Source organism: Scleropages formosus, chromosome 1 (genome assembly GCF_900964775.1).
Source record: "Scleropages formosus chromosome 1, fSclFor1.1, whole genome shotgun sequence".
Classification (NCBI taxonomy): Eukaryota; Metazoa; Chordata; class Actinopteri; order Osteoglossiformes; family Osteoglossidae; genus Scleropages; species Scleropages formosus.
In genome coordinates this window covers 21472281-21594176 of record NC_041806.1, presented here as the reverse complement: position 1 = coordinate 21594176, position 121896 = coordinate 21472281, and the positions used below count along the sequence as shown (strand labels likewise).

At 46.8% G+C, this 121896-nt stretch overlaps 5 protein-coding genes across 6 annotated transcripts; 2 read left to right on the top strand and 3 right to left on the bottom strand.

The window, feature by feature from the left end:
- Window positions 1-351: 351 nt before the first annotated feature.
- On the bottom strand, window positions 352-33063 carry LOC108933113 (tetraspanin-7-like). Of its 2 annotated transcripts, XM_018749939.2 has the most exons (8): window positions 32934-33063; window positions 7839-8027; window positions 6762-6836; window positions 6475-6570; window positions 6099-6254; window positions 5812-5895; window positions 4302-4386; window positions 1823-1929 (listed from the first exon to the last, which is right to left on the bottom strand). In XM_018749939.2, exons 1-7 carry the CDS (start codon window positions 33012-33014, stop codon window positions 4318-4320), a joined length of 750 nt encoding a protein of 249 aa, XP_018605455.1. In that variant the 5' UTR covers window positions 33015-33063; the 3' UTR covers window positions 1823-1929; window positions 4302-4317. The 2 variants fall into 2 exon arrangements, with proteins under 2 accessions (XP_018605454.1, XP_018605455.1); XM_018749938.2 differs by lacking the exon at window positions 4302-4386 and having other exon boundaries at window positions 352-1929.
- Window positions 33064-33314: 251 nt separating this feature from the next.
- otc (ornithine transcarbamylase) lies at window positions 33315-41597 on the bottom strand. Its single transcript, XM_018749936.1, has 10 exons — window positions 41403-41597; window positions 40965-41103; window positions 40720-40801; window positions 39379-39466; window positions 38266-38419; window positions 38015-38137; window positions 36982-37035; window positions 35968-36117; window positions 35643-35780; window positions 33315-33510 (listed from the first exon to the last, which is right to left on the bottom strand). Exons 1-10 carry the CDS (start codon window positions 41519-41521, stop codon window positions 33451-33453), a joined length of 1107 nt encoding a protein of 368 aa, XP_018605452.1. The 5' UTR covers window positions 41522-41597; the 3' UTR covers window positions 33315-33450.
- A 530-nt stretch (window positions 41598-42127) lies between these two features.
- LOC108933097 (X-linked retinitis pigmentosa GTPase regulator-like) lies at window positions 42128-64073 on the top strand. Its single transcript, XM_029251438.1, has 16 exons — window positions 42128-42231; window positions 42593-42718; window positions 43076-43168; window positions 49373-49435; window positions 49978-50136; window positions 50359-50508; window positions 50653-50811; window positions 51759-51914; window positions 52181-52305; window positions 52623-52814; window positions 53339-53525; window positions 54124-54236; window positions 56667-56783; window positions 60249-60403; window positions 61082-61728; window positions 61801-64073. Exons 1-16 carry the CDS (start codon window positions 42201-42203, stop codon window positions 64071-64073), a joined length of 4746 nt encoding a protein of 1581 aa, XP_029107271.1. The 5' UTR covers window positions 42128-42200.
- Window positions 64074-69766: 5693 nt separating this feature from the next.
- On the top strand, window positions 69767-94181 carry srpx (sushi-repeat containing protein X-linked). Its single transcript, XM_018750185.2, has 10 exons — window positions 69767-70162; window positions 78918-78974; window positions 81592-81783; window positions 82444-82620; window positions 85783-85909; window positions 86024-86145; window positions 87734-87913; window positions 88771-88904; window positions 90627-90748; window positions 92482-94181. The coding sequence occupies exons 1-10, from the start codon at window positions 70039-70041 to the stop codon at window positions 92663-92665; spliced, it is 1419 nt and encodes a 472-aa protein (XP_018605701.2). The 5' UTR covers window positions 69767-70038; the 3' UTR covers window positions 92666-94181.
- Window positions 94182-94857: 676 nt separating this feature from the next.
- sytl5 (synaptotagmin-like 5) lies at window positions 94858-116471 on the bottom strand. The gene is made up of 18 exons (XM_018750186.2): window positions 116395-116471; window positions 108386-108767; window positions 108055-108267; window positions 107668-107783; window positions 105955-106072; window positions 105463-105609; window positions 104993-105116; window positions 104728-104857; window positions 104070-104173; window positions 103135-103230; window positions 102112-102177; window positions 101545-101723; window positions 100664-100766; window positions 98303-98464; window positions 97325-97433; window positions 96971-97106; window positions 96597-96805; window positions 94858-96454 (listed from the first exon to the last, which is right to left on the bottom strand). The coding sequence occupies exons 2-18, from the start codon at window positions 108502-108504 to the stop codon at window positions 96312-96314; spliced, it is 2274 nt and encodes a 757-aa protein (XP_018605702.1). The 5' UTR covers window positions 108505-108767; window positions 116395-116471; the 3' UTR covers window positions 94858-96311.
- Between the last annotated feature and the right edge of the window lie 5425 nt (window positions 116472-121896).

Here is a 121896-nt window from a genome sequence, read left to right as displayed (position 1 = left end):
GAGGGATTTTTCTACGGAGTCGAGAGCCCAAAGGCGACCGCTAACCGTTGCACTCAGCTAGGCAGTAGGCACGGTCACAGCTCCCCGCAGTCCTAACCCGACCAAAACATGTCTACGCCAGGATGGTGACGTCAGCTCTTGAGCTGCGTGGGATCCCGTCGTGCAGCGGGGAGGCTTATGTGTCCTGACAGCGGCAAAGGGGTGGGTGTGAAAAACAGGGCTGCTCCTCAGAGGCCAGGCCACAGGAAAGCAATGCGGCGCAGCTCGCGAGAGATTGACAAGTCGAGAGACGACGTTTCTCCCGTGGACGGGGCGCTGGGCATGCAGATAGCGTGTCCCTGAGGCTTCCTGGTTCAGGATGAAAGGTACTAGCGCCGATCACGTCGCAGATAATAAAAATGGGCGCTAACGTCTTATCTTTATTTGCGTATCAAAAAGGATTTTCGTTGCAGTGCTAACGCCTCCCGTGTGTTCCGGCAGCCTGGGGGATGTAGGGAATTGTGGGAAAATTGACAAGACAGCCACTCGCTCTCATTTGCATCATGGTCTTCTTGTTACCTAAGGCATGTGTGAGGGCCAGGTAAAGGCGAGAACATTTCTCTAGCATCCGTCCTGAGTAGCGCAACCTTCTGGACGGCAGCGCAACCTTCTTGCATTTAGTTGGTAACGATACTGAAAACACATTGACGTTCGGAAGGCTCTGGCCAGGGGACACCAGCGGGATGTGGTGCCGAGCAGCCTGCGCAACGGTACAGTACAGGCAGCGTATAGCTAGTGTACACAGTGGAGGGACTGGCATTTTCAGTGTGTGTTGGACACGGCGTAAAATATTTACAGATAGTGTACAGCGGGGAGGAAGTGACATTTACCGCATCGCGCGACGGTAGAAACGCACGTGTCAAATCTGTAGAGGTCTCCTTGAAAATGGGGACCGCGACCACGCGCCACTGAAACGTAAGAGGCGGTGACGTTTTTCGGGTTCCGTGCGGCGAAAAGCGCTTCCGCTCTGTCTCTCTTTCTGAACTGCGATCGGGGCAAAGGACCGGGGATGTCCAGGTGCGTGCGCGTGCGTGGATGTGAGCTGGAGCGGCGCGGAGTCGAAAGAGGCAACAAAAGCAGCCTTGGAAACCAAAGACACCCTTATGAGAAACCCCCGGGGGGCGCTGGGGCAGAGCGGGGCAGATGGGGGCAGATCTGGGCCCAACTAAGCACAAACACATCAGCGCATCTATAAGAGAAACGTAAAGAGAAGCGCGGAAAGCAGCCGACGCGGCACCATTTGGGCCAATATCGGTGTTCGCAGGGGAAGCCGACACGTATGAACTCGGCGTAAGCGTCACAAAACGGATGCAGTGCGTCCCCACCGGAAAACGAAGGCTGCATTTTACACGCGGGACGAAGAGTCCCTTCAAAACACCAAAATCTTCAAAACAGACTCAGTTATTTCATTGTCAAACATATCTATTCGTAAACTGCTTTTCGTCCTAATTTAAGGTTCTAAAAAGTTATTGGACGGCGGACTGTTAAGCGTCGAAGTCCCCTGATTTAACTTTTAAGACTTTTCTGAAATTATTTGTAACGCACGGGGGTTAGTGCTTTGCAAACGAACACGAGGGCTGTTTCTCTCACTGTCCCGCATGCGCGTCCAACAAAGGGACGCGCGTCGGCCCACCCGGACGCAATCGCCGCGCTGGTTTCTCCGAGCAGATGCGGCCGTGAAAGGAAGCCCCGTTTCCATGGCGCGGCTGCGCGTCGAGGAGCGACGCGCTGCTGTAGGCGGGAGAGACGGGACGAGACGAATCGGGGAAAGGAAGCGGGAGAGGAAGAAGCGAGAGCAGGGAGGAGAGAGGATACAGTGCGCCAGTGTTCTGGGAGCGTCCTCCCTCCCCCCCGGTCATCTGAGGTGACGGGTGGCCTCTCTTCATCTGCCTGGAAGGCAACGACAAACAGGATGAGACAGGGTCCCGCGAGGGCTCTGCCGCAGAGTCCGTGGTGACGTAGGAGGTCGGTGCATGCTGGGAAACCCCCCCCGCTGGATGGTCCCACGTCGGCGGAGCGCGGACGGTCCGCTCGGCGCCCTGCGTCCCAGACGCATGGGCTCCGGCCGAACTCCTCGGGGCCTGTAGCTCGGGAGGGCATTGGATCACGACAGGGAGAAGGCCTCGGGCTCGCTGTTACTGCCGCGACACGTGCAAAGCGAGACGATTACGTGAGGAAGGGGTTCGATCGGAGGGGCCCGAGTCAGGGGACCAGGGGTTCGGTGGTTCAGCGCAGGGGTCGGCAGCTTGATGGCCGCCGTGGCAACCCCCCCCCCGCCCACTGCTGACCCGAGCTCCCGCGCAGCGCTCATGCGTGACAGGGCTGACACGGCACGCTCGCGGCACCCGTACGAGTTCCCCCCCCCCCCGCCGACGCCCGGCCTCCACGATATCCGTGCCGCGGCTGGAACTATCACTCTCGTGGCGGCGCCGTTATCATTTTTCTCCAGCGCAAATTCCTTTCGGGCGTCCTCCATATGAGACAGCTAACTGCGTGTGAAATGACTCGGATCTAGCGAGAGACAAAGAGTCGCTCCGCCCTGCGATGTCAGAGGATCATAAAACACCTCGCAGACCACGCGGGCTCGAGCGAGGCCCACCCAAATACGGTCAGCCGCCCCCCTCACCGCGCACACGCACGCGCACACATCTCTCCCATCTGCGGTCCCGCACCCCCTACGCACCCCCCCTTCGGAGGCGAGAGCTGCGCAGCCGGCGTGGTGAAAAGCAGCCCCTGCCACTTTAAAGCATTATCATGCCAGGCAGCCGGCGCAGACAGAACGTAATAAATCGGAGAGTTAATTGAGAAGCAAACAGCATTATTTATAATCCTGAGCAGCGCAGTCAGGCCTGGGCAATTAGAGGGGCTGGGGGAAGGTGTGAGCGTGTGATAAATGTGCAGCTGCGTGTGTGTGTGCGCGTGTGTGTGCGTGCGCGTGTGTGCGTGCGCGTCGTACAGGCCCAGAAGGGTCCCCAAATCGTCACCCCCCCACCTCACAGTGCCCAGACGGATCTAGCTTTCATTTGGTCCTGAAAAACACACACACACACACACACACACACACACACAAGCGAGCGCGTATACCCCCCCCCGCACACAAACACACGCCCCCGTACAAAATCGCTCCGCTCATCACGCGCACCGTACGCACACCCCCACCGCCTCTCCGACAGCCGGCAGCTTCAATAATTAATCACCAGTCTGATGGTGTTTTCCTCTCCCCTCATCACAGGCCTCATTTCCATATCAGAGACGCGTGCGGCAGGTCCATTGTCTCCGCTGCCGCTTTGCTGCGCCTCGCTCCCCCGTGCTCCCCGTGTTCGTCGCGCTCCTCGCCCTGCCCCGCCTGTCCTGCGAGGGGGGGGGGGGGTCCTCCCGCACGGCAGGAGAGACCCCCCATCTCTACAGTGTGGCGCACGGGAGCGGGGGGTGGGGATGGGCTTCGCTCTTCCACCCGCGTGCGTCACGCTTTGAGATACGCGATGAGTGACAAAACAAAAGGGAGCGGGGGAGGCAGACAGCAGCGGTCGGGGTACGAAAGACCCCCCGGGGGCAGGACCCGGGACCCGGTCGGGCAGCGCGGCGACGAGGCCCCAGAAGTTACAGGAGGTGAGGAGCTGGGTGACGCGAGTCGGGTTCCCGACGAAGCAGTTACTATAGAGATGGGAATATTATAAGTGTGAGAGAATTTTAAAAGGACTATTTGGAAAAAAACGTGCCTTTGTTTCGAGGAACAGATGGCGTTAAGGACAAGGAGAAGGAGCCGCTGTAGCGGTTAGAGCCGCCGCCTTGCGCTCAGAGGAACAGGGGTTTGAATCCTGCTCCAGCAGAAAAGTCCCAGCTCTAGAAAGGGGGTGAATCATTGCAAGTTGCTCTACGGTGTCAAATGTCAGTTTGCAGCGGTAATTAACAGAATTTTCCGGAACGTTTCTCAGACGCGCGTTTCATCGGCTCTCGTTCTCTCCTGAAACTACAGACGACAGGTCGGTTTCAGGTGGAAGAGGGAGGTTTTTGCCCCGCGTGTTTTTATCGGTGTAAATGGGGGGGGTGTTACGGTTAAAACGGCATCGATGGATGCATGTAAAAGTATTTGGTTTAAAAGTGCCATTTTAAGTTTCGCGCTAAAAAAGGACCACGTTTAAAGGGCTGGGTGTACGGAAGGGCGCGGCTGAGCGTGGAGGACGTGTATCGGTAGGGAAGCGAGCCGACTGGGAATCGGTGACAGTCCACGTCCGTGCGACGGAGGCGGGAGTGGGGCTCACCTGCACCCTCCCGCCGCTACACCATTTCGTACTGGTTGGCAGTGATGACCCGGGACAGGCAGCAGGCCAGCAGCATGCCGATGAGCTGCGGGAGGAGAGAGAGGAAGAGCGCGAGACAGAGGGAGACGTCAAGGAGGATTGGGCGGAGGACGGTCGACGGCCCCGCGGCTCGGCGGCCCCCCGTCTGCGGCCCGCCCGCGGCGTGCCGTTTGCGCTTCTCGTCGCAGACGACGCGTTGCATCGAGCCAGGAGCGGCACGTGGGGCGAGTCGAAAGTCATCAAATAACGTGCTGCGTCAGGCTCCTAATTAGGAGAGTTTCGATCCACCCGGAGGAACTGGTAATCGAATCCACTCGCTCTAATTAAGATGACTGGGCTCCTGCCCCTCGTTGGCCGGGGGAGCCGTGTATTAAACCTACAGCGGTGAGGCGGCAGCTGGAGAGATGAATTCCTCTGACATCTTTTTTAATTAAATCAGAAGGGGGGGCGGGGGGCAAATCCTGAGGCCCGGCTCACACCCCCTCCCCCAGGCCACCCTCCCCCAACCCAGCCGGTGGAACCGGCCCTGTCACGCGCTATAAAGACGGATTAGATGCATTAGGAAGGGGAGGGGTGCGTGCCTCTAATGGGTGTCATTGATCTCGCCTGCCTTTTATTCCCGATAACATTTGCAGTTCAATTAATGGCTCAAGGATCCAGAAGAGCGGCGACAGCAGGCCGAGCAACGGGTCGAGCCGCTCCTACCGGCCCGCTGAGCCCATTAGAGCTGACTTGGGAGGGGGGAGGACAAAGCGGGTGGGTGAGATTGCGCACGGCTGTGAGACATCAGCGTTTGGCTCCGTCCGTCCGCTTGGCTCGGATCGGCAAAGTTTGGCCCGATCTGGCGCGGCTTGGCTCGGCTTAGCTCGGCTTAGCTCAGAAGCTCTTGACACGCAGTCCGACGGGAAGGGAGATCTAATGGAAGAAAGCGTCTCGGGTGCGGACCCCACCCCGCAGGAGACCGTGACGGACACCGACCGCGAGGGACGAGCGTCGGCAGTCCACCGAGTTAAACGGGTGAGGACCGCCAGAACTGTCTCAAACCCCCCGAAGGCGACAACCTGCAGTGATCTTTCCTCCCCGCCCTTAGATTATTTTACGCACCGCTCAGCTCGACGGGAAGAGGCACTGAGAAATGTTTCGAATCCATCGAAATAATAAATAAATTAAATCCTCTCCACTGAGCTTCCGGTGCACGTTGCATCTTCGACGTTCGTATTTAGAGAAGACTACATACCGTAGCCGACTGAGCCCTTGCCCTTATCGAGAGGGAGAACGGGTTGTTAGTCATACAGCTTTAGTCTTGCTATCAGTAATCAAAGACCCAACTCCCGACAGGCCATCTTGCTCGTTTCCCCCACTTATAAACGACCAGATATCGCACCCATCAGTCAGATGAGGCGGACCGAGACGAGGCTACCGGAGAGACCGAGTCTCCATGAGAAGGAGCGCCGTGAAAACCGTGGCGTACCTGTGAGCAGGCGATTCCAAATGTGACCCCGGCGATGATGCCCATGTTGGTCTCGATGAAGGAGGTCACCAGCTCGTAGCAGCCCTGCGGGAAAAGAGCCGGTTAGTGCGGATGGTTAACGGCGGCGCCGTTAAGCCACTCATCTGGGAGTCGGAGATTGAGCTGAGCGTGAAGAAACGTCACCCAGAAACACGGTGGACATGAAGGAGACGGTGTGCTGTGGGCTCCGGGTCCAGCGCGCTGAGGGACCGAAGAACACGGAGCTCCCTACGGGCCTGGTCACTGACCTGCTGGTACACCTTGCTGGGGGCGACGGTGCTGTTGCGGAGGTCCTGAAGGCTGCAGTCGCTCAGGTTGGAGCAGCAGCTGGGGGGGATGCCGTTGACGGGATAGTAGACACTGGTGAACCAGCTGGTGTAGTTCATCACCCCACAGCAACGCAGCTGGTCATGCGAGAAGCGAGAGAGAAAACATTAGCTGCTTCATTAGGCGCCTCGTCTCCGATAGCCATAAAGAGAAAAAAACTCGACCGTTAGCGAGGCAAAGGGGAGGGGATGTGGACATTCGGGCTGAGGGAAAGGGCCACGCGTCACATGGAAGACTAATGCGAGGACAAGAACGTGTGAATGTGCCGAGTGTCCCACTCAAGCCTGCAGGACTCACGCTGCGCTGAACGTTGTCCACAGCTACGCTCCTGTCGTCCTTGGCGTCGTAGTTCTGCACCGCGTCACTGTACGTCCTCAGGAAGGTGCCCTTTATCTGGCGGGGGAATCACGTGTACACTTTAGCAGTCCCCCCCCCTTCCATGATGCCGTCAATGTCACTGCCCTGCTTCTTACTGTCTTCGCTGAGCAAAACCATTGCGGTGGCCATTGCGAGGGTGAGAGACACGGGGGTCTGGAGTGATGCATTGTGGGTACACTTTTTCGGCGCGAGCCAAGGACACCCACCTCGTGGCGAAAGACAAAGCCGGAGATGCCTGCCACCAGCTCCGCAAGGAAGACCAGGGACAGGAACATGGCGTACTGAGGAGAGCGGGCGGGAGACAAACACCAAAGCCATTCATTTGCATAACACAGCATGGAGGACTGTGGGTAAGACACAGAGAGGGTGCCCCACTGTGCCTTTACCATTATTATTATTATTATTATTATTATTATTACTGTTTGTGGAAGGAATCACCGAAGCCTCACAGCACCTACACTGAGTACTTTGATGGGGTTTGACTTTGCCTGTCCTCCCCATGTCTGCATGGCCTTTTTCCAAGTGTTCTGGGGTCCTTCCGCAGTCCAAAGACATGTATTTCAGGTGGCGTAATGACAATAAACTGCCTGTAGTGTGTGTGTGTGTGTGTCTGAGAGTGCGGGACTGGAAAGTCATGCATCGGTGCGAAAGATAATGCGTGTTTTGTGTGTATGCGGCAGAGCATGTGCGAAGAAGCATATGACTGTGCGTGAGGGAGATTGTGCATGCGCGCACGTGCGTGTGTGTGTGTGTGGGTGTGTGGGTGTGTGTGACAAGGCGTCTTCCTTTAAAGGCCAACCATGTCTCCGCTGTCAGGGCCAAGCAATGTGGAGGCCTGATATTAAAATGCCAGAGGAGGCCAATTAAAGAGGAAAAGCGAGAGCGAGCGAGAGAGCGAGGTGGGGTGGGGGGGGGGGTTGTGCCTGACACACACAGATGGGGGGGGAGATGAGAGGGAGAGGGAAGTGAATGTGGGTGACCGTGTTGATCATCCCTGACAGCGCAAGATTAGTCAAACAATATTTCATTTCTTTAGCTGGCGCCAGAAGCCCCCCCCCCCCCCCGTGGCCTCAACAACAACAGAGGCAGGGGGTTGGCTGGGGGGGGGGGGGTCACCACGCTGACGTGCGTGGACCAGACGCGGCGGCTGCCGCCCTTCATCCGCGACTCGCAACCGGGTGGTTCAGGGGTCGGATCCCCTCCGCCGCCTTAGCTCATTCGCGGCACGACACCGTTGCAGTTCCCGGGCTCGCGCCACCGGAGCGCCGCCGAGGTCCTCTCACCAGCTTGAGCATCCATGGGCTTCCGCGGCAGGTGGCGAAGCAGCCGAAGAGGCCAAAGACGATGATGGTGGCGCCGGTGCCGATGAGCACGTAGGGGGCGTTGGTGGAGGTGTCTGCGATGAGCGAGATGTAGGGTCCAAGCATGAACTTCCCCCATACTCCCACGGCGAGGAGAATGGCCCCGGTGATCTGAAAGGAGGCAGGGAGAGTGTGGGGAGGGCAGCTGTTATGTCACATCACTGTGTCCCATCACTGTGACCCCCCCCTCTTTTGGGAACGCTGCACCAGCCGAGTTCCGCCTCTCGCACCCTGATCCGCCCGCCGGTCAACCCTCCTGTCCTTTAGCCCCACAGATGTCAAGGGACTAAATCGCAGAAGTCCCTTCGCTTCTCTGTTGTACCTGTAAGCAATACTTACCTGATCCCACTTGGTAGATGTTTACCATGGTAAAAACTCAGGCGCGCTGGATGAAGGCTGCGAAACGATACTGGCTTAGTGGCCGCGACGCACGGTCCTTTAGTGCCCCCTGGTGGTCAAGGAAAGACTATCGTGCCTTTTCGCATGGAGCACAAGCAGCAGGTTGGATTTCACTGAACTTTCCACGCTTTAAATGCTATTCACTTTATTACGCTGATAATAAATAAAAATATTATTTTCTGAGTATCAATACTATGTTTAAATGGATAAGCAGCTTCAACTGGGTTCATCTGGCCAGAAGGAAGCATCTTGAAAGATAGAAAATAATTGAAACAAAGGGCTTCATTTATTACTTCTAGAGATTTATTTGTAGTTATTATATAGATACATACACAGCTTGTCCCAATCTGGGTCGCAGCAAGCCGGAGCCTAACCCAGCAACACAGTGCGCAAGGCTGGAGGGGGAGGGGACACACCCAGGACATCCGGTCCATCACAAGGCACCCCAAGCGGGACTCAAACCCCAGACCCACCAGAGTGCAGGCACAGGCCAAACCTGCTGCACCACCATGCCCCCCACTATATAGATTTTTATTTTTTTTTTCTGAACCGCTTGTTCCATACAGGGTCACGGGGAACCGGAGCCTAACCCGGCAACTCAGGGCGTAAGGCGACACACCCAGGACGGGATGCCAGTCCGTCGCAAGGCACCCCAAGCAGGACTCGAACCCCACACCCACAGGAGAGCAGGACCCGGTCCAACCCACTGCGCCACCGCACCCCCCACTATATAGATATGTGTGAGTAAATGTAGAAATACATGATGTAACAGCAGCTTTGTTGTCCAGTGAAATCCAGTGCTAATTCCAGTGAGAAGAGGTCATGCAACACCAATACCGACCGGTCCTCTTTTCCTGGAGAGTTTCCCATGTCTGGCTGGAGACACTGAGGCCACTGGAACCGTGGACTGTCCACCTGCGGAGCGCTGAGCCCCCCCCCCCACGACAGCACGTGCCCCGGGAGAAGGGGAAGCATCGCCGCTCGCAGAGGCGCGGTTCCACCTGCTTCTGTTACATTGTAACCGGTGTATTTATTCATTATCGCTGACGCTTTTCTCCGAAATCACTTACAGCGTTAAGGTTGCAATTATTTACCCATTTATACAGCTGGGGAATTTTCCCAGAGCAATTTAGGGTAAGTATCTTGCTCAAGGGTATTTCAGCAGGAATTCAAACCTGCAACCTTTGGGTCCAAAGGCAGCAGCTCAAACCACTACTCTACCAGCTCTTACACTACAGTACCCCCATTCGCTTATGCGCTTCTGTCAAACTTTTTGTATAACCTTGATGACTTCGACATTTATTTATTTTTTTTGCATGCATTAAAAATCTGTATGTATTAAAAAAAAAAGAAAAACACAGAGTGTAAGAGCAGATGAACGTGATGAGGATACTTCGACACAGTGTATATCCCTCAGGGACCATCGCCACAGTGATGAGGATTAGAACAGCGCAGAGCGTATCTCTAACACATACGCAGCGTGTGTCTTTCGCTGGCAGGGGGTGCGGCTCCCCCAGGGGGGTCGGGGTCCAATGTGGAGTTTCCCCGGAACGAATGAGCAGCGTGTTTCCGTCATCCCTCACATTAAAGCACCAGTCACAGGTTTGTTAGATGCTTTGGCAGCGTCGTGATTAGAGCTGCTGCCTTTTGGTCCCAGAGGTTGTGGGTTTGAATCCCCCCTTCAGCTGTATTACCATTGAGCAGGGTGCTTACCCTAAAATTACCCACTTGTATTAATGGGTGGTAAATAATTGTAAGTAAGTTAACATTGTAAGTCACTTTGGATGAAAGTGTCAGATAAATAAATATATATAAAAATATAAATATAATTTTAATAAAGGAACTACGAATGGTAAAATTACTCTGTTAGAAGCCCCACAGGGTGGTATTCTAGGGGCAGAGATTCTGTGCTCAGGTGCCCCAGTGACACTTAGGCATCAGTCCAGAGGTCACTCATCTACACAGAGTGATACAGGTGGAGGGGGTGTGGTCAATTGGTATGTAAATTAGAGTGACCTGCGCCCTTCCTGCACAGCAGTCTAATTAAAAACAATTAAAACACAAATTTCTACTCAAAACCGCGGGAAGAACCCGAGGTGCGGGGTCTCACGGTCCCGAGGGGCCCCTGCAGCCGTCCCCTCGGTAAAAAACACAGCTGTAAGAACGCAGTCCATGCGAATCGCTACTCTGAGCTCCTGGGGCGGAAAAGGCCCGATTGCGGTTAAGGTTCCGGCTGTCCCGCGGTGCCGTGTGCCGTCTCTGCGGAGACTCACTCAGCTCGTGCCCTTCCCATTAGCCCGCTGACAGGTACCATTAATAACGGTGCTGACCCCGGGGGGCGCCGCCCTTCAGGGGAACGTGCTCGGGGGGCTGAATGAGCCGAGCCAGTGGGAGACAGTAACGCGGGGGCAGGGCTCCAACGCAGCTCTTTGGGCTCCTCACATGCTACCTTCCCCACGATACTAGCGGGTGGCACAGGGCTGAGAGTTGTTACCTTGCAATCAAAAGGGGGAGGTTTGAATCCAGTAGTACCCAGGAGCACAGAGCTTACCCTGACTTGCTCCAGTAAAAATGACCCCCATGCATATTTGGGTAAATCACAGTAAGTGGCTTCGGAGAAAAGCGTCAGATAGATGAATCACTGTAAATGTAAGTGTCATACCTGTCAGTATCTACGAAAAAAAATCGTTCTGTGTTAATCGCTCGTCCAGGTCAGGGGCGCGGTGGTCTGGAGCCTATCCCACAGACACAGGGTACTGGAGAAGTGAGGATGACATGTCGGTCCATTGCAAGTGTCACATATTTAAAGTGTAACAATAAAGGCACCATTAGGGGTGTCATACAGAACACTGTTTATTGCCCTACGCAGCACAGAAAGCCACAATACAACAGCAGGACCCCAAAGCCCAGGACACCAGGATGTTGTTGTTTCATCCCTAAAGCTTGGTGGGGCTAGGTCTTGTTTACCGGGGGGGGGGGGGGGGATAGGAACCTGGAATCTTACTGGGTGATTTCTGGACCTGCTGTCTCCGTGTTTCATTCGAAATGCAATCAGGCAGGTTACTGTTCCGTTCTGGATGGGGGGCGGGGGGGGGGGGGGCATGTGGGCTCACAGATGGAACCATGGGGCCTGGGGGGGTCTTTGAAGCACCCCTGCTGAGTGATGTGACGCACGCACCCCCCCCAATGCCTAATGCATTATTCACGGGGTTGTAACCGGTCGCTCGCCTCTCCGCTGCCATGTTCTGGAGCCGGAAAAGGGGGGGGGGGGGGGGCTCATCTGCAACCCTGTGCCCAAATGGGGGAGTGGGGGGTGACATCGACAAGGGTGGCCAGGGGGTCTGTGGCAAGTCCCCTGAGGTGATGCACACAGGCAACGACAGGCTGCGGGGACCCCGGCACCATTTGGGAGCAGATCTGAGCAAAGGATGTTGGGTCCCATCCAGTCTCTTCAAGGTGGTTGTGGGCATCACTGGTGGATCTTTCACACAGACCTATATAGCTGTCCAGGCGTGGTCACCATGCACAACTCGGGTCCGGAGTAAACAGACCAGGGGGGGCAGTGTGCCACAGTGGTGGGGCTGGACAGGGTCCACAGACGCCTGAAGGAGTTCATTACAGAGACACCGGTGCCATTGGGGTTGACACCCTCCAGGCGAGAGTGAAACCCTGCCCCGAAATAAGTGGCGCTAACACCTAGTGTGGGTGCTGTTGCCCCCGGTCAGAACGCGGCTAGGAACTCCAGCCACCCCGTCACACCCTGACATGTCTGTAATTGATCCACCGACTTCCCGCAGCTGGACTTATCGACTAATTAACAGCTGATGGAGTGAATAGCTGCCTTAATGGCGAAGCCCGAGAAGATCGCGGGGGGGGGTGGCGGGGTGGGGCGGGGCGAGGGGGAAGGGGGTGCGACGGTGGCTTGATCGACACCAATTTGCCAGCTTGGGCTCATCGGGGGCGAGGCGAGGCAGAGGCACTAATTACGTGGCGCCATGAAGAATGGCTTCTAATTGTGCCTGACAGGGGCGGGAGGATTAAAGGGCTCCTTTGTTTACCCGCCGGACCCCACAGTCAATCCGTCACGGCTGCCGTGGGCCGCAACCCGACAACCTATTAATAAGGATCATTTCATGGTGTGAGACACTGCTGCCCGTGCTGCCTGGTCTTCTCCCGGGGTAACAGCACAGGGGCAGTTGGGTAATCAATCGACACGATGGGCCTGTTCACAGGTGACGCTGGAGGGCTGAATAGCGGCGGTATCACGGGCTTCAAACTCGTACCGGGGGACAGGTAATGGGAGCGGCAGACCACGGTTCTGTAATCGTGTAACGTGACCCAGCTGCACTGAAGCAGATGCGGTTTACCGTGGTAAAGGAGCGTCGCTGCCTTGCATACCGGCAGGTTGTACCCGCTCGAATAGGTTGGAGTCACACCCTGCGCGATCCCGCTTTGGGACGCTTGTTTTAATTGGAAGCGCGTTCGCGGCAGATGCTCGATGACTCGGGAGGGAGACGGTGGCGCCACGGGAGCTCCCAGAGCGCCGCATGTGCACTGCCGGGCACATTACGCAACGCATGGTAATTAACGCCCAGAGGATCGGCGGCGCGCGGTGCGTTCCAAACACGTGTGTGTCTGTAACCGTGTTCCTGAGCTGCACAGAGGGGGGGCTTGGTGCTGATGAAAGGGACGGTTTTGCCCAAACAGGCAGAGGGCGTCCTTGATGAGCCTTCTGCAGATCACAATAGATCCTTCTGGGGGGGAGGGGGAGGTTGGCGGTACTTGTCGTGCCGCGGTCACATGGCAGCGGACGCCTCTTTGAGAAGAACACAAACAAAAAGGCGGCTTTGATACAAAGGAAGACGGCTCTCTTGTTCTGGTGCTCTTAGCATTTCACATAGAGGAAGCGGATCAAAGGCGGCACTGAGTCGCTGCTCTGCGGGTCTCCGGCGTGAGTCCAAACCCAGCGGTTCCTGTTCCTTTTTCTTCTTTCTGCGGAGCGGTTTTAGGGAGCTTTCACTCAGTCTGATGGCCTCGGTGAGGTACGGCGTTCAGGTTAGCGGCGGCGATTTTGCACAAGTGACCTCATTTCCTGTTTGGAAAAGACAGGGCTGCTCACGGTCTGCTTCCTGGTTCCGGTCCATTGCGATACAAATAGAATCAGGGCAAGAAGTGCTAACGTGCTAATAGCCATAACTACTCATTCAGACCGGTGCTAGTATGGTGGTTTCCTCCCACAGCCCAAAGACATAACTCTAAATTTCCCTTTATGTGTGTGTTTGTGTGTGTATTAGAACAAGCGGTTTCATAATAAATGAATGAATGAATGAATAGCCTGAGTGTTATTTATACACACCATACAAGCACTCTTAGGAATTTAGCAGATTGTTACCCAATGTAGTAAGTTACCCTGGACGAAGGAATCAGCTAAATAAGGAACGATGCTGATGGTCATCACAGGGTAGGAGTAAAGCTTGGGATGGTATCCAAATGAGTAAAAAACAATCCTTTATGAGTTCAAATACCTGTGAAAGATTCCGGGAGCTTCGGGTCATGAGTTCACTTCTGCAGTCGCACTGACTCAACACTGACTCAGGTTCCACTCCTGTCAGCCAAGCACAGAAAGCTGAGGCTGCGGTGGACACAGGCTCACCAAAACTGAACAGTTGAAGACTGGAAATACGAAACCGGGTCTGATGAATCTCAATTTCTGGTGAGGCACACAGATGGTAGGGTCAGAATTTGGCATCAACAACATAAATCCATGGACCCAACCAACCGTGGCTGCTGCTGGTGGTGGTGGTGTAATGGTGTGGGGGTATTTTCTTGCCATGCTTTAGGCCCATTAATACCAATCAATTGCTTAAATGCCGCAGTCTATCTGAGTATTGCTGACCATGTGCATCCCTTTATGGCCACAATTTATCCATCTTATAATGGCTACTTTCAGCATGATAATGCACCATGTCACAAAGCAAAAGTCATCTCAGACTGGTTTCATGAACATGACAATGAGTTCAGTATGTTGATGTGACCCCGTGCTCTTTAAAAAACCAGCTGAAGAAGGAAGAGTCCATAGGCATATAAAATCCAAATCTGGTTCTTGTAAATGCCAAGAAACATTTAACGAATTGAAGTCGGGGTAGATTTGTAACCTCAAGTTCTCATACTTTGGGGAACGATTGTGTGTAAGACAACATTAGCCCCTAGACAGTTGGACATGTAAGGAGCACCCCAAAATTCCAGTCCCATCCTCCTGCTGCAAATGAATTCCCATCAAGCATCCTCATGAGACGAGCCTTCGGCACCAACGCTCACTTGTTGCTCCAATGGGGACACACGGCGGGAGGACCATCAGTGGAACTCTGCTGTTTTATGGCAGTATAACACAGATCTCTGCAACACTGGGTGCCTGTGTGTGTGTGTGTGTGTGTGTGTGTGCGCGGACTTTCCACCCACCATGGGGCTGATGCTGGAAGCAGGGCACCATTGGGGCAAAATTCATCTTCTAAATAAAGACAAATTATTTTTCATGATTTTTAATAAGTGCTGCACTGCTGCCCAAGTGAATCTCAACTGTGGAGGCGTGACAAAAAAATGCAGGCGGACACCTGTGAGCACTACGCGCTTCCTGTTCGTCCCAACAAACCACCAAATTCTCCTCATATCACCACCTTGAACATTCGCTTCTTTACAGCTAGAGCTTCCAGAAAAAGAGTGAAGGCAGACAGCAGACACCACAGCCGACCTGAGCTCAATGCGTTTCCATAGCAACAGCATCCACCGAGGTGAAGCCGTACCGCGCCTGGCATTGAGCTACGGCGTCTCCGCCGATTTTCGGGGTTTACCGCCCCGCCTCGCGGTGTCTGGACCGTAACAGTTCGGTGGTACGGCTCAGCTGCGCAACCCCCCCCGATGACTCTTACTGCGGGGAGCACGGGAGGTGACGTTCATGTCTAGGATGCTAACTGCACTGTCTCCGTCGCTCCCTTGTTCCCTGGATCTCGCACTCTCTCTCTCTCACAGGTGCACTGATGTTTCCCGTGTGTCCAGATGTCAGGCTGTTTACGTCTAGCTGGTGGCCTCATGGGTAGAAGACGAGTTTGAAATAGGACTCCCCGGCAACCGCGGGTCAGCGGCGTCTCAAATGACACGTGTCAAGCGATGCCCCCCGACTCTCACAGCTCTCACCTCTTGGTGAATCACCTCCCCTGGTAAACAAGCAATCTCTGCACTCGCGTTTCACTTTGCTTACACCTCTCGCTAAACTCTGCGGGCTCCTGTCCATCAGACGTCCATCGGACGCCCATGACCGCACAGGCCCCTGGCGGGAAGCTGAGAGCGCTGCTGGACGGACGCATCACCGCGTTGTGTAACCGGAGCCGGCAGAGACGTCGATGTGCCGAGCGTCGCTACGGGAACAAGAAGATGAGGCACTTAGCATTCCGAGCGCGGCGCACACACACCCGCCCGCACACACTTGCTGCCCTACCCAGTTTATCAGAAACCCCAGAGCGCTTCAGTCTCCTGATGGAAAGGGAAACTGGCCCATCCACCCAGAGATAACTACCAGTGTCCTCTTTTGCTGACCCCCCCACCCACCCACCCACCCCCTCCTTCACACTCCCTTTGTCCTCCCGTCGAAGGCCGATTAATTCCACTGACGTACGAACAATGTTGTCCTTCACACTGTCCACCGTGCACAACGGCAGGAATAAAAATGGTGTGAAATGGGGGATTTTTCAAGTAATGACACAGCGGAGGCAGCGCCGATAACTGTGAATGTTATTATCTATAAGCACCGTGAAACGTCGCTGCCAGATTTTATTGAATTCTGTGCCGTTTGGCCACTTCTCAGATAAGATGATGAATAATGATGACGATTAGCGGCCTGATTTTACACTGTTCCGCAGGCGATGTGCACCATTATGTCTATATTGCATGAAGCCCAATATGAAAATCATGCATATCGCTCATATTGCATCACACATACAGCTCGCATATAAAGATGATTCGGTGAACGGTGACTAAGCGCACAGTACGATGGCGACACCATAAACAAAGCTGAAAACGGCAGAAGTTCGGTCACGGCATACGGCGAGGCGTACGTGCAGTTATACATACTTCCTAGACTGCAGCAAAAATCCCTTTACTTTCAGGTCTCTATTCTTCTATTCTATTAAACATACATTTAATAATACATTAATAAAAGACCTCTATATAAAAATGTATTTCCTGAGGGATTTCCTTTAAAAGCGAGATGTGCGTCACTTCGGAGAAATGCTAAACGAATGAATGCGAACGTAAATGCTAGACTACTGCACATGGCACAAAATAAGGACGTGTGTTGACATTAAAAGGCAAGACCTGGGTTTCTGTTTTAATGCCAAGTATGTTTGCACACACATGTGGTCAGGCACGGTGGGTGTGTCTTCATACATATTTAACACACAAAACAACATCAAAGCGGCAGGGTAACCATAAAATAAAAGAGTTTGAAAAAAACACAATTAATAATGATAATAATAATAATAATAATAACAACACATCTCACACACACATTGTCTGAAACCGCTTGTCCCATGCGGGGTCGCGGAGAGCCGGAGCCTAACCCAGCAACACAGGGCGAAAGGCCAGAGAGGGAGGGGACACACCCAGGACGGGATGCTAAACCGTCGCAAGACACCCCAAGCGGGACTCAAACACTAGACCCATCGGAGAGCAGGACCCGGTCAAACCCACTGTGCCAACACACCCCGTAATAATAATGATAATAATAATAAAGAGCGTACAAAGAGTACAGTACAAATACTCAGAGTGATGTGTATGAGCGCATGTAAGTAATATGATCACAGCTGGAAATAATAAAAGATTAAACAAATAGGTGCAGTTGGCGTCACGCTAATAAATACATTATTTTAGGCTATATAACATGCTCTCAGTCCACATCTCACTTGCATTAAATTAGCTGACAGGTGGACACCGAGGGCGGAATGGCGACGTCCATTCAGGTGTGGGTACGGATGATGATGTGCACCAGAGAGGCCGATGAGGGACCGCGGTTGAGGGAAACTGCTCTTTTAGCGCCTCGGTGTTTCAGTCCCATTTGTCCTCGACCTCCTCCAGGAGGGAGGGTCTGGAACACGTCACGACCTGGCTGGGAAAGGACTGCGATGATTTTAGCTGCACGCTTGCTGGACGTGGTTCACGGAATGGATCGGAAACCCTAAAGACGTGTGAGGGGTGTCCCACGGTGCTTTAGGCCCCCATATTCCCACCTCTCACACTGAAAAAGAAGGACCCTCCCAGCCTCCAAACTGCCAGTGGAGCTGGAGAGGAAAGATCACCGTCTCTTGCCTCCACATAATGTTGAAGGCGATGGAGAGAGAAGTCTCGTTACGCACATTCGCTTACATATGCAAGTACTTAGTGGAAAGCAGTGTTATGGAGAAGCGGCAATATTGCGGCCGCTTTCGTTCCTTGCAGTTATTATGGCTCCGATCAAAGCAAATGGGCCCATTGCACCAGCGGCTATGACTTAATGGCTTTTGCCGAAGCCAGTGACCCAGCTGCAGCGTGGAAGAGCCCCCGCTTCCTTCCGCCAGTCCTCGGATTGACAGAGTGCGGCGAAGGCGTGCGGCCAGCGCTCAGCCCACGGGGGTCATGACCCCCTCTACGAACCCTGAGCAGAGGGTGCGCTTAAGACTGATGTACCGAACAGAGCGGGGCTGGAAAATAATCACCCCCCCGCCACTGCTCCATTAATCTATTCTTAGGCAACTCTCTCCTCATCGAAGACTTTCGGTGGAATGGATCCCCGGCACAGGAAAGATCAAGCTGAGCTTGAAGTTCCGCGGTGACCAGTGTGACGCAGCCTGGCCTCGCTCCCAAGACTCCCCCTCCTCACCCTTTGACAGCTGAAAGGCCGCCTGTCCGTGCACCCTGGCATCTCCGCGACGACGGTTAAGGTTTACGAAAGCACTATAATAAGCCATATAATGAGGTGGTGCTGCTGGAGGATTTGGTTCTTCACATGAGTCACTCGTTACGTGAAGCACCGAGATGCCTAATGCTGCGGGAGAAAAAAATAGCTGCGATATTGCTCATCCCCGCCGGCAAACAAGTGGCCCAGCTGGGGGATTGAAACACTCCTGTAGCTGCATATGGCACTTCTGCTTTGCTCCAGACAGCGTACCGCATGTTCTAGGCTGCGCTGCACAGTACAGGTTTGTCAGTACTGAACACGCACACGCCTCGTCTCATTTGCATTCAACAAATTATTACTTTTTATTTAGCAGACACCTTTATCCAAAGTGAATTATTTACACACGCAGTGTTCTTACTGCATTCATTCAGGGGAGGAATCTTGATCAAGGAGGTGGGATTTGAACCAGAAACCTTCAGATACACCCACACACACACACTGAAACCACTTGTCCCAAGTGGGGTCACGGCAAACCAGACCCTAACCCAGCAGCACAGGGCGTAAGTCCGGAGGGGACACACCCAGGACGGGATGCCAGTCCATCACAAGGCACCCCAAGCGGGACTCGAACCCCAGACCCACCAGAGAGCAAGACCTGGCCAAGCCCGCTGCGCCACTGCACCCCCTTCAACCTTCACATAAGATGGTGATAACCCTAACTTTTACACTACCTGCTCTCCACCTGGTCCAGACTGCCGTTGCACGAGTTGTGTTTGACCTGTCAAAGCATTTCTGGGTATCTCCCCTCCGTTGGCTTGTCTTGGCTGCTCATGCTAAGTTCAAGACTGGTTAAGGCCTACAGGACGGTCAACGGATCCGTACCCAGTGCCTGCAGGGTCCCCACCATCCCTACAATCCAGCAAGGATGCCTGTGCTCCTCCATCTCTGGCCCACTCACAAGGGGTCAAAATTGCAAGTCCACGTGTTCTTGGTTCTGGCCCTGATGTGATGGAATGGGCTCCCTCCATCCCTCAGAGCTGCCGAATCCCTTTCGGCATTCAAGAAGGGTCTAACTCATCTCTTTCAGACCCACTCTTCTGCCGATCTCCTAACTGCTCCATAAGCTTGTGTCACACCGATGCGTAACCTTCATTTTGGTATTTCTACCTATGCTGTACCACACTGTTCTTCGAAAATTTGGTGCATAACGTGGGCGAATATGATAGATGAGCAGAGGTGAAAAAGCCAAAGAGAGGGTAATATATGAGTGTCACAGTGAGGTGGAACAAAAAAAGGAGACAGGTCTCCTTAGTCAAGAGTTCATAAGTAGGGGACCCACCGTACTGAGAATGAACATCATGCGTAAAGCCAAGGTTCTTTAACACCACGGTAAGTTTAGTGCAGCAGGACCGACCTTCGTGACACTCAACGCAGCGTCAACCAGTCCGAGATGCTGCGGTGACAAAGCGTCCTCAGTCGCGCTGGAGTCACAGGAGACGATGGAGCATAAAAATGCAAATGTGTGAATAAATGATATTTCCTCGAAACAAGATGAGCCCCCCCCTCGTCTCCCCTGCTGCTCACGGCGAGCGCGGGGGCTGCAAGCGGTGGGAGACGGGCCCATTTTCCATCACGCGTCTCAGCGGGACGTCGTCCCTGCCTCCCAGCCTTTAAGAAAAATAAGCGCAATAACGTGTGGCGAGGCGCCACGGGGCTTTAAATCACGCGGCGTAATGCGAATGCGACGCTAACCGCCGGCCGCGCTCCGATACCGCTTCTCGGGGAGAAATCCGTCATGGTGACAAGGCCGCGTAAACGCGCCGACAGCTAATTACAGAGCCGCTTTCGCTACGAGCTCCCCATAAAAGCGCTCGCTGAACTGCCGAGAAGGAGAGACTGATCCCCCCCCCCCCACCCCACCCCCTCGGTCAGGTTCTCAGAAATCCAAAAGAACCAGCCAGCTCTAAATTCCACGATGAGGAACTAATTGCTCGTGTCCCCAAACGGACCACCTTGCCGAAGACCTCTGGCCCCTTTTCAGTCCTGCTAAGTGCTAGAGTTTCACATTTCGCATGTTCTCCACGACCCCCGTGCCTTTACTGGTCTACCGATCTACCTTTTTATTTTATTTTGCTTTGGAGAAAATCATCTGCCAAATGCATGGGTTCATTTTTTTCTTTTTTTTTTTTTTAAAGCCAGATCTAGCATCAAGCAGGCCGCAGTGGTGGGGGTACGCTGTCAACTCCGTGTTAAAACAATCCGGAGCTTTAGTGAGTAAAGGTCAGGAAAGGCGGGTGAAGGACCCTCACATTTTAGTGCTCAGGTGATGGATCTGTTTCCCTGCTGAGAGAATTGAGATGCCCTGCGACCCCCGGCGGAGCTCGAGATGCAGATGCTGCCACAGCGGTGGTCTACACAACTTCGGCCCCAGCAAACCATCCCACGGCTCTCGAACCGGAGGCCAGGCCTTCGCTCCGGCCTGCTGGGAACCTCCCCTAACACAGTGGATCCGAGGACAATCCAACAGCTGACTCTTCCCACCTAGACCTCTCAACGAGGCTTTGCAGCACACGTTGGCTTCGGGTTTCTCCAGCACTCCATGCCATCGAAAGCCCCAAAATGACAAATGGTGCTGTATATACCGCTCAACGTACTAAACAACATTCCATGCCATCAGCGCAGTAAGCCTTTAATCCCCAGAAATGGAAAACACCGGGGACTGTTATGGTTATAATTAAGATTTGTAATGCGCATAATATATTAAAAATTACATTTTTACCATTTATACTTTCATGAGGTGAGAGCATGCAGTGAGCTCTAAATCTTGTCTGAGACCTTTTTTTTCCCCCCCCAAGCACCAGATTTTTTTTCCCCAGAGTTAAAATTTAGATTCTTATGGCAATAACCCATTGCCTCCGATGAAAAAAGGTTCAATTTGCCAAAATGCCAGACCTTTAAAAGTAAAGGACGGATGAACACTGGCACTACATACAAATCGGGCTGATTTCATATCCGTGTTATCCGGTGACAAATGAATCGCACTTGGGGTGCAATGACTCGAGGCAAGAAGCTCCAGTAGCGGCGACTGATGGGTAAACGGCGGCGCGAGCAGATCTCACGCTCGGTGGACGCGGTCGTCGGATTCCCCGTTTTAATCACGCTTTGATTACGCACAACATGACAATGATGAAGGGGTCCGTTTCCCGAAACGGCCACGGAATCACAACGACCGTATTAAGTGTCGTTACCATCTTTTAAACATTCTGGAAAGTGCAAACAACATTAATGATGCATATTACAATCGCTGTAATTCGGCAACGGCTTCGGCCATGACGATGGGTAAGAGCCCCAGATCACCGCAGCGGCCGTAAACTGCTGCACCCTCCTCGGCGCTGGCTGAGACACCGTTGACGACAAATGTGGACTAGGTCTCAGATCCTCCCAGCAGAGACCACCAGTATTAATATATTATAATTTCCCTACCAATGTGGCTTTCTGGAGGCTCTGATAATGTGCACTTTACCCTAATGAGAATGTAATGAACCCGCTGTTACAGCGCTCCGCCTGCCTGTCCTTTCTACGTGGCTTTTACCGAACAGTTGACGGCTGCTCGTATTCCACCCGTCTGCAGAGGCAGAAATTTTGTAGGGAAGCAATTCAGGCTGAACATCTCGAGCGAGAGTGCAGCATCCAGACCTCAGCTGGGGGCTTCAAGTTGGGCTTCAACTTGAGCTGACAACCATTGAAGTTTTTGATGGTCAAATGCGTCCTGCAGGGTTGCATCCCAGTACTCTGCGAGTCCATCAGGCTGGATTTAGCGTGCTGAATGAGGAGAAGGCCACTGTGCAAACCCTCCGGCACACTGCCGCTGCAACGGGAAACACTTCCCTGCTGTGTATCACGAGGTCATATTCCACTCGGTGTATCGTAGGGTCAGTGCTGCGGCCAAGCAGTTCTTCTCGAAGCATGGAGACGGCACCACGTTGACCCAGCGGCTTTGCCCCGCTCACACATTCAGCCTGTAATAATTGCAGAGCATGATGGTCAGGGGGGAAATCTGGACCTTGAGAAAATGAGTGTGGCACTTGACACTGTGACAATGTGATATTTCACCATAAATGAGTGTCAATTTTAGGGCTCGGGAACGTATGAAATTTCCTGCCACTGAAAAGAACGGTAATTGCACCTTTGACTTACGGGAATTCGCCTTACGAAGGGTTTTCCTGGAACTAATTTCCTTCTCCAGGCAAAGGATGGCTGTAGTTGGTTTTGTCATAGTGTCCGTGTGCTTTGCAAAGTGAAATGTGCTGTAGGCACCGCAGGAAACAGCTGCTGTGGGAATGAAATGAGTGGTTGACTGGGCGAAAACGCCACTGTACTGACTGAGCCCATCGTATGAAAAAAGTGCATATATCCTCATTCTGAGTGCGTTATCTAGGTGCAACGAGGACGTTTCTTGGCCGCTCTGCATTGACATGAGGTCAATCCCTCAATGTTCTCCAAAAGTGTGAGGGTACCTTCATCAGGATCCCAACACAACGCCGGCCCACGCATTAAAGTGCATTAAACTCACACAAATCGAGATTATACACATATCCTCTTGCTCTACGAACGGTCTCATCGCCTCTTCGTCTTTGCTATGCTACGATATCTGGGGAAGGCAGGAGGGAAAGATTGACGCTGACTGCTCCGATTTAACACATCTGTGGGACGGTCTGCCGAGTCCTCCTCGTCTGCAACGAAAACACGGAATTTACTGGTTCGCTCACAACATTTTGACCACGTTCCAAGTGAACTAATTAACCGTGCTGAATTAAATGAATGAGGCTCAGGCATTAAACTGTAAAAAAAAGCACAACAAAATACCCTCATTTAAGCCGCTGCCAACACATTGATTAATTAGTACAATCTCGTTTTTTTTTTTCCCTGTGACTAATAACCACGCGAGCACAGAATCGGTTAGTCCTATCCTGAGGACGCCTGGTTAATGAGCGGCTCTCCCTTCCGTGTCACTAGAGCCGTATCTACCAAGGTGCTTTATTCTTAGCGACATCTACGAGGGTGTTTAAAATCAGCCTTTAATTTTTAAGCGATACATCTTTAATGTTACTTTTAATAATCACCCGATAAAAGATCCCGTTTTTATTACGGAAAAATAAAAAATGTATATATCCACCCATTCATCACTTTTCGGTTCCGCTTTTCCAGTTTTCAGTTAGTGGTTTATTTACAGGTAGTTTGCAGCAATAAATACAAATATTCCTTGTCATTTATTATTACAAATTGCTTCCTCATTGCCATGGCAGAAAAACTGAGCAAAAAGGGTAATCATTATTTTTAATGACAGAGAACGACAGCTAATCTCTCCAAAAACTCGACGTAATACATAAAGGAGATCACAGCAGCTCTTCATTCGATCTTCTACCGGTTCCGAAATGAGCCGCTGACCATGTGCGCCAGCTCAGCCGGCCCTTGTGCACCGAATCGCTCAACTGCTCAATGTGATCATTTTCGCACACGTCACATTAGTGATTACACTGGGAAGAAGTGTAAAATGGATGTAACGCGGGAATAAAACCCTCTCTCATTAAAATTTCTTGAAGGCCACATTCATTTCTCATGCAAGGACCAAGGCATGAGAATTAAAACTAAGTGGCTAGAATTACACCTTTAAAATATCTTCGAGACCCAACATTACAGGGACAAAGAGGAGGAGAGAAGCCACCACTTTGGGTCACTTGGACTGGTGGATTCACTGCGGACCCGTTTCCCGTGGGACGGTGGACACCACTGGGGACACCAGAGCCTCACTCCTGGCTGTCACACTGCCTTGTGCTTCCTGTCTGAACGCACGGGACACACTCAGTGACAGCATGTCCCCCTACAGTATGGTGATCTCCTACGGTGCTCCGATCGCAGTACTTCCAACAGCTGACACAGCGGACACACAAGTCAACGCCCCGAGGCTACTGGTTTACATCCTTCGTCGGGAAAACTCTGAGTGTCCTCTCTAAAAATAACACCGATATCGGCGTGGTACACAAGTACAGTCCATAAGGCAGCATATTCTGCGATTACAAAGCACCTCAGTCTCAAGCCTGCGCTTGTCTGCAACGACTTATCAAACGTGCATTTTGATTCGCACAAAGTTATGATTATTTTCTTATTTAAATGAATCATTTAGTGTAACGCATAGTATGACCCATTGGTGTAGCTTTTGGGACATAAAGCACCTTGCAGTAACAAGTTTGCATTTCACTGTTACCTACTACTACTACTACTATTATTGATATTATTATTATTACCTCATAATAATAACAATTTTAATAATACTAAGTCCAAGGGTGCAGTGGTTAGCGCTACTACTGTTGGACCAAATGGTCGCAGGTTCGATTCCCACCTCCAGTTGTGATATGCTTGAGCAAGGTATTTACCCTAAAATTTCTCCAGTTAAAAAAAAAAAATTCCCCAGCTGTATAAATGGGTAAATAATTGTAAGTACCTTAACTTTGGGGGGTGTGGTGGCGCAGTGGGTTGGACCACAGTCCTGCTCTCTGGTGGGTCTGGGGTTCAAGTCCTGCTTGGGGTGCCTTGCGACGGACTGGCGTCCCGTCCTGGGTGTGTCCCCTCCCTCTCTGGCCTTATGCCCTGTGTCACTGGGTAGGCTCTGGTTCCCTGTGACCCTGTATGGGATGAGTAGTTCTGAAAGTGCGTGCGTGCGTGCGTGTGCCTTAACTTTGTAAGTTGCTTTGAAGAAAAGTGTCAGCTAAATGCACACACAATGACTACAACCACTTCTCCTGAGCAGGGTTATGGCAAACTGGAGCCTAACCTGGCAACACGGGGCGCAGGGGTGAAGGGGGGAAGGAACACACCCCAGATGGGATGCCAGTCCATCGCAAGGCACCCCAAGCAGGTCTTGAACCCCAGACCTGCCGGAGAGCAGGACAAACCTGGCTAAACCTGTAGACCCCATGAGCTGAATGAATAATTGTAATTATAATAATAAAACTTGCACTATAACAAAAACCTAAAAGACATGTCCAAAACTAATAAAAGCAAGGAGGAACACAGTGAACATGAAGGTGCCTGAGTTACGTTGTGGGATATTTTAACAGGACAGCAGCGAAGGGGGTGGAGCGAAGGGGCTGCTGAGGTCGGGGAGTGCGAGTGCGATCACACATTTCTAGGCTATTCAGGGCTTGAGGCCCATGGGGGGTCAGGGGGAGGGAAGGTGAAAGGAGAGCTGCCTCATCCACGGGGATGGGATACAGTGGGCGGGGTCGGGCCAGTCCAGCTCGGCGTGTGCGGGCACAGCAGAACGGCCCGGCGCCGGTACTATGCTGCGCTATGCGACCGAAGGTCTCATCCTACTGGGGTTTAGTCAACCTTCTGCTCCATCCTGTGACAGCTGGTCCAGGCAGGAGGCCCACTGGGGGGGGAGGATTCTCATCACACGGCCCAAGAAAACAACAGTTTGTGTTCATCTACAGCACTGGTGAGATTACGCAGGACGCTTCACATGTACTGTAGTACCTTCACATGTGTTGTGTCTTATCAGGAATTAATACCATGATATTTTTAGTGTTATAACTACGGGGTGGAGGGAAATCTGCGCAGAAGAAATCGGTCGGTCTTGTCCTTTGGGTCCAGAATGTTGCAGCACTGACTGAAGTGCAGAGACACACAAAGGTGGCCAGTAACAAATTACATTTGCTCTGTTTACTACAGTACTCTGTTTTACTTTGGTAAATTCCGAGAGAATTTCAGAGTAATTTTCCCCACTGATCCTTTTTATTTTTACTCTTACTTTGTAAAGAAAATCACTGCTGGATTTTTTTATATTTGCTGTTTTAACTTTTCTTAAATCAAGTCACTTTTACTGTGAACCATGAGCGACACCTCATCACCTGACTTCACTGAAATTGTTGCCAGTTAATTTTCCTCTGTACCACACACACACTTTCTGAACTGCTTGTCCCATACAGGGTCGCAGGGAACCGGAGCCTAACCCGGCAACACAGGGCGTAAGGCCAGAGAGGGAGAGGACACACCCAGGACGGGACACCAATCCGCCGCAAGGCACCCCCAGCGGGACTCGAACCCCAGACCCACCGGAGAGCAGCACCCAGTCCAACCCACTGCGCCACTGCACCCCCTCCTCTGTACCAGTTACATAATTTTGTTTTTCTGAATCATGAGCAATGCTCCCTCCCTCACGGTCAGGGCTCCTTTTCTCCGGATTCCACTGGCCAGAGTCAACCATCGGTCAGTTTCCCTCTGGACTGACAGTGTGGGTGAAGCTTGGTTTTTGGGGAAAATCCATGGCTTCAAATTCAGGATATGTCAATGAACTCCGAACAGCTAAACCATTTGTTTGAAATTCATGCTAAACTAATTTACACGTTTACCCATTCGTACAGTGTATTTACAGTGGTCAAAGACAAAGAGGAGTAGCAGGACAGGATTCGCTGGGGGACCCTTGGGTTACAAGTCATTATTCCTAAAACTACATCACTGACTGTCGAATAATAACAAAACCCAGACACAAAGGACCAGACTTTAAAAAAATATATATATAACTATGTTTAGAAGACACTTTTCACCAAAGCGGCATTCCAATGAACTCTACGTAGTGTTATCAGCCCACACCTTATTCACCAAGGTGATTTACACTGCTGGATACACTACTTACACTGGGTCACTCATCCATACATCAATGGAACACTCTCTCTGTGACTTGGAGTCACCAATCCACCTGAACAGTATGACTGTGGGAGGAAACCCACACAGACACAGGGAGAACACCTGTGAGCCACAGTGCCGTGAAAAAGTATTTGCCCCCTTCCTGATTTCTTATTTTTTTGCACATTTGTCACAATTAAATGATTGAGATCATCAAACAAATTTTAATATTACACAAAATAACCCGAGTAAATACAAAATGCAGTTTTTAAATGATGATTTCATTTATTAAGGGAAAAAAGCTGTCCAAACCTACCTGGCCCTATGTGGAAAAAGTAATTGCCCCCTTAAACCTAATAACTGGTTGTGCCACCCTTGGCGGCAACAACTGCAATCGTTTGCGATAACAGGCAATGAGTCTTTCACATTGCTGTGGAGGAATTTTGGCCCACTCTTCTTTGCAGAATTGTTTTAATTCAGCCACACTGGAGGATTTTCGAGCATGAACGGCCTGTTTAAGGTCATGCCACAGCATCTCAATCGGATTTAAGTCCGGACTTTGACTAGGCCACTCCAAAACCTTAATTTTGTTTTTTTGAGCCATTCAGAAGTGGACTTGCTGGTGTGTTTTGGATCATTGTCCTGCTGCATAACCCAAGTGCGCTTGAGCTTGAGGTCACGAACTGATGGCCGGACATTCTCCTTCAGGATTTTCTGGTAGAGCACAGAATTCATGGTTCCATCAATTATGGCAAGTCGTCCAGGTCCTGAAGTTGCAAAGCAGCCCCAGACCATCACACTACCACCACCATGTTTGACTGTTGGTATAATGTTCTTTTTATGAAATGCTGTGTTAGTTTTACGCCAGATGTAACGGGACGCACACCTTCCAAAAAGTTCAACTTTTGTCTCATCAGTCCACAGAATATTTGCCCAAAAGTCTTGGGGATAATCAAGATGTTTTTTGGCAAATGTGAGACGAGCCTTTGTGCTCTTTTTGGTCAGCAGCGGCTTTCGCCTTGGAACTCTCCCATGGATGTCATTTTTGCCCAGTCTCTTTCTTATTGTTGAATCATGAACACTGACCTTAACTGAGGCAAGTGAGGCCTGCAGTTCTTTAGATGTTGTTCTGGATTCTTTTATGAGCTCCTGGATGAGTCGTCGTTACGCTATTAGAGTAATTTTGGTAGGCCGGCCACTCCTGGGAAGGTTCACCACTGTTCCAAGTTTTCTCCATTTGTGGATAATGGCGCTCACCGTGGTTCGCTGGAGTCCCAAAGCCTTAGAAATGGCTTTGTAACCCTTTCCAGACTGATACATGTCAATTACTTTGTTTCTCATCTGTTCTTGAATTTCTTTAGATCGCGGCATGATGTGTTGCTTTTTGAGATGTGCTTCATTTTGTCAGACAGATTCTGTTTAAGTGATTTCTTAATTTAACAGGTCTGGTAGTAATCAGGCCTGGATGTGGCAAGTGAAATTTAACTCAGCTTTCCACAAAATGTGGTTAATCACAATTCATTCATAATTTAACAAGGGGGGGGGGGATTACTTTTTCACATGGGGCCGGGTAGGTTTGGACAGCTTTTTTCCCTTAATAAATGAAATCATCATTTAAAAACTGCATTTTGTATTTACTCAGGTTATCTTTGTGTAATATTAAAATCTGTTTGATGATCTCAATCATTTAACCGTGACAAATATGGAAAAAAATAAAAAAATCAGGGAAGGGGCAAATACTTTTTCACGGCACTGTATAATACAGGCCAAATGATAATTTCACCCAAGAGATGAAAATCTGTCACTAAAATTCTCCATATATGCAGAGAAGTATGAACACAGACCGCAACTGCAACAGGCAGTTAACCTCAGAACTGTGCGAGTGTTCGGGTTCGATTTCTGGGTCTTTCTCTCTGCCTCTGGGGAGGGGCTGCAAGTTCTTTCAGTTCATGGTGAGACGACAGCGCACGTGCCTTTCGTCCTGTCGCTGCCCTCAAGCGCTCCTCTCCTCTCTGTCCCTCTGTGAAGTGGGGGTGGTGGGGGGGGGCGACACCCTGCTGTCTCAATGTGGGAGACAGCTTGGACACCCCCCGAAGGGTTGGCCCCATGTCTCAGCACTTGGCCTGCTACACAGGAAGAGGGAGCTCTAAAACTTCCCATCAGGCACTGGGCTCCAGCCCCTAGGAACCTTGCCAATCACCTCCTCCTCTCTCCCTCTGACTTATAAATATAAAAGCAAAACAAAAGTTGTAATCCTTCTTATCCCACTTCCGCAGCGCAGCTACATTTTACATTGCGACGAAAAGGACGTCATACGTTCCAATCAAAAGGTCCCAGTAAAACCTGTCAAGGTCAGGTAAAAAGGCTGCTGTGCTCGATATTCATAGCGGAGCATTGCTGACGAATTTCACACTAAGTGTAATTTTCAAAGGCAGATTATAATTTCTCTGCCCCGGAAAATAATCCTTCTCTTATTGCTATTAGACCTCAGCAAAGCAGAGGACTGGTTAATTTCCATGCAGGAAAGCGATGCGAGGCTCCGTCCAGCGTGGGCAACTGCTGTCCACCGTTCACAGTCGTGTGTGAAAGCGAGACATCGGCGGGGAGCAAAGCGACCCGGCCGCCCTCACACCGCCTGTCAACATGTGACTTCTGGGCTCAGTGAGTTTTATTATCTGACTGCGAAGACTGCAGGGAGAGGCACCTCACAGTGACTGCTCTTACTTTCAGCACCAGCTTCTAAAATACCTTTTCAATGTTCATGCATGTATGGCTGAGCCATTACTTTTACGCTCCGAAAGTGCAGCAATTGATCTGACAGAGCACCGGAGACCTGCAGGAGACCCCCGAACTGGAAAGATTCTATCCAGGTATCCTACGTATCACCACTGTCCATTGAAGAGTGACGGCAGGATCTACCGAATGAAGAATACGGTAAAAATTAATTTATAGAGGGGAGGGTTTGGGTTTTATTACGCTCAGGATGTGCGCCTCTCACACAATCACAGCTCTCTTTCTCGTCACAAACTCTCCCAGGACACAGGATCGCTCTGATGTGGCACCTAGAAAGGAACATTTCTCCCAGGAATCTCTTCTCATTATTTCCAATGCTCAAGGGAATTTACTACACTTAGAAATACAGGGATTTTCTAGTTGCCCATTAATATTTTCCCATGTATGATTATTAAAAGTATAAATAGCATGAAAAAAAAACATGCATTCTGTAACTTTAATCATTTGTGCCTGGAAATAAGTAGAACTATGGTAAAGTTTAATGGGGAGGAAATGCCAGCTAAGCGTATTTGGTCACTTCCAGAAATCAATTTCCACGAGAGGTTTTCCGGGGGTCCGATCTCAATGATGCTGGAGTGTTTACACAAATTACAAGAGTACCCAAATACTTTTTCGATAAAACTGACTGGAATTCCAGGACCAGGGAAAGGGTTTTACCATTTCGTCCTACTTCTACCCATCATGCCCTTCATTATGGGTCCCGCTAAGGCTCCTTCATGAGCCTGTGCCCAATACAACACTCAAGATTATCCCCCCCGTAGTTTTCCCATGCTGGAAGCCCTGGGCATACAGTATCTGAGAAAACCAGAAATGGGGATCACTGTACTCCAAATATGTCCTTCAATTAAGCACAAAGGTGAGGATATTAAATATCTCGCAAGCTTTCTGCACTCGGGGTTCACGTTGGGTGGGCACTACTTGACCGAGCTTCCTTTAAACTCTGGCCAGCGGCCTTAGGAGGGGAGCTTCTTCTGCTCCCCAAGATACCCAACTGTGACAGAGGAGGATCTATTTTTAATGAGAATATGAAAATGCTGCCAGTGTAAATATGAGATCTGCCTGCAACATGGGCTACTTTTACCACATGTCAAACCGTGTTATGTAAACTTCCCTGGCGGGTTAATTTTAGGCCCTCAAGATGAACCCATTCTTACTTTGTGTTCTTTTGGAAATTTCCAACCTCCTGGTAATTGTAACACATAAGTAAACACACACACACACACACACACACACACACACACACACACACACTGGCTGAAGCCGCTTGTCTCGAGCAGGGTCACGGCGAGCCGGAGCCTAACCCGGCAACACAGGGTGTAAGGCTGGAGTGGGAGGGAACACACCCAGGACAGGACGCCACTCTGTTACAAGACACCCCAAGCAGGACTCGAACCCCAGACCTAACAGAAAGCAGGACCCAGCCAAGCCCGCTGCGCCATCATGCCCCCCCCACATCAGTAAAGTGTAGCTTTATTTGATGCACCATTTTATTATGCTGGTCATAGTGATGCAAACCTCTCAGTACTAAATATACTCAGTAAGTCATCGTGTGAGACCAGTGAGCTGTAAAGAAGAAAAGAAGACTTTGCTGAAATAAACCCACATCTTAACAGCTTTTAATTTCTGTCTCAAGTGGGTACAATAACCTTTGTTTCTTAAGTGTTTTGAGTTCTGAATCCCTTGCCTATATGGAACCACCCTTCACTGTCAGCTGTACACGGGCATTCTTAGAAATGTTAATAATCCACAGTTTTTAATGGTGGGTGGTGCAGTTGGTTGAACCGGGTCCTGCTCTCTTTTGGGTCTGGGTTTCAAGCAGAGCTTGGGGTGCTTTGCGATGGACTGGCGTCCCGTCCTGAGTGTGTCCCCTCCCCCTCCAGCCTTACGCCCTGTGTTGCTGGGTTAGGCTCCGGCTCCCTGCGATCCCGTATGGGACAAGCAGTTCAGACACTGTGTGTGTGTGTGTGTGTGTGTGTGTGTTTGAGCTTTTAATGGTGCAACAAGGAGATTTACGCAAATAAACATTTGGAGAGTGTTTGTCTTACAGTCGGGTGTCATTTCTCACACTGGTTACTGACTGATGATTGTACAGCATCCTGGCAGCATCACTCTCTGCAAGGAGGATGAAGACACTAAATGGGCTCTCCTATCACTCTTGCCCATTTCCATTAGTTTTTTTTTGTTTTTTAAATTAACAAATACTCCAACGCCTGTAATAACTCCTACACATGAGCTCTAACAGAATTCATCACATCTACGCAATGATGTCTCTCTCTCTCTCACACAAACACACACACACACACACACACACACACACAGTGCGCATCGCTTAACAACACCGCCAACACCCCGTGTGTTACACGCGAACGAACCGCACATTTAAAAAAGAGACGATCGGAAGGCCGCGCGCTCGGCGCGGATGCGGCGCTTTCCCCGCGCGGGCTCCTCCGGCGGCGCTCGCGCACCGGCACGCGACACACCTGTTTTTATTTGTTTTCCCTCCCTTTCCAACGGAGAGGGCGGGAACGTGACGCGACACTTGGGCTCGGGGTTTGACAGGAACCCGTTTTCATTGTTTACCGTTATATAGTTTACCTACGGCTACGGGGTGATCCATCGGTTCAGCAAGATAAATATTTTGGTCAAGGGTGCGACGTACAGCAGGACTGGGATTCACTACGGGATGCTAAACACTGCACCGCCTGCTGGCCCCGCTATGTGGAGCTTTCTCCGAAAAGTGACGGGCCGGGGGGGAGAGAGAAAACCGTGGGACCCCCGAGAGCTCAGCTCGACTCATCATATGAAAGCTGAGGCGGTCGAACCACTGACACACACGTACCACGTCAGTCAGTGCACGTCGAGCACCATCCGATCGCCTCCGCCGCCGAATACATAACATTTCAATACACGGACTGAACAAAAACAACAACATGGATGGAGTGGAAACGACGTCCGAGAAACACGGGACGAGTATCACACAAAAGAAAAGGCATGATGCGAAATATGGAGTGGAGAACATCTCCTCCAGCCAGTGCAGCGCTGCAGGAATACGCCCCCCCGCCCGACCGTCACTCGCTGACACACATCGGATCGACGTGCCCCCAGAACGGACAGATTCACTTTTATTTCGGCAGCTGCACGGCAACATTTATTTCTTCGGGGTATCGTCACGGAAAAGTAAGAGGAAACGCCTTTAAATCGCGGGGTTTGCTTACCCAGAACACGAAGGAATAGACGATGAGGAGGGTTTTGAGGCAGGTTATCACTGGTTTGGTCTCCATTCTCCTCGATGCCATACTACAGTGAAGTGAGGCGCAGCTTCTTTACACAGTTGCGCTGCCGCGTTTCTCCGCTGGGCTTCGCTCTGTCGGGCCGCCGCAGCCTCCCTGTGGGCGGAGCCACCCTCGGACCTCCGTCCAATGAGCTCCGGCGGTGAGCTTGGGCCCGCCCCCGTACTGGGCGGGGTCTTGGGACCGAAGGCTCTTATCCGCGCCCTTTCCCAATTTTACCCAACGTTATATGATTATTCAGGATTTATCAAACTGCACGGAAATCCCTCAAAGTTAAAAACCAGACAAAGAACGAGACACAAATAGTTTAGAAACGACAATCTGAATTTATTAACATCTGAGTCCAACATTTAAAAGGCAAAACAGGGCAAAAATAATTTGTCTCTTGGAAATGATAAGTTTCTAACATAATGGAGACTGTATTCTGAAAGCCATGCGGGCTTCAGAATTTTGGCATTGGTGTTTGTGGGGTGTAGTCTGTGAGCAGAGACACCATCAAGCCCTATAAACAGACAGACAAAACGTTAGCCTACATTGTAAACTTTTATAGGACTGTGACAGCTCAGCTGTAAACAGTGTAATTGCTTGCAATAACAGTAAGGAGCTTTTACTTTGAACAAAGACTAGGCCATTTATTTATACAATCTTCAGAGTATATTGAAAAACAGTAGCTAAAAACACTGATTTTATGACTCCTTTTAAGTACAAACACACTAAAACTAAACATTCAACATATTTACATTTACTGTAAGCTCTGAAAAACTATCCAGTGTAAACAAAGCACTACACCAACATCTGCAGATGTCACACAGCCATCAGGGCATTTCAAATGACTATTCCAAGCACTAAATCAGCCCAACAATTAGGTCCTTCACCAAAATGTCTTGCAGTCCTGTGTTGTTACTAGATAATCTCTTTAGAGCATTAAATTTGTGAAACACACTTATCAAATCCATGAATTACATACAGATTTTATGATGGCAAAGGCGCAAATTAGGATTTATGATGAAATTAAAACCCAACATCTGAATATCTGAAAGAAGCTAGTGTTTAGCACATTTCATTGAAATTCCTTTTGAGATGACAAATTAAAGTTGAAGTGTTGAGTCTTGCTTTTTGAAGGAAGACCTGAGCTCATAAGACTGCAGAGTTGGAAACAGTTCACAGCCTGGCTGTGGAATTAGCAGGCTGGTGTCCCATTTAGAACCGCTTAAGTTTGCGACCGATTGTGAACCCGGGAAGGTAAGAGCTGCCCTTCAATAAAGAAAAAAAGTGATTCAATAACATGTGACTTACACCAAGTCCTTGTGTTACAAAAATTCAAATGACACATTTTCGAAAATGGGAATATTTTCAGTTTATTATTTTAACTTTATTTTTAAATCCATTCTTCACTCATCTATATTCAAAATTTGTTGTGGAGCAAATGCAACCCAAATTTCTGCATCCAGCTGTAGACTGTAGAATGCACTCAAATGGGGAGAGAATGTGGGACCACCATGATTCATGCCACTTCCACAGTGTTTACAACTAGTGTGTTGTGTTTGTGAGCACTTGTGATCACTAGAAAGATGACTAATGTTGCAAAAATTTACGAAAAATCAGTAAAAATTAAAGGTGAATCAGACTTAGTGAAAATTAAATTTCTGTTTTCAGTTATTTTAAATTAGATTAATTTTAACGTAGCTTGAAGTTGATAAAAACTTGAAATGTCTTACAGCATATTTAAATTTCTGAAAGCTAAGTCTAAGATTTGTACAGAATCTATCCAGTAAATAAATCAAGGAATGTTGTCTTTTACTGATTTTATAAATAATAAAGCAAGCGGAACATGGCCACATGCTGATGTTGCATATACTTATTGGTCAACAATTGGCATTGAACAGGAAGTTGTGGAGATGATGTATTTTTAGAAATTTTAAAGTAGGCTTATTATTAAAATTGTTTAGAAAAAACAAGAGAAGTCCTGCACTGGACAGGCTTCCTGTCCACAGCATATGCTACCTCGCACCCAGGATAGTCTCTGGGGCGCAGTGACCCTGCATAGGACAGATAGGTGATGAAAATACAACAAGTCTTACAGTGATTTTAGTTCATTATAATTTCACAGAATCTAAAGGTTTTTACAGAACCTAACTCATGAATAGCAGGAAGCTGTATTATTAAGCTTTCATTGATTGCGACACAGTGGTTGGATTTACAAACTGAGCTATTAACAGACTTTGGTCCCAATTGTAAGTTGAGAACAGAGTGTGCTTGGTTACTGTAAGATGAGTGGGCCTTGCAGGGTCATGCTTGATCAGGTGATCACTGCAGATTAGTGCGGCCAGCTTCTGAAACGGTACCCTTCGGTTAGCAGCCAGCTACCTTTCCAAATACCAGTGTACTTCAAACACTGCTGGTCCACATCACAAGAGGAGTGATTATACGAAAAATGGTCCTTCTGTGTTTTGGTCTCTGGGGTTTTTCGTTTTAATGCTGCTGTTCTACAGTTGGCAAAGTTACACTCCTGTTTGATAACAAATCTGTGAAGGGAGTGGGGTGGGCTAAGGAATAGACATATTCCAAGCCCACCGTGACATTACAGTAGTGTTCGGTCACTGTAAATGCTGACAACAGGTCAAATTTATTTACCATAATGGTCCATTTTCGATTCTCTGCCTCTGGGAAAACCAGAGATCGGTGCGAGTAGAACACCTGGTCGTCCACCTCCTCCGGTTTGCGGGGCAGACAGTGCAGGAAGGTCCAGTCTGGTGATGCCACACTTCCTGTCTGGAGAAAATCTCAAATCAGCACCACCATCCTTGGAAGAACTAAGTGAGGTACAGGTAAAAGTAACCCAACTGCTACTCACACACAAACAGAACCACACTACTGTAACATTCAAATCAAAGAAGGATCACTTGAACGTTGTCTGCGAGACTTGATCATTTTGAAGTCGGACCTGGTCTCCTGTTACCTGCAAAGTGATTTGGTAACCATGGAAATCCTTCAGCCTCTGCTTCTTTTCCTCCTCCTGGCCCATACTGACCCAAGTGTCGGTGACGAGGACATTACTGCCGCAAGCTGCCTCAACAGGGTTGCTGGTCAGGAAGAGGCTGGTTCCAAACTGATACGCATGAGAGTTGAGAGCACACTGGTTATGAATAAATTTATTTAATTACATCTCTGAATAGACTGGAAACAGACCCTGCCGCCCTTTTCATTACAAGCAGCCGTTTAATGCTTCTTGTTATTCCTGGAATAACACGGAAGTCTGGCTTTTGTTCCAGTCAACCTAATTAGTCTGGGATTTTACATCTTTTGATAGTCATTTCCTCTTGTGCCTCTGTTAAACAGAAATGTTAGTGTGTACATTTCCACATCACACGTGGAAAAGAAATTAGATGATATACAGATTATATTTTAATAATGTAGACTGATTTGTGCCCAGTTAATTGTTTAAGCCCAAGAGAAGTCATTACTTGAAGTAATAGTTCATATGCCATTGTATATAACGATAAAGGACTATGAATGAAGTTTCAAAAACTCTAACTCTTGCATGTGCTCAGCTCAACTCTAATATTATTAATAGCTGATAACTCAGGAAAAGGTTTAAAACCAAATCAGTACATTCACTGAAGAAATATTAAATTGCTGATCAAACTTTATAAGGAACAAACATCACTGTAAACTCTGGAGACATGAAGAATATTTGTGCACATTTTCTTTGAATGACACAAGAGGCATCAGAAAAAATTCAGAAAGAAACACATAAAACAAGTAAGACTTAAACAAGTAATTTGAGCCCCTGTCCCAAGTGACAGGAATGTCATTTAACATCTGACGCTGTGTGCACACATACCATATCAATAATGTCACGCTGTGCACTAAATATCTAACCTGGCTGTCTGCTACGTTTCAGTCACATTATATTTGTAAAATGTCATAATGACATTTCCCTGTGAAGACTTCATATGTGTATTCAGATCACCTGTTCTGAAAGTTTTTCAGCCTCTCGAAGAACATCGGCATTAGGTTCATATCCCTGTTGAAATGCAAAATAACAGACATAATGCAATATAACATTGAAAGAACAGATAAGATTCATTTAGGCCAGATTTTATGTGCAAGTACTGACTGCTATTTGAAACCATGTGAAACACACTACACTGGGTCTTCAACTTACATACAATCAATAAAAGCTTAATAATATAGATGTTACCTGATTTCGGAGACTGGCGTTAATAAAAATCTCAGGAAAATTTAGAATTAAAAATTTGCAGTAAGACTTATTTATGCTATTTGCACCAAACTGCTCGTCCTATGCAGAGTGATTTGTGCTCGAGAGCCTATCTTGAAAACATTTTGTTGCAACATTCATCATCATCTTGCATTATTATCTATACAATAAATAAAAACATAATAGGAGGCTCTATGAAAGTCTCAGAATAATCAATGAAACTTGTATTAACATTTTTATTAAGTTTGAGCTACATTTAAAAAAAATTAAATGACTTAAAATGAAAATATGTAATCCTCACCAATTTTTTACTCAATGCGCACTCCTGACAGATTTAAATGTGCAATTTTTTTTTATTGATCAGTGACATTCAGGAGCACCAGACACATGCTGTACACCCTGTGGGAGACACTTATTTTAATCCTATCTCACACTCCCACTCAATTTGGGTGCATTTTACTGCCAACTAATGTTTGGACATGGAAATGAATGTAACATTCTCTTTTTAATAAAAAAGAAGAATAATTGACAAGTGATGAAAATGCACTTAGAATAAATTAAAAAAGAAATTAAAACTTTGTAACCTGAGGACCAAGTATACAGTGCTCATTACCAGAAAATTATTTTCAAAAACAAATAGCTTAATAAAGGAAAACAAAAGTTGGACTACTATTTCAGAAGCTATGTTTGAGCACTTTCATGTCTGAGGGAATTCAGAAGGTACAAACAGCATCTACTGTTAAATATGCTGGTCTGCAGAGACTGAAAGGTAGGGAAGCCTGACTTTTGGAGTGGCGATCCTCAGATGGACACCCAGTTTGGCAGCAGTCGTCATGAAGGAGTGGAGCACGTTGTTCCCGTCACCAATCCAGGACACTGTGAGGCCACTCAAAGAGCCATAATGCTCCTGGTGAACAAATGATCTCTTTATCCATTTTTTGAAGTGAAAACCCTTATGAGAGTATCTCAGAATAAAAAACGAACACAGTTAAGCAGCAATGGGTTAAAAAAGAAAAGCCCACATTTGCAAGATACCTGCAAGGTGAGGAAGTCAGCTAATATCTGGATTGGGTGATAAAGATCAGAGAGGCCATTGATGACAGGAATAGATGCTTCCTTCACCAGTTCCTCCAGGGTAGAATGGCTGTACACACGAGCCAGGATGAGGTCGGTCAGTCCAGACAAGACCCTTGAAAACAAAAATCTGTTAGGTCTCTACGGACATGATCCAGGTGCTGCTACTATAAAAATCTCTAACGAAGACTACTGATCTTCAACTTGCAAAAAAAAAAAAAAATCTGCTTTTCATATATAAACATACTTTACAAGTTAATGCAATGACAACTCTTAGTAATAATTACTACGAGAGTTTACACAGACTAGCATGCTGCATAGTGATTAAAAATAGTGTTTGTGACCAATATGTTCAACTCCCAGGTGCAGCACTCAGCACATGTGTGAAAGGTCAGTGTGAACCCAATAAGATTGTTCAAGTTTCACTAAGGGGAAGGTTAGCTATGCAGGTCTCTTTGGACAAAGGACAAAATTAGATTGCCCTCCCATTGATTCAGAGTCATTGGCAGAGCTAATTTTTACTGAAAATTAACTAATAATCAATGCAACTTTTACAACTTAAAAAACATTTGCTATATGATATTGATACATATTAATATATTGTACTCATGCCATTGCTATGTAAATAATACCACTAATATCTAAATGTTTATACGGTTTATTTCTAACAGTTGGAGTTAAGAGTGTTGAGTAGGTTTACTACAATGTGATTGGTTTGATTGGACTTTCAAGTGACTGGGAGTATAAAGCAGGATGCCTATGCAGTAGTTAATTTTCTTATAGAAGAAGTACAGCGTCTGCGAGTTTTGCAGAGTACACATAATAGGCAGGGAATAAAATACCTGTTGTGGATGTGAAATTACTGCATTACTGGAGAAAAAAGTGTCGCTGTAGTTTATAATAAGCCTACTGTCGGGGGAAAAAAAGTATGTATTTCCATAAGCCGACATAATGGTTTTTCCTTCTAGTGGACCCCCTCATACAAAGGAAAGGTTTACTCCGCAACTCTTACCCTGACAGGCTCTTGGCTTTAGTGTTGGTGATCAGGAACCTGGTACCGATCGGCTCACCTACCTGGCTGTGTCCCTGGTGTTCTCGTTGACTCCCAGGTGAATATCCTGTGAAGTCAGAAAGCAGGGGTGGCCTCCCAGCAGGGCAAACCCTAGATGTACATCAGAAAGAGAGTAATAAGGGCCTGTTATCTACACAGAGCATCCTCTCTCCCACCAGCATGAATGCGAAACCCACCCCAGTGTCATTGTGTCACCCCCCATTACTACAAGCCTTTCATCCGAAATGCACAAAGACACAGAGGAAAAAAGCAGCGACTGATCTGCCATATGCACAGGCCTTTCATGTGGCACATGGAGAGCGCGGGCAGAGGAAAGGCAGGGTGAGCGCTGCTGGGAGAATCCAGACAGAGGGGCCCAAACCTGCCCACTCTGCACTTCTATTGTGCCCTGTTCCAATCGGAGGTTTCGGTGATCCCATGGGGGACAGCAGTAGGTCACTGACTTTATGGTTATGGCATGACTTTTTTAAAAACCACTGCAGGCATTTGCTTTTCAACTCTGGATGAAATTAAAAATTAAAACACTAAAGAAATACAACCATACCACGGTTTCACTTAACCGCATTTTTATGGTATCTCCTAAGTCTTTTTTTCTTTCAGGAGTCCCTGTCACCACACAGCAAAATGGTAACATGCTGCACAAATTCACATTTACTCATTCAGCTGATACTTTTCTCCAAAGCAGCTTACAATGTTAAGATACCTCTATTTATCTACCCACTCATAGAGCTGGGCAATTGTCCACTGGAGCAATTTAGGGTAAGTACCTTGCTCAAGGGTACCACAGCTGGAGGTAAGATTTGAACCCGTGATCTTTGGGTCCAAAGGCAGCACCTCTAACCACTGCACTACCAGCTGTCCCCATTCATAAATGAAAAAGGTTGCATACACAGAAATTGTGTGTACTACATGTATATTATATACACTCTATGCATATATATGTAATATGATGATACACACACACATACACACACACATCTTCAGAACCGTTTGTCCCATACGGGGTCGCGGAGCCTACCTGGTAACACAGGGCGTAAGGCCGGAGGGGGAGGGGACACACCCAGGACGGGACGCCAGTTCGCCACAAGGCACCCCAAGCGGGATGCGAACCCCAGACCCACCAGAGAGCAGGACCCGGTCCAACCCACTGCGCCACCGCGCCCCCTATATATAAAATATATGAAATATATAGTGTATATACACATGTGGATTGTCCCAGTTTATATATATATATATATATATATATATATATATTGGCAGAATCCCCAAGTGGTGTCGGTGTACCGACTGTGTGTAAGGACCTCTTTCCCAGCATTAGAGGCTGCACTGTGTTTTAGACAGACCTGTTTCTGTGGACATGCGTGTTCTCGTGCTCCTCTTCTCAAAGATCATGGCAATGGACTTCCCTTGGAGAAGAGGAAGATACTGTAGAAAGAGGATGAGATTTCATTCTCATCCGCCGAAGTTTGGACATTTACCAAACACTTTAACACTTTCATTAAATACACTTACAGCCAAAAAAATGCAACGCATCACTTGAAAAGGTTTTCATTCTGGTATAACGGTTTTACTGAGACACTCCGCGTACCTGTCCGTCATGTTTAATCCTCTTTTTCAGATCGTGCGATGTCCACAGAAGATGCTTGACTTCGTCCGACTGGAAATCTTTCAGCGTCAGCAGACTGCGGCCCGCGAGCTGCACGGCGCGCGAGAGGGCGCGCGCCCCGCTGCAGAACAGAAGCGATACACAGCAGTGTGGCACAGGTAGGTATACCGATTGTGCACTCAAAACACATTTGCTTTACAACTACAAAAAAAAAAAAAAAAAATGAACCAATCAATTAGTAATGACACAAAATCAATACCGCGTTTTTACTACTAGTGGCAGAAACGAAGAACTTTGCCCAAATTTCTCCGCAGAGGAAACAATGATTAGAAACATTTATGATTATTGCATCATCATGATGTTACGAGAAACTTACACTGACAGCTCAGCTGTGCGTGTGGCTCATCATTTTTTTCTCACCTGAAATGACGTACGTGTTGGTTGCGCTGTAAAGTCTTTAGTGTGCAAGAAACCGAATTCTTGACGGAGAACATTGTGTGTGATTGTACTAAACAATTCAACACATGAGGTCCTTTCATAAGATTACGCGAACTTCCCACGTGAGGAAGATAGGCTCATAACACGAAGTAATGCGATTCCAATCTCAGCGTGTCAATAAGCTCCGCCCACTAGACCCACAGCTCATGAATTATTAACAAGCCACACCTTCGATGCAAATAGGTTTTTACGGCGGCTGGGGAAGGTCATACCGCCGAAATAAAAACGTACAACCAGTTACGTACGAGCTATTCATTGATATCTTTTGTAATTTGGAATACTTTAGTCGCACAGGGCAACGTATTTACTAGACGCAGCAGAAAAGTGTAACGCAGCGAGAGGTTTTTACAAAGCTAACAACGAAATGTGACGTATTAAATGCATGCACGTTCAATTAGGTATCCTAAATGCTTAAAGGTGGAGTTTATTTCCTGAAATCCAGATATAATTATATGTAAAAATGGTACGATTAAAGTCATACCTCACTCAGTCCAATACAGATTGCAATAGGAATCCAACGTAAAAGAAAATGGGGGAGGAGTTTATGACCGCGCCCACTTGGTGTTTTTGTGGTGTCACAGCCCTGACCTGCCCCTTGACCTCTGGTTGCTACGAGCATAATTGTGTTTACTTCCGGGTCGTCGCCTTCACGAACACGGCTTCGCCGCAGGTCGTCCGGGCGACTGACAGCTCTTCTCGTCCAAAGGGCAGCCTACAAACATGGCAGGGGAAACGGAGGATGAAATACCCGGTACCTTCATCAGTGAATTAAATCATGGACAATGAAAGCGATGTAGTTCCTCCATTCATGCAAATATTCGCGAGCTCGTGACACAGAGACGGAAATAAAAAGAACGTCAACGTGTGTCCCGAGAATGGACAGAACAACCGCATTGGGACAGAAACGACGGATATGCTAGTTTGAACTTTAGAAGAGCGGAATGTGTTACTTATTGTGTAGTTTTCCCGTGACGTTAGCTGTGTTCGTGGTTCGGGTGCGCGGCTCGTTTTCGGAACGCCGGTGTGTGCGGGGGCTGGGCTCGCTCCGCGCACGCACACACTGAGTGACTGACACTCACTCGTTCACATTTACTTGTCCCCCACCCCTACAGAGTCGGGCGCCGTCTTCACGTTCGGGAAAAGCAAGTTTGCGGACAACGTGCCCAGCAAGTTCTGGCTGAAGAACGACACGCCTGTGCGGGTCTGCTGCGGCGACGAACACACGGCGCTGGTGACAGGTGAGCGCGCGTGCGCGAGCGGCTCAGCGGGAGCTCGCGGTGCCTCAAGCCTCGCGCTCCTGTCCTCATCACGTAGCCACGTTCATTGGGGTCCGTGCGAACGGCACCTGAGGAAACTTTTGACACGCTGGCCGCGATATTCCTTCGGTTTGTGATTTTTCTGAAGTGAATGTTTGGGAGAAGTGAATAATCTTTTCTGCTGTTTCTGAATATCTCCTAGTCCTTTGCACACTTCCAAAACACACTTCAGAGTCCCAGTGTTTGTATTTACCCAGTGTTGAGCTCATGTTCTGCTGTGCGTTTCTTTGTTTCTTCTTCTTTTTTTTTTTTTTCTTTTTTTTTTAAAAATCTCTACAGAAAATGGCAAGCTCTATATGTTTGGCAGTAATAACTGGGGTCAGCTGGGCCTGGGAACAAAGAGCACAGTGAACAAACCGACGTGTGTGAAAGGTCAGTCATCTTGTGAGTTTTCTCAGATTCCAGATCCACAGCACGTGACACGTTTGTGTTGCGATGGTATCCACAGCTGCCGGATGACTTTTTCTGAAAATCACTAACGCAGACAACGAGACTACATTTGTATGGTTTCTTTAGTTTAGTTTTTTTTTTTTTTTGTTTATGTAATCTTTTCTGAAAACCACTGAAATCGAATCTAAACTTGCACAAGTACCTCCTGTTTAAAATGTACTTCACATCATGCAGGCAATATGTTTTTTAGAAAGTTTTTAAACTCATAGAAATTTATTTCAGGAGGAGTTGTAGAACTGGAATGTGTCTAATTAGATGCAAAGTTGACACTTTGCCTTTGTGTTTGTAGTCTCAAATGGGCAGTGAAATCTAAGGTAAGCAGATCCAAAATAAGGTTCTGAATCACTTTGGTGCTTTACTCACTGGTTGTTATTGTAGCCAAGAAAAATACTGAAATATTGAAATGAACACTGACTTTTTATACATGGAATGAAAACCAGGAAAAGTAGTGTTTCAAGAGCAAATCACAGTATACAGGAAGTGTACATCTGAAAGGAGACAGAGGTTCCATACAGTCATGTGAAAAAAGAAAATTCATCCTCTCAATTCAGTGGTTTTACATATGAGGGCATAAATAACCATCGCCTGGTCCTCACCATCTTCTATAACTAAAACAAATATACCCTCAGATAACACATAACTGATTTCATTATTATTTATTCAACAAAAGTAAGACAAATGGTGGAATGTTATGTGGAAAATTAAGTACATTTACTAAAGTACACCCTTATTGTTTCCATAGGAATTAAGTAGGTAATGAAGAGTCAATTGTGAATCAAATGCACCTGGTTAGTTGATCGTCAGGGAGTGTGACCACCTCTATGAAAGCCGAACTCTTGGCAGTTGGGTGGTCTGGAGTGTTGAGGTGTGTTAACACCATGCCAAGGAAGAAAAGACGTCAGAAAAGCAAGTGTTACTGCTCATCAGTCTGGGAAGGGTTATAGGACCATTTTGAAACAACGTGAAATCCAGCATTCTACAGTGAAAACGGTTATTCATAAATGGAGAATATTCAAGACAGGTTCCAGTCTTCCCAGGATTGGGGGTCCATGCAAACTCACCCCAAGGACAAACTGCCATTTATTTCTCAGAGAAATCTAGAAGAACCCAAGAGCTACATCTAGCAAGAGCTTGTGGACAGCTGGTAGTGTAGTGGATAGAGTAACTGCCTTTGGACCTAAAGTTTGCAGGTTTGAGCCTCACCTCTGGCTGTAGTACCCTTGAGCAAGGTACTTATCCTGAATTGCTCCAGTGAAATTACCCAGCTGTATAAATGGGTAAATAATTGTAACCTTAACATTGTAAGTCACTTTGGCAAAAAGCATCAGCTCAATGAATAAATATACATTTAGGGATCTACAGGCCTTAGCTAACATGGTGAAGTTCATGGCACTATGATCAGAAAAAGACTGAACAAGTATGGCTTTGGTGGAGGGTTATCTGGGAAAAGGCCCTTTCTCTTCAAAAAGAACATGGCAGCATGACTTAGCTTTGCCAAGTTACATCTGAACAAACCACAAGATTTCTGGAGCAATGTTCCCTGGACAGATGAAACCAGAATGAAGAGGTTTGATCATGATCTACAACACCATGTCTTAGAAAAATCCAAATGCAGCGTGTCAAGCCCAGCGGTGGAGGAGTGATGATGCAGGCTTGTTTTGCAGCCACAGGATGTGGGCACCTTGCAGTCACTGCATTGGCCATGAACTCCTCTTCATACCAAAGGATTCTAGATATAAAGGTGAGACCATGTACGGGAGCAAAATTTTGGCTCAGTCTGGGTCATGCAACAGCAAAGTGATCCCAGGCACCAGCAAATCCAAAACTTAATGTCTGAAAAAGAGAAGAATCAATGTGTTGGAAAGACCAAGTCAAGTTTAGACCCGAAGCCTATTGAGATGCTGTGGTGGGACCTTGAGAGAGCCGAGCAGAAACAAATTCCCTCAAATGTCGATGAACTAAAGCCACATCGAGTGCAGCAGAATTCTTACAAAACAATGCAAGAGACTGATACGGAACTGATACAGATCATATGGAAAATGATTACTTGAAGTTATTGCTTCTGAAGATGGTTCTACAAGCCTCTGAATCCTGGGGTGTACTTATTTTTTCCACACACACCTTCTGCTTGCTGGCTTTTAACTGTTAAGTCATGATATAGTGGATTCTTTCCTGTTGTGTTTGTAACCTCAGGTTAAATTCACCAAATTCAAATTGAAATTCACCAAACCATTAACCGTGGATGACTGCTGTGGTGTGCTCGCTGCTGAAAACCCGAGACACTGCCTTAAGGTCTGGTGACAAGGCAGCATACCGCACAGCAAGAGCCAGTCTGTCCCGGGCTATCAAAGAGGCGAAGCGCAACTACACAGGAAGAATTCACCGTCATTTTCCAAACTCCATGGGCACAAAGTGCATGTGGCAAGGCATTCAGACTATCACAGACTACAAAGCTACATCACTTGTCTGTGATGTAACGCCTCGCTCCCAGATGTGTTGAATGATTTCTACGCATGGTTCAAAGCACAGAACAACATGCCAGCAGGTAAGGCCACCCCAACTCCCACCGGCCGGGTACTTTGTCTGCAGCAGATGTCAGGAAGACTCTTTCCAGAGTCAACCCGCAGAAAGCTGCGGGTCCTGACAACATACCTGGCTGGGTACTCAGGGAATGTGCTTTTCAGCTTGCAGGTGTCTTCACGGACATCTTCAACATTTCCCTGAGCCAGGCAGTTGTCCCTATGTGCTTCATGACGACCACAATTATCCCTGTGCCAAAGAAATCATTGGTGCCCTGTATGAATGTCTACCGACCGGTTGCACTCACGCCTATCATCATGAAGTGCTTTGAGCAGCTAGTCATGAAACACATAAAGAGCAGTCTTCCAACCACGTTAGACCCATTCCAGTATGCCTATTGTCCCAGTCGTTCAACAGAAGATGCCATATCTGCTACCATCCACCTTGACCCATCTGGACAAAAAGGACAACTATTTAAGGATGCTGTTCATTGATTTCAGTTCAGCATTCAACACAGTCATCCCTCAGAAATTGAATACAAAGCTGAGCCTGCTGGATCTGACTACCTTCCTCCCACTTCTTACGGAGGCTGAAGAGAGCCAAACTCCCCCCTCCTATTCTCACTACTTTCTACAGAAGGACGATAGAGAGCGTATTGACCAGCTGTCTCACGGTGTGGTACGGGAACTGCACAGTCTCCGACCGCAAGACCCTACAGCGAGCGGTAAGAACAGCTGAAAAGATCATTGGAGTTCCTCTTCCAGCCATCGACTTCACATACAAAAACTGCTGCATCCGCAAGGCCACCAGCATTGTGGATGACCCCTCTCACAGACTCTTCGCCCTCTTGCCATCTGGCAGAAGGTACAGGAGCATCCGCGCCACCACCAGCAGACTCCGTAACAGTTTCTTCCCTGAGGCAGTCAGACTACTCAACACCCAACTGCCTCCCAACGCTCACCTAGCTCCCTCGAACAATTAACTCAGCACTGCACTGCATCACAACTGCCTACAGCTCGCAGCCATCCCTGCATCCACGTCCTGTCCTGTGTATTTATTTGTCTTGTGTTATGTTCTGTACTGCACCATGGTCTCTGAAGGAATGACATTTTCTTCCACTGTACACAAACTGTATAGAGGAATGACAATAAAAACAACTTGAACTTGAAATTTTAGGACCTGGTAAGAACCAGATGACTTTTTATGTCATTTCCTGCCATGTAAAATCAAAGAATTGGAAGAGGACCTACTTTCTTTTTCACATGACTGTATGTTCAAGATTAATTGTAAAGAAATTAAGAAATGGGAAATTACATTTATTCATTTAGCTGACTCTTTTCTCCAACGATTTACCCCATTCATACAGCTGGGCAAGCTTTACCGAAACAATTCAAAGTACCTTGCTCAAGGCTGCTACAGCAGTAGATGGGACTAGAACCTGCAACCTTCAGATCCAACTCGAAATACTGCTATCGGAGATAAAAGGTGTTGCTGTATGCACAACACCCTGTGTGCTCTTTAATATAAAATATATATTTTAAAATGGCAAGTACTCTTTTTACATATAATTATATATGAAAATATTTTTTTCTGTGTGGTTAAATTAAATAGAACTTTCTAATGTGAAATATTTAACACAGATTAATTATAGGTAAAGTATACAGTAGGAACACTGAGACATTTTCTGAGCAGCACATTTTACAGTGAGGCAGTCCAACCCTCCCCAAAGAGTGTCCGTTGTCTAGGCAACGGCTGCAGCTCTCACAGCATAGCCCTTCAAGTGTACTTGTGGGAACGGGAAACGGCGCAGTTGGCACCAGAATGGACCCGCCCGAGACCTTGTGTCCCACCGATCAGTGCAGTTGAACAGTGAGAGCAGTATATAATTTCCTTGTCCCTCATTATCACCCTTTGTCCCTGTTTATGGCAGACCTCACTGCATGATGCAGAAATTAAATCTTTTCTCCCCATTCATCTAATAGTATAAAAGGTGGATGTTTTTTCACAGTGCTGCAGTGGATACTGCTGCTTCCTCACGACACCTGGGCTGTTAGAGAGCGTATGTTTGAATCTGGGTCTCAGACCTTGTCTGTGTGGAGTTAGCATGTTCTTCCTGTGTCTGTGTGGGAATATTTTAAATTTTTTGTGGTACTTATTTATATATTTTTTACTATACCTCCTCAACATGTGGTGGACTGTATCCAAAGGTTGGAAAAATGACTGATTACCCAGTACAGTTTGTTGAATGATTTTTCACATATTTTGGGCATCCGGTTGTGTGGATCTTTTTTCCTAATAGGCAGAGTTGGTGTCATGTTCCTGCCCTCTGCCCTTTGTGGTTTGAATGCACTGTACTGCGCTCTTCTTCATTTTGCTCTGACCTTGGTATGTATGCTGGTAAAATTTGATAACGAAAGATGTGCTTGCTAAAGAATGGTTGGAATGAATTAGTGATATGCAGTCAAAAGTTTGAGTACACCTGGGCAAAATGGTGAACGCCAAGCAGCCCACAAGTATCCTATGCGTCTGGGAACTGCAGGAGAAGAACAGAGAAGACACGTGTGCTCACTTACTGCTCAAACCTGTGAAACGAATGCCTTGCAGGGAGGAAAGAAAAGAAAATGAGTTTACGACAAGTTTACTCACTTTTGACTGGTACTGCATGTCAGGAATATCGTGCAGTCCCCTCTGAAGCATGGTTGGCTTTCCTTGTCTTTGATTCACATTTGAACTATGGCAGTTTGGCAGAAAATGCCAGTGCTGGTTTGTCCATGAGGTCCAATTAGCACCCCTTACTTGTGTTTCCCAGGGAGTAAATAATGTGCAAATTCGGACCATTGTCTCAACATGACCATGTCACTGGCTTATCGCTCCCAATTAGCACATTTTGAAATCCACTTGTGGATTTGATGAAGTAGGTGTTTTGAGACATGTAATGACAGATGTGAGTAAAATATAAAAGCTCAAAAGAGCTTAAAGAAAGGTAAAAGCAAAGGACGATTGAGGGCATTGGGTGTCCTTGTAAAACTAGTGTAGTGGTTAAGGCCACTGCCTTTGGATCCAAAAGGTTGCAGGTTTGAAAGTGAAATTACCCAGATGTATAAATGGGTAAATAATTGTAACCTTAACATTGTAAGTCACTTTGGAGAAAAGCATCAGCTAAATGAATAAATGTAATGTAAAAATGAATTCCAAACTGGAATTGTAGTAAAGTGGAGCAGGTTCAAGTCCGAGTGTAAATAGGTGAAACTGTGAGTGATGTGTCCATTTCCTGAGTACTCGGAATGGCGCTCCATTGCCTTTCGAGAGGGCCCTCTTGCAAATATCAGCAAAAACATTTTCCTCCCAACATAACAAGACCTTTCCCTGTCATGGGTCCAATTTCCCATAGCCTGCAGATGTATTTGATGCAGGTACAATCCAGTTTCAACATGACAGCATTTCTGAAATGATAAAAAACATCTGTTTCATCCAATAATCTCCCTTGTTATACATTCGAAAGGTCCATCAGGGTGATACTGGCACTGTTGGCTATTTGTAGCATCACATATATTTACTTAAAATACACACAATAAAGCTATGATGTGGTTATTTTTCCTGTTTCAGCTTTGAAATCAGAGAAAGTAAAGCTTGCAGCTTGTGGACGCAATCACACAATAGTGTGCACATGTAAGTTTGCCAGTTTTCAGTGTTACCTTTTTCTTGCGTGTCAAATGAATTTTAGTACCACATAATGTGGTGAATTTTGTTAAAACCAGATTTTGATCCTCAAGGCTTTGTTGTTTGATTGAAGGCATGGAACACTGTGACTGTGTTCGCACAGTTTCTGTTGTACTCTTGATTAATGGCTAGATTGGAAGTTCACACAACGCCTCTCAGTTTTATCAGCTACTGTTGTGCATGCATCAAGTATACTGTTCATAAGCCAGGAAGTATCCTCTGTGCCGTGTGAGAAGGCTTGTTGCATTCCTGCAGCTCTGTGGGCCAAGATTGAGGTTGGCTAATGCCAGTCCCCAAGAGCCACATTGTCTAGAGAAATGACTTTTTAATGAACCTGCACTCGTAATAATTCCTACGATATTATCTGTACGATATTAGCTCCTTTCCAGACTCATGACTTAAATTAAGCCATTAAGATTCAAGTTAAAGTGAAAAGCACCAGGAGCTTCTTGGAGTTGGCAGGCCTGAAATGACCATGCCTGTGTCCTCAGCACGGGGCAACGTATACACTGCCGGTGGGAACAGCGAGGGCCAGCTGGGCCTTGGCCACTACGAAGAGCGCACAACCTTCTGCCAGCTGGACTTCTTCACCGGCCATGTCTCAATCAAAATGCTTGCGGCCGGATCCAATACCTCTGCGGCTCTCACCGGTAGGGACCTGCATTTACCTTGCTGCTGACCAGAGGTCACAGACTATACGTCACTAGACTTGGAGGCTGTACCTCATTCTGTGTTTTATTTCAGAATGCTATCCCCATATCACTGGCTGTGTTTTAAGAAACCTGTAGATGCTTTCATTATTCCCCTCACAGCATATGACTATTCTCAGTAAAAAAAATAAAGAAGTTAATTTTTGTTGATTTGTTCTGCAGAGGATGGGCGGCTGTTCATGTGGGGTGACAACTCCGAGGGTCAAATTGGCCTGGGCAAGGAGAGCAACGCCTTGGAGCCCAAGGAGGTGACTGTTGGGAGGCCGATATCCTGGGTCTCCTGTGGATACTACCACTCGGCCTTTACTACTGGTATGATGCTGAACACTACTGGGATGCTGCCTTGTTGCCTCAATTTTAGCGGAGGGAATCCTTATCAATCCAAAGCCAAAGATCAATAATCTCTGGTGACCTACGGTGGCTGAGCACCTGCTCCCCTGCCCCTCTCTGCTGCAGTTGATGGGGACCTCTTCACATTTGGGGAATGTGACAGTGGGAAGCTGGGGCTGCCTGCTGAGCTGCTGGAAAAACGCAGAATCCCACAGATGGTGCTGGGCATCCCAGATCCGGTCATCCAGGTGGCTTGTGGAGGGGGACACACTGTGGCAATTACAGGTAGGTGCTAGTGAATAGCTAACCAGACAACCACAAAGCCAGTTTCCCATTTTTCTAATGGGGGAAAAATTACCTCTGTTAAAGATGTTCAGGTAGTTCTTTTTTAAAGTTGAAGGTCCAGTGTGTATCAAATACAGGTATGCATCAGGTGTCAGTCCTGGGCCCTCTTCGCTTTTAAATTCACAGCAGAAAAAATTTTGGAGTGACTCAGTGATTGAAAGTAAATGGTTTCATATATGTCTCATTGGTAAATATTAAGACAGAAATGCATGATTGTCTTTTTCAATATATGTCACAATTTTGGAATTGTCCTCGCAGCTTGTTGAACATTTTTAAGACATGAATTTGGTACAGACATGAACATTCGAAGGGAACGTACCCTGGAATGATCAAGGCACTAGACACTTCCCTCAGGTTTTTAGTATTAGTGATGATTTCTAAGATCTATCAGAGGATCGTTTTAATTGGTGCTTGTTTGTAGTTATTGATGTTGTTTGCGTACCACCATCTGTTAGATGAACAGCCTGTACGTATAAATGAGCCAAAGGCAGAATTCCATGTGTTGTGGTGTTTATTTGACAGGAAAGGTTGCATTTCAAAAACTCTGGGGTGGCAACGCTAGATCGCAGGTGTCGTCTTTTTTCTTTTTTCATTCATAGCACTAAATATCAATGTGAGATATGTTTATGGTCCTTGTCTAAGGGCTAGCCAGGTTTCAAACTGGAGTAAAATAGTGGATGGGAGCCAAATCCCACACACTACACGCTGACTAAGGTTCCCAGTTTCCCTTGCGTCAGCCGGGAAGGAATAGGTTTTTTTTCCCCCACGGTGTGGAGAACACTGGGGTTTCAGCCCCATAAGTATTATAGGTGTAATTTAATAGCAGCATTGATAGATGGGAAAGTAGATACTTTGGCCCTGCACTTAACCTGTGGCTTTTGTTCCAGAGGATGAGCTGTACACTTTTGGACTTGGCCAGTTCGGGCAGCTGGGCCATGGGACTTTCATCTTTGAGTCCTGTCTCCCCAAGGCCGTGGAACACTTCCGCAAGCGAAGGATCAGTTTCGTGGCGTGTGGGGAGAACCACACGGCTGTGATCACGGGCAAGTGTCGTCCTTGTGCAGCCTGTTGCACCTTCCACTTAATTGCAGAAGAAAATTATGAGCAGCAGTGTGAGGGCATTCTCATTAAGAGTTAAACACCGGTTAAACAATAGATGTCTACTCATGCCCAGAATTTGGCACTTGCCCTTTTTGAATTAGATTTAAAATGATTATTGCATGGAGCACTGGACCCTGATTAGAAAGGACCATGTCTCACTTTGAGTCCTGCAGCATGCTGATTAATGTTTTGCTCATTTCCATTTTAGACAATGGCCTTCTCTATACCTTCGGTGATGGCCGACATGGGAAACTGGGGCTGGGGGAGGAGAATTTCACCAACCAGTTCAAGCCAACGCTGTGTGCACGGTTCCTGAAGTACTACGTGCAGTCGGTAAGCCGCCAAATTTTTTGATGGCACGTGCCTTAATTGTCACCTGTAACGTCATCCTATAAAGTGTAGGAGGTGCAGCGATTAAGAAAGTGCAGCTCAGTAGGTGGAAGGCTATGTCTCTGAGAAACATGTGTAACTTATTCTTCCAAAGGTAAATGGTTATCGAAATAAGGACTCTAGGAAAGGTGTATTTTATTCTGGATACACAAAGATAAGCAAACACTGCAGAGCCCATGGTCTGCATATGGATATGTCTTGGGCAGCATATACAGCCAGTGGAAACTTTGCCAATGACAGCTGCAATGTTTGTGTTCAAGGTGACATGTGGTGGGTGTCACATGCTGGTGCTGGCCACACCCCGGTCAAAGCAGGCTGAGGAAGTGTCTTTGGAAGAGGACGATGTCACTGAGAACTTCCTAGAAGAGTCCTACACCCAAGTACTAGCAGACACTTCTGCTCCAAGCACCCTCCGGAGGAGTCTGTCTGCACGGGTCCGACGCAGGGAGAGGGTGGGTACCGCCAAAGAGGGCATCTGGAGGCGTGACTGGCTTCCTCTGTTAAGTTGCTGAGGGTGCGTCTGATTTTACTTGACATCAGTATTGGAAATATTCCAATCTTCACACCAGGAAAAACGGATAAAAATAGGCAGTTAGTAGCTCAGTGGTTAAAGATGTCGCCTCGGAGTCAGTGAACCCAGGTTCGATTCTCACCTCCTGCTGTATAACCTAGAACAAGGTACTCACCCTAAATTGACCCAGCTGCATAAATCAGTAAATCATTAATATAAACCTTGCGCTATTACAACAGCCTTTTGGGTTGTTGTAGTATTAATAATTGATCGTCTTGCTCTCTTTGAATTGTTTGTCCTACATGGTCCATAAGGTGGCAGTGTTTCCCTATTAGAGGAGTTTATGACAAGTTAAACAGGCTTTGCACTGTTCTAATGCCTGGACATGCGACGCCTTCTTGGCCTCAGGCTCTTGCACATTAGCTGACTTACAGAATTCACTGGTTCTGCTGTGATTCCTTGCAGGAGCGCTCACCAGAGCAGTTTGGACTGACGCTTCACACTTTGCCCCCCCTGAAGTCGGGTTTCCTCAACGCTACCCTGCCTGTGCCCAGCCGCACGATGCCAGCCCTGCACCTTCTGAAGGATGCACCCGACGGGCTGGAGCAGAACTCCCTGCACCCACAGACAGGGTCCACCTTCCTTAGGCCAGGTGTCCACAACTGACGTGTTTTTATTTATTTATTTATTTTTTTTAACAGCATGAGCTCATCATCTTTTCACATTGTGATCATCATCATCACATCATCTTTTAATAAAGACAGATGTGTTCAATTTTTGCAGGTTCTCTTTTAGGATGTATTTCTGTGTCCCCTAAGGAAAGTTAAAGTGGAAGAACATTTGAGTAGAGCATAGCTGGTAGCGTTGTGGTTAGAGCTGCTGCCTTTTGTTCCTGAAGTTTCAGGTTCGAATCCTACCTCCGGCTGTAGTGCCGTTGAGCAAGATACTTATCCTAAATTGCTCCAGTAAAATTACCCAGCTATATAATTGGGTAAATAAATAGAAGGTTACTTAGCATTGTCAATGCCCGGAGAAAAATGACTGAGTAGCTCTTTTGCTTTCAGACTGAACTCCTTTTCTGAGCTGCGACTGTGTTTTAGTGACGCTCTTGTAGACAGAGCTGTGAAATGGTATTGAGGGCACTGGGGGACACTGTTCGAAGCGCTTGTTGTTCTTCTGACGCGACTCCCCGTTGTGATACAGGCTGATGTTGTGTTAATGCCTGAAGCTGTGCCCTCCATCCGCCGCAGAAAACACAGCGCAGGAGGAGGAGGCAGCGGGCGAGCAGACCTATGCCCCCGACACTGTGGACGACGCTGAAAGTGTGAAAGGCCTTGGGGACACCACAGACCTGCTGAACCTGGTGAGAGAACTGTCAGTAGTTTCTGTTTTTAAGAGACAAATAAATGTGTCTGAATCGCCTTGAGACCCACAAGCAATGGGTGTGGAAGAAAGCAAGAATAAATAAAGTAAAATATTTTATTGGTTAATCAAGGTTCAGCCAAAGTGCAGCACAGGGTACCACTGCTGACAGGAAATCGCAAAGTGCTTCCCCATGCCATCTGAAGAGGGCCAGTACCTGTGTCAAGAAAGACCCCGTGTGTCCACTGCATGACTGGAGCTCATTTGCCAGTTAGGGTTATGACCCAGACAAACGGTCCAGTGAGGTGTGAAAAAACAAGAGCGTGGCCCATCTCTGCTTAGGTCACTCATATATCCCTTGGAGGAGGAGGAGGAGGATGTCAAGACACTGAAGAGGAGTGGCATTGTAATCCAAAACTAGAACAAGGAGGTACAGAGCAAGGAGTCATTCCGCACCAGAAAGGAAGTCAATGCAGATCTCCAGCGGCACTCTTCTGGGTACAGTTAAGGATGCTATACATTACTTAAGCAGCTTCGCCCCACAGGAATTTTCCAGGGTTTTCCAAATGGGTAGCAGGTGGTGTAGTGGTTAGAGCTACCTGCTTTAGACTGGAAAGACCCAGATACAAATCCCACTGCCTGCTGTAGTACCCTTGCATAGGGTACTTAATCTGAATTTGTGCAATAAAATTTCCCTGTTGTGTAAGTAATACGTTGAATAATTATAAGTAGCTTAAAGATATGGGTCACTTTGGAGGAAAGTTCCAGCTAAATAAAGGAATATAAATGTAAGTAAAAGGTTCAGGGATGGTGGGTTCTTGGTCTAGTAGTTTAAGACTAATGAAATATTTCATGCGATAGGATTAACAGTACGTTTAGGACTCTACAGTTGAACTCAGCGTTTACATGGTTCATATGTAACAGCAGAACAGAGCGGGATCTCTCTGGCTTCCCGGAAGGCATCTGCGGTGATTTTTTTTTCAGAAGCTGCACAATCCTTTTTCCATCTGAGGCCCTGAGTGGTACACTCCAGGGATTTACTCTCCCCTTTTGTATCATGCTCTGCTTTGACTTTCCCCTCCCGCTCATTTGCTCATCACCCTTTCTTTTTTCCATCCTGTTCCACGTGTCCCTGAGCTCTGTAATACTCCTCCTATAGTATAAAAACAAAATATCTATTTCTCTCACATATTTCCTGCAGAGCAGCCAAACCCACAGTTGTAGTTTTCGTTTGACTGAGATTTATAGAAGAGATGCCGAGCCCCCACCTCGCTTAACCCACACCGAATTTTCCGTGCGACGCTGATGGGGCCGTGATTGGCAGTCTTGCTGTACAACAGTACTGTGTTTTTATTTCCAGCTGAGTATGCTCGAGGACCAAGAGGCGGGCACGCTCCGCGGAAACGCACTGCGGTTCTCAGAGTCTCCCTGCATCGTGTGTTAATGAATGCCACGCGGCTTGAACCGAGTGAAAGAGCGCAGTGTTGTGTAACGTGCCGGTCTGCGAGGGGAGGAAGCCCCCAAGGCCGAGCCCCTTTTCCCAACAAATTTTCACATCTTTTTTTTCTTCATTTTTATACACTTATCACCATGTCCCAATTGGGTGTTTGTGCCATTTTTTTTTTTCAGCGCATTACATATACCATGTTTTCCACTTTGCTTTCGGAAAGTTTGCATCACTTTAAACTCTAAGCCTGATTTTCAAATGGCTGCTGGCCGTAGAAAGGTAGCTGAATAAGAGGAGGTTAACCCACAGGGAGACACATGGATGAAACGTCCCCCCCAGCTTCTTGACTGATTTGCCTTCAGCCGTTTCCGTCCATCGAAGGACTGCTGCAGGTTTGATTTAGCAGGCGTGTTGTCACCAAAGTTGTCGGGCTGGTGCTGTGATGCTCTGACATGCTGGTGAGCACTCTCCGGATGTGTGCCATAGGAAGTTAAATGCTGCGAACCTAAGTGCTCATTAAGGATGGTAACCTTGGTGATAAATCACTCTGATGGTTGCAGGATCACATTCTTTCTCGCCTCTCATTGGTTGTTCATTATGTCAAATTATGTCCAATTTGCAAGGTTAGCAAAGGTTTCAGATGAGTGTAAGTTGTTTCCAGTATTCCTTAGTCAGAATGTCCCTGGTTTTTATTTATAAAGACAGGGTGAATCATTAAGTTTTGTGTTTATAGCAAAGGGAGCTATTTTTAAAATTATTAGTAATTTTTTTCATGTGTTGTTTTCATTTTCCATCTTAAAAGGTGAAAACATAAATGTCCGTGAGAGAAATTAAACTGATTAGTAGACTGCCTGTAAGTAGAATGGATGGAAATTGAGATGTTTTGGGGAATTTTGGTGTCTGTCATTGCTTACACTCAAACTCTGTTAGGTCCCAAGCATTTAAGGTATTAATAATTTTTTTGCGACCTGTGTTTTGTAAAAGACTCATGTTATGAAGGTGGATCCCAGTGACAACACCTTGACCCTATCTCCAGTCCAGAAGGACAAGGTAAGCCTCATGTTCTCTCATGTTCAAATGATATCTGTCTCAAAAACTTACTGACTGGGTTTTTTTTTTTGGTGATGTGAAAATACTGGTTAATATGTTAAGTTTTTTGGTGCTCATTTTTCGGTCCAAATTTTAAGTTACACTTTAAACCATGCAAAAAAAGTGCTTCGATGTCCTTCCCTATCTTGACAGAGGTGATGACTTTGTAAAACAATCCGTAGTTGAGTAAGACCTATATTTTTCTCAAAATCCGCTTGCTTGAGCAATTTATTTCCTGCCATGATAAGGGTGTCATTTATCTTTTTGGTTTGCTGAAGGTTGTACGTCTTATTTTGTGCTGAACAGGTTCAAGTGGAAATTTCAGTTGTCACTGAGGAGTAAAGTGAGATTAAAAAATACTTTTGAAAATTTGAGCTTTTACCATAACTACATGACATGATGTCACGTTGCACAGCACTTCCCTCGTTCCCTTCCTTTCTTTTTATATTTTAATGTATGGATTTGCAATGTGAACCATGTTTTGTGTTTTTGTGTTAGGATAACATTTCTGTGAAGTTTTTTTGTCAACTACAAATTGGTGTGTGGCGGAACTCCAAAGACATGAGAAGTAGAAGGTCATTTATAATGTGAATGCCCATTTGTTGCCTTAAAATGCAAAAGCCTCACATTAGTGCTGAATTTTTTTTTTAGCACACAATTAGGCCTTGATATTTGTTTTGCATGTGCAAAGTTGGGTGACAAACAAGCATCTTTGTTTTCTCATCTACAGTGTGCGGTTTACACCTGATCTGTTTGTTCCTCTTTCTTTCCGGCTCTTCTCTGTACGATTCATTGCTATCTCCTTGTTTTTCAGCCCTGAGCTCAGCACACATCCGTCTCTGCATGTCTCATTTCTCTAACGTTTTCCTTCTTTTCATCCTCTGCTTTCTTGCGGCGGGAGAGAAGAAGGTTAAGGTTACAAAAAAACATGGTAAGGCTGTGAGGGTGGAGCATCAGCTTCCAATGAAAGAACAGGCCCCACCTATTGGGAGGGTGGGCAGGAAGTCTCAACAACCCCTTCCCACCGAGTTACTGAAAGGCTCCAGTGCAAAATCCTTACTGCCTGAGGCCCCAAAAGGCCTGAAATGTAGAGCAACTCAGAAGGCTGGCACCAGCAAGAAAAACATTATTATTGCTGAAGGGACACAAAAGCCTGAAAGCCCCAAATCTGATAAATGTGACCTGAAAACTGTCAATTCAGGAAGAGACAATGAGACAGGGCCTGACCCAACCACTACTACAAAAGTAGAAAGACAAACTGTTGATGTGAGAAGTCTACATGTGCAGGGTAACACTCAGCAGCCTGAAGGAGCCAAAATTGAAATGAAAGAAGAAAATACTCAAGTTGAACTGAAAAATAAACCAGGAGCAGAAGTAAATCACACGAAAACAACTACAATGTCTGTAAAGACTGAAAGCAAAGTTCAGAGCAAACCCATAACAGCCAAAACTAGCCCTGTTCTCTCAGGTAGTGGCCCAAAGGTTAAAGGTGAGCATCATAAAGAAGATCCCTCCCATGTAAAAGGTAAAAGCAAACCTGAAGAGGCTGTAAAAGAGATAAAAAGAACATTTATGAAAGAAAAAGCAAAATCCAAAGAGGTGGAAAGTGTGGTCACAAGCTCACAAATGAAAGTTACAGATCAACCTTCAGAAACGGAGGATAATCATACTGAAGCGAAAAGCAGATCTTTTGGTGTAAAAAATACACCAGTAAAAATGAATGAATGTGTCAAAATTGGAAGCAGTGAAAAAGCCACACCTTTAAGAGTTATTAAAAGCCAACATGTAGAAGTTAAAAGTAAACCTATTGAAACTCTCAGTGCAGAAAGTCCACCAATAAAGACTGGAGGCAAAATGGTGTCAGAGGAAAGTGAACCTCTCAATGTAGAAAGTACACCAAGGAAGACTAAAAAGAAGACTGGAACGGAGGAAGGTGAACTTTACAGTGTAAAATGTACACAAATAAAGGCTAAAAGGAAGACTGAAACAGGGGAAAGTGAACCTGTCAATGCAGAAAGTACACCAAGGACGACTGAAATAAAGAGTGGAGCAGAGGAAGGTGAACCTTACAGTATGAAATGTGCTCGAATAAAGGTTAAAAGCAAGACTGGAGTAGAGGATGGTGAACCTCTCAATGTAAAAACTACATCAGCAATGACTGAAAGCAAAACTGTAACAAAGGACAGTGAACCTCTCAATGGGAAATGTACTCCAGTAAAGGCTAAAAACAAACCTGCAACAAAAGAAAGTGCACCTCTTTATATGAAAAGTACACCAATAAAGACTAAAAGCAAATCTGGAGCAGGGGAAAGTGCACCTAAATGTGTGCCAAATGAAGCAAAGAAAAATATGAGTGAGTGGAAAATAGAAACAAGCACGATATTGGTAAAAAGGAAACTTGTGGCAGAGTTGGAAAATGAATTGAAGGAACAAATCACACCTGTAAAAAGCAAAAGCAAACTTCTGGAAAAGGGAAGTAAACCCATACAAGATAGCAGTGCACCTAAATGCAGGCAAAATGAAGCAAAGAAAAATGTGAGTGAACCTGGTATAGATAAGGTCAAAAGTAAACCTGGTGAAGAGCCGGAAGGTGAACTGAAGGAGAGAAAAACCACATCTAGAAAGGACGAAAACATAACTGTAGCTCCTAAAAGTGGAAAAATTATATCAAAGAGCACACCTACAAAGCTTAAATGTCGAGATGTAGAGGAGGAAATTAAATCTGCCAATATTAGTAGCACAGTCATAAAAATAAAAAATGAAGTAGCAGAAACAAAGCATAAAGTAATCAATGCGAATAACAGATTTATAAAGGTAAAAAATACACCTTTGGAAGAGGAAGCCCAATATGGTAAGGCAGAAAATATGCTTAATAGTAAAACTAGTGTAAAAGTAAAAAGTACAACTAATAAGTTAAAAGAACCAGCAGAATCAGAAGCCACTACGGTTAAAGTAAAAAGCATGGCTGTCCAATTTAAAAGTAGACCTTCAGTACATGAAATTAGAGACAATGTAAAAGGTACACCTACAAGAGTTGTAAGCAAATCTGTAGATGACAGTGAGCATGATGAAAACATCTTGATCGAATCTAAAAACAAAGAAGGAGGTAAGTCAATTGGAGAAAAACAAATGCCTCTCCATTTTAAAAAGAAAGTGAAAGTCAAGTCAGTCAAAATGAAAAACACAGAGCTTAAAATGAATCCTATCCAAATGCAATGTGAACCAATAGAAAGTTCTGTGGAAGAAGTTGTGGCATCAACAAACCTTAAAAAAACTAAAATTGTTAATGTTAAAAAAGCCTCTGAATTTTCTTCTGTAACAAAAAATAAATCACCTAACAGTCTTAAGTCAGTACTACAGCCTTCTGAAAGTGATTGTAATATTATACCTCCAACTACAAAAAAACTGAACACTGAAGATAAAAAAACAAGACTTAGAACTAAAGAGTCTCTTACTGTCTTCAATGCTTCTGAAAAGCCAGAATATGCCAGGACAAAAAGCATCAGGGAGCTGAATCTGAAAGAAGTGGAGCAGGTGGGTGCTGTCACTGAGGTGGCACCTTCAATCCCCAAAAGCCTGAACAGACCTGAAGCTGAAAAGTTTACCAGTGAGCGAGGGGTTGCAGACTACGCGTGGGGTGGTTCTACGGATGTAGTTGTTACAGAGCTTGGAAAGAGGACAGCAGTCAGTATAAACATTTTACCTGAGCTGCAAGATTCAGAACATGGAGAAGAAAAAACCATGGAAGGTGTACATGTATACAATGAAGGAAAAGTAAAAAGCAAAAAAGTGTTTCAGCATGAGAAAAATGGAACAAAAGACACTGTAGATAAAAGTGCAAACAGACAAAAGATGTGTGAGGAGAAGGATGGTAGAGATAAAGAGGCAGAGCATAAGGGTGTGTCAGAAAAGGATAGTTCCAAAGATGAAGACCAGACAGAAAACAAAAAAACTGAAATAGATGACAGGGATGAACAAGAAAAAGAAAGGGAAATTGAGCTAATTGGAAAGGATAGTGAACTGAAACAAGAAGAGGAGGGTAAGAGTGGGAGTGAGGGAGAGAAGGGAAGTAGGCAGAAAAGTAAGAATGGAAAGGAAAAAGAGAGAAAAACAAGTAAAGATGAAGAGGAAGAGAGTCATGAGAAATCAGATAGTGAGACCCAGAGCAAGGAAAGTGTGCTGGTTGGAGAATCTGAAGAAGATGTGAATGAATGGGAAGAACTGGGAGAACATAAGAATGAGGAGTCAGCAGCTTGGGAGAGAGAAAATGAAGGAGAGTTTGCTGATGATGAAGAGAATGGGAAAAAAAGAAAAAGTGAGGGAGAAAATGAGGGAGGAGAGGATGAAAGGGAGGATGATGTTGAAGATGTGAGAGAAGGGAAGGCAAAGAGTGAGGATGGTGAGATAGAGGAAATAGGTGAGGAAGATACTCAGGTGATTGATGGTGAGGAAGAAAATGAGGGAGAAAGTCAAGATGACATGGAAGGACTAGGAGAATTATCAGATGAAGGTGAAATAGAAAGTGAGGAAGATGACAGATTTAACATGAATGGGGAAATTGAGGCAGGGGATAGCAAAGAAGGTGAGGAAGATTTAAGTAATGTAGAAAGGGAAGGAGAAAGTGAGGATGACATAGGACAAGAAGAGGAAGGAGGTGATGAAGCAGGGAATGAGGAAGCGGCAGTCAGTGAGGTACAAAGTGAGGATGAAATAGAAGTGGAAGAAGGTGAAGAAAGGGAAGAGGAGGGAGAAGATGAGGATGACGAGGAAGAAGTTGTTGAAGAAAGGGAAGAATTTGAAGAAGATGAGAAAGTTAGTAAGACAGAAAAGGAGGGAGAAAGTGAAGATGAAGTGAGGAGAGAAAAGGAGATTGAAGAAAGTAAGGACGAAGATTATGAAGGGAGTGAGAAAGAGGAAGTAGTTCAGGTACAAACAGAGAATGAAGTGGAGGAAGAAGGTGAAGAAAGAGAAGAGGAAGAAAGAGAAAGTGATGAAAGGGATGAGGAAGAGGAAGGTGAGGTACAAACAGAGAATGAAGTGGAAGAAGAAGAGGAAGAAGGTGAGGAAAGAGAAGAGGACGAAAGAGAAGGTGATGAAAGGGATGAGGAAGAGGAAGGTGAGGTACAAACAGAGAATGAAGTGGAAGAAGAAGAAGAAGAAGGTGAGGAAAGAGAAGAGGAAGAAAGAGAAGGTGATGAAAGGGATGAGGAAGAGGAAGGTGAGGTACAAACAGAGAATGAAGTGGAAGAAGAAGAGGAAGAAGGTGAGGAAAGAGAAGAGGACGAAAGAGAAGGTGATGAAAGGGATGAGGAAGAGGAAGGTGAGGTACAAACAGAGAATGAAGTGGAAGAAGAAGAGGAAGAAGGTGAGGAAAGAGAAGAGGACGAAAGAGAAGGTGATGAAAGGGATGAGGAAGAGGAAGGTGAGGTACAAACAGAGAATGAAGTGGAAGAAGAAGAGGAAGAAGGTGAGGAAAGAGAAGATGATGAAAGGGACGAGGAAGAGGAAGGTGAGGTACAAACAGAGAATGAAGTGGAAGAAGAAGAGGAAGAAGATGAGGAAAGAGAAGAGGAGGAAGAAGGTGAGGGAAGGTATGAGAAAGAGCAAGTAGGTGAGATACAAGCTGAGGATGAACTGGAGGGAGATGAAGAGGTAGATGAAATGCAAACTGAGAATGAAGTGGAGGGAGAAGAAGAGGAAGAAGATGAGGAAATTGGAGAAGGGGTAGTAGAGGCTGATGAAGGGGAAGAGGAAATTGGTGAGATAGAAACTGAGGATGAAGTAGAGGAAGAAGAAGAGGAGGAAGGTGAAGAAATGGAAGAGGAGAAAGCAGAGAGTGATGAAGAGGTAGAAACTGAGCATGAAGTGGAGGAAGAAGGTGAGAAAATAGAAGAGAAGGAAGTAGAGAGTGATGAAGGGAAAGAGGAAGATGATGAGGTCGAAACTGAGCATGATGGGGAGGGAGAAGAAGAGGAAGAAGTTGAAGAAATGGAAGAAGGGGTAGTAGAGGATGATGAAGGGGACATTGGTGAGGCAGAAACTGAGGATGAAGTGGAAGAAGAAGAGGAAGGTGATGAAATGGAAGAGGAGGAAGTAGAGAGTGATGAAGGGGAAGAGGAGTTTGATGAGGTACAAACTGTAGAAGAGGAAGAAGGAGAGAAAGGGGAGAATGAAGAAGAAGAGGAGGAGGAAGAAGAATCTGACGCAGAAGGAGTAAATGAAGGTGAGGTAGGAAGACAGGAAGAGGCTGATGGAGGAAGTGAGGATGACATCGGGGAGGCAGAAGAAAGTGATGAGGCAGTGAGTGAGGGTGTGGATGAAGAGGAGGGAGAAGAAGAAAACAATGTAACAGAGGAGAGAAAAGAAAATGATAGTGAGATACAAGGAGAAGAAGAAGGTGATGACGTGAATAAAAGGGAGGGTGAAGAAGAAGGTCAAATAAAAGGAGAAGGTGATGAAAAAAGAAAAGCACAGAAGCAGCATGAGACAAGGGAGGGATGTAAGGTAGTTGAGGGAGAGGCTGAAAGTGAAGGCAAGAAGAGTGAGGGTGGAGGTGAAGAATGTGAGTATGACACAAGAGAATTAAGAATATTAAGTGGTAAAGAGGGAATTGGCAGTGATAAACAAGATGATGAAGAGGATGGAGGAAAGGACAAAAGGGTAGCAGAGGCTGATAAGGAAAAGGTACAAGATAAAGCAGAAATGGAACTAAAAGGAAAAGGTGCAGAAGATGAGAACAGTGCTTGGGGAGATGAGAATGAATGGAATATGTCAGATAAAGAGGAAATAGGGGAACTAGAAATGGATGAGGAAGAAGATGATGAAGAGGATAAGGAGGAGGAGGAAGGTAAAGAAGAAGCAGAGGAGGAAGAAACAGAGGAACCAGAAGAAAAGGAAGAAGGTGAAGAGGAACTGAAGCGGGAAGGTATTAAAAAAAAGGAACATATGAAAGAAAGCAGTCAAAAAACAAGAGAGGACATGGAGGAGGAGGAAGAAGAAGGATATGAGGAAGAAGAGGAGGAGGAAGATGAGGAAGGGGAAGAAGGGGAGGAGGAAGATGAAGAGGAAAATGAAGAGGACTCAGAGGAAGAAGAACTGAAAACCGTAGAAAAGATTCGGAAAGATAGACAAATCCAAAAATCTGAAATGGTGTCTTCAAGCAAGAAGAGTGAGGCCAAGGGCTCTACTTCTTCAAGTAAGATCAAGCAGAGGGCTGCAAGTGGTGGGAAAGAACAGGTGGCCAATGGGACAGGGGAACAATTCTGGAACAATGTTCTGCCTCAGTACCTCAACCTCAAGTGACTTGACTCACTGCTTTTGGTTCTCATTCTCAGTTACGGGAATTGAAAAGACAGTTTCTGTACTGGAGACATGAATGAGAGGAAAGTTCCTGCTGCGTTTTGAACTCTTATTTCATTGTGCCTTTTGTACCTTTTGCCATATTGATTTAAAAGTTCAAACACTTTATTTCTGCTTTCTGTTTCTTGTCAAACTTATCTCTCAGTGCTACTGTATTTAAGTACTTGTTAAAGATTCTACTGTATATTTAGCCTGTCTTTACAAGTTGATGTTAAAAAAACAGTAGGAGCAATTTATTAGTTTATCATTTAACACTGAGAAGTAGTGTTTTCAGCCTTTTTACATGTTATATTTTTGAACCTTTTGTTTTGAGTTTCTACCTATATTTATGGTAGAATTTAAAGTTGTTAATCGTTGCTGCCTTTGTCAGACTTGAGTTCAGAAATTCTTTTATTCCACAGGGTTACCTGAGAAGTATTGTACAGTTATATAGTAATACGGCTATGATGGAAATTAATCCAACTGTTAGTGCAAATAATTAATTCGTTTATGCATTAATATTCTGGTTTCATTATCACGGAATATTGTGCAGGCTTCCCTTGTATACCAAAAAGCTTCTTTTATGAGAATTTACATTCTCAAGCAAATGTGAAATAATTGGATATGTGTCATATACAGTTCGAGAGACTTTGAAAGTGTGGGCCTAAGCCCGGGTTTAAAGGTTTCCTTAACAGTTCTGATATTCTGGACTTGGTTTTGAATAAGTCATTGTTTGTTTTTAAAAGGTGAGGCTGAAATTTTGCACATTTAGTCCAGAAAATTGGTGAACCTTTCCTAACTCAGGAATTCATTACTTATTTTCGCATTTAAATTAACAGTAATTGAAAAGTTTGTTTTAAAAAAAGTTCACTTTACAGGCATGTTTTTAACATATAGTGCCTGGGAAGCCTGTATAAAGTTATGTTATATATTTATCAAAAACACATTGTACCACATACTTGGGAGTTTGCTAAGATGACAAGACTTGAATAATCACGTTTCAAGAAGTAGATCTTGTTAAAATTCGCTGTGTACTTCAGCCTGGAGGGGCTGTTGAAGACTTCGAAAGGACAAGGCACTCCTTCAACAAGCCTGTATTTAATTGGGATAGGAGAGATACTTCAGATCAGACAAATGACAGGGAGCAGGACACTCATGTAGGGTGTTCTGCACTTAAATGTTGCCACCCTGTACTTTTCAAATGTCAACAACCTGTTTTGGCAGATGGAGTTTGCCAATTAGCATAATCAGACATGGAGCTGTAATAGAATCTGTCAAGTTGACAGGTGAGCTCTATATTGTATTGTAACTGCAGTCTTCAGATTTCACACCAGGGAACGCATACTTCTCCGTGTGGGAGACAAATTGAAGTCTTCAAACGGCCATTCTCCACCTTGGATTCAAACTGAAAACCTTTCGTTAATATGTCCAGAGGTCTTGAACAGCTACTCCACCTGTCGGTTACTTTTCTCTGGAGTTTAACTACTGATTTTCTGTCTGATAGTGCAATGTTTTGTTATCACTGTGTGTTTTTATGCTTCCTAATGGGGAAAATACGTAGGTATCAAAGTAAGCACAGAACATGAATATGTGTGTAGTACTCAGGTTTAGAGTTAGACCATTAGTGGTAGTACAGTTCTAGCCATGCTAGGCCATAGTACCTTACCTTTCAGTAAGACGTCCTCCAATTTCTTTTGCTAATGTTTTGAAATGCATCTGCAGCATAAACCAGCAGCCTGTGCTGATCAATCTCTAAACTGTTGAAACAGATTACTGGTTACAGTGCAACTGAGGAAAGTGAAGAAGAGGAGGATGAGGAGGAAAAGGAGGGTGAGGAAGATGAGGAAGATGAGGAAGAAGAAGAAGAAGAAGAAGAAGAAGATGATGATGATGATGATGATGATGATGATGAAGAAAATGAAGAGGAAAATGAGGGAGAGACTGAGACTACTCAGTCCAAACCGGAGGAAACAAAGCCTCAGTCATGCCAGGACAGCAGACATTCTCCAGAAAATCCAACTCAGGTGCCTTGCTAACTTTTCCTTATCATACTGATAAAGTACTGTGGTCAGTGCTATGATTTACACTGGTGCACCATGGGAATCCACAGCTGTGTGAGGGGTTGACCGCACTGGTCATGAGCATCACTAAAACTGAAAATATTTGATTGTAGAACAAATCCTCCCATTTTGGCATTATGCCTTTTGGTCCAGTTATTTAAGCATTGCATGGCCAGATCCTCTAAGAGTCCATAATAATTTTTGACTGTACGACTGTACCGCCCACTGTTCCCCAGTAGGCATCTTAGGGTTGCAGGATCAACTGAGGTATCATGTTGTCTTCTACCTAGCATGACAGTTGACACCTTACTCTCTTTGAGTCTAAAGAACTGATGTGAGAATCAGTGTAGGACAGATGACACAGCAGTGACATTTGTCGTTTTTATTTTTAGGAAACTGAAGTCACTAAAGCAGAAACGGTCACAGATGGTGTTCAGAAGGGTGAGTTTTTAACCTAATGTTTCCAGATATCCGTGCAATGCAGTTCCAGTGTAAAACCCCGTGGTTTCAGATAATTTCAGTAAACTTGATGTATTTGTCTTTTTAATTTAATTAAAACATATGGCCATTTTTTCATGCCAGAAAAGCATTATGAGGTCTCTTAAGTGCACTGTGGTTTACTGCATGGGAGCCTTGGTTGCAGTGTTACAGAACAGTCCTGCACACACTTTTGATGAGACATCATGGTCATCTCCACCAATGGTCAGCTACAAACAGCTGTTCTAAACTTCTCAGCTGTTTAAACATCTGCTCTAGTTCTACTTCTCATTTTTGTTTTTTCCCAGCATTTGAACATCATGTGCTTTTTGGGAAACATTCCCATCTTAAATAGTTTGAATGAAATACCTTCTGGCCTCTAGACGAAGGACATGCATGCAATCACAGAAGCAGAAAAATCAACTCCAACTTCATCTATACCCGTGAAGACATTACATATTTAAATTCATAGGCTTGTTCGAATTCAAACATACCTTCCCCAAAAATATTAGAATTTGATTTATTTATGCTTCCTGCATTCATCGCTGTGATTGGCTTCCCATTGCTGAGTGCCTCTGCTCTGTATTTCACTGGAATGGGCCCCCTGCCTGCATGAATATGTATTTATGTCAGAGAAAACCCAACAGGCCAAAAGTTTCCTTCACTGTAGACTCAAAAGCATTTAATTTCTGCACTGCAGAATCATCATGCAATGGTGCATGTGAAGGAATGGAGACCACAGGCACCCCTAGCTCTCATTTAATAAGCATCCTAGAGGTTTTCATACACTTCTCCAATTAAAGTGATTCACATAGAAAAAAGTTATTTGTAATTGTGACCGTGTTCTGAATTTGTTGGATTTTTTTGTCAAGTTTCTGATATTCAGGAGCAACCCAGTCCACAAAGGGAGAAAGATCTAAAATCTACAAATGAATCAGGGAAGAGGACGGAGGAAGTGAAATCCAGGCGCTTTTTTGGATCCAATCGTACGGTATGAGGTTTTCCCCTTTTGTACCATTTATTATAATTTCAGGTTCTCCAACAAAAAAGTGCATCTTTAAATATTGGTAGTAATGAAGAGATAAAAATGTATGGTGTAATACAGCGGAGATGCTCCATTTGTTCAACAGATAACCTGGTATGTCTTTTCCACATGCTATAAAAATGTAGAAATGGTGGCTGATGGGATCTAACCCTGTGCCCGCACTGTAGATTTCGCTGTTCAAGCGTCGGTCAACACTTGAAGGCAAGCAGCAGGAACAAAAAGGTGCGAAGACACCAAGCGCAGAGAAAGGTGGAGATGTGGAGAAGGGCTCCGATGGTGATGCTGAGCTGCAGCCCAGGGGCGAGGAGCAGGGAGAGGGGAGCACTGAAGCCAGAGCGTCTCGATCCACCACCTGCACTCTAGTATGATTCCTCTGGGGGAGAGCGTAGACTCAAAGGACTCACTCTTTGTGCCTTAACTATATGCATATATTTAAAAAACAAAACAAAAACCACTGACATTTCACTGGGTTCAGACCACTGGTTCAACTACGGTTTGTACATATAAGCAAAGCCAAGTTCAGTCCTTATTTCACACCTAGACACCTACAATTTCCTGAAACTGTATAACCACTGGCCTTTTCCCTTAGCTGTATTGATCCAAGGTCAATGTACAATATTATTTATGTAACAATGGTCAACTGTTTTTTGAACATTCAGTTACATTTTTACAGAAAGAATTTGCCACTACTGGTGTGTGTGTGTGTGTGTGTGTGTGTGTGTGTGTGTGTGTGTGTGAGAGAGAGAGCGAGAGAGAGAGTGAGGGAGTGAGTAAAGCTGTGTCATTCAGATGTATGCAGTGATTTGAGATTTGTATTTTTCAGTGATGAACCTGTGACTTTTATTGTTTCATGAGTGCAGGTATGTTTGCTGTGGCAAAACAATCTTTATGCACTGTTGCACTTTACGTGACATAATGTGTATTGGTAATACACATTATTATAATACACATTAGCACACTCAAGTCAAAATGTGTATTGTCGGTGTACCTGGACACGTTTTCATTTTACTGTGAATGGTACAGAGGGATTTTGTGTGAATAGGTTATAAACATGTTTATGATTTTGAAATTATTTTCATGTGATATCAGAATACAAATGGACTTGTGTTGTGTTTTTGCTCTTTGTGTTTTTTTTAATTCTCTGTGATTTGGATGGCAAGAAATAAATGTTTTTTAATTCATTATCCCACTTCACTCTTGTAATACTGTGCAGTCATATTACAGTGACCACTGAAAAACAAGGACGCAGTGATTGGATGGCAGTAATTCATATTTCCATTGCTATTTTTAGTGTGTAAGGATGTTTTTGGAGGAACTGGACTGTCCTTGCCTGTTCCAACATGTGGACTGGAACAAGGGCCACGGGCCCTGCGGGCTGCCGGCCCAATCCGACACCTGCTACCCAGACGGGTGGAAACACAGTACCTTCATGCAAAGGCATGTTCCTGCAGGAGGAAAACATCAGTATTTAGCTTCTGGGGGGGGGGGGGGGGGGGGCTGGTGTGGACTAAAATGAAAAGTCTAAATTAATAATTTAACTAATGCTTTAGTCAAAGGTATCTGTGTTCTTTCCTTTTGTGTGACCCACCGAAGCACCTGCTGCCCCAGAGCAAAAGAATTATACAAAATGAATTAAAAATGATGCAACTAAACTCCTTAGGGTTCCAAGTGGGTCTCGGTGATGATCCAACTGTGACACGTCAGTTTATCAGCGTGGCATTCCGGAACTCTTGACTGTGATCAAAAGGACCAGAAGGTGGTGTAGTGTTTAGGGATATTCCTTACCAACAGGAAGGTCCCCAGTTCGAATCCCGCTGGTGCTGTAGTACTTGATCCAGGTACTTACCTGGACTTGACACAGAAGGAACAACCTGCAATATAAATGGGTCAGTTATGCAAAGGTAACTGCAACGTTGGGAAAAGGCATCAGCTGAATAAAGGTGAACAAAAAGAAAAAGCAGTAAGAGTAGTAACGTTACTGCGAGGGACTGGGGTCCAGTCCAGGGTGTACCTCTCCTTGCCTAGCCCCCAGGGTTTCCGGGATAGGCTCCGGACCGCCACGACCCTTACAGGGACAAGCGGGCAGTGAAAATGAGTGTGAGTGAATAATAATAATAATAATACTAATAATAACCAGAGGTCAGCGTCCTGATGTGAGCTGCGGCAGAGGCTCAGGTTTGAAGGAAGCGATGAAGGTGTGAAAAGACACGCGTGTCCGTGGAAGCGCTCCGGTTCCCGCGCCCTGTAACCGGAGACTCTCCCACGGGTGCGCGGACCGGGAGGCGGGTCCACGGGGCAGGAACACGCTGGAGGCTCTGCGCTCCGCCGCTGTCCGAGATCGGAGTGCATGTGTGTGTATGTGTGTATGTGTGTGTGTGTGTGTGTGTGTGTATGTGTGGGGGGTATGGAGCCCTGGGTGATCGCCGTGCTTCTCGTGGTCGTGCGGTTCTCTTTCATCTGCGGATACGAAGGTAAGGCGCGCGCTCGCGCTTAATTTTCCCCGCCGCTGCGTGGTGAGAAAAGTTTTTTGTTTTTCCCACAGAAAAGGTAAAGCTCAGCGCAGCGACCAGAAGCTGAAGAAAAATAAGTGATACAAAGCTCCGCGTGCACACAGTTTGATTTTTTTTTTTGTGGCTTGGAAATTATTTAAAAAAAAAAAAAACTTTTCCTCAATTCCTGGTGTTTTTTCAGAGCGGGTCCCACACGCGCGGCTGCCCACGCCAGCAGAGTCGCGCTTTCCTGTGTACGTGGAAATACTGAATAGGCCGGGTTGGCACGAGGGCGCTCCGCCGTGGGCCGCGTGGGGGCTGCGTGGTGCACGACGTCCACGCGTGCGTGGGCCGCGGCCGGAAAATGGACGTGTGCTCTCGGCGCGCGAAAGGTCCGGCGGGTCCCGCGGGCGAAGTCGGCGGCGGAGTTTCGCGTCTCCTCTCGGTAAAAACGGTCCTTCACATCCCGCGACACACGGCGGCCGCATCTGTGCGGCAGATGCGCAGACACGCGCTCGGAGCGGAAGAAGGCGCAGCGTGGGCACGAGTGTCCGATCAGACTCGCGGATCGTGGGGTGGGATTTATGAATAACGGTTTCCACTGGAAGGGCTGCCACGTAGCACCGTCAACCCAGGACTCGAGTCGGAGCGCGCGGCGGGGACCTCAAACAGCGTGGGCTGCTTATTGCACTGCTCCGTGCTCATTTACATGGGGTAAAGGGCGTAAAGGTCGGCAGGGGGCGTAGTGGTTAGAGCCGCTGCCCTGCATTTGAATAATCCGGGTTTGAATCCCCCTCCTGCTGCAGTACCCTTGGTCAAGGTGTTGTATTTACCCTGGACTGGTCCAGTAAAAACTACCAAGTTGCTTTAGAGAAAAGTGTCAGCTGCATGAGTAAATGTGAAGAGGCTCCACGGCACTGGGGATCTGTGCATCTCTTTCCAGGAGCAGCTGTCCAGTAGCAGGATTGGTGCTTGTTGGTTCTGGACCCCGTTGCTGGACTGGGTACACTTCCCACCTGGCTGTTCTCCTGATGCCTGCATCCTCCGCCGTGTGGGTTTGCGCTCCTTTGAGGGGCGTCACGCGTGTCAGGGTCGTTACCTTGCCTGTCAGGTCGATGTGGTCGCGATGCGAGTCGGTTGCTGAACGCCCGGACGCACACTGTCACGCGCTTGGGGCGAGTCGTGAGCGGACACCTTGGAACCACGTCTTAGGAATGCAGAGAAACGCACAAAGAGCATCGATCGTGTTCGAACCCACAGCCCAGGAGCTGCGCGGCACAAGTTGACGATAACAGGCACGTACCTGCGGGAGTATGAGTCCTGGTATGCTATAACGAAGAGCTGGGCTTCTCCGATGTCTTTCATCACATTTATTCAACACTTTCCACCAGAGTGACTTACAGTGTATCGGCTATGGACAATTATTTACCTACATTGTTTACCGATTATTTATCTGATGTGCTGCTTTAAAGTATGTGAACCCTATACGGATAACCGCACACACACAGTCTGAACCACTTGTCCTATAGAGGGTCACAGGGAGCCAGAGCCTAACCCAGCAGCACAGGGCATAAGGCTGGAGGGGGAGGGGACACACCCAGGACAGGACACCAGTCCATCACAAGGCACCCCAAGCGGGACTCAAACCCCAGACCCACTGGAGAGCAGGACCTGGTCCAACCCACTGCGCCACCACATCCCCCTAGGGATAACTATTACTCTTAAAATGAACACACACACACACACACACACACACACACACACACACACTTTCAGAACCACTTATCCCATACGGGGTCACGGGGAACCGGAGCCTAACCCGGCAACTCAGGGCGTAAGGCCAGAGGGGGAGGGGACACACCCAGGACGGGACGCCAGTCCGTCGCAAGGCACCCCAAGCGGGACTCGAACCCCAGACCCACTAGAGAGCAGGAGCTGGTCCAACCCACTGCGCCACCACATCCCCCTAGGGATAACTGTTACTCTTAAAATGAATACATTCCTATGATTTACACACCTGATTCTACTTACCTACTTGGTTTAACCAATACAATTTGGGGCTGAATTATTTTTCCACCTGCACTACTACCGTGTTTCTGCTAGACACACGATTTCCTCTAAAGCGACATACGGAATTGGTCGTTACACACGTGTTACGTCACACGAGAAACACTGATTCTCATTGACTATTTTGTGGTAAAATGAAGGGACACTAGAAGTTTACACACTGTCACACAGCTGGGTAAGTTCTTACTGGAGCAATCCAAAGTGACAGTGCTACAGCAGGACAGGGGGTTCGAACCTGTGACTTTAGAAGCCGAAGGGAACAGCGCTAACCACTATGCTACCCGCCACTTAATTAATTGCGCCTTTCGTTCATCGAGAAAAACCTGAATGCAATAAATGACGTGTGGTGAGCTTGGGATGGAACTGGATGTGGGATGTATCGTGTGGAAACGGCTCCGGACGCCTCTTCCGTTCTGCAGGTTGTCACACGCAATAAAAGCTGTCGCAGTTGGATTTATGGCAACAGCGTAAACACAGGCTGTCAAACTGACGCCGATCACGTTTCGTTAGTGAATTGTTGACTTGGCGCCAGGAACAACCCCCCGTTACGGTGCGGCCTTTGACACCTGATGACTCCAGCATCCCAGAGGATGACGAAACACTGTAGCCTCTCTTCCCATCTGTCCCCCGCCCATTAAAAATGTGTTGGCTTTGCTTTCCCAACACCGATTCGCGATGCGGTACGTTACCACGGTACTCACAGCTACTAGAATGATGGCGCTGACATTAAAAACACATGATTTGTCACACTGTAACGTGTCCAGTGAAGTTAACAGTTATTTACGTTGACGTTTAAGAGGCATTAAAATTAACCACGGTACATTCTGTCTAACTGACACAATCCATGAGGTTCTTTTTACTGCTTGTGTCTTTTTTTTTTTTTCCTTTCCCGTTCTCCTCCTTTAATAACGTGAAATGAGGTTATATGAAAGTAGCTTAGTATTTTCTTTAAAAATTTGGTTAAAAGAAAAAAAATAAAGCCATTGTAAAGTTTGGATGGATCTGACGTACAGTAAAAGCAGGGAAATCAGTAAATCCATCAGATTGAAGAAATTAAAAAAATATATATACATACATGTATATGTATATATATGTGTGTATATTAAAAAAAAATATATATATATATATGTATGTAATAAATAATAATGGCTGGCGTTCCTGCTCAGCGGAGCAGAAGCTGACTCCAGGCCATCTTATTACAAATTCCCTTGGCCCGCCTCATGCGGACTGTATGTCTACATCTAAGAATGTGCCTCCATTTCTGTGCGCTCAGCACAAAATTCAAATCAGTGCGCAGAGAGCGAGCGAGACAACACCATTTTATTTCCCTAGAGCCTTGCCGCTTTCTCATTAGCCCCCCCATAACACTAAATCCTCACCGGTGAGGGTAGTCTTATAGCTGCTCCTTTTCACCGTGTTCCTGTATACAAGGAGCCCTTTCACTGTGCAACGAGTATAAAAAGCACCTTGATTCTGGTTTAATTAAAAGGAAAAAAAAAAAATCTGCCTTTTACCCTGGCTACCGCACAGCTTGGGCCGGGGAACCGTTGACTTGGAAGGGTTACTGTGTAACAGTTTGCTTCAGATGTCGCTGATATGGTTCGAATTATGTGGATAAAAGTTGCAAAGCGACGCGGCTCGTTGCGAATGGAGTGCGGAGATTTAAGCAAAATATGGGGGGGTAAAGCTGAAGGGATCTGGATACACGGTGCTCTTACCACCGCGTGTCTCTACACGTAATGACTGTAGAAGGCTCTGCGGTCCTGGGGAGACCTCGCTTTACCTTGCTTTTGCCCAGTCTCTACATTCTTTATGTGTGTACAAGTATGTGGCTCATTCGCTGACTCAGGATTTGTGCTTTCAGTAGTCTGTTCCGGAACTCTCACGCCGGCTTTGCCTCCGGTCTGTCTTCGCCTCGTGGTCCGGGGCAAACCCTTCTCTCCGTCACACAGGGACTTAAATGGGGGAGTCATGGCAACTAGGTGTTTGTTAATGGTGACTAAGTGTAGGTGTTTGAGTGGCTTGGTTACCAGCATGGTAAGTAGGTGTACGTGTCGGTGTGTGCGCAGCGTTCCATATATGGTAATGGTCATGTGTAATGCTCCACAGTGGGGTGTTTATGTGTGTATGCTGCTCCCGCGTGCCACAGAGTGCGGGTGGTTTTCATCAAGCAGAAGGGAGATCCACGTTTCAGGGTGGCACCCCTGGCTTGGAGAGCCTGGACTGTTGTGTCATCATCCCCTGCTAAGGTCTTGGATGGAGTGATGATGCTCCTGCAATGGGTGCCACATGTGCTCACAGTGCCCACACCCCTGGGGCATGCGCCACCCTACAGCGCCGTAAGGAACGGTCCTGGGTACGGCGAAGGAGTTCCATTTCTCTTTTGATTTTTGATTTTTTTTAAATGACTGCCGCTGCTCTGGAGGTGTCATCTTTGGCTGTTGATGGGATTTCTTCTGTCTGGCAGATAGGCGTCGCTACGAGTCAGAGCATCGCTGGCTGAAGGGGTACCATTGTACTGCCAGAACCGCAGCCATGCCAGCCGTCTCGTAACCTCTTAGGAGCAACTGGTCGCATTGGTCCGCCGAGGTGTTAGAAGTGACAAGGCCATGATAGCGAGAGGATGCGTGGAGCGGCGGTCACGGTGATGTTTGAAATTCGAACCGTTTCCCAGCTGGACCCTGCGGGATGGTGTCGGGTCCATATATTGTCCATCACACGCTTGGCTCCCCGCTGGACAAGCTTCTCCCAGAATATGTGTCCCGTTTCATGGGCCACCATTGTGAAATTCAGCTACAACAATTTGAGTGGTTATGTGCTGATATCGCATCTGAAAATGATTTTGAAAAGTCTTGTTCTGTTGACTCTTGGCAAAACATCTATAAAGCAATATTGCTGTTGCAAGAATGAATTGGTTATGTGTGCGAGAGCTAACCAAAAAGCACTTTGAGCCTTTACGAATGTGTGCTCAGGGAGAACAATAGCGAGTTTCAAACTTTGGCATTTAATACATTCATGTTTCTGCTTGTTTGCAGCATCAGCATGGTAAGTGAAGCACACTGCTGTTATATCCCAAGGCAACATATTTTATTCTGCCCAGTTCTTCTCACTGCTCTGTCTTCGCAGATGTGTTTTACGGTCTGCTTGTCTCAGTATTTGTCCGTCGCTCTTAAGTTCACGTAAGGTGTAAATGTTCATGCACCATAACTTTAAGATCATACCCAGATAAACCTTTACGCAGCTAGTCCTGTAATGTAACGTAAATGTTTATATGTATCTCAAGAAAAAAAAAATTACGAGGAAGGTGATCACGAATCATGGATATTTGGATAAAGTCGTATGCAGCTGTTCGTGTGATGAACATTGGTTCGTATGGTGGAAAGCAACAAACTGACTTCGCTTAAGAATCACACGTCTGCATCTACGTCTCTCTTTCTCCTAATGTAATGAACACGTTGTATTTTCGATGAGATGTACGTTAGTTTGGAGAAAAGCATCTGCTAAATGAATAAATGTAAATGTGTTTCCGCCAAAAAGCTGCTCGTAAAGTGCATTTATACAGTAGCTCTACGTTCTGTTGTGTCCCAAACCTTATGGTCTATGTATCCATCAAGTCTTCAAACTGGACACTTCTGTACCGTATCTGTCGGCAGAGATGGATGGACACCGTCACGTACACTCGTTCCAGGATATTTTAGTACGTCTACCTTTGTGGGACATAAGAGCACTTTCTGTGTCTCAGCAGGTCTTCTTACATTTACATTACCTTTATTCATTTAGCAGACGCTTTTCTCCAAAGCGACTTCCACTGAATTCTACGTAGTGTTATCAACCCACACACCTTATTCACCAAGGTCATTTACACTGCTAGATACACTGGGTCACTCATCCATACATCAGTGGAACACACTCTCTCTGTCATTCACACGCTATGGGTGAACCTGAACAGCATGTCTTTGGACTGTGGGCGGAAACCAGAGCACCAGGAGGAAACCCATGCAGACAACATGCAAACTCCACAGACCGAGCAGGGATCGAACCCACATCCTCTTGTGGACGTACCTGTCTTAGTGACAGGTATGACTGTCAGGCCTTAACGTGTATTTTTGTGTTTGGTTGTCCACAGGACAGGTGTACTTTACGTTTTACTTGTCCAGTCAGGCTGTGTACCAGTCCTATAATGGAACATACTGGAAAGGCAGAGAGAAGTAAATGTCCAGGTTTAGATCATCCTTGTAAATCGTGACGAAAACAAGGCGATCGGGGCATAACGTGAAAATGTGTACTTAGTGAAAGGCTAGGAAACGAATAAATCAACCTGGAATAGCAAGATATTCGGTGATTCCGCTTTGTCTTTGACAAATTTGGCAATTTCCTAAGGAGAAAACAGTTTAGAAATGAAAACGGGAATAGCGCGATTCATAATGTCACATAGTTTTTCTTTTTACGTGGGCGTCGTTTTGTATCAAATTTCTTAGCACGCACATTCTGAACCGCTTGTCCCATACAGGGTCGCGGGAGCCTAACCCGGCAACACAGGGCATAAGGCCAGAGGTGGAGGGGACACACCCAGAACGGGACGCCAGTCCGCCACAAGGCACTCCAAGCGGGACTCGAACCCCAGGCCCACCGGAGAGCAGGATGCAGTCCAACCCACTGCGCCACCGCACCCCCCAAATTTCTTAACATTTCCCTTTAATTCATTGTCCATCGCACAGGTCTGAGAACGATGTGCGACTATGACAGTTTATGTGGATGTACGCATGATTCGTGGCGTCTGTGGCGAGTGGCGAAGGCCCCTTATTCCTTTTTCTGCATCAAAGCGGTTTGGAAGAACACGCGTCTTCAGTCCCTCGAAACAGCCGGACATTCCGCGTGAATCCGTGAAATAAACACGCGGGGGACGAGCGAGGTCGGCGTGACACGGATGAGAAATACCGCTCGGAAAGGGAATCCCTCCGGTGCTTTGCCGAGGGATCGTGCGGAATACGGTCGCGCACCACGTCGACTCTGGGACATACGTTTTCAATTATGCTGCGTACAGGGAGAAGTACCTTGTTTTATAGAGCTGCAGTGCTGTTTTTTAGATACTCAACTGTATGCTTCAAATGTATATACTTTCACCCACACATTCAGCTGACACCTTTCTCCAGAGCGACTTACAATGTTAAAATACCTACGATTATTTATGCAGCTGTGTAATTTTACCAGAGCAATTTAGAGTAAGTACCTTACTCAAGGGTACTGCAGCTAGAAGTGGGGTTTGAACCTGCAACCTTGAGGTCTAACAGTAGCAGCTCTAATCGCTATGCTAGCGGGTGTCCTTCTATGTCGAGATATTGTACTTGTATCCTAATATACTTGCATTTGTATCCTAAAATATACTTGAAATGTATATTGAAAGGGGGTGCGGTGGCGCAGTGGGTTGGACCACAGTCCTGCTGTCCGGTGGGTCTGGGGTTCAAGTCCCGCTTGGGGTGCCTTGCGACGGACTGGCGTCCCGTCCTGGGTGTGTTCCCTCCCCCTCTGGCCTTACGCCCCTGTGTTCCCGGGTAGGCTCCGGTTCCCCGTGACCCCGTATGGGATAAGCGGTTCTGAAAATGTGTGTGTGTGTGTGTGTGTGTGTGTGTATCCTAATATACTTGCATTTGTATCCTAAAATATACTTGAAATGTATATTGAAAGGGGGTGCGGTGGCGCAGTGGGTTGGACCACAGTCCTGCTCTCCGGTGGGTCTGGGGTTCGAGTCCCGCTTGGCGCGCCTTGCGATGGACTGGCGTCCCGTCCTGGGTGTGTCCCCTCCCCCTCTGGCCTTATGCCCTGTGTTACCGGGTAGGCTCCGGTTCCCCGTGACCCCGTATGGGACAAGCGGTTCTGAAAGTGTGTGTGTGTGTGTGTATATTGAAATGTCAAACCACCAAAAACACTTTCATTTCTGCACAGTGCAATTTTTCCATCACGTTTCTTTTTCGCGGCTCTTGAGATGTTCGTAACGTCTGAATCTGAAGTCTCTGCTGCTTTAAGCTCTTTTCCCGTAATTCGCTTTGCGAGGATGACGTGTGCCCGTCCATCCCGCAGCAGGGCTGGAGCAGGGTTCTCAACCGCGTCTGTGCGACGTAAACATTTTGCAGGCGTCTCCTGCTCTTCCCTGTTCCACGCACTGTAAGTGTCAGCGAACCTTTCATCCGTCTTAATGATAGGCAATGGCGGGAAGCTGGGTTTCTGTTGGGCGTCTGTGTTCAAGTGTGTGTCCGAGATGTGCGCGGATCGAGGTGTGTTGGCTGGGTCGTGGTTCCGACCCGAGGACTGGAGCGCTCCCCGCTTTCCCGCACGTGGCAGTAAGTACTCATCTGCGGGACCTCATCCGTCATGCCGTTGCTTCCCAGCCCGGCGGCCGCCGCTGGCGTTGGACGATGAATCCCGCGTTTTTACCCCGAGTGGAAAAAACCCAAGGTCTCCAAGGAGATGCGGTATTCGACCACACCGGCACGGAGGGGGCTGCGCTCCCCTGGCTTCGAGCGCGGAGGGTCCGGCCTCCTGGCATCCGAGGCACTGCTTGCGAAATCGCCTTCCCTTTGGATCTCGGCCATTCCCCCGTCTCTCTCTCTCTCTCTCTCTCTCTCTCTCTCTCTCTCTCTCTCTCTCTGTTCCCCCTGTCTGCCTTTCCCAGGATCCGGTTTCACTGCCCATGGAGACGACGAGGACTCTTACGCTCGCAGATACAAAGGTGAAGGCTTCCGCTAACTCCTAACGCTTCACTAATACCTTGCAGGCCGCAAGCGCCGCTTGGTCACGTGAGCTTGGCGCCGCCACCCGTGACCGAGGGCACACGCTGACACTCACGTGCACGCCGACACGCCTAAACCGGGGAACCCGGGCGAAATCGAGGCAGTGATAACAAGCGAAGCCGCGGAGTCGGTGGTAAATGCTCATTATGACAAAACAAACCTAGTTCATTTCTATATCAAAGTACTCGTTGGAAGCCTGTGCAGTTTGCACACATTTCATGCAGGAAAGCATGAAGGAAGATTTTTTTTTTAAATCACATTCATGAAGATGTCTGCATAGAAATATCTCCCTCTGTTTGTGTAACGCACTTTTTGTATTGTTTTTGGAGATGTACGTCACTTTGGAGACAAGCGTCTGCTAAATGAATAAATGTAAATATAAATGCACATATACAGTAAATTAATATATAAATGTAAATATAAATGTACATATACAGTAAATTAATATATAAATGTACATACACACACACACTTTCTGGGCCGCAGGGAACCGGAGCCTAACCTGGCAACACAGGACGGGAGGGGACCCAATGAGGGGACCCACCCAGGACAGGGCGCCAGTCCATCACAAGGCATCCCAAGCAGGATTCGAACCCCAGACCCACCGGAGAGCAGGACCCGGTCCAACCCACTGCGCCACCATACCCCCCTCGCTGTACATATACAGTAAATTAATATATAAGTTTAAATATAAATGTATATAAACACACACACACACACACACATTTTCAGAACCGCTTGTCCCATACGGGGTCACGGGGAACCGGAGCCTAACCCGGCAACTCAGGGCGTAAGGCTGGAGGGGGAGGGGACACACCCAGGACGGGACGCCAGTCCATCGCAAGGCACCCCAAGCGGGACTCGAACCCCAGACCCACCGGAAAGCAGGACTGTGGTCCAACCCACTGCGCCACCGCACCCCCCTGTATATAAACAGTACATTAATATATAAATGTACATATAAATGAATAAATAAATGTAAATATAAATGTATATCAGTACCACCAGGTGGCAGTCTTTGACAAACTGGGTTACAACCACATTTCACATTATTATAATATTTGCAAAATATTACACAGTTGTTAGAATTCATAGCAGTTTTGGTCAGATTAAAAAAAAAAACACTTTTACATGCTAATGTTAAGGGTTCTAATGGGCTCATTAAAGGATGCTGCCAAGACACTCTCCATAAATTCTTTTTTGTTTCAGACATGCATACATCTCCAGAAGAGCTGAATCTGAGCATGAATGTTTAAACAAAGCCTTGTGAACAATGAGGTCATGCATTTATTTTGTTGTAATGCAACACACAGAAACTTGGAATGTCCTGGAAGTGGGAAACATGGAGGAAGAGAGCTGTCTGCGGGATTTACATTTATTTGTTTAGCAGACGCTTTTCTCCAAAGCAACTTACAATTATTTACCCATTTATACAGCTGGGTCATTTTACTTCAGCAGTTTAGGGTAAGTACGTTGCTCTTAGGTACTAGAGGTGGGATTGGAACCTGCAACCTTTCGGGTCGCTGCTCCAATCGTTACGCGACGAGCACCATAAACTGAGCTATTTACTAAGCCCTGCAGTAATTGCTTTAATATAAAGGAATGATCACATTGCTTTAACGCAAGCTCAAGTGAATTTAGCAGCGACACTAATTATACACTCTCTTAAAGTCATAAAGGTTGCCCAAGGTTCAGCGGACATTAGTCGATGATGAACGCGCCTTTCAATTTAATGGAATCGACCGGGCCCGGATCCTGTTCGGAAGTATCTCTGCAAAGTTTCGAGTTTATAATCACGAGTCGGAGTTCATTTCCGACATTCAGCCAGGGAGGTCTGGCACAAATTCAAAAGGCCAGATATTAATTGTGTGCTTTGGCTCCGGCGGCGATCGTGACGGGGATCCGTTCTCGTTTCGGTCGCGCTCCTGCTCTCTCTACTTCCTCGATTCTGCTAAACTGCACGCTACTCTGGGAAAGTCCTCCGGGGATGTGGTAAGTAAGGCAAAGGGCAGTGTAATATTCCACGGCATTGCCGCTCGGCCGTGCCGTGGAATTTACAAAGACGGCGTGTCGTGCGCCGCGGAGGAGCCTTTATTCGAGGGGCTGCGGGGGTGAGAGTCCGGACGATCGTTTAAAACGCTCACCCCAAAAAGATGTTCAAGCCCTTTTATATAGGAGTCGGTTATCGATTGGCCTTTCTGGATTTCTTCGCGTTCTTAACGTCGAACTCACCTCTACGTGTGTTCCGGACGCATGACGAGACATCCGATCAGCTAAGTGTCTTTTCGCCTTAAACTCCCACAAGCGTGCGCGCGTCGCACTGGCCGCGAGGGCGGCACGGGTCTCCCGTGGGATTTCTCTTCAACGCGTGCTTTGTGACAGGGTTCGGATGTCTTTTTTTTCAGACTTTGACTTTTACGTGTAACTCCAGGAATGATTGAAGGCTTTCGGGGTTACTCGAGGCCTCGCTGTGAGTTATCGACATCGATGGCGGTTTTGTACGGTGCCAACGATCCGATTTTCACTCCCCTCCCTCTCCCTCTCCCTCTATGAAAGGAACCCCCTGGTGCGCTCCCCTCAAAGTGAAACACGGCCATGCGAGCTGCCGCACGCCGCGGGGGGAGTACTACAAGAACGTGCTGAGCACCCGCTGCAAGATCCACTGCAAGAAGGGCTACGAGGTTGAGGGCCACCATGAGGTCCTGTGCATGGCTAACAGGCGCTGGTCCGGGAACTACGCGTGTCGGGGTGAGGGTTGCAGGGTCGCAGCCCGACTATTCCGCTCCTTTCTGGAGTTCCACAGTCTGTCTGTTTCTATTTACGTTCATTTATCTATCAGACACTACTAGTTCTTTGCAAAGTGACTTCCAATGACTCTATGTAGTGTTATGAGGCCACACACCTTATTCACCAAGGTCATTTACACTGCTAGATACACTGCTTACAATGGGTCACTCAGCCATACAGCAGTGGAGCACACTCTCAGTCGCTCACACACTATGGTTGAACCTGAACAGCATGTCTTTGGACTGTGGGAGGAAACCAGAGCACCCAGAGGAAACCCACACAAACTCCACACAGACCGAGCAGGGATCAAACCCATCTCCTCTCGCACCACCCAGGCGCTGAGACAGCATCGCTACTCACTGCGCCGCCGTGCCACCCCACGTTCAGTGAACTTAACTTGAAACGATCATACTTGGGCTCATCGTTTATAATTTTGTTATTTCAACCAAGTGTCACTCAGTATTTGACAGCAAGCGAAGCGTCGTGGTTGTGTAACTGCGCGAAATGTACTGTGAAAGAGGCCTCTTTAATAGTGCTGTAAAAAGGGGGTTAATTAAATGGCCCCGTGCCGCAGCTCCTCTTTGTAGCGCTCGCCTCTTATCGCCTCCCTCGTACCTGCAGAGATCCGCTGCCCGAAGCTGTCCATGCCAGCCAACGGGGGCTTCAAGTGCTCCGACGGCTCGTACTTCAACTCCAGGTGCGAGTTCTTCTGTTCGCCGGGCTACACGCTGAAGGGCGAGCGCACGGTCACCTGCATGAGCGGCAAGACCTGGAACGGGGGCCAGAGCACCTGTGTGGGTGAGTGCCTGCGAGTGGGACTCCTCCAATCAGGTACGTGGAGGACGGCTGGAAGTGGGTCCTAGAGCTGCATTTACCAATCGCGTCCCTCCCCGAATCTCTAAGAATAGGACAGCCGGCGGTGGTCCCGGAGAGGCGGGGCTGGCGGGATTAATAGCTGGGGGGGGGGGTCGGTTCTTGCCGCAGAGGTTAATGGGAGCTGGACTGAGAGCAGGATAAATCTGTCATGTCCTGCAGGGCCACGGAGGTTTTAGAACAGTGGTGGTCCAGCCCTGGTCGGACAAGGTAGCGGTTTTATTATATTTACCGAAATTAAGCGGCGAAGGGCATCAGCGCTGAGAAAGGTAAAGGATATTTCCCGTTTCTCATTGGGTTAAAGCGTTAAAGCGGAGCCGTCTATGTTCCGCCTCCCTCCCCCTCGGCGCCTCGCGCGCTTTCACTGTGGAGCTGTGTGCTACGTGGCAGGCTGACGGGGCACTGGGCCTCGCAGTCTGCTCTAGCAAGATAATGAACTACCTGCCTGCGAGGGCAGCAGGGTACGGTGTAGCGAATATTTTAATTAGCATTTAGGGTACAAGGTAACTGCCTTTTCATCATGTGGCAGAGCTCACAAGATACGTGGGCTTACATTTAGCGGACGCTTCTGTCCGAAGCAAATTCCAGTGAATCCTATGTAGTGTTATGAGCCCACACACCTTATTCAGCAAGGTCATTTACACTGCTAGATACACTACTTACAATGGGTCACTCATCCATGCATCGGTGGAACACACACACACACACACACACACACACACACAATAGATGAACATGAACAGCATGTCTTTGGAGTGTGGGAGGAAACCAGAGCACCCAGAGGAAACCCACACAGACACAGGAAGAAGATGCAAACTCCACACAGCCTAAACAGGGATCGAACCCACATCCTCTCGCACCACCCGGCTGCCGTGAGACAGCAGCGCTACTCACTGTGCCGCCGTGCCGCCGTGCCACCGTAAGGAGGTGGCCGACGGCATAGATGTCGAGTCTGCGGCGGCTCCGCGTGCCCGTACCAGATGTGTCTGAGACAGCTGTGCTCACATTCCTCCTTCGCGTCACGGGAGACCGAAGTCGCTTTGCTTTAACCAACAATTGTTTGCATTATTATGAAAGCATCAGCCCTCATGCGCCCTCATAAACTATCGCTTATCCATGTTTATTGTACAATTAGAAATACGGACGGTCCCGATTTACGACGAGGTTACGTTCCCCGAAACCCACCGCAAGTCGAAAATGCGTTTAATACACCTAATACACACCGCTATGTGACAGCTGAGGAGCATCAGTAATTTTAATCGCGAAACCTCCACCGAAAAGGTCTTTCTACCGGTATCCCAAGGGACACCCAAGGGAGGTACTGAAACGAGTACTACGGTATACGAGGTAAATTCGTCAATGACAGCGAAAGAGGTTTGTTTGTGTTCTTTCTGAAGGCTGCGAGGTGTGCTTAAGGGGTGCGGGTGGGTTTGAAACAAACATCGCTGCCTAAAGGGTTTCTCTCTCTCTAGAACATGAGCCAGAGCTTCAGAGGAAAGCTTTTAATCTAACAGCCCGGGGCTCGAGAGCGACGCTCGCGCAGATGGTGGCGAAGCGTTTCGTTGGCCTGCCGCCGCCACCGCCGAATAATAAACCCGTAGACAAGCAGCACGTCCCTCAAACCGGAGGGGAGCGCTCCGTCCCTCCCGCGTGGCAAACGGCAACCGGCCCGTGTCGCCGGCGGGCGCTCCTGTCCCTCTCGCCTTCGGAAAGCACGGCTGCGAGACACGGCACGGCGCTTCGGGCCTTTTCTCATTTCGCCTAGCCAGTAAAAGCATTGCCGTCACGTACCCGCGACTCTCCCGCTCCCCTCGAGGGCCTCCGCGCCAGCGGTCGTAGGAGCGCGTGCCTCCCACTCGCACCCCCGGCCTGGAACACGAGCGCCGCCACCGCGAGAAGTCACGTTCCGCTGCGGATGCCCCGTTACCATCGGCCAAAAAACGGACGGCTGGATAAAAAGCCGCCTTTTTTTTGGAAAAATGTCACGCGGATCCGAGCGACGAGGAGCGTCGATCTGCCTGAAAACGAGAAAAGGAGAAACGTGCCGCCTGCGAAAAATCCGTTTCGGATGAACGGTTCTCCCATATTCCCGATTTGCTCATCGAGCCGTTTTTGCGCGACGGGCCACGCTGACTGTGAATACCAGTGTGCAGCGTGGTAATAAGGGCAGCGCTTATGAGTCACTCTGGTGCCTTTTTTTCCAAATGACCTTGTCGCAGCTCTGCGCAGTCCTTTTTAATTCAGGAACAACCTTTACGCTACACTCTCCCCACTTTCTACACTCAGCTTAATTTTAATTTACATCACATTTACATCACTAAGTAGTGTTTAGCTGACACCTTTATCCAAGGTGACTTACGCCAACGTTAGATATGCTGCACTACACTCCCTACAGTCATTCACACATTTATAAAGTAGAGCAATGTTTCACGCACACACACACACACACACACACACACACACACACACACACTTACCCTATGGGCAATTTTACAGTCATCAGTTAACTTGAAACATGTCTTTGGAATGTGGGAGGAAACAAGAGCATCCACACAAAACATGGGGAGCACACGCAAACTCCATACAGTTTGAGCTGGATGTAAACCCACACCCAAATCCACAAACTGGGTACTGTGGGGCACCAGTGCTACCTGCTGAGCCACTGCGTTGCCCATGATGTTGGCTTAGGATTTAATGCCTGATGTCCAGGGCATTGTGGGTAAAATATACATGCTTACGGGATCATTCGGTTCCTCCGGCTGGCACATTGGCCGCTCGGGTCCCCAACTCGGCGGCTGCAGTTAGACGGTGGTTCTCCCCACAGACTGAGCGGGGATTGCCGTCCCGACCCTTTCGTTCACGGTCAAAGACAGGCGCCACAGCAGTTAAGGTCCTGAACTCCTCACCAAGACGTTACTCATTCTGTCTTCAGGGTGGAAGTGAACCTAAAAATTGCTGCAGCAGGAGATCCAGCTTAGCTGATGGGTGAAATAAAAAGAGAGCGATCCGAGTCGATTCGGATCTTTGGGTCTGTAAGAATAACTCATAATAACTGTGCGCCGACTTTTTCCCTTCGCTTTGTTCCAGACATCGATCCTCCCAAGATCAAGTGTCCCAATGTGAGGGACAAAACAGCAGAGCCTGGGAAGCTGACGGTGCGGGTGACCTGGGATACGCCGGAGGGCAAGGACACGGCCGACGGCATCCTCACAGAGTCAGTGTCTTCGCGCGCCTTCGCCGCCGCCGCCGCTCAGGCCGTCCCGAGAGCACCGGTCCGTCCCATCGCCGCGGCGGAACCCTGTGACCCTTTCTTGTCTCCTTCTTGCAGCGTGATCTTGAAAGGGAAACCTCCGGGCTCTCACTTTCCAGAGGGCGACCACAAGATTTCCTACACCGTGTACGACCGCGCCGGGAACAAGGGCTCCTGCAGGTTCTCGATCCGGGTTCGAGGTCCGTCGTTTCGCATGCGCTCCGCACGCAGACTAACCGCCGTGAACCCTCGACCGAACGGGCTGAAAAAGAGCTCCGTGTCAATAAACGGTGCCAGAACCGGGACGCTCGTCTGCGAACGGTCGCGGGGCGAGAAGGCGCCGAGGGCGAAGCGGCCTCTTTAAAAGAGCACCCTCGGGAGGTCCGCGAAGAGGACCAGGGTGGGGGAAATACCATAATTCTCGGTGCCTTTTACCCCGGAGTCAATGTTTGTTTGTTCAATGCAGCGCGAGGCTGCGAAAGCTCTAAATCTCAAGGCCCATAAACACGGTGGTAGAGGATCGATAGTGTTCGGGATTAAGGCAGCAGCCTCTCACCGCTGTACGGCGTGCCCTCGTGCGTGTCTATCTGGAGCACGACTCGTGGGGGGGGAGGGGGTGCCGTCACTCCTTCCGATCAATTTGTACCTTGTCAGGCTAATGACGCGTAAAAGAGACAGATGCGGCCTTGTTTTTCGGCTGCGGGCCTTATTCGTATTAAAATAAATCACCGCCAGCGTTGCTTCGCGTCCGATCCGTTGCTTATTAAAACGGACGCCTTTGGAAAATGGTTCGGCTCTCTGCCATCATCGGTAGATTTTATGCAATACCGAAGTGTGCAATTTTCATTCATCATTGCATTCATTGGGTTGTTCCGCTCTGTGACATTTTATTGTTCGTGTCACCGCAATACAGACAAACTGCGAGGCCGGGAGTTGGAAAATACTGGGCTGCTCGCGGGGGTTGGGGGGGGGCCACAGGGGCGCTCGTGCTGCGGAAGCGCCGCGAAAGACCGCGCTGTCCGTCAGTGAAAGCGTAGCTTGTCAGAGGCACGCAGCTGGAGTCTGCATTTCATGGGCGTCACGTATACAGGTTAAACACTTCATACGTGTTAAAGACAAGTGTGTGGTGTGTAAAATCGGTGTGAAAAAACTCAGCCTGTCAATGGAACTGTGGCCGATATCGTAGAGGGTCAAGGGTTCAAATCCCACCTCCAGCTGTTGTACCCTTGAGCAAGGTACTTACCCAGAGTTGCTCGAGTAAAAAAATTACCCTACTGTATAAATGGATAAATAGTTGTAAGTACCTCAACGCCGTAAGTCGCTTTGGAGAAAAGCATCAGATAAATGAATAAATGTAACGGTCAAAAGAAAAGGACCGCTTGTGTAGACTGACCGCACCTGTCGTCGTCTTGTCTAGCAGTCTCTTGGTCTATGGTTACCCCCCCTTCACAGCGAATGTGACAGAACCCGCAGCCTTCATGTACTTAAGAACTTGTTATATCATTAATTCATGTGCTCTGTAACTGGTGGTTAATAATTCATGCTTTGCTGCAGCTGACTGAGCTGGAAATTCAATTTCGCCACATGGGATTGGGAATGATTGTTTAGTTGTAATTTCCCTGCCGTCTAGGTCACCGTGTTCAATATAATGGGACGGTGGGTCAGTGTTGGGATGTAACAGTAAAATCAGGCGATCTCTTCCCACCCTTAACTGCTGCTGCTCAGCGTTGCTCTGACTTCCGGAGTTTTCACCCTGGTAATACTGCCGTGTACTCTATCCCCGTGCAGTGCGGCGGTGTACCCCGCTGACCCCCCCGGACAACGGCTACATGAAGTGCGACAGCGACGGGGACAACTATGGCGCCACCTGCGAGTTCTTCTGCTTGGGCGGGTTCGAGCTACAGGGCAGCAAGGCCCGCGTGTGCCAGTCCAGCATGACGTGGGCCGGCGCCGAGACCACCTGCATACGTGCGTCAGTCGTCCGGCAGGCGGGCTTCGTCCTCTAAGCCGATTCTTTTTGTCCAAAAGCGCTTGTACGGCACAGTTTTGTGTGTTTAGGCAGTTAGGTTCTTAAGTGATGCAATTGAGGGTAAGTGCCTCGCTCGAGGGTACAGTAAGCTGAGGAAGATGGATGCGTAATCTCATCCAGCCTCTTTTGTAGCGAGCTGCAAAGCACCGCGATGGATGTAGAAGAGCGTTTCTCGTTTCGCTGGAAAGCCGCTCTCGGAGGAGACATCGCTCGTGCCCGTTTGTGCACTTGAGGACACCGTTGCGTGTTGCGACGTGGAACGGTCCAAGAAGGGACTTTGGATGCTGATCTCCTCTGATTTGGAGTAGGGATGAGCAGAGATGCTGTGCAGTTGAGATGTTCTCCACAAGCGAGAACAGCCCCCAGGGAGGGGATCGGTGCACGTCGATCGGAGTTGCTCCAGAGGTCGATACGGCCGGCCGCTCGACCGGGCCCTGCTATCGAGGGAAATTGAGTTGGATCTTTGACGTCTCGCTCAGAAAAGTTCCAGCTTTTGTTCGTGCGAATGCAAATGGATAAAAATCTGTGCATGAACTAAGCGGAAGCATAACGTGCATTAATGTTCATTTATGTTTTTTTTCCTTCTAAGTTTTATGCTCAGTTTTAAGTACAGTGCGGTCCTCAACTGCACACGCAAGCAGGATTTCTTCAAAAATGACGTTTCGACCCGGAGTGCACTTACCTGCTCGGTGACGTTAGCGATCGGCTAAGTGTGTCAGCTCCGCTGTGTGTGTGTGTGTGTGTGTGTGTTGACCGGCATCTCCCTTTGACCCCCCCGTCCCCCCGCCACCCACAGCCATGAACATCAACGTGGGCGTCCGCACAGCTGCTGCCCTTCTGGACCAGTTCTATGAGAAGCGCCGCGTGCTCATTGTCTCCGCCCCCACGGCCGCCAATCACTACTACAGGTTTCAGATGGACAACCTGCAGGTGAGACTGAAGACATAGTAGCTGCATCCCCTTGTTGGATTCGGCGACTTATCGAACGCTTGAGCCCCAGCTATTTGACGGCACCGTCGCGAAAACACAACAGTCACACCGGTGTTTTTTACACTCTTGCTGCTGAAGGCTTTACCTCGCTTGGACATACGCTGTCTACCATTCTTTCATAGCCTCATACCCTTTTCATAGGAGCTTTAAGCCTCAAACTTTTTCAACATCCTGCATAAACAAGCACTAACATAACATAATGGTGGAACAGGATACACACAAAGAATGCAGAGTTTATATAACTTTATACCATGTATGTTAGTGTGATTAGAAGTGAAATTAATTTTCTAAGCCTGGAAGGAGGGGAGGACTGTCAACCAAGATTTCCTGCATTTAAGTTGGTGCGAGGCATGGCAACGTGTTGACTGCTGGTTTTTGCAGACTTATCATCAGATGCCTCGTTTGTGCAGCAGGCCGCATGTCAGTCTTGTAATCTGAAGGTTGCGAGTTTGAGCTTCATGTGGGGCATAAAGCTTTTTCAACACACACTAATATGCATTATCAACAATGATGCTGGACTTTTTGCAGCTAGAATTTGCAGTGATCCCTCCAAGTGCATCACTTGCACTGTCACTTTTAATTATTTTGGCTATTTTTTATTTATTTATTTATTGGGGGTGTGGTGGCGCAGTGGGTTTGGCCAGATCCTGCTTTCTGGTGGGTCTGGGGTTTGAGTCGTGCTTGGGGTGCCCTGCGATGGACTGGTGTCCCGTCCTGGGTGTCCCTCAACCCCACACACAGCCCTGTGCCCTGTGTTGCCGGGTTAGGCTCCGGTTCGCCGCGACCCCCACTTGGGATGAGCAGTTTCAGACTGTGTGTGTGTGTGTGTGTTGTCTATAGTCTATGGAGAAGCACTCAAACAAGAATTTCATAGTACTTTGTACACGGTACTTGTACTTATGACAACAAACCTTGAACTTGAACGAGCAGCACATTACGGTCAAAGGATGTCAGGGGTCATGCTGAAAGCCATTCTTGCAATCCTTAAGCGGAAATATTATTTTTTAATTAATTAATTTATTTATTATGCATTTTAATTATTTTCCTGTTTTCCATATGTTCTCTACATTTTTAAGTTTAGTTGTTAAAGAACTATATTTTGCATTTTTCTAAGAAAGTCATTTCTGTGTCTGTAGTTTCCCCTCAGAGTGAGAGAAAACGTATTTTATGCAGAGCAAGAAATGTGTGGGAGTCCATTGTGTGGACCCCGTCCCCCACAGTGAGTCAGAGAAGAGTTTCTTTGACCTGGATGTTGGACTTGTCAGCCGTAAATGTATCTAAGTGCCGTTTAATTGCTGGTTCTGCGACAGTTTAATGACAAATGGAAAATTTCGGTATAAAAAATGCATGGAAAGCACCGAAACAGAAACTGAGCACTTTTTGTTTCCCAGAACCTATTTTCTTTGAGAAACACTGAAAAAAAAAAAAGAAAGAGTTCTAAAAGCATCGAGCTGTATGTTTATCATAACAGCAAAACCTTTTAGGAACACAATGTGAATCATCTCACTGGCTCCCTTTTTATCCCTGATCCTGATTCATCACGTTATTTTTCGCAATTTCTCCGGATGCTTATTGATTCTGAGCAGAGGCTGTGTTCTGTTGACTTGTTCTAGCTAAACATAACGTTTTATAGTGTCATGTTTGCCTGTGGCTGTCCTCCAGCATGCCCAGTGTGGACTGGACCTGAGGCATGTGACGGTGATCGAGTTGGTCGGGATCTACCCAGCACAGATCGGCCGCATCCGACACCGGCTCATCCCCCCCGGACTGGCCCTGCAGCTCAGGTACCCTTCACATCGCCCGCCAGCAAAGAAGCAGATTTAAAAATATTCACCGAGGGAAGTCTTCACTTGCAGTATGACTCCCCACAGCGCCATAATAGTGTTCTTAGACCGCATTGGCCTTCTGTGACGAAAAGGCCCATTGAACGCAAATTGGTCGGTATTCCTTCGAGTAGATGAGATGGTCGGAGTCTTCTGCCCTCACCGCTCACAGCGACATCTGCGTTCGGCAGGGTACCTGTGGTTCTGCTCCTAAATTCTTGTGCAGAGCTCTCCTCCAGCTGTATTACATAATAAGCCCGGAGCTCGTGAACTTAAGAGAAGAAGGTGACCAACAAGACACACTGATGCAGGTGTGCGCTTTGCTAAAGCACTAGACTGGCTATAACCAAAAAGGATGAAAAGTAAAAAAAAAAATTAATACACACACGTAAACTCGCGTATTTTATATAATTGCCAGTAGAATACAAAGAGCCTGTGCATCGTTCACACTTTTATATTTCTGTGCCTTCCAGCATCAGCACCTAGACATGGAGAAACAGTTCTGAAACTAAGGGCTGTAAGGATACAGATTTGCCCCTTCCCAAGTGTTTGGCGATTAAATTTGATCAGAACTTTTGGTCACTTGTAGCAGTTTATGAATGGAGAGTAAGAGAGAGAGAAAAAATGAAACCAGTGTTGTTTTTGTGTTATTTTGCTTGGTGTGAAAGATAATAAAATATACAATTACAGGTATGAAAAGTAATTGCCCTTTTAGTAACTGGTTGTGCCACCTTTAGCTGCAATGACCGCAACTAAAAGTTTGCTGTAGCTGTTCACCAGGGTGTCGCGTCACTATGGTGGAATTTTGACCCACTGCTCCGTGCAGAACTGCTTTAAATCCCCAACAATTGCAGGTTTTATAATCTGCTCTTGCCAGCATCTAACAGGATTCAGTTTAGGACCATGCCATTCCATAACTTTAATTTTACTTCCTCCATTCAGATGTTCGCTTGTTTGTACGTTTGGGATCGTTGACTTGCTGTGCGACCCAGCTGCGTTTCGTCTTACTACGATACTGGTTCGATTTTTTTTCTCCCGTCCGCCTCCATTCATGTGCTGCCGGAACTGATTAAGCGATCTGAGCAAATTTAACATCAAAAAGCTATAAAAATAGAAAAAAAAGTGGAAAGGAGGTAAATACTTTTTCATTGCAGCGTATGTGAATGCAGAAGGTAGCATAGCGCTTAAGCTGACATCCACTTGTAGGCTTGTTGTTGGTTCGAGTCCACTCCCTCACTACTACCGTAGCACCCTTAAGTAGGGTGTTTGCCCAGAACTGCTGTAAAATACGAGCAGTAAATGGATGAAATACTATAAACTGCTTTGGATATATGTCCCAGCAAAGCAATGAATGGAAGACAGTTACTCGGGATATTTGTATACAGGTGGTCCCCGACTTACGATGAGGTTACGTTCCGCGAAACCCGCTGTTAAGTCGGAAAATCGTAAGCTGAACCATCGTAAGTCGAGGAACATCTGTATTTCCCTTAAAAACCTTTCCATTGCTGTGCCTCTGTCCTTAGTTTATGCGCTTCTGGTCTTTGTAATGCGCAAGCGACCAAGTTGGAAGGTCTTGGTCAACGCTGAAGAACCACATTTTAGCTGCATCGGTACTCTTTGAATGTGTTTCCGAAAGCCTGCGCGTGAAGAACTTTCCCGTGACAGCGTAGCCCTGTGTGTCTGTGCGTTACCAGGCTCTTGCTCCAGATCTCCCACAACAGCTACAACATGGTGCTGATAGACAAGCAGGGCATCGACAAGATGCGCTACACCTTCCCTATCACGGCAGCTGAGCTCTTCGCAACCATCGACACCTTCCCCCTGCGCAAGGAGGAGATGCTGTTGCAGCAGGAGGCCGGCCAGACCTGCCAGTCCTAAAGTGCTGACCCGCTGGTCACCCTGCATGATGGTCCCAACTACTCTAAGGGGTGGGGGGTCTGTGGGCCTCCGTTGCCCTGCAGGACAGAAGAGCACTCAGTGCGGCAGAGCCCAAGGGTAATACAGAGGTGCGGTGTAGACATGCTGTGGTTCGACCCAACCGAAGGCCTCCTTTGTCACAGGAGTCATTCCCTGTTTTCACAGTTTCCTTTCTTGACTTTTCTCTCTCTCCATGGACATCGCACAAACCCCTGGCAATTAACACTCGATCAAAAAGGACTCTGGGCACTCAGCATGTGTGATCCATACCTGTTCTTTTCTATGGTTAATTTTTTCTCGGTTTATAAACGGGCGAAAAAATTTTTTTCTTATGGTTTTTACCGTTGTGGTTCTCAGAGAAGCAACTTGAAAGTGCCACAGTTTTTTTTTCTTTTTTTTTTTTTTTTATAAAGTATTTATATTTCTGCCTATCGAAGCTTCCCCGACCTTCTGGGGTACTTTAAATTATATCGTTGGAATCCTGGTTCTGCCTTCTTCTGGCACAACAGTATTTGCCTGAGATGAGCAAATAGGGTTCATAGTAAATGTTTGCAGTGTGATGTAATGCATGTTAGTGGCCTGGAAAGATGCGAACAAACAGTGAAAACACGTACGGTGCTATACATTAGTTTGGCTGTGTAAATACATTTAACCTTGACAAGTAAAATGTAAAGAACCTTTTCTTGTAAACTCGCTCATATTGCTGTTTATCTCATGTTTTTCATACCCCTTACAAATAGCCTACAGTGTTTATAATTTTATAGCGAGTCATTTTAAAGTGAGTTACATGCTTGGGGATGAAACCTTTTTTAATTTAGTGAAAATACTCGAATAACAGAGAACAAAAAGAAAAAAATACACTTTATATGTTCTTGATTCCATGTTATCTGATTGATTTCTTTTAAAAACACAACACGTCTGTAACATCTGTAGACTAGCAGAATATTGCACTTCATTTCATACACAGGAGACAGTTGGCGGATGAACTGAAGTTAAATAGACAGTATACGTCTGTGGATATTTGCAAATTAAATTGCACGAGAGCATGACGTCACAAAACATCAAAATATATTCTATAATGCTGAGCAAACATCATGCCAGTTGTAAGTATATTTCTGAACTTGTTCTATTCACTTGAACAGTGACATTTCAGAGACATGAGTAAATGCCATTTCCAAAGCTAAATCTTCAAGGTTCATCTTTAAAATGTCCCATTAATGTCTTAAATACAATCACATGTTTTCATGACATATTGTAAATGACACGACAGCTATCAAGCAAACATATGATGAGGCTTTCATACTTTAAACCAGCAAAATAACAGTCCAAAAAATAAAATTCTGTTTTTTAGGTATTGGAAAAAAAACCATAAAGTAGACAAGGTTGACTGAGGTTTGATTCTGAAGTCTTTTAAAGGGTTGTACCTCAAGCGACAAAGCCGTTGAAATGCGAGCAATGGTAAAAAAAAAAAGAAAAAAAAAAAGAAAAACATTATTTGTTGCTGGATCAAGGGAATGCACTGCTTGAAGTCCTTAACTCTCACCTATGACTTAGTCAAAAGATATTTCTCCATAAAGGTCATTATTACAGTTCAACACTATAAAACCTACAATGTTTGTGCCAAAACTCTAAATGCTCCACCTTTCTTCCTGGAGGTCAACAGGTTCAAGTTTCACAGCCGAGTATATAACATGTTATGAAAACTCTTTTGATTTGATTATAAAAGTAGAAAATAACTTTTTTTAATGTAAGAAAATGGTACTGTGTGCTAAGTGCTGGACTCTCTTGTGAATGTGATATGTCAGTAAATAGAGACATACCCCAATTAGCAGTGTAAGGCTGAATTGAAGTAACACTGTTGGCCTGGAGAAAGCAATAATGAGACGAAATTCATTCATTACATGCAATTACATGTGGTCCCTGATTTACGATGAGGTTACATTCCGCGAAACCCATCATAAGTCCAACATATCGTAAGTCCAAAATGTATTTAATACACCTAAAACACACCTCTGCGTGGCAGACTGAGAGATACGGATCGCTGCCGCTACCTAGCATCGCGAGAGAGTATCGCACTGCATATCGCTTACCTGGGAAAAAATCTAAATTCGAAATACAGCTTCTACTGAATGTCTATCGCCAGCTCAACACTGTAAAGTCGAGAAAATCGTAAGTCGAACCATCGTAAATCAGGGACCACCTGTACACGAAAATTAGGGCCACTCGCAAGCTTGTCAACTGGCACCGTGCTGGTTCCTCTGGGTACACGGTGTTTGCTGACAGCCAATCAGATCTTCTGCAAATTAAAATCAGCCTATAAAAATAGACCCCAGATTTTTCTCACTTCTAATGGGATGTGTTAATGTTTTTGGAATGCTGTCTATGTGTTCAATGAAGACTGGGTAGCTATGCTCAAACAAGCTATTAACTGATCATGCAGCAGACAGAGACAAATTGTTAGCGTGCCAAAAATATATTTAATATATACCCAACCGATCAATGATCTGGCTGTACTACCTAGTGAGTTATTGCATGCTACCCTGTTGTTTGCGCTGAAAGTATTGCATTTTTCACAGAGTTACTCCGAAATAGAGCCAATAAAATGTAAATTCAGGATTTTATCTATCAGAAGCTAAACAGAAAACTTGCCAGTTAACCAGCTCTGAGAAAATTAGTTCAATTGAAATCTTGATACCTGCACAAATTTTATTGTGTAGGTAACATCAGTTTTTGCAAAGTGATTCCTTGATGAAAAGATTTTCACCAGTTACCTCTCCTCTCGGATTTAAACATTTCCACCTGGCAAAGTGTAATACGCTTACGCAATGGCCAGTCAATTGACCCTGGGTATTTTACACTCTCATCTATTTCCCTTAATTATTCCACTTAGGGCCCTCATAGGTTTATGTAACATATGGACAAGGGGGAGCCATTCTACTATGGTACGTTAGTGGCATGATGTATATTTTTGACACTGATAACAAATTCCTGGTAAAGCGGACTTTACATCTGAAGACACCTTGAAGTGCCTTCTCTCTCAGAGCTGTCTGTCTTTAAAGGAAAGTTATGGGTCTGATAGAGTTCAAGCTCCTTTGATTGTCAATACACACCAGCCTTCGTGCTACGATCTAGAATAAGACCATTGCAGACTTCTGAATATAACAGTAAATGTCTGGATTGCAGCTTTCCTCCACGATACTCTGAACTGGATTGACTGCTACCTTCATCAGTGGATCAGGATTCACCTGTTCGCGTACCTACACAGATGCCCAACCCATTTCAAAAAAGGCAACATACTGCATCAGTTGCTGAGGGGTACACGGATAAATTCCAATAGTGCATAGTAAGAAATTAACTGACAATGACGTGTGCTGATATTCTCAGTCACTTTGAACTCAGTGTAGCAGTGCTTGGTCTTCACTAGTGCTTCATGATCTGTAGAGGGGAGAGGACGTTGGACTGTGCATTCGTAAGACATGACAGCATGTCTTCTGTGACAGTGACTCCTTGCCTTTGGGTGGGGTTGTGGCATGGTGGGACAGGTCTGGGAAGAAGATGAGAAGAGGTTTTGGAGGGAAATCTGCCCAAGTCCATTCCTCTCAGTCTCTCACTCCTTATGTTTGCCCATGCTGGACCTCAGCATCAGCGTGCACTCCTGTGGAACCTCTGGGTTGTCAATCATGCGTTGCCATAGCCGCTGCTCTTCCCCAAATGAGTCCATCCAGTCCACCTCTTTCCCATAGCTTTGGCCTGAGAAAGAAACAATAGTTATGAAGTGTGGGTCATGTCATACATGTACAAGTAGGAGTTCAACATCCCACCCTCTACTGTATTTTGACCAGCTGTGGACCCAGTAGAACCCTAGTTCATGAAACGACTACCTCCAACTCACCGGTACCGGCACCAAGCCGCACACCTCCGAGGAAGACATTGCTGGAGAGGGACTCCTTATCCCAGACGGTGAGTTCCAGGCACACATTGTTGAGGTCACCAGGCTGCAGGCCACAGTAAGTGAAAGTATGGTTCCATTTTGGGTTCACACTCTTCTTCACCACAGCTGTCTTGTGCTTCGTGGACTTGTTGTTGTCTGGGAGAAGGTAACTGAAATTGAGGAGTGGAGGGTCATTCCAGGTTCATTTGGTAATATCTGAAGTGAACCGGCAAATGTGTCTTTCATTAGTGATGATCCACAGGTGAGGCCTAACAGACAAACTGTGTGCGGTTTAGGTCTTCATGATGCTTCTATGAAATAAGACCTTCTCTTACCCTTTTACAAAAGTGTCTGAGGTCCCGCCAGACTTCACAGCAGTAAGGTTCTTGGCCTCTTTAATGAGCAGCTCCACCATGCCACCTTTGGGCAGCTTGATGCTGGTCTTCTTTCCCTTCAAAAAGCTTTTCTTGGCTAAAGGCAAAAAACAGCCTATTAGCTCAATCCCAAAGAGGCGTTCTTGTGTATAAGCAAAAGTTTAAACATTTCGGTCTTTACATCTTTGACGAGGATTCTGAAAACCCATTACATGCACTGAATATACCTTAAAGTCAACTGAGGTAAAGTCAGAGAGGGAGTCTAATGAGAGAGGGTGCCAGGAAATGCACAAGAACTCAAGCAGGAAACAATACCTTGGACCTGGTCAAGAGGCAGCATGAGGTTCTTCTCGGCAGGGATGTACCTTAGTACAACGGTCAGCTCACCCTTGTACTGCTGCAGTGTGTCCATACCAGTGTCCACCTAGCAGGACACAGTGTGCAACATACACAGTATGTAACACACAAAAAGCATGTATGTAAACCCTACACATAGAAAAGTACACTAGGTCCCCAACTTATGAACACAGCTGAGATAGGAATTCGGCTCATAATTAGATTTGTAAATCCAAGCACTACGCTGCAGTCAAGAAAAGCTTAGCAGTACAGGCATCCCTTGAGTTCTTCATTGTCTGGGTTCTAGAAACCTCGGGTAAAGCTATAATAAAAGAACAAGTCACTGTCTGTCTTTCACTTATTTATTTGTTCCACTTTCTTCACTGCTTCACTGCTCATCCTAGGGTTGTGGTGGTCCAGAGTCTATCCTGGAACCGTAGTGCCCGAGGCACAGAAAATTGTGAACAGGATGCCAGCCTGTCACAGGACTTATTTTATTCACTTATTAATTTAATAACTTTTTATTTTATTAATGTATAATGCCTGACCACGTTCAGTTTGCTACAGTATTTATACAATGAATAGAAGTGCAATAACAGAGACTAAAACAGCTGAAATAATTTTTTTAAAATGCTGGAGGGATTTCAGCATTTTATTAACTTTGAGGTACATTAAAATTAATATGCACTTAATATAAAAATATCTGACAAACTTTACATCGAACAAAATATGATCTCAAACCCTGAAAATAAACTATATGCATAACATAGTTATATATAAATTAATAATGATATACAAATGGTTCCCATTCTTTTCTTCTTTTCCATCATTCAGTGTTTTCCAGGAGTCTCTATGCGCTTGAAATGAATCCAAGTTACAGTAAATGTCAATTTGTCATATTATGCTTCTTGTCTCAGCCCCAGGAGAAGCTAGAAAAGTTATGAATTGAGTAAATACCCGGGGCTGCAGGGTGTACCACTCCTCCATCTGGTTCTCAAAGTCCCAGGAGTCAAAAGGCACTTCCACCTCGCCCAAGAAGCGGTTGTGCCCGAAGCGGTCGTTGTGCCACACGGACAGCTGCAGCGTGCGTGTCTCCAGCTGCGAGTGGCTGATGACGTACTGGGTGGGATTACAGCCTCCAGTTAGTCCAGTGCCCCGACCCCCATCCCATCCCATCCCATCCCATCCCATCCCTGACATGTTTCTGTTGAGCCACATAACAGGGTGACGTCCTTCCTGCAGTCCCACTGCTTTATGCATAACGCCATCTGACGAACCCCGCTGAGAGCAGGTGGTCTTTGTGCTCCTCTGCTCTTCTTCCCTCTGTCTATTTGACAGTTACTGTCTTCTCCCCTGTGTCCCCCTTTCTGCCCAAGTCACACATCATTGCCGGTACCCCTTCTGTCCTTCACACGTACACATAGAGCACTGTTTCCTGCCACCCCTTTCCAACAATTCATCACCTCCTCCACACGCAGACTCTCCTTGCACCAGACACCAGGCAACGGAAGGCCACCAGCGAAGAAATCAGACAGATGAACGCTCCACAGACCCCATTCTGACAGGAGTCTGCTACTGAGATAATGAGAGTGAAAACCCAAAGTCCCAGGGTTCGCCGGCCCACTTTCTTCCACGCTTGGATAGACCGTGTCCAGACTTGTGTTTTATGCATGAGCCTTTTCCTGCACTCTTGGATTAACATTTATAGGTGAAATGCAAACAGGAAAAAAATGTGTCCGGCCCATCCAGAGACAATCTGCTGCTCACATTTAAGCGTCTTTTGGAACAGAAAGCAACTTAGCTGTTTTCAGTCGGGAGAAGGGCACTAAAAACACACTAGAGGCTTCCTGCTGTCCTGGATATACAGCAGGTACAGTAGATCCTCTGCAGTTATATGAAGAACTTGTACTAGCCTAATAGTGGTCAGCAATTGCAAGCCTTTGCATGACTGTGAAAGATAACATATGACGTGAAATACAGGTGGTCCCCGATTTACAATGGGGTTACGCTCTGCGAAACCCATCATAAGTTGAAAAAGTCGAAAATGCATTTAATACACCTAATACACTAATACACACTGGGAGATGCGGATCGCTGCCGCTGCCCAGCATCGTGAAAGAGTATTGCTCCGCTTATCACTTGCTTGGGAAAAAAATCAAAATTCAAAATTCAAAGTGCAGTTTCTACTGAATGTCTATCGCCAGCTCACCATCGTAAAGTCGAAAAATCGTAAAACCACCTGTCATCAAACATGAGATCGCCATGGCTGGGTTTATTACTCAGCTTCTCGTTGTACCATGCAAGCACAGGAAAAGCCGGACAGCTGGTAGCGTAGTAGTTAGAGCTACTGCCTCTGAACCTCAAGGCTGCGGGTTGGATTCCCACCTCTACTTCTAGTACCCATGAGCAAGGTACTTGCCCTAAATTGCTTCAGTAGACAAAAAAACTTAGCCAGCTGTATAAATGGGTAAATAATTGTAAGTGCCCTAAGTTGCTTTGGAGAAAAGCATCAGCTAAATGAATAAATGTAAAAGCTCTTTAAGAAGTGTGTGTCTTGAAGTAGGTTTGCACGTTAACGCGAAAAAAAAAACAAAGATCGTGACAACTGGTAAAATTAATGATTCTGTTCTTAGTGGAGAAGAAACAGAAACAGTAGAGAACTTCAGCCTACTGGGATCAGTAATCAATGACGTAATGACAGGTGCAGAGACACATCTTTGTGACCAGAAATTTGACTTGTTCAAGCCTTGGCAGTTTCAGTAATGTCATATCGGATTCAAAAGTTGGACAGTAGAAAAACAAGATAGGAGGAAAATCGACAACCCTGAATTACGGTGTAGGCGAAGAATACTGTGTACACCATGGATCAAACCTAAGTTTTCAACGGAAACTCGAACGATAAGGCCGTGACTTCCCTACTTCAGATACGTCATGCAAAGAGAAAGTTGTTTCGGAAAAGACATCGTGCTCCGGAAGGTCGGAGGTCGCTGCAAAAGAGGAAGAGCGGCAATGCGATGGACCGATACTTTACATTTACATTTATTCATTTAGCAGATGCTTTTCTCCAAAACGACGTACATCTCCAAAACGACATATATACAATATAGAATAACTACAGCTATGGGCACAACTTTTTCAGGAATCAGCTGTCAGACTGAAGAGAGAATGCCGTCAGGACCGCTATCCATAGCGTCTCCATGAGCTGACGTTGACCGGGCCGCACTCAACAATTGAACCGACGAGAACTGTGAGCGGCGAAATAACCCGCAGAGACCATCCTGACCGGAGCCGATACGCTCGGGCTGCGACTCATCTCACCTTCAGGGTCTCGTTGAACACAGGATTGGTAGTGTTGGGCCGGATACTGGTCTTCCTCTTGCTCTGGCGGGACTTGTCCGGAAGGAGGTACCCCTTGACGTAGCTGCCAGTGGCACACAAACAGCCCAAGAGGAGTTCAGGAGGCAAAAACATCTAAGACCATCCTCCTCCTACAGAGCAGAACCCACAACATACATTGCAACTGTATATTGCAACATTATAGTATATTACATTATACAGCTATACGGCATCATACAGCATATTATATTAATCAACGGTCAACCGGGAATAATGTGACATAAGGTTTAAATATATACATTTTTTTATCAGACCCTTCCAAAATGACTTCCGGTTTTACCTACTTATACAGCTGGACATTTTATAGCTATATTGTTCTCAGCAATTGGAATCCTTTCGGGAAGTGACCCAGCAACCTTTATGTTACACTGTCGTGTCCCACCGTGCTGCCTACTGCCCTGTCTGCAGCTCACGTGCGGTACTTTCTATACGTTCGATCAAGTGATAGGGTTCAGCGGTGTGGCCTGAAGTCAATTCAATTAAATTGAAATTATTAGCATAGAGCACCCTTCTGTCACAGTGGTACAGAGCACTGAACTAAGAGATTAAATACAAATAAGAGGTTGGCCATGCATTAAATTACTACAATAACTATATTAGTTCTTTTAGCTATAAGTAAGCCAACTGGCACGGAGGAAAGGAAAACAAAAGACTCCCGACCGAAAGGCAAGGGAGAAAAATCCACCGGGGGTCCAAGTACCAGTGGCTGCCCACCCGTCCTGCCCACTCCTTCTGAACTGGCATGACTGGTGACACGTGACCAGTTTGTGGTTCAGTGATGGGTGTGTGTGTGAGTGTCTCACGGGTCAGTGCGCTGCTTCCGCTCGTCCCCGATGGCCAAGTTGCGACACTCCTTCACCACAATGTTGAGGGCGCCCGTCTTGTAGCTGTAGGAGATGTTGAGCAGGATCTCCCCGCTGACAACCGTGTGGCTGTAGTCCCCCATGTCGCTGTACGTGCTCACGATGCTGTTGAGGCTGCTCTGTGAACGCCAGCAAGGAGAGACACACAGCGGTTGCGCTTAACGCAGACTCTTCTGGAAGGCGAGGAGGAAAGTCGGTCATGCTCGGCGTGGCGTCTCAACTCAGAGGTTGTCTGGGCCAGTTGGGAGAATCCTTTCTTTTGGGGAGGGTTCGGCTAGAGGCACATGTTTTAAAGTTGGCCCAGACACCATGTCAATCATTACATTTTCATGAGGCTGTCACTGAACAAATGCGCACGGTGGCCATGATATGGTGTCGGTATGTAAAATTAATAGCTCCTGAAACTTTCGGGGGGGAAAATGTTATCAGACTAGAGAAGACTGGAAGAAGAGCAGAGGCCGGAGAGGAGAAAGGGGGGTGCAGGTCGGCGTGGGACCCAACACTCACAGTCTCGGCATCCGAGTCGGGGACGTTCAGATAGCCCCACTTGCGCTCCGAGCTCGGAGGGGTGGGCTGGAACCCAGAGGGGCGGCAGGAGGAGGAAGGGCAGGAAGCGGAGCCGGGGCGGAGGCCGCAGGAGAGAGGGCAAAGGCAGAGTGAGGAATCGGAGCGCCGGACGTGAAGTAGAAAGAGCAGGAGGGAAACTCGGAGAGAGCACCGTGACGAGAGAGCTGGCGGACAAACTCAGAGGGGAGACGGTGCGACGCGCGGTTGCCGTGGCAACGCAGCACCAACAAACAGACACGAACAATGAGTTATAAGCAGGAGAATTCGATCACGAGGACAGGTGCGCGAGGAAGATTTCATTTACTAAAACGTACGGCCGTGAAGCACAGGAACGGTCAAAGAAAATACGTGAACGGCTCTACCAGCCCAACTATTTTTTTTTTTTTTTTTTTTTCTTGTCGCTTCATACGGAAAGGCTGCAGGCAAAGCATGTTATTTTTATTCAGGATTAAAAGCTTTGACTTTGAGCCCTGAGGCTGGAAATGATGCACTCCTATTTATTCATCTGTTGCTCGTGCACGGCTTTTTCGCCGTTCGCCCGCAGAGCTACGAAACACAAAAGAGTCCGCTTAATTATCCGGCCGCGCCCCGGTACCGCAGGAAATGAGCAAACGACAGACTATCGTCTCACTTATCGCTGGTTACTGGGAGTGGAACTGGTCTGATGAACGACATCTGTAGTGACATCACTAATGTCATCCTGGCGGATGATGCTTGCGGCGTCAAGGCCCGGTTGCCGATTCAGATACAGGATGGAACCGGTTTCACGTGTGTTATTGTGAGCTACCCAGACGCACAACGCCCTCAGGGATCGGACCGTTTGTCTGGAAAACTGCTGTAAATCAAACACATCATATCGGGCAGCGGCGAAACGCTGGCGCCGGTCGCTTCGATATGGATGGAGCGGAGGGGTCTCACCGCAGCAGCACCGTGGTACCTTCAGCGTGGTACCGGAGACCTTACCGTGGACATGGCGCTGGCCACTCGCCCGTGCGTCGCCAGGTTGTGCTCTGACATCAGGGCGTCAATGTCTTCGTCCCGCTCGTCGTCCGAGTAATCCTGTATGACGAACTGTGTTTTTACACCGTGCAACCGTATCGGTGTCACATTACACCAGCGGTGAGGTGAGTATACACACACACACACGCACACGCGTTCGCTGCAGCCAACACAAATGGATTCTTACTGTTTGTCTTGGAAGCAGCCTGATGTTTAACCTGAGAGATTTGATCATCTTTATCGAGAGGTTGTCGCTGCGGCAGATTTTCCGGGAACGTGTCGTGTAACAAGTACGAACTCATGCCGCGTCTTATCATTAAAAATGCCCATTTAATATATAAAAAAAAGTCGCAGAAAGGCAGAGCACCCACTTTTTCACATGTGAAAATACTGCCACATATTGTGAGAAGGCAGTTTCAGATAGATGTTCTGCTGCGCATAATACTGACATTTATATTTATTTATTTAGCAGATGCTCCTTCCCAGTAATCAACTAGTATGTAGCTGACACCTTTATCCAAGTGTTAGGTACTCTACATTAAACTACCTACAGTCATTCACACATCTGTACAACAAAACAGTATAACACACACACACACACACACACACTCTTTCACTCGGACATTTACACACTATGGGCAATTTCGAGTCATCGATCCACCTGAAGCACATGTCTTTGGAGTGTGGGAGGAAACAGGAGCACCTGGAGGAAACCCACGTGAGCACGGGGAGAAAGTGCAAACTCCATACGAACTGAGCTGGATTTAAACCCACAAATCCACAACCCGGGTGTTGTGAGGCACCAGTGCTGCCGGCTGAGTCGCTGTGCTACCCATAATGTTGTCTTGGGGCTTAATACCAGAAGACCAGGGCATTGTGGGTAAAACAGAAGCACTCACAGCATCATTTAGTTCTCCTGGCATGGAGCGGCTCCTGAAGCTCAAGGTATCATCCCCGGGTTCGGCACACGGTCCGCTCAGGTCCAACTCGGAGCGGCTGCGGTCTAGACAGCGGTTCGCAGAGAATGGGGAGCATTTGGTTGGGAGATAGAAGATACTGTCGCAGTTAAGGCTTGCATGTAACCTGAAGGCTGTTGGCTCCATTCCCACTCTGCTTGAGTATGCAACTCACAAACAACTGCATAAATGAGGCAGATAAAAGTGACAGCTATGGGATGAATTATTAATAATGGTGTGCAAATATTTGTGTCTGAAGGGATAGCGTAAATACTGCATTCAGGTGAATTACGAAGGGAGCGCTGCAGGTTCGGGTGAGTAAGAGCGGAGATTTCAGATAAGAACCGATGACGGGTTGCCAGTTTGGGCAGGTGAGGACCTGTTTCTGAGCAGTTTTTGGAGAAGAGTTGTCAGTGTGGAGACGGAAGTGTGACTGTGCGACAGCTTCAATTGTACGACACGACCGGTCCTTTGACAGCGCGTGTCTGCATCAGGGAAAGGAGTCCCAGCCCGGTTCAAAAGGGACGTGACACCGGAACAGCGGGGGTAGTCGGGGAGGTGCTGGGGGGTTGTGTTTTCCGTGCGGTTGTTATGGCGATACCTGAGGAGAGCGAGGATCTGGACACGGCAATGGTGGGAGGACTCCATTCGGTTGCGTGGTGCCTCTCGGCCATCTTGTCCGGGATGCTCTCGCTGGCGTGGAAGCTAGCCACGCTCTCTGCCCCATCCGGCTGCGTAGGGGAAGAAGAAACGTGAGTCAGAGAGGCGGTCCAGCCCCTTGTTTGTCCTTTCAGCAGTGTCCGAAGCCCCGCCTGGGGACTACTCAGAGCTCAGGGTGTGGCTCCCCTCCGACGGCCACCGCTGACCCGTCTACTGCTTCCGGAGGCTGCGCTGCGGTTGCTGGGTGTTGGAGACCTCCCGATGGTCTGGAGCCGCAGGTTGTTGGGCACCGTGGGCAGACCGGAGGACTCCATCGCCAAAGTGCTCCCCCTGGCAGTGGGAGAACAAAATACACCGCCGTGACAAAATAAAGGTCACTTCTCTCGCTGAACTGCCTGTAAAAGCTGGAGTCACACTGGTTCAGAGCCCATCCCAGAAGCACAGGGTGGCAGACCAAACAGGGCCCGTGGGACGCTGGTCTATTGCCAATTAAAGCTGTGGACCCCACAAGCCCCTCCCACAATGCAGCATGATAATATGAAGGAATCAATTAGACGGTCACACCTTCAACTGTACATATAGGCGTAAAATCTGGTGATGATTTCAAATAATTCATCTGCTGGACATAAAGGCGTCACGCGGCGAAACGCCAAACTGCTGTGAACGCTGAGCTCACCTGAGGGAACGGGGCACGGAGCGACTACTGTGCACGCTGGGAGCGTGTAGGTCAGGGCTGGAACCCACGCTCGCGGTCTCGTCGGCTTGGCCTGGACCACCGTCCGCTCTCGGCGACGCCCGCCCGTTCTTCCTGTCCAGGCGCATGCTGCACGGTCACCGCGGGACATGTGATTTATTCGTGCATCACGCTTATTCAGCCCATTTATACACACAGCTGTTTGTACAAGAGGATATTTTATCACAAAAAGTGATTTCTCTCTTAGAGGTGCAACAGCAGGGTCTCTTTTGTCCATTCCACATATGCAGATCATATAGGCGCTGCACAGAGCGGACAGACGCTCTTTCTTGCGACTAGAACATTCCACCTTCTAGTTAGAGCGCAGTTCCTTCGCCGCTCTGCCTCCTGCTGGCCATTCCATTCCATCATTACTAGTTTCGCTTTGTCAAAATGCAAATCTCAGTCAGAAATGGGTGAACCTGGTGAACTCACCCCTTCCTCGCCCCATCCAGTGCATTGCGGAGGACGCTTCGGCCTGACTTGGGCGTGTCCGGCCTCTCCTGCGCTCTCGCGTCAGGCTGTGGTCTCCCACGATCCACCCTGCTGTCCGCTAGCAAACACAGACATGGGCGACCGATCAATATCCCATTAGTTCCACCCCGAGGTCCCTGTGGCTCAACCGCGGCGATAGACTCGGCTGCAGAGAAAATGGGGCAGAGCCATCGCGCCCAGAGCATCTCGAGGAGGCTGTGCTGCATTCAACACAAACCCTCATTAACTCCCGGTCAGCTGACGACTGAATCCCGACACTGATTTGACATATCTCGACACTTACTATTTTATACACATATATATTTAAGATTTAACGTGTCCTTGTACTGAGTGGTTTAAAGGGATTTATTAATTTGGGGCTCCTTTGCGCCCCTCAAAATACTGCAATATTCACCCCTTGATGAATAAAAGGCTTTTGATTAGATATAACAACAATATCTATTGCATTTACCGTCTTTCTTTCATCTCCGAGACCACTTTATTAAGCAGATAACTCTTTTTGTACGTGTCTCTGCTGGCTTCCGTCTTTCGGAATAGCGCAAGCTCTCTCCCGCCCTGCTCAAGAAGAGGTAAGAGCGCAGTGAAAACCAGCCGCACCACGGTTCATTAGGAGCTCGCGGAAGACCCACCTGACAGCTCAGCCGCTCCCGAGTCCCTCGTAACCCTACGTGTCTTCCCTCCTCAGCTACATGTGTGTGTGTGTGTGTGTGTGTGTGTGTGTGTGTGTGTGTGTGTGTGTGTGTGTGTACTGATGAAGCAAAGCCCACCCACGCAGGTACACACCCATGAAGAAATTGGTCATTACAACCCAATAAACTGGGTTCTTTTCCCTTCCATGTCCTCAGAGCCCCTCAGCCTCCCCGCGATGGTGGCAAAGCCCAAGAGAATGGGCAAACGTGATCCAACGGAGTCCGCAAAATGCCGCAGGAGCTCCTTGGGAAGAAGCGGCTCGTGTGGAATCGTACACGCCGCTGCTTCCGACACTTTGTCACAGTTCGCTGTTGTCCCCTCTAAACATAAATCCCATCCCATCACACCCACCGGTACTCTTGGCATGGGGAATATGCGGTATACCTCCGTTCCTGTCTCAGCTCCTCGCGCGCCGGGGGACATTCCAGCCCTCGCCGACTGCCCAAACCCCCACCGTTCCACCCTCCGCCTCAGAGAAGGAGCCCTCTCTGGAGGATGTCGGGTAACCAGTGCCAGGAGTCACCAAGAGGCCGATCGAAGAGAGCCCTGCCAAACTGGCTATGTTGCTTTTAATACAAACGGAACGTTTTGGGTGTGACGATGACAAATATACTTGTGGAAAGGCCAGAACTTCTGCGCATCTAAGGGAAGCTGGCGATGGTGGTGATAATCCTGTTTTTATTGACTGATGTAATGGAGATCATGTAGTATTTACTCAACTGGAATTAAAGCCTGACATCGCTGTCCTTTTCACAAGCGCGATGGAGAACATAAGCTCATAAAACACACTCCTGGGCTGGTTTATTATTCATGCCGTATGCTTTGCGAAGATTAGACATGTCCGCCTCTTAATATTTCATGGTGGCTGGTATAAATCGCTCCCGCCTCCGCGCTGCCGTGACCCACCTGGAGGCCGGAGGCTCCGATCCTGTGCTTAGGCACAAGTGTGCTCAAGAGACTCACCTGGAGGGCTGCTCAGGATGGATTGCTTGACCACATCGCTGCACACAGCGGTTCCATGAGAGAAGCGCTTGGACCGCTCCTCCAAGAACCATTCACCTGTCAGCACCTTCAGCTCCCTGCCACACACAGCGGGAACATGGAAGACCACACATGGATCTTCTGCCAACCATTACGACCACCGGAGCTAATGACTGTGCTGAAGTTCAGGGTGGCAGACAGCCCTGTTACGACCCACAAATGTAAGCAAATGCAATATTATTCAACGGCTGATCGTTTTCCGGAACCAGAAGAAGCCACGGTTTCAGCCTACGCTGACACACGGGTGGCGTCCTGACAGCCCTGGTGTTTCTTTCCACGACCCGTGTTGGGCACGACGGTGGGACTCACAGGATCTTGGTGCACACAGAGCAGCGCCACCTGCCCTTAGCCAGCGGGACGCGGCACTCGGTGCAAACACGCTGCCGGCAGTCCTCGCATTCCTCGCCCCGCTCGAAAATGAGGCCCAGTGTCTTCTGGCAACGAGAGCACTGGCGCTCGCCTGCCTCATGGGGGCGCCGGGGGCCCTTGCGCTTCATCTCCAGCAGCTCGTTCTTCAACTTCCTGTGGGGAGAAGGAAGCTGAACAAGTGGACTATCACAACTCCTTCTCTGGCTCAGCAGAACATGCCCTTAGCCACTCCTGGACAGTAGATAGGCTTCCCAAGAAGCCCGCAAGTCACCTGATCCTTTTTTCCTCCAACTTCCGGAGCTTCTCATCCTTCTGGAGAACTCTGAGGATAACCTCCCTCTCATGGTCCAGCAGGAAGGAGAGGTTTAGGGACTCTGTTGTTTTAGCCATGATTTGAGTCAGAGCCTCGAGTCAATACCAGATGTTAGCGCACAACCAGGAGGATCCTGCTAAGTCACTTCACGCATGCCTACAGTCAACATGACGTCCCTTCAGGGTGTCCATGGCGATGCATCCGGTCTGGGTGTCTGCTGGGCTGACAGAGAGCGGTCTAGGTCCTTCACTTGTTGGTTGTCCCACTCAGATCCCCTCATCGCCAGTAGAGCTCCGTCTCTGCGGCTCACGCCACCTTCAGGAGAGGCTCCCCAGTCATTCTGCCCAAACGGAGAAGAAACCACAGCGTCAACAAAACAAGCTCTTCCTTTGCCCTTGGCAGATAAAAGCCTACTTAGAGGTCAATAGAAAATAAAAACGTTGCTACTTAATTAGCCCATATGTCACAATTAGCCTTGATTAATTTATTATTCATCCTTACTAGTTATGTTTCAAGGCATTCTTCCTCCTTGAGGTGTTTTAAAGTGGCCATCGTGTATTCAGTCAGATCTCTGAGACCAGGGCCCATCCATCCTTGTAATGAACCTCCATAAGAAAGCCATCCTCAACTCAGCTTTATAAAATGTCAACTATTGTTCTATTGATGACCCCCCTCCCCTCCTTCCTGCAGCTTGCTGACCCTCCCTGCAATTTCGTGGCAAGGGCTGGAGGGTGAATGTTAACAAGCTCATTAATGTGCAGCATTTCAAATGGATGGCATTGCTCTTCGCTGCATGCTCTTCAACGCGAATCGGGAGTTTGCAGCCTCTCAGCGCGACTCGGGGACAAAAAGAGATGAGGAATCGCCCATTCTTAGGAAAAATGTTTGGGGAGATTCTAAGCCATTCTATTTGAATGCTGTTTTGCATGTGAAATTGACCTTTCTGTCCACAACGTAGAACAGAAGTCAATCAATGCTGGATACACAGGAGTCCTATGTCACCTTCAGCGATCAGGATCAGTATCTCTGACTTCTCTCCGTGGAGCTGATTCACCTCACCGGCCACCCGACAAAACAGCAAGATTTGTGCGTTCTGTGTAATTTAGATATGGGTATCATGGAAATATGGCAATATAACTATATGCACTGAAACTGAGATTTTTAAAATAAAATTCCAAGTAAAATATTGCGCATCTAATAATATCTTGTCCGCAAACTGTAGCACACCCTCACATCACAGGGGCTCGAATAACGAAAACCCGACATAACAGGTTGTGATGATTTGCAGCTTCTCCCCTTTTTCCGATCTTAGCTCGGACCGAGAGTTGGATCGTTACTCGAAAAGTTTGTAAGTCGAATGTGGTCTCAGGCAAGGGCCCTGTCATCTGACCTATAGGCAGGTACTTGTTTAATGAGCGCCACCAAAAATGGTGGTATTGGACTAAGTACTTTTTGTGTGTGTGTCTGTATTTCTCTGTCTGTTGGCGAAATGCAAATTACTCCAAACGGTACAGCATATTAGAGAAAAGTGTCAGCCAAATGAATAAATGTAATATGTATAAGCATTAAATTTAAGACCCTGGATATAGCCTACAAATGCATCAATAGAACTGCTCCCAGCTATCTACAGGACTTGATCATCCGCTACATCCCAACGAGACTTCTTCGCTCTTCGACAGCTGCTCGCTTGGTGGTCCCGCGCACGAAAGGTAAAGCACGGAGGTTCTCGGTTCTGGCTCCGTTGTGGTGGAACGACCTCCCCCTCTCACTCAGAACTGCTGAATTTCTGCCCACATTTAAAAAGGGTCTTAAAACTCACCTCTTCCAGACTCACTTCACCCATGATCTCTTAAGTTCACGTAAGGTGTAAACATTCATGCAGCATAACTTTAAGATCATCCCCAGATAAACCTTCACACAGCTAGTCCTGTAATATAACATAAATGTTTATATGTATCTCAGAAAAATAATATTACTAGGAAGGTGATCAGGAATCGTGGATATTCTGATACAGTTTTATGCAGTTACTCGTGTGATGAACATTGGTTCATATGGTGGAAACAAACTAACCGCACTTAAGAATCACATGCCTGCATCTCTGTGTCTTTCTCCTAATGTGATGAACACGTTGTATTTTCTATGAGATGTACGTTGCTTCGGAGAAAAGCGTCTGCTAAATGAATACATGCAATATAAATATTAGCAACCCTGAGAGCTCCACGGGGTGGGAAGCGACAGCGGGGCTTTTTAGACAGGAATAGGTCAGAGGACCATCTCTTGCCCCCATTGGGCAGCCCATGGACAGTGGAGGGAAAGACAGCCCTTACATGGCGAGCCAGAGCAGCTTGTTCAACTGCTTGTGTGTTCTGAAGCTTGGCAGGAATATTTACGACACGTAAATAAGAAAGCCCAATAAAAAAACTTGCCCAGAGCAAGACCAGGGTGTTTGTATTCATCTGCAGGTTAGGGTTCCCTTTTTCACCCCCACACACAACATGAAGTTCCCTACATGCCCAGTACCAGCATAATAATATGAAATAAAAGAGTAATGAAAATAAAATTTTAATTTCTTTTTTCGTTGGCACAGCAAGTAATGCTGCTGTCTCACAGTGCCCGGGTGGTGCGAGAGGCTGGGGGTTCGATCCCCACTCAGTCTGTGTGGAGTTTGCATGTTCTCCCCGTGTCTGCGCAGGTTTCCTCCCACAGTCCAAGGACATGTTGTTCCGGTTCACCCATAGTGTATGAGTGACAGAGTGTGTGTTCCACTGATGTATGGATGAGTGACCCGTTGTAAGGAGTGTATCTAGCAGTGTAAGTCACCTTGGTGAATAAGGTGTGTGGGCTGGTAACACTACACAGAGTTCATTGGAAGTTGCTTTGGAGAAAAGTGTCTGCTAAATAAATGAATGTAAAAGATGAAAAACAAAGTTGTATGTTATTTACCTCAAGGCGCAGACAGTAACTGTGCATCGACTCAGAAATGGAGATTTTACACGAAGGCTGAGGATGATGGGAATGCAGCACTTCAATGATGGCTCAAAAAGTGGTGGATGCAGAAGCCCTAGGATCCTCTGCAGCTTGGTCGCCAGCCCTTTGCTTCGCCACTCTTTCGAAAACCTTAAGCTCAGCTTTCGTGACCACTATCCGTCGGTGCATCGCGTGAAACTTTGTAGGCTCGGCTCTCTTTTTAAGAAATAAATATCAAACAATTTTGCGAAGGCAAAAAAGTCATAGCCGAAAAATAATGACAGAAAAATAATGATGACGCAATACCCTCACAATGGGAATTCGAGCAAACGCGCTGATTTCACGGAACAAATGAACCCCTTTAGGCGATGGACGGATGAAATTCAGACGGTGACACTGTCACTTATCAGTCATGGTTGAACGTCAACAAAAAGATGTCTCTCTCCGTGTTGTTGTGGTGAAATCTTTAAGGACAGAAAGGAAAAACTCCAGCTTCAGAGTAAAAACAGTTATTAACATGACGGCAGAAGGAGGCAAGGAATGCCTCTCTGATGGCTCTATTATCATATAAACCAGCCTTAGCAGTTTGCTTTGAAGAATTTATGACAAACATGTCACACATGCAGAGTGACGATGCCGGATGAGTATTTGTACCACATGGGAACCATGTTTATAACACGCCGTCAGGTGTTCAGGTGCAAACTTACGATGTAAGCATATCAACATACTGTCAGAGCTTTGCATAAATAATGACAGACGTTTCTAATGTTCACGCTCATTAACGTCATGTTTGTGTGCTTGTTGTACTTGTCTTTTACATCACTGCCTCTCTAATGCAATTCTTTCAATAAATTGTAGTTAATTAAGACCCGGAACTGCTAATTTTTCAATATTGCGTAATACAACATTAAAGGCATTCTTAGCTTTACAATGGACAGGTGGTCAGGTTATAATTTATTTTTCTTTGTTTTTCAAGATGATGGAGCTATGGTTAATCAGTACGCATTTTAATCTTTAGACAACTGATTTATTTAACGTGTTTCATGTGTTAAACAGCCGACAGAGACAATCTTTGTTTTAAACAGGCTTTTCAGCTTATGAACACAGTTTTGAAATGGGAGTCTGTTTGTAAACTGATTTGTTTTTCCTTTTACATTTATTTATTTAGCAGACGCTTTTCTCCAAAGCGACTTCCAATGAACTCTACGTAGTGTTATCAGCCCACACACCTTATTCACCGTGGTGACTTACACTGCTAGATGCAGTACTTACACTGGGTCACTCATCATTTTTGAATCCAAAGTAATTTCCACCACTAAATCATGATCAATATAAGCTTAATAATTCTGGGAGGGGACACACCCAGGACGGGACGCCAGTCCATCACAAAGCACCCCAAGCAGGACTTGAACCCGAAACCCACCAGAGAGCAGGACCTGGCCAAGCCCGCTGCACCACTGCACCCCCTTCCTTCAAAACGACAAAATAAAAAGATATTGTCTTCTTAAACTTCTATGGATTGCACAACGTTGAACCACTTTTCTCATAAACATATGCACCATCTGCCCCTTGTTTATTGATGACACTCACAAACAGAAGATACAAGCTGTAAACACTGTGGAAGTGAGTTGGAACAAAGTGGTCCCAAACTCCTATTCTGCTGCACAATGTTTTGCTGCTGGCTTCTTACATAAATGCATAAACAGGCTGCCCACATAAATACAGCTTTCACTGCATGACTAATGTGTTACAGAACTTAGATAAATGAAGGAAGTGCAATTAAAAATAAATAAACCAAAGCAACCTATACTGCTAAATTACCTACAGTTTTTAATCCAATTATTCAGCCCGGTAATTTTACTGGAGCAGTTTAGGGTGAGTACCTTGCTCTAGGGTACTACAGCCGGAGGTGGGATTCAAACCTATGACCTCTGGGACCAAAGGCAGTAGCTGTAACCACTACAAAACCAGTTTTGCCACTAAAAACTGTTTTTTTTTTTGTAACGTGAGCACCCAATACATTTCTCAGATGGTGTTGATGTCGAGAGTTACACGTCACACACCCTACTAATAACACAAAAGAAAAAAAATGGTCAGGGAAACTAATTCTCAAAATGTAAAATTTTCATACTGTTACACCAAAAAAATTTTTTTTCTCTCTAAATTATTCATATCTATATATAAAAGCATTTCCTAGTGAATTAATTTTCAAATAGACTGAAATGAAATTCTGCATGAGGGGGTGCGGTGGCGCAGTGGGTTGGGCCGCAGTGCTGCTGTCCGGTGGGTCTGGGGTTCGAGTCCCGCTTGGGGTACCTTGCGACGGACTGGCGTCCCGTCCTGGGTGTGTCCCCTCCCCCTCCGGCCTTACGCCCTGTGTTGCCGGGTAGGCTCCGGTTCCCCGTGACCCCGTATGGGACAAGCGGTTCTGAAAGTGTGTGTGTGTGTGTGTGTGTGTGTGTGTGTGAAATTCTGCATCAGATCCCCGTGCCAGTGCTGTCGGCTTGACTGTACAGTAAGTGATAAAGTAGTAAAATAGCCACTTCACACCAAGCGCAATTCATGAACAGCCTGTGTACTGACTGACACGTCCACAAAATATTCCATATTTCAGCCGCTCTCTCTGCAGAGCGACAGTCGCGTTGAGAGCTCTCCGCACCTGAGTCCTAAAGATGGGACCAACCAACCAACATTCCTCAGGCTCCGCGTTAACCCCAGCGGTGTCCCACAGTGACTCACTCATTTTAAAGTGGGTAAAACACACACTTACCGGCACACTCCCAGCGTAACTATTTACACCCAGGTCTGTGCTGCCAGGCAAACACTGCATACACTGGGGTAGGAGGGGACTGGGCAATAGGGAAACAGTAGGGTAACATGCTGCCAAGGGTTGCTTTGATAAACTTCTATTCGGTCTATACGCTGAACACTATACACTCAGCACTGAACCCTAGAGACTACACACCAAACACTATACACTGAACACTATAGAGTATAAACTGTACACTGAGCACTATACACTCAACACTATAGACTGTATGCTATACAATATATACTGAGCACTATACACTATACACTAAAAACTGAACACTATAGTCTATAGACTGTAGACTATACATTAAACACTATACATTGAACACAACCCTTTAGACTATACACCAAACACAATACACTAAACACTATAGACTGTAGACTATGCATTAAACACTATATATTATACACTGAACAGAACCCTATAGACTATACATCAAACACTCTACACTGAATACTATGGACTATATGCTATACAATATATACTGAACCCTATACACTGTACACTATCCACTAAAAACTGAGCACTATAGACTAGACTAGACATCAAACACTGTATACTGAACACTATGGACTATACGCTATACAATATATACTAACACTAAAAACTGAACACTCTAGTCTATAGACTGTAGACTATACATTAAACACTATACATTGAACACAACCCTTTAGACTATACACCAAACACAATATACTAAACACTATAGACTGTAGACTATGCATTAAACACTATACATTATACACTGAACAGAACCCTATAGACTATACATCAAACACTCTACACTGAATACTATGGACTATATGCTATACAATATATACTGAACACTATACACTATACACTGTACACTATACACTAAAAACTGAGCACTATAGACTAGACTATACATCAAACACTATACACTGAACACTGTGGACTATACGCTATACAATATATACTGAACACTATACACTACACACTATACACCGAGTACTACAGACTATAGACTATACACTGAACACTATAGACTATACACTATATACTGAACACTATACAGTGGTATATATACTATACACACTATACACTATGTGGGACGCTGGAAGCAAAACATTGTGCAGCAGAATAGGAGTTTGGGACCACATCACACTGTACACTGCTCACTGTACACTATACAGTGAACACTATAGACTCTAGACTATGCATTGAACACTTCAGGAAGTGGTACCGAGAAGGACTGTAAACAAACTCCTTGTCGTCACGGATACTGACTCGAAGCCTCGGCACACCACTCCAGCTAAAGACAGCAGCCCCTTCATCATCACACTGGTCCAGGTGCACCTGTACCAAGAGAGACCACTGAGCTGGTTCCTGCCAACGGCCATGAGGCTCTACAATGAGTCCCCACGCTGTCGGGGGTCCTGACCTCTCATTGGCCGAGCGCTACAGAGCTATCAGAATTACTTCTATACCCTTACTTGTGTTTATTTCTTTTTTCATTCTTACATATGTTTCTACGTGAGACCATTGACGTACTAAAAATGTGATTGCAGTGTCTCTGTTACTACGCTGCTCTGTCATGACACTGTCCTGTCGCTGCTCTGCTCCATGTGTTCTTCTACCTTCTGAAATTTCCGCCAAGATCTATTAAAGTCTAATCAGTCTGTCTATGCTTCCATCTGTTGTATGTTATACACCCATGTACAATTTACACAGATGATATAATCTTCTAAATGTGCACAATTACACAGTCATGTTAATATTACATACATATTTAGATATATTTAGAAATTTAAATGACAGCGCGCGCGAACGGGTGTGGGCGACTACCCTGTAATGGACCGGCGTTTTGTCCAGGATATACCCTCCAGTGATTCCAGGATAGGTTTTAGACCATGATGACCCTGAGGATGTCTGGTTAACAAAAGTGAGTATGTGAGTAGATATTTCAATATTTAGATAGTAGTTGTTATTTGTCCCTGAATCACATACAATGATATAAAACATTTTGCCATTACCACGTTTTAATGTCTCCTGCTGTATGACTGCTATAAACAGATCAAAAACGTTCTGCAGACCTGTTCATTCTGCATTCAGTGACCATAGCTAATACCGCGGGACCGTAGCGGTTTCGATTGTTTTCCAGAGTACAAACAAGCGCAAGGCGAAGCATTGAAAAGGAACAGAGGAGGCCACACAGGACGTCCCTTACCTGACAGCTCACCTCGTAGACACCGGGAGCTCTGTTTTTCACACACCATCTCACACACCTCCATCCCAGGCACCTCCAGCCTTGGCAGAGCCTGCCCCGTCCTCCAAGCTTTTTGCACGTGACGCGGTGACACACCCGAGCGGCCGGTGACGAACGGCGCCGAGAAACCCCTCCTCTAACCGTTGGTGGCGCTACGCCGGGACACTGTGATCACACGTTGCAGGTGAGCAAACACCATGACAGAGCACAGCTCGTGCTGCAGGTCAAGCCAGTGGCAGAGGCTGGGTGTTAATGGCATGCACACACACACACACACACACACACACACACACACACCATTATGGGAATAGGTCAACAGGAACTGCAGAGGTAACGAATGAAACGATGAGCCGTAAACATCTGTACCGTGACCTCTGTGAATCAGGGAGAGGCGAGTTCTCACACAGCGGCTGGAACGTGACGGTCAATATCTCAAGCGTCACCCGGTCACGAGGTGCCAGTGACTGTGGCTCTAAGATGTATACACTGGTGTAGTACATCAGTGTGTAACTTATGAATCATGCAGTCACATGGTACTTCTGGAGCCCTAGGGAAGCTTTTGCCTGCGGTCCCAGCATCCCCCGTGCCGGCGGAGCTCAGTGACGTCCAGCTGGTTGGATTTTTCCAACGTTTTTGATGTGCGGAACGAAGCCGGGAAACCGCGATCCTCGATTATCAGGCCCCGCGACAACGGCGGCTGCATCGTGGCTCCCGGACGCGGAGGATGGAGCGGCTCCTCATCAGCTGAGGTGTCTTTTCTGGATGCAGGCCAACACACTATGAAGTTAAATTGTTTAAAGAGAACTTCTGAGTCACTTTTGTGCAAGATTCTGGTGCCGGGAGCAACGCACTGTGTAGGTTACAGGTGCCAAGGGCACATCAGACTGGGTGCTGTAGCAAACGGGAAAGATGAATGAACTGCACACCTGTACACAACAAGGTCTGCTGAGCTAAAGATAACAAAGGGTTTTGTTCCAAAACGAGATTTTAGACTCCTTCTTATTTCATATGAGATAGGTGAGAATAATTTCCATGTTTCCCTGTAGTGGAGCTTTCTGGTTTTTGGTTCCATCTCACAAACATCCTGTAAAATAGTTGCTCAAGAGTATGATAGCAGCAGTGGGATCTGAACCAAGAATCTTCAAAAGGGCAAATGTTTTTTTTTTTACATTTATTTCTTTTTAGCAGACACTTTTGTTCAAAGCAACTTCCATTGAACTCCATGTAGTGTTAACAGCCCACAAACCTTATTCACCAAGGTGACTTACACTGCTAGATACACTGCTTACAATGGGTCACTCATCCATACATCAGTGGAACCACACCCTGTCTGTCACTCACACACTATGGGTGAACCGGAACAGCATGTCTTTAGATGGTGGGAGGAAACCAGAGCACCCAGAGGAAATATACAAACTCTACACAGCCTGAGCAAGTATCGAACCCATATCCTCTCACACCACCCTGGTGCTGTGAGACACCAGCACTACTCACTGCACCATCATGCCACCTGTATGAACAGTTTTCATTACAGACAATGAAACTGGATGTAAAATCCAACAATTATTTTCTGTCACTCACTAATCTGGTGACAGTGGAGAACCTCGAAACGTTCTCATGCGTCTCGTAAGAGTTGCATTGGTTTTGTATCCGAGAGCCGCTGGGCTGCTCACCTGGGTGACGTGCGAGATCCAGCTTGACTCTCTCTCACACACACACACACAGATGTTCACAGGGACATGCACATGTTCATCTGTGATCACAGCTTTTAGCAGCAGTATCGCACAAACACCTATTATCACACCATACCTATAGGGAAAGATGATCGATAAAACATGGTAAAACCATATAAAAGATATTCGAGAGAAGAAACGCTAGATTGTTTTTCCTTTCGGTGTCCACAATAAATCACATCTAGAAGGGTCAGCAGGCAGATTAGTGGGTGAGGGCGTCAAATTAATTCTCTGGAAAAATTCACAAACTTCTTTGAAAGTACAAAAGCAAAGCTATTCTATATTCATAATATACTCGGTCACGGCCGAGGGCGGTGGGGCGCTCAGCTTCACGGCCCCCAAACCATGGAACAACTTGGAGTGTCAGTTAAAGAAGGTGTCCACCTTCAAAGTAAATAAATAAAAGAGTATTTGTTTGGGTTTGCATAGCAGTAATTCAACTCTTTCTGCCACCTGGGGGCTACACTGAGATATTTACTGTAATATTTATTGATTTACTACCTGGACACACACCGACCCACTTTACTACTAGTTAACGGGCAGCCTGGCAGCAGAGTGAGTAGCGCTGCTGTCTCGTAGCACCTGGGTGGTGCAAGAGGACATGGGTTTGATCCCCGCTCAGTCTGTGTGGAGTTTGCATGTTCTCCCCCTGTCCGTGTGAGTTTTCTCCGGTGCTCTGGTTTCCTCACACAGTCCAAAGACATGCAATTCAGGTGAATTGGTGACTGTAAGTCACTAGTAGTGTGTATGGATGAGTGGCCCATTGTAAGTAGTGTATCTAGCAGTGTAAGTCACCTTGGTGAATAAGGTGTGTGGGTGGATAACACTACATAGTGTCCACTGGAAGTTGCTTTGAAGAAAAGCATCTGCTAAACGAAGTAACGTAAATGTAACGATGAATTCGCAGAAGGCAGAGACACAGGCAGTGTAACATGTACGAGGCAGAGGATGCAGAACCACACATCTTACACAGTCCTGTACAACAGGCATCTTGATCAGAACCACCCTGCGTCACACTTTGAATGACAGTCTATGTAATGAAACCGCGGATCCCGGGCTACGGTTACTAAGAAAACGGAAGACAGACCAATTAGATGGCCTTTGACACCCACAGATGTTTTCATCTCTCTTTGGATTTTTTTTCCCGTTTTTTTTTTCTCCCCCCTGACGACTGCCCCAACATCATACAGCTGTGATGAAAACTTAATGCCCTTCGTTGTTAGAAGTACTGTGCAGCACGAAGAACTCGTTGACTCAGATGTTCTGTACTGTACGGCATTCACGCGGTAATGTGCTCTGAGGAAACACGCTGCAAAACAGCTAGACATAAAACAAAATTACACGATGCAATACAACGGAAGACAGCATAACCTAAAAGCTACAAGTGGTACCCTTGAGCAAGATATAATAACCACAGCTCTAGTTATTATAATTTCTACATTTTCCAGTAAAATACTCGGCAATTTATTCTTATTCTTATTCTTCTTCTTATTAAAATAATAATAATAATAATAATAATAATAATAATAATAATAATAATAATCAGAAGAAGAAGAAGAAGAATTTCTATTGTTGGATGATATAATACTTCACCACTGTTTTTTTATTCTCAACTCTATTTTTCTCAGTGGCAGCAAGACTCCTGTTAGTGAGGGACCAGTGTTTCTCCGTGGCCTGAGATCTCTTTGCTTTACACTCAGTGACAGGTACCTGGACCAGAAAGCTGAGTGGGACACGCAAAGAAAGATGTTTCACGTGTCTGGGGCTCAATACCGTACATGTGTAGCGTGTTCCCTTGGGTACTGAACCTCGGCAGGCAAAGAAACAGCCCTTTTTAATTAACATGCATTGCGGTGAGGACATACTCCTAACACATTTGAAAAAGTTGCCCTTTAATTTATCTGAAACAAGGACTCTTCAAACACTGGAAATCTCCGAAGTTAAGTCATTTATAGATAGCGGATCTTGCAGACTGAAAGGAAATAAAGCCGTCTTTACTTTCTCATTAAAATTCACATTTATTGCCTTCAGAACACAGGTAGGGCCTCATATGAATTCTCACCGGCAATATGCCCCTATTCCTGGTTATTATTGCCTTTTCTCCATTTAAATGGTGTATCCTCCAGCTTATGAGCTTGCAGCAACAGTATCTTCATATCTCTGACGATTGAGCTCATCTTCGCCGGGAGCCCCTTCAAAGCCTGAAGTGTCCCACCATGAATTACCAAAAGCCATGAACACAAGGACAGAGAAGCAAGAGTAGAAATTATATTCAAGGGGACTCTGAGTCTGGCATTTAATTGTGTGTGTCTAAGATTATAGAAGAGTACTTTATAGGTATATACTGCATAAAGGGTTGGCTACACCAGAAAAAAACATAGATGTACCCTACGAGAATCAGAATCCAATTTATTTGGCCAAGTATGCACACACATACAAGGAATTTGGCTTGGGTTCCCAATGGCTCATATTGTAGAGTAGACAAAAAAAAAATACATATACACATATAAACATACATACAACAAGTGCAAAGAGCCATTGACAGTTGTGGAGAATGAAAGAAAATAATGAGGGATGGAATAAGCAAGAGAGAGAAAGTGAGCACTATATGTATGTAGAGGTGTTACCAAAGAAGGGAACTTATACACAAGATTAACCTGAGGCTTTTCTCCAAAGTGACTTACAATTATTTACACATTTTCACAGCTGGGTAATTTTACTAGAGCAATTCAGGATAAGTACCCTGCCCATGGGTATTACAGACAGACACATGACTCAGACTGGTGAGATTTGGGCCCAAAGGCAGCAGCTCTAACCACTACACTACCAGCTGCCCCCGTGAGGAGATGCTTGATGAAGTTCAAGACAACAGCATGAAAATCACTGTAACAAAGACTGTTTCAGTCTACTTCAATTAACCCTTTAGCTGAAATATCAATATATTGTCACTGTGTTGTACTATCACATATTATAACATACCAGAAATATTAGTGCTCCTATTTCATATCCATACATATCTTGCTCAGAATAAGATGCTAATGTCTTGAGGATGTTATGCTGAGTAAGAAGTGAAGGGTACTGCAGGTCACTGCTGCAGGATGGGCTTCAATGGATTTAACAAGAGAGGGTCTGTGTGTGTTGGCAGTGTGGCTCCAGTGCGCTGTGGGTGCGGCGCTCTCCGGGAACCTCCCTGAGCACATAAAGCGTCGCTCCAGCGCAAACACTCGCGTCGTGGGTTAACAGCAGGAAGGAGAGCTTAAAAACACACATGCTTTGAACGTTTGACTTAAAAAAAGTTCCTTGTGATACATACCGACTCAGGGCTGTGTCGCTCCTTTTAGGTGGTGGAAGAATAATGTTATGAGACACCAACTTGCCCTGTTTTAATAACTGTCCCAGAGAAAGCTCTGCAAACTGAAAAAATTTGGCTTTTTCAACTATGATTATTCATATTGGCAGCTATTTTACATTTATTTTGCAGACACTTTTCTCCAAAGTGACTTCCAGTGAACTCAGACACACACCTTATTCACCAAGGTCATTTACACTGCTAGATACACTACTTACACTGGGTCACTCATCCATACATCAGTGGAACACACACTCTCTGTGTCACTCACACACTATGGGGGAACCTGAACAGCATGTCTTTGGGAAGAAACCAGAGCACCCAGAGAAAACCCATGCAGACACAGGGAGAACATGCAAACACCACACAGACTGAGTGGGG

Coding starts and splice junctions, on each gene's coding strand:
- LOC108933113 (XM_018749938.2), bottom strand. CDS start 33,014: ATGGCATCGAGGAGAATGGAGACCAAACCAGTGATAACCTGCCTCAAA. Junction 8,028..32,933: donor TCTATTCCTTCGTGTTCTGG/GTAAGCAAACCC, acceptor GCCTCCTTTCAG/ATCACCGGGGCCATTCTCCT. Junction 1,930..5,811: donor TTGGAATCGCCTGCTCACAG/GTACGCCACGGT, acceptor GTTGCCTTCCAG/GCAGATGAAGAGAGGCCACC.
- otc (XM_018749936.1), bottom strand. CDS start 41,521: ATGAAAGGACCTCATGTGTTGAATTGTTTAGTACAATCACACACAATG. Junction 38,138..38,265: donor CTGACTTCCTCACCTTGCAG/GTATCTTGCAAA, acceptor TTTGTTCACCAG/GAGCATTATGGCTCTTTGAG. Junction 35,781..35,967: donor GTTACCAAATCACTTTGCAG/GTAACAGGAGAC, acceptor GATTTTCTCCAG/ACAGGAAGTGTGGCATCACC.
- LOC108933097 (XM_029251438.1), top strand. CDS start 42,201: ATGGCAGGGGAAACGGAGGATGAAATACCCG. Junction 43,169..49,372: donor CAAACCGACGTGTGTGAAAG/GTCAGTCATCTT, acceptor TTCCTGTTTCAG/CTTTGAAATCAGAGAAAGTA. Junction 50,812..51,758: donor ACACACTGTGGCAATTACAG/GTAGGTGCTAGT, acceptor CTTTTGTTCCAG/AGGATGAGCTGTACACTTTT.
- srpx (XM_018750185.2), top strand. CDS start 70,039: ATGTGTGTGTATGTGTGTATGTGTGTGTGTGTGTGTGTGTGTGTATGT. Junction 70,163..78,917: donor TTTCATCTGCGGATACGAAG/GTAAGGCGCGCG, acceptor TGCCTTTCCCAG/GATCCGGTTTCACTGCCCAT. Junction 86,146..87,733: donor GTTCTCGATCCGGGTTCGAG/GTCCGTCGTTTC, acceptor ATCCCCGTGCAG/TGCGGCGGTGTACCCCGCTG.
- sytl5 (XM_018750186.2), bottom strand. CDS start 108,504: ATGGCTAAAACAACAGAGTCCCTAAACCTCTCCTTCCTGCTGGACCAT. Junction 105,117..105,462: donor TCCGTGCCCCGTTCCCTCAG/GTGAGCTCAGCG, acceptor TCCCACTGCCAG/GGGGAGCACTTTGGCGATGG. Junction 104,174..104,727: donor CAGATCCTCGCTCTCCTCAG/GTATCGCCATAA, acceptor ACCGCTGTCTAG/ACCGCAGCCGCTCCGAGTTG.